Here is a 144,179-nt window from a genome sequence, read left to right on the forward strand (position 1 = left end):
TGACCTGGGGGACTCAAGTGGGGCAAGAGACTCTTCCACAAGTAAAAAAAGTTTATTAAAAATTACCTTAGTAGATTGTTTTGCAGTATCTATGCACAATTGGAACAGAATGCTCTCTATAGCAAATTGAGACATCTGAACTTTACACATTTTAAGGCGGGAGGAGAACATTAGGAACTTATAGTCCAAGCTTCTCATTTTGTAGAATACTGACACCTGGATACCGGACTCATTTGCCTATGAATTCCTGGAAATATTTTATTTTTTAGTGTCACTCAGAGAAGAACCGTCCTGACGAATCCATTGCTTCTTAGAGAAGGAATAAGGAAAGCTTTCCCCTGTTATTCTAATTTTCAAATTCATGGTCTTATTTCGAATCCTTGGACCTCAAAGAGGTTTTTGCATCCATCTCCAGCTCAGGCACCCACTCTTCCAGGCAGGCACCTGAGAGATCTTAATGTTCTCCTCTCTATGCTGGAGAAGCGATGTGACATCCAGGGGGCATAGGTATGAATCCTGCTCCCCTAGAACTAGCCTTCTGACTTAAGACAAATCACTGGACTCGTGTGACTCTCAGTTCCTTGAGCAGCAGTACTGAGATAATAATATCTTCCTGCAGACTTGTTGTCAGGATTAAATGAAGCTATTTACGTGGAAGTATATGGCACACAGAATATTAAATAAATGATGCAGAGACAGCACAATGTGCTCATGGACGTACGCATTTTGGGACAAAATAAACTTGTGCTCAATTCCCACTTCTAGTACTTACAAGCATTGTGGCCTTGGACTAGTTACTTTATCATTCTGGGTCCTCATTTGCTAATTCATAAAATGAACGTCATGGTTCTCCTTTGTAAAGCCGCATGGAGTAAGGGTAATTAATGTATGTAAGGCACCTAGCACAATGTGCCACACAAAGAAGGCACTCAGATGTGTAAGCTCCTATCTGTGTTTAGACCTAAGTATTCTTTTGACTCCAAGACGTAGTCCTGAGCCTCTATCTATGCTTTATATGCATTTTGCTGGCTTTGGAAACTCTCTATATGCCAATGATTTGAAAACGTCTACCTCCAGCCCAAATATTGCCTTGGAGCTCTCATCTCAACTACTAACTTGGCATTGCTGCCTAGAAGTTTCACAGGTACCTCAAACTTCACGTGTCCGAAACTGAACTCCCTTACTCCACCCAAATCTATTCTGATCCCACGAGTTCTTATTTTGGGGAAATGGCACCTCCATTTACCCAGCTTATCTAGCCAAAGGTTTTTGGAGAATGGCCTTCCCCTTTCTGGAAAATGAGTCAACAGAACATAGACATCCTTGGTTAATGGCTTCCAGAAAATCATAAATCATTATGTCCAATTTCTACATTAAAAAATAAATTAATGGCAAGTAGATTTATTTATCTCTAAGGAAAACTATGTAATAAGAAGACAGTCTTGGTATTTCACATTTTCCTTTTACAAACAGACATTTCGTCTTCAGACAATCTAAAGTCTTCATATCTGATATCTCTTCCTTGTATATTTATTGGTACCTCTTTTCCAGTTAAGGACACTGTGTTCCTGAATCTTTTTTTCTCTCAAAATGTATTTATGTGGGCGAATGTTTGTTGAGCGAATATATATTACTCTTCCAGATGGCATTCTATGAGCCACTTACAGCACCTGCTTGGCTCTTAGGTACTTTTAGGAGAGAGTGACAATACTTTATGCAGTATGTAGGTGGCACATTGCACATTCCCCTAATTCATTTAATGGAAAGATCAGTCTAAATATAAGGATAAAAGGGAAATCTGATAAAAGCTTCAAAGCCACAAAAAATTTTTAGAGTAACATGGGTACTCAAAGCCTTAATCACTTTTGGGCACTAAATCAGAGATGAGATTTTCCCCTTCTTGGCAATTCATCTGATTAAAGGTACAAGAGACAAGCCTTAAAGGAAACAAGCCTTTTATGTACCATCACTTACATTTTTTCTGCTCAACCTTTAAGTGATTATTGTATTACGCAACCACACCCATATTTACCAAAGAATTATAAGAAGCCATTTAACACGCAGTGATTGAGGAAGCAAATATCAAATGTGGGCTGCAGTAGACAAAGTACTTCAACCTAGGTAAACATTTTTGTGGTGGAGGAAAACAAGGCATTAGAAAGCGTGGAGGTGATCAGTGTTTGTGTTTTGAACTTGGTGTTGTAATGCTCTCTCTAAACTCCATGTGGGTGGAAAAAGCTGAGGCTCAGGCTGAACAGGAACAGCAATTCTCTGCAGTTCCGCACAAGAACATTTTGTTTTTCATTTCAGAATTTGGTAAACAAGTTTGCTCCTGCATTAAATAGACACTGGTGACAGTGCCTTGCAGGAATTCTGCTGCAGATGTTTGAAAACACAGACCTTCAAAGTCATGCGTAAATTACACTCCCTCAGAAACGGATACTCCCGCATTACTCAGAGTCATGTCGTGCTTCTTATTTCAATATCCCTGGCCTATTGCAAGAGATGGGTGACTTTCCATGTTTACCTTGGGGAGAAATAGGAAAAAGGTGAAGAGGAAACTAAGCTGAGTTTTAGCTTTGAAATTGCCACCCAGAAATTGCTCCCCAGAAGCCAACTAAGTACCTTAGATTAAAGTTCTTTTCTATGGGGGCTGGCCCTGTGGCCGAGTGGTTAAGTTCGCGCGCTCCGCTACAGGTGGCCCAGTGTTTCGTTGGCTCGAATCCTGGGCGTGGACATGGCACTACTCATCAAACCACACTGAGGCAGCGTCCCACAACTAGAAGGACCCACAACAAAGAATATACAACTATGTACCGGGGGGCTTTGGGAGATAAAGGAAAAATAAAGTCTTTAAAAAAAAAAGTTGTTTTCTATGTTGCCCACAATAATCAGTTGAAAATGAAAGTGTTGGTCATCATACTAGTTGCTTTGTTTTTATTTTGCCAGATAACATGTTTGATCAAAAGTAAGAAGCAACAAAATTAGCAATTGTATGTTGAGTGACGTTGCTTGCCAAGCAAAAGCCTTGGCAACTTACATGCATTATTTAATTTAATCCTCACAATAATTTTATGACATGGATGACAATACAGGTTCAAAATTTGAGGTGGAAGGGGTATAATGCTATTTCATGAAAATTTGCTGGACTTTAAGAAGACTCTTCACACTTATACTTGGAGTAAATATTTATAAAATAAAGAGACTCCTATGAAACTAAACACAAGAAGAGCTTTATTTTATCACTAAAGAATATCACAACAATTGAGGTGAGGAAATTATACTAGGATGCCTTGATTTATCTCAAAGAAAATTTTGAAAGCGCAGAATGTCATGAAAAGTTTAGAAATTATCTCATGATGCTGATTCATGAGATAAAAAGCTGAGAAAAGTGGAAAATTTTCACCCAAAACTGCCTTCTCTTCCCTTGATATTTTTTAATCTTCAGTTCCGCATCAGCTGTTTTTTATATGGAAATGAGGTAATAACACATGAGATTTATCTCAATCAATGGTGGAAAGTTAGCAATAATTCATATAAGTTTTAGAAAGTATGGAAATAGGAAATCTGGCTTTACTCAGGACTATTTATAGACAAGAATGTGAATAAATCACATTCAGTCTTTTTTTTAGTTATGGGTAGGTTGTATACATAAGAAAGAAAGTTACAAAAGAATTCACGGGTCAGAACTCTAGAGAAGGAGACAATGAGAAAAGAGGAAGTGGTTCTGTCTCCTATTTACATATGTGCGTGTGTGCGTGTGTGTGTTCCATATGCATAATATTAAAGAGTATAAGCCTTGGGAGTTGGAGAGATTGGTGCAAATTCCAGACTATCTTTTTTGACCATGTCTTACCTCAAAGCTATCCATTATGTTTACGAAAAAAAAATGTTTTGTATATGTGTGTGTTGGGGTTGGGGTATTTTTCCATTATTTTTCAAATACATATTAATTATGGGAATACATATGAGAAAAATAAATGCTAATCTAGTTGTAATTTTTCCATCTGCTGATAACACCTATTAGTATTTTGCTATATTCCCTTTCAGTGTTATACCTTCCCTAACAGTAAATGGCAAGTTGATAAAGAAACTTTTCATTTTTACAAATAATCATTTCAAAATCTTTTAACACATGCATAGCATTTCAATTTCAGTATAAGGGTAAACCTTAATTTACTAGTTGAATTCTTTGTGTTGGATCCTTAGATTATTGCAAATCTTTTTTTGTTATATAAAAATGTTCTAGTGGCTAAATCTTCTTGCATATTCATGTTTATTTCCTTAGAGTAAATACATAGATTCAACTTTACTAAGTCTAAACATATGTACCTACTAAGGTTTTGTTATCTATTGGAAATTACCCCCTCGAAATGCCTGAGCAGTGAATTCCTCTTACACTGGTTTATAAGAATCCCCTGTACTGATCTTCATTTTATCTAAATTCCTCATATTGGTAAAATGAAACAGTATGGCATTTGTTTTTGGTGGCAGCTTACATGTAACACAGATGGTTTTCATCAACTGATGAATATTTGCCAACAATCTGAAAGACAAAAACTCATCAGACAGTATATGGACTGTAGCTCGAGTTGTGTTTTATCATTTTTATGGGATTGTGACATGCCATCTGCATTGCTATAGAAAAGACCAGAACAGCGGTCAGCAAACTTTTCTGTGAGGAGCCAAATAGATATTTTTGGCTTCTCAGGCAGCATGATCTCTCTCATTCCTACTCAACTCTACTGTTGTAGCGTGAAAGCAGCCATGGAGTGCCTGTGTTCTGATAAAATTCTCCTTACATAAAGAGGCTACAGGCAGCATTTCGCCAGCAAGTCATAGCTGCCAACCTCTGCAGTAGAATATGGGGCTCCTCACCTTCCTAATATTAATCTCAGGTTGATGAATGACCCAGCAAAGTGAAACTCAAGAGACTTACATTATTTATTATTAGGCTGTGTTTCTCTGGTGGCCTAGTCTCAACCATCTAGGAGGAAACACAATGTTGTCTCACACTCTGTGCGTTAGTCAGCTTTCCTCTGCTTTCCACCTGGGCAGCTCCTCCGGGACTATCCTCTCTAGAGCAAGCACCTAAGAAGTTTTCAAAGAAAAAAAAAATTCCCAGCCCCTACCCACATAGAACAGTTTAAAACATCTTCTGATTCAACTGCATCCTTTACCCTCACTTGCTCACAAACCTAATTTATGGATCTCTATCTCTTTCCATACACTGAGTTTTAGAATCAACCCAATTTTGCTATTTCATCTCAGTTATATCCTTGAGTGTATTTTCCTTCACTTTATTTTATTTTAGTTTTAAATGCCAGTATTCTTAAATTTTACCATTCCATTTGTCTTGGCTTTCCGTTAAATAGTAACCTGCCAACACAAATTTTTGTAAAATTTAATTGAGTGTAAAAAAATATTAGTGTTTGAAGTTTTTTCATTTACCATCTTGACTGAGGAACGACTTTTTATTTGTTCGTTGTATAGCCATCATTATGGAACCCCTATGTGTGAAATCCAGTACCACCTGTATGGGTGGTATAGAAATGTAAGACTTAGGCCTATTCTTTAAAAGCTTATTCTTAGTGGAGGGTCAGCAAATTACCCAAAGATTAGAATAGAATAGAAATGTCATGATATAAATATGCACAAAAGCAAAAGAAAGGTAGAACTAATGCAAATTGAGAATTGAGGGAACAGTTTCTGGAGGAGAAGATGTTTAACGTGACTCTTGAAGATTAAATAGGATTTAGAGGGAAAGGACTTCTAAGCAAAGGGAACACCAAGCTCAAAGGCCAAAGAATATTTAGAGAATGACACCCCTGTGGGAATGGATCTTAATGGTAAAGCTGAAGCAAAGATCTGTAGATTGGATATGGTAGGGGTTCGTCAACCAACAAGGCAGTAGTCTACTGTGAATTGCTTTGGGTGCCAGCCTAAGGAATTTGTACTTTATTCCAAAGACCATGGAGAGCTTTCTCTATGAACCTAATTGGAAAAATAAAAAAGAACTTAAGACCTTGTGTTTAACTGACAGAAATGGGCAAAGAACCAAAAGTAAATTAGCTCTTCACAGGTCTCAAAATATTATTGATTCTGCTGAGCCTGTGTGATAAAAAACTGTTCAAATCAAAGTGAACAGGAATGATTTTCTGGAGTTTTGAGTTCCCCCAGCTAACTACAATTTGCTCAAATATTTATCGTCTTATCTCTTCATTAGGCTGTGAGCTCTTTCAGGGCTGGGACCAGGCCTGACTCAGAGAAGGCATTGAGGAAACATTTATTGATTGGATGCTTTACTCCTTTCACTACTGTTTTAAGATGATTTTTCATCTCTATCCTCACCTCCCTCTACCGAACAGTGCTCCTTACTTTTTCCACACTTTCTTCTTAAGTATAAAAGGTGAGTGAAATGAAATAAGAAGAGGATGGATTCTAGAAGAGAATTACAGAGGTTTAGTGATGGAAGGGCCACCTAACTGTACAGAGAATAAACTTCATCCTATGGTGTTGAATACTTGGAATGTCCCAAGGCCAGATACGACAGGAGTGATATTTAACATATTGCACACCAAACGCTATGCACTACATCATCTCATTTTACTCTACAACAATCCTAGCAAGGTAGATATTACTGCTGCTATTTTACAAATAAGAAAAGTGAGTCATGGAGAAATTAAATAATTGATCTAGGTTCACAGAGCGATCAAGTGGCAGAGCCAAGACTTGAACCCAGTCCTTCACTGGTTCATAGGTCCCTTCCCTAAAGGAGTGTTACTCACAGTCTGGTTCAGGGACTGGCAACACCAGCATCACCAGGAAGCTTGTTAGCAATTCAGTGTCTTGAGCCCAACTTCAGATGAAATGAATCAGATCTGTAGTATACCAAGTTTCCCAGGTGATTCACTTGCTTGTTGAAATTTGAGAAACACAGTTCTAAAGCACTATAATATGCAATTGAGATTCATAGCTGAAAATGCCAAGCTAAAGAATAAATATTATAATAAAAATTTGTAGGGGCCAGCCTGGTGGCACAGTGGTTAAGTTTGCACATTCCACTTTGGTGGCCTGGGGTTCACTGGTTTGGATCCCAGATGCGGACCTATGTACCACTTGTCAAGCCATGCTGTGGCAGGAGTCCCACATATAGAGGAACATGGGGGTGGATGTTAGCTCAGGGCCAGTCTTCTTCAGCAAAAAGAGGAAGGAGGAAGATTGGCGGCAGATGTTAGCTCAGGGCTAATCTTCCTCAAAAAAAATTGCAGTGTTTTATATGTTGATCTGGGTAATGGTTACATATATATATATATATATATATATATATAATAAATATAATAAATATATATATAAAATCATCAAACTGTATTCTTAAGATTGCATCTAAATAAAAATAACAGATCTGTTAGCATATTTACTAATTCAACAGTTGTTTTCAGAGTGTGTATGTTGGCCAAGTCCTGTGCCAGACACTGAGGATTAAGCACTGAAGGAAGAGAGGGAGGGAGGGAGAAAGGGAAAGAGGAAAGTAGGGAGGGAGAGAGAGAGAAAGAGATTGAGAAAGAGGATCTCTTTCCACATGGAATATATTTTTAGGAAAGAAAGATAGGCAATACACAAAATATTATAAAACAAATTTGAAATGATAATTGGAATACATGCTATGAAAGGAAATAACACGTATGTAGTATGTTAACAGGAGGGTCTAATTTAGATTGAAAGAGTCAGCAAAGGTCTCACTGAAGAAATGATATTTTAGCTGAGATTTAAAATATAAGCAGGAATTATCTTGATGAGCAGTCTAGGAAAGAATTTTTCAGGCAGAAGGAGTGGCATATTTGCAGGTGTTGAGTGTGAGAAGGTGTGGCGTATCTGTGTACACATAAGAAGGTGGCCACATCTTAAGTCCAGTGAGTAACGAGAAGAATGAACAGAGCTGATGTTGGAGAGGCAGGCAGGGTGTCAGCACATACAAGTGTCTGAAGATTATCATAAAAGAGTTTGAGGACTTTTTCTGAACTATAGCAGACACTATTGAAGAGTTTTAAAGCTGGGAAGCAATATTCTATACTTTACAGTTTAAAAAATTCACTCTGGCCACTGTCTGGAGAGTATTTTGGAAGAGAGACAAGAATGGAGTGGAAAGAGAAATTAAGAAGTTATGCAGTAGGACTGGTCCAGTGGCCTAGTGGTCAAGTTCACGTGATTCACTTTGGTGGCCTGGGGTTTGCGAGTTTGGATCCTGGCATCAACCTATTCACTGCTCATCAAACCATGCTGTGGCGACATCCCACATATAAAATAAAGGAAGATTGGCACAAATGTTACCTCAATGACAATTTTCTCAAGCAAAAAGAGGAAGATTGGAAATAGACCTTACCTCAGGACCAATCTTCCTCACCAAAAAAAAAAAAAAGAAGAAGAAGAAGCTATGCAGTGTTCTAGGCAATGGTGAGTAATGGCTTAGATTAAGGCATTTGACATAGAGATAGAGAGATCTAGATGAATTCAAAATATATTTTGGAGGTATGCTCAACAGCTCTTGGTAACTGAATGCGGGTGGTATGGGAAACATAAGTCATAAGGACTCCCAGGTTTCTAGAGTACACTGGAGGTGGGTGAGGGGTAGAAAGTACAATTTTAGTTTGAGATATGTTAAATTTGAGGCACTCTTAAAAAATCTAAGAAGAGATGCCAAGTAGACAGTTGAATATACATTTTTGGAGCTCAGAAGGGAAATCTGAATTGGAATGTGGATTTTTAAGTCTTTAACCTAGGGAGAGGTATAGAGTGAAAAGAGAAGAGGGCTCATAATCAACACATGAGTAAAAGCAGCTAACTGCTAACGTTTAGAAGGCATTATTTAGCTGATGGACATTGCCCAAGATATATGAATTAAACCAGTTAACTGAAACTCTAAAGTCAGTAATTTGGCAGAGTAGTATCAGAAATCAAAGTCTGAATCTAGGGAGCCTATGCATGCATCTCTGGACTGCAGTTTTCTTGGGAACAGGCAGCCATACCGTTCCCGGTATAATTTCCTTGCACATGGTAAACTCTCAGTAAATGTAATTCAATAATCTAACAAAGAAATCTACCAATAAGTAACATGATGTACTGGGAAAGTGAAAACTGTGAGACATGGTCATTTTCCTGACATTGCTATCAACTAACTTTGGGGAATCATCTAAAATATCCGGGTCTCAGTTTCCACATTTGGAATGTGTTGGGAATAGCACAGATGAACTCTGAGATCCTGTCCAGTTACAAGATTTAACAATGTTCTGTATAAATAGTGCTGCACCATACTTGCTCTCCTCCATAAATCCTTGGGACATGGGTAGAGCAGATGCAAACTAGGATATAGGAGATAGAGTGTCTGAGAGCTGCCTAATCTACTCAGGAAACACAAGACAAGGGACCAGAACCCAGGCACTCTGATACCTAGCTTGGTGATTTCTACTACCACCCTAGGGCCGGTTGTCTTTCAAAGGTCCATTAAATAGCACTCAGGAAATTATTGTCTGGGCAGTCAGGGTCTAGGACCCATGAAATGCAGTTGATCCTTGTTATTCACAGATGCTGCGTGCAAATCCATCTACTCACTAAAATTTATTTGTAACCTCAAAATCAGTGCTTGCGAGACCTTTGAGGTCATTCGCAGATGTGGACAGATGGTGAAAAATTTGAGTCATGTAACATGCATGTTCCCAGCTGACGTAGGACAAGATGACGCTCTGCCTTCTTGTTTCAGCTTAAATTGTATATCTAGTACCACATTTTCCACATCTTTGTGCTTTTTCTTGGTTATTTTGCTGCTTAAAATGGCTCCCAAATGTAGTGCTGAACTGCTATCTAGTAAGAAGCTTCTGCCTTATGGAGAAAATCCGTGTTAAATAGACTTTGCCCAGGCATGAGTTATAGTGCTGTGAACCGTGCATCCAATGTTAATGAATCAACAACATATATTAAATAAGGCATATTGAAACAGAAACATACATCAAACAAGGTTATATATTGATCACTTGACGAAAATACTGTGACCAAAGTCTCTCAGGAATCTAACCCTGTACTTCCCCCAAGAACAATTGTTCAGTATCCACTAATTTTGTGTTTGCGGCACCTTTACAAAACATTACTGCAAATAATGAGAATCGACATTTGTGCATGCCACACACTCTCGTAGCATTTAACAGGTACAGGGAAGTGTTGTCGAATCGTATTAGTTCACAGTTCCACAACCCGCTTGAAGTTAGAGTCATGGCTTGTGGTGCTTTCCTCAAACATGCATTGAGTGTGTACTACACGATATGCTCATGCAAACCCATGGGGACACAGTGGTCACCAATTCAAAGAGTATCCCTTCCTGCAAGGCACTGAGGGTGTGGGGGGTGATACAGACACTTAAATAGGAAACTACAGCAGGCTATGATTCCTGGTAAGTCCTTGTGATGGTGAGATATCAGATGTGGCTACATCAAAAGGACGTTACGTCAGCAGCCTAGGGGTTGGAAAGGAGAAGAGAGGAGGGGATTGGGGAAAAGAAGAAACAGCAACTGTGACATTGCAGGATTTAACACAGATTTACTTATTTCTGAAAAGTGTTTGAAGCTCTTTCTACCTCTAGGCTTCTAAACTACAGAAACTATAGCTGTGAAGGGAGAAATTGACCTGGACTTTCATCAAGAATTAGTCTATGAAAATAACAAAAATTACTTTAGAGAATTATTACCAAAATAAGTGAGATGAGAAATGCAAAAGCACTTTGTGACTTGCAAAGGCTTCACTGCATCAAAATAGTCTTTTTTAAAAACTTTTTTTTTTTTTTTTTTGCTGAGGAAGATTAGCCCTGACCTAACATCTGTGCCAGTCTTCCTCCACTTTATATGTGTGTCACTGTCATACCGTGGCTGATGAATGGTGTAGGTCTGCACATGGGGTCCTAACCCCTGAACTGGGCCATGGAAGGAAAACTTTGCTGAACTTGACCACTATGCCCTGCGACCAGGCCCAAAACAGGATTTATTTTTTAGAACAGTTTTAAATTTACAGAAAAATTGAGAACATAGTACAGAAAATTCCCATGTACTTCACACTCAGCTTCCCCTATATTTAACCTCTTAGATTAGTATGATATATTTGTTACAATTAATAAACCAATATTGATAGATTATTATTAACTGAAGTCCATAGTTTATCCATATTTCCTTAGTCTTTACCTAATGTCCTTTTGCTGTCCCAGGAGCCCATCCAGATGACAATCTTGAGGAGTACTGGTAAGGTATTGTGTAGGATGCCCCCATTGTTGGAATTTGATGTTTTTTTTCTCCTGATAAGATTGAATTTATGGGTTATTAGGACGAAGACAGAATTTTTTTTTACATTTGGGATACAGTTAGACTTTCTTATCAGACTCTGCATTCCTTCCAGAGATCCCCTGACTTCCTAAATGATTTTTTCTTAAATTGCATTCATTAAAGTTCACTGTTTGTGCTGTAAAATTCTACAAGTTTTAACAAATGTATATAATTTCATGTATCCACCATGGCAGTATCATACAGAATAGTTTCACTGCCCTAAGAATGCCCTGTGTTTCTCCTAAGCATCTCTCCTGACTCCCTTGGAACCATGGGAACTACTTAACATTTTATATTGTCTCTATAGTTTTGCCTTTTCCAGAATGTCATATAATTGTGATCATACAATATGTAGCCTTTTCAAACTGGCTCTTTCACTTAGCAGTATGCATTTCAATTTTCTCCACGTTTTTGATGACTCAATAACTCATTTCTTCTTGTCATTGAATAATATTTTGTTGTCTGATGTACCACAGTTTGTTTATCTATTCACTTACTGAAGGACATCTTGGTTGTTTCCAAGTTTTGGCAATTATTAATAAAGCTGCTATAAACATTTTGTGCAGGTTTTCGTGTGGACATAAGTTTTCACTTCATTTGGGCAAGTACCAAGGAGCATAATTGCTGGATCATATGGTAAGACTATGTTTAATTTTGTGAGAAACTGCCAAACCGTCTTCCAAAGGGGCTGTATCATTTTGTGTTTGCTCCAGCAGTAAATGAAAGTTCCTGCTACCCCACATCCTTGTCAACGTTTAGTATCATAGGTTTTTTGGATGTTATCCATTCTATTAGGCAGGTAGTGGTATCTTGTTTTGATTTGCAATTGACTGATGATACAATACTGAGCATCTTTTTATATGCTTATTTGACATACGTATGTTTTCTTTGGTGAGATATCTGTTCAGATCTTCTGCCCATTTCTTAATTGGGTTGTTTGCTTTTTATTGATGAGTTTTAAGTCTTCTTTGTACATTTTGGATTAAAAACCTTTATCAGAAGTGTGGTGTGCAAATACGTTACCCCAGATTGTGCCTGTCTTTTGATTCTCCTAACAGTGATTTTTGTAGAATGGAATTTTTTTTATTTTAATAAAGCCTAATTTATCCATTTTTTCTTTCATGGGTTGTACCTTTAGTGTTGAATCTAAAAAACTCATTGTCAAATCCTAAGTCACATCAATTTTCCCCTTTGTCTTCCTCTAGAAGTTTTATAGTATTGACTTTTATAAATAGGCCTATCATACGTTTTGAGTTAATTTTTGTGAAAGGTGTAAGGGCTGTGTCAAGATTCTTTGTTTTGAGGTTTTTGTTTTTTTGCATATGGACATCCAATTATTCTAGCAGCATTCATTCCCCTTCTCCAGTGAATTCCTTTTCTCCTTTGTCAAAGATCAGTTGATTAAATTTGCGTGGGTCTATTTTCGGGCTTTCTCTTCTCCTCTATGGATCTGCTTATCTACTTCTTTGCTGCTCTGTAGTAAGTCTTGAAGTCCAATAGCGTCTGTCCTCCAACTTGTTCTTCTTCGGTATTGTGCTGTGTATTCCAGATCTTTTGATAAGTTTGCCAATATCCACAAACTAGCTTTCTGGAATTTTGATTGGGATCGCATTGAATCCATAGATCAAGTTGGGAAGAATTGACCTCTTGACAATATTGAGTCTTCCTATTCATGAATACAGAAAATCTCTCCATTTATTTAGATCTTTGGTTTCTTTCATCAGAATTTTATAGTTTTTCACATATAGATTCTGTACATATTTTGTTAGATTTATACCTAAGTAATTCATTATTTGGTGCTATTGTATATAGTATTTTTTATTTCAAATTCCAATTGCTCGCATATAGGAAAGCAAATAAATTTTGTATATTAATCTTATATCCTACCACCTTGCCATAATCACTTATTAGTTGCAAGAGGTTGTCTTTGTTGTCGATTCTTTGAGATTTTCTACATAGATAATCTGTCATCTATGAACTAAGACAATTTTATTTCTTCTTTTCTAATCTGTGTACCTTTTATTTCCTTTTTCTGCCTGTTGTGCTACCTAAACCTTTCGTGTGATGTTGAATAGGAATGATGAGAGGGGACTCAAAATAGTGATTTTTATTATTTGCATCCAGGAGATCCAGAATCACCTACAGATTTAAATTTTGAAAGATCTCTTTTTAAACACAATTATTGTAATACAGGCTTTATAATTTCCATCATTCAACATAACTATGTCTTATTTCTTATATTTCTAATAAAATTTATTTCTGAAATAATTTTTCTTTTCTTCTATGAAAATGTTTACCATCTGTGTGAATTTTTAGGAAAATGCTTTAGTTTCCCCTTTATGTCTATTCTGCTGTGATGAATTTTTCTATGGTAACTATTAATTTCACGCAGCCCTCTTAAAAAAGTTTGTTTTAAAATGACTATGCTCTTGCTAGTAGATGGTGTATGCACAACTAGTATTGGTGCAAAAAGCGATGAAGAAATGAAGGTATTTGTAGGCACCTTCATGTTTTAGGAGGGAACTAAGATACAGATTCCAGGCCCTTCCTTTTCCCATAAAAAGTGGGTTGGCCCCCAATTAAATGGAATATTAAGCTATACAGAACACAGACTTGCAGTCATTTTAAAATCTATGTACTACACTCTTAACCTAGGACTTGGTATCAGTATACTAACTATAAACTATAGTCGAAAACGAAGTTTTTGGACATTCCAACTAAGTTATCTGTAAGAAATGAACATCAATGAAAATCTAACTATATATGAATTGGAAAAGCATTCTGACATGATGGTTCTTTCCTGTTAGTCCGTAGCTTTATGTACAAAAAAGGATACAGCAGTTGCCATGGCAAACTTCTGGCTCTGTCGAACACTAGAACCTGCTATATAAGCCTAGGATTTGACGAAACTATGTAATTTCGAAATGAACAGGCATATTTTACATAGCCATTCACCTTATGCTGGTTTAGATCCTAGCATGTACAGCTATTCCATTTAACACAAAAGAACAGACATTTGAGTTTAAGAAACACTAAATATTCTTGAAATAACAGACTTAATTTTTAATATCATGAATCTAGAATTGTAATATTTTTAGGGCTTATAAATTATTGAGCAAGAAGTTAAAGAAATTATTAGTCTTTTTCCAGAGGCTGATTTGATAAGAAAAGCTGCCATTACATTAATAAAAATATAGTGGTTCTCTGCATTTAGATGGTAGATTATAAAATGTAGTTTCAAATCTCTTTCAGCAACATGAGGCATATTGCATATATATCCACAGCTATCTATCCATTTGGGGTAACTTTTTAAGTTTTTTGATCATTGGAATTCATTTGTATTCATCTCAATATTCAGGAGTATAATAAATGCATGATATTCATGTCGATGACATATACTCCATAAAAGTTTAATTGTCATTCTGCATTAATTAAGCCTGAATTAATGAACTCTTTCAAAGTTTTGCAACAGTTGAATCACCAGTTCCCATCAAGCGTGACTGAAGCAGAATTAGCTCATTCTGAATGCTAAAGCTACCCACCAAAAAAAAAAAAAAAAAAGCGAAGAGAGAGACACAGAACCTCAGTCAATTACAAAATTGAATAAGCTGAGTGCATTGGCAGAAATGCCAAACTCCAGGTAGAATTTAAATCTAAAATCAATATCCTTTGCTTTTAATTCTGTTGTAAGTTGACTAAGATTTTTTTCTTTTACAATTTTCATCATTCTGCAAAAGGTTTTGAAGAGTGTAACGTAAAACTTGCCTATATTACACCATGTTGGGAGAAGTGTCTGCATTCACGGCTGAATTTCTGACCAGTTTAGAGGTGATGGGTGGATGGGGTGGATGGGGTTCAAGACACACTACTCCAAAATATGGCACCTTGGCATATTAAGTATTTTAAGTTGAAGGAATTTGAGAAATGGCAGGTACAGACAGGAAGGGCTTTTTGACCTTCCTCTGAAGGAGGAAGCAGGTCATAAAACCCTCCTGTAAGAGGCGCCCTCCTTATACCTGGAAGAAAGGATTATCCTTATCTCGAAGACCCCAAGAAGAATTTGAACAAACAGCCCTTGCTGTTTCCCCCAGTTTACTACACTTAGCTTATAATCTGTTATTTGTCCTATCACATTTTCCCACAAATTTCATCAAACCTAGCATAAAAACATTAACCACTTCTTCCAGTCTTCATTTCCTGGTGAAGGCTCTCCTGTGGTGTAACATTTATACTAAATATCTTTGTATGCTTTTTCCTTGTTAATTTGTCTTTTGTTATGGGGCCCTCAACTGAGAACTTAGAAGAGTAGAAGTAAAAGATATTTTTCCTCCCCTGCAGCATCCAGGGTGAAGTAGTACTGTAATATGAGTACCGTTTCCTCATTTAATTCCAGCACCCATCCTTACAGGGAAACATGGCCGCCCTTTCCAAAGGCATTGAAAGCGAGATTTAAAGGGGTGCAGTGACTCATTCAAGTTACCAATGGCAGAACCAGGAAGCAGGGTCAAAATTTCTGACTCTAAATTTAATCACCCTCTCCTCACTGGATAGCTAATGCTGCTTTTGAATAACATAGACAGGATTATTGAGAATTGGAGCTGTCTACACAGCCTACTGTCAGCATTAACATGGCTTTACTATTCTACTGTCCTCACCACCAAAATTTTAGTATTCCAGGAAACTCTTGCTCAGGAAAATAAAAGTTGCAAATTAGTTTGCTGAACAAGTGCATTACTTTAATAACTGATTACAACCATATCATTTCCAAGAACTTCAACTCTTCAATTGAAAGTGTCATCAACAGTCTGCATCCCAAGAGTCTGTGAATCCTTGCATCAAAATCCTCCTCTTCCTGTGTCCACCAATTCTAAACTATTAATCACTATCTTTGCCCCGTCGTATACATCCGTGCCTTCCCCATATCTCTATCCCACATTAATCTCTATGTGATCTCAGAATCATACACCAAAATTCAGAATCTCAATAAACATCCCAATGTTATTTCTCCCCCTCTACTAAGATTGTTGAGGTAGTGTTCTCCCTTACTATGGTAAGCAATAAACAACTTTGTCTCATCAGCAGGTTATTTTGGTGATATTTAGGGGTGGTAGCTTTTGACAGATAGGAGAAGTCGGCTTAGATTAAACTAGAAGAAAACGAGTTTCTGTCATACGTACTGACTTTGAGTTGCAGATGCAACTTACAGAGAGAAATGGCTATTTGCCTTTCAATATTATCTCAAGAATCACTCTCTCTGGGAGTGTCCTCTAATTCCCTACTCCAGATCTGAAGCTAATATCTGTAGAACCAGAGAACCCTGTGCACACCTCACCATATCACTTTACAAAGAATCTAGGTACTACACGTAATGTTTATGAAGCATAAAAATAAAATAAATCTTTACTACTCCTACCCAAGTTCTAAACTGGAACAGCACCGTTAATATTGAAGCTCCCTGCATGCTTCTGTCCCATCTCATCCTACTGCCTCTCCCAGCCCCTACTGATAGAACTGTCCTGTGACTAAGAGCTATTTTTAAAGACAAAATTTAAAATAATTTTATCATATGTGTACATCTGCCTATACAATATGTTTTTTAATTCATTTTCAGCCTTTAGAAAATGCAATCACATGTTTTTCTATAACTTCCCTTTACATTGAATGTGAGGTTTCCAAGATTTACCTCCCTTATAGATAGCTACAGTCCTTTCATTTTTACTGTTCTTTCCATAGCACTTTTCACACACTGATCAGAGGAGAAAAAAGTTATAATTAGATTTGAGGTGATTGACCTAGAAAGATAGGAATTCTTCTTAGGGAGACAAAAAATCCTTCCTTTTCTTTAGGTTGACACCATGATTGACCTTTATTGATGGTGCGAGGAGAGCACCCTGTGCAAGACTGAGTAAGGGAAGGCTGAGAGAAAGGAGCTAGATTGCCCTGCTTGTATTGTGACGGGGGGCGGGAGGGGTTGTGGACTGACCACTGGAGAAGGATGGCACCGTGGGAGAGAGGAAGCCCCCAGAATTCAGTTAGCCAGCTGAGACCTACGGAGAAAGATACCAATGAGAAAATGCTTGCAAAGTAGCTCGTTGTTTCCCCTTCTAGCTCTGTAGTTACCCTCCATCGTACCTGACTCTTGGGTAAAAGTCTACTACTGGCAAAAGCCTATGTTTGCAGGGCTTCAGGATATGAAACAGGAGAGGCAGTAATGATCCCTAGGACAAAGCTGTGTGGTGACAGGGCAGCAGCTTCAAGAGGAAACACGGTGTCATTAACACTAGGCAAGAATTTGGAATAAGTGCTATTCAGGTATAAGAAAGGGCCCAAGAACTGCTCAAAAATGAGGTGTGAGGGGGGTGGCCAAACATCCTACAGTCTGTGGCAGGGGAGCTGAAGCCATATAACCCAGAGATTAAAGGAAAGTGTGAGTGAGACCCCAAGTGCTGGGGGATCAGGGACTGACAATTACACAACGAATTGAAGTCACTGAGTTTTTTATCTTCCCCAAAGGAATTCCAAGGACTAGTTTATGCTTTCTCTCTCCTTACATCTCTGTATTTATATATCAGGAATAAATGAATGAATGAATAAGACAAATGAATAAATAACCTTTGGAATAGAAATAAGGACTCCAGAAAGATCAAAGCCTAAGATACAGATATTGAGGTCAGCTACCTAGAATTTAAAATGAGTTGCAGATAAAAGAGAAAAGGTCATACAGAGAGAAAAGGAAGGAGCTCTTCAGGTTGCAGAATAGTCCTATGAGGCTAGGAAGTGAAAGACCAGTGCTCTGCAGTCTGTGTACGAATCCACCAGTTCTGCTGATTTCACCATCAGGCTGACACTTGCCCTAACCTCTGACTCATGGAAACTATTTGCATCAAGAGTCATTCTCCACTGAACGGGGTTTTTTCGGTTGCCATGGTAAGACACGGAAGAAATATCTGAATCCAAGCAGAGCTGTTAGCCATCCATTATAATCTTGGTGCCTCTATTGAGTCTTCCTGTGACTGAACTTGTAGGTTACCAGCCCCAAATAGAGTGTGAGTTTCCTTGAAGAGTTTTGATTTTGTTTCTGTTCTTAAACCTTGTCGTCTCTAGGACTTCCTTCTTGATTTGCTTTGATTCCTGAAGGAGGATTGATGACACAATCTTCTTGATCATTCTACCTGGCCAGTGTCCAATTCCAAATGGAATATTCAAAATTGAAAACACATTAGAGAAATAATTACACATTACAGAGAATAAAATATCTGCTCTCTTGATCTCTGAAAAAACAAATATTTATCTCCTAAAAGACAAAACAATTAGAATGTTCTCTAGAATATAATAAGCCCAAACCTTGCATTCAGATCTGGCACAGAAGAAATCTAGGGTCTTGCTCCCTAAGCGTGGTCTGTGGGCTGGGCCAGCGGCACTGGTATTACCTGGGAGCTTTTAAAATTACACACTCACATATCCCACCCCAGACTACTGAATCAGAATCTTCATCTTTATAAAATTCCAAGGTGCCTAGTGTGCACACAATTTTTCAGGAGCCTTATTCTAGACTACTAAAGAGAAACCTCAGGGCGTGCCTTGGGGACAGTGAAGACTACTGGAAGACCAAAAGCAGGGGTGTATCTTCTGACCCTCTCCTACCTCCTCGCCACCAGAGTGGTTTATCTTTGGTCTGATCTTTTTAAGTGTTGAGGTCCCAAGTTAAACTTTAAAAATGTGATCTCTTGCTTAGAGAAAGTTTGAAAACCATCACTCAGCGTCACAAACATAACTATGTTGAGTCCAAAAGTACCCTAGAGTATTTCCCAACCTGTGGGCTGGTGGTGCTGATGGATGGATCGATCCATATATACACGCCTGTTTTGTCTGGAGCCTTAATTCTCAATATTTTACAGCATTTTAAAGATATATGTAGGTGACATTAAAATTAATGAAACATAGATTCATTTAAAAGTGGAAATTTCAAAAGGAAGAAAAGGAGGATCTAATAAAAGCTTGATAATGGCCAGCAAACGGAGGGACAGAGAAGGAAGAATACTAACTCGAATCTAAATCATAGAAACTGCAGGAAGAAAGCTTTTCCAGTTGCAGATAGTCAGCAGCAATAAACATTCAGAGAAAAGAAGCAGAAAAAATGTATTCTAGGAGATGTTGCAACATGACTTCCCCACACTTCTTTAGCCGTTGGTTTATTTGTCCGCCACAGGAAGCAGTTTGGTGGGTCCTGTCATTTTATAGCCATAATAATGTTCTGAGCCAAACCAGCTGCCTCAGCCTGTTGCTGTGACCTCAAACACAGCAGATGAGGACTGAGAAAAGAACATTAGATTTGGCAATTAGGTGGCTCTTGGTAACAGTGGAGAGAGCAGCTTTAATTGAGTAATAAGGATGAACACCGACCTGCTCGGGGGTGAGAAAAGGAAGCTAGCAGGATGGGGCATTTAGATACTCTTCACTCTAAAGAAGAGTTTGCTAAGAGAGAGAGAAAAAGAGTAATTTGAAGACACATCAGGTTTAGGGATGATTTTTTTTAAGGTGGTGGAAAGCTAAGCAAATGTGTAAACTGAGGAAAACAAAAACAATGGACAGAGATTGAAGAGGCAAAAAATAAGGGAGTATGCGAAGGAGCTTCAATGACATACGTGGAAAGAGTGGGACCATTTCTGCTCTATTCTATTTATGCCAACAACTTTATTACAATTTCTTTTTAACATATAGTGAAGTTGAAAGAATATTTTCAGTGACTATATATCCACCACTGTGTTCTACCATTAACATTTTACTCTGTTTTATTACGTTTCTCCACTTATCTACCATTTAATCCTTCCATTTATTTTTGATGCATTTCAAAGTAAATTGCTTTCCACTAAAAACGGTATCGTGAATATTATTCAAGTTCAATATTTGCTTACAATATTTTTTGTTTTGAGGTAAAATTTATATGCAATAGGATGCAAAATCTCATGTGTAGATTTGCTGAATATTGAAAAATACATATGTACATAACCAAATCTCTATCAAGATATAGACCCTTCCCATCACTCCAGGCGTTCTTCCATGTCTATTCTCAGCTGATCTTCACCATCACACCCCTAGAGACAACCACTGTTGTGATGTTCTGATGTTTTCCATGCAGATTATGTTTTCCTATTCTAGGCCTTCATACCAATGGGATGGTACAGTATTGACTGATTTGCAGAAGCCTTCTTTGACTCAGCATAATGTTTTTGAGGGTCATATTGCTGGTTGGATCAATAGCATATTCCTCCTTATTGCTGAGCAGTGTTCCATTGCTTAGCCATTCTCCCAGGGGCAGACACTAGTGTGACTAAAGCTGCTATTAACATTTTTGTACAAGTCTTTTGGGGACATATATTTCCATGTATCTTGGGTAACTATTTGAGAGCACAACTGCTGGATTTTTAAGGTAGTCATATGTTCAAAGAAACTGCCTACCCTTCCCCAAAGTAATTGTACTGTTTTACACTCTCACCAATTAGGTATGTGAGTTCCAGTTTCTCCAAATCCTCTCTAATATGTGACATTTTTGGTCTTACTACTCTGCTGTGTGTATAGTAGCATCCACTTGTGCTGATAATTTGGGGATTTTGTTTATTTTATTTTTTTGGTATCAAAAGGTAGTCTCCCATAACACTCATATAAAAGTTAATATTATAGGGGCTGGCCTTGTTGCCGAGTGGTTAAGTTTGCGCACTCCGCTCCAGGCGGCCCAGTGTTTCGTTGGTTCGAATCCTGGGCGCGGACATGGCACTGCTCATCAAACCATGCTGAGGCAGTGTCCCACATGCCACAAGAAAAAGGAAAAAAATAAAATCTTTAGGAAAAAAAAGTTGATATTATAGCACGTTTAACAGAAGACTGCAATTGCTAGTTCATAAATTTGCCTCCTCACCTAGAATAAACTGCTCATAGACAGGGCCATGTTGTACTAGTCTTTATTTTTGCACTAGCACTTAGCCCAGTGACTGTGTTCAATAAATGCTTGTTTAATTTAATTGAATCAAACGTGTTCCTGCTGGCATTATCTATCAGTGGAGAAGTCAGCATGGAAGCTTCTCCCTCCCTTTCTCTTCGTTTTTCAGGGGATCAGTTGGCCAGTGGCAGTATGAGTACAGAGAAGAATGACAGTCACAGTAGGGAAAAACAGCATGATATGTTCCCACTGAAGACAGATACGGGCTGGCAGTCTACTCTGCCTAATATTTAGATGCATATTTCAGAGCAAAAACTTGCATATGAGATGAAAGTTTCAAGTTGTTTTTATCAATTATATTTCAGCCATCTGGACTTTTGCTAATAGATACTACAGACAACTACAATGTGGACAATAATCAGAAAATAAAACACAACTTCCAGGGAATAACAAAGGATATTTTATTTCCTTAAAAACAGCATGAAGCTGAATGCTAAAGGCTGTTTTATTTGTATGCAGTAATTCTCAAGAAACGTAATGAAACTCTTGAAGCATATTATTGCTCTAGTGACATACCAAACACACACACATGAAAAAACAACACAGCTTTGGCTCAGAAGCATCCTAAAAACGTCATACACCATACTTCTGATTCATTCATACAAGACTGAAGCATTTTTTGTCAATTCACTTCCAAAAGCACTTGGATTAATAGCACACTTTACAAAAAGGTGCAAATAAAGAATGATTTGTAAAATTATAATAGATCAAGAAATTATTTTGCTATAACAGTGAAATGCATGGTATATCAGAAACATTTTGAAGGAAAAAGGCTATTATTGTCATCATGCCTAAACACTTCTAGTCCACTTTATACTAGAACAGTCTTTTTCAAGCACTTAACTAGATGTTGGTATATAGCCACGTACCAAGATCTTACGCATGCCATTCAGAATATGATGTCTGAGACAGAAAGCAACTTTGCCTATCGAAGTGTATTTGATGTTTCTTCTCAATGCTCTGCTAAGATCTGAAAGATAGAACTCTAATCAGGAGAAGGAAAAAGTGGATAATAAAAAAATGTTGAATGCCTACTTTAGCAGGGTCTGTTAGTTGTTCACAAAAAGTTTTTTTATCCTAGAAAGGCCTCTCTGAGACTTTGATAAGACAAGGCCTATATTTTGTAGCCCTCTTTGTATCCAAGAATAACCATATATTGTTTCTCAACAGAGGAATGTGAACAAAAGTGATGTGTGCTACCTCTAGGCCAAGACTTTTAAAAAGAAGATGTCTTCTCCATTGTTTTCCTTTCCCTGGGCCTGAATGTAGGGGATTCCAAGCCCTAGGATGGGAAAGCTACAAGGTGGAGGAAGCAAAGTCCCTGAATCACACATGGAGGAAGGCAGCTTCCTTACCAGGAATAGTTGCATTGAACTGTTACATGAGCGAGAACTTTTCTTTAATTAAGCAACTGAAGTTGTACCAATGAGAAAATTGAGACCCGGTGACCCCAGTGACTCCAAAAACTTGACCAAGTTCACACAGCTGGGAAAAAAAGAAGGCTAGGATTTTAACCCCGAGTTTGCCTGGCTCCAAAATCTAGACTCTACACAACCACCCCATATATCCCTGTAAGTCACAACATAAACTTTTCAGAAGTGTAAGGAGCTTTAGGCATAAATTAAGTCCAAACTTGCTAATTTTATAAAAGAAAACTGTGTTAAGTGATTTAGCTAAGGTCACATAGGTCTTTAAGAAACAAATTTGGGAAAGTAGATCTAATATTCCTTTCACTATACCCTATTCTAGAACTGAGCAATATTTATTAAAAGAATGTTCAACTCATAAGATGAGCAATTAATGCAAGGAAGAAATCCTCATTATGTTTAGAATTTACTCCTCACTTTACTAGAAAAATGCTGCCATTCTTTACTCATCTAGACAGGAGGACTTGGTCACGTCACTTTCTCTGTTTGTTCATCTTGTGTGTCTCCTGTTTTGAATATTTGCAAGCCTTCTATTCATTTGAATCAGTTATTTTTTGCCATTATGTCTTCATAATGTCATGCATCAAATACTGTAGAGTAAAGCAAAGCTCTTCGACATAGAATCATAAATTGTAGGCGCTAGGAAAAAATTTAGAATTCTCATATTATAGACTTATAAATAAGGACACTGAGGCTTAGGGAGGTGAAATAGTTTTCTCAAACGCATATAGTTAATTATTAACAAAGCGGAAACTATATCATGAATAGTACCTGCCCTTTTTTCCACTATCCATTCTCAAGTGAAAAATAGGACACTAATTTCAGAACATTTTTGATAACATAAATATACTAAAGTCCAAATCAAGAAATCACAGAAATGAGTAAAAATCATAGGGTAGTGCTTGTCAGTTTGGATATTCTTCACAAGGAAGAAGTCTGGTAATCAAAGAAAGTGTGAGAAAAAAATATGTAAAATTGTCATTAATACTCACTAATGAATGTTTAGTATGAAACTAATTCCATGACTAACCTTCCAAATAACCATCTCTTTTACATTCATGATTCTACTGTGGTTCTAGTCTTTTTGGAACTGCTAAAAGAAGGCTTTGTTCTAGCTATAAGAAAATGTAAGCCTCATTATTTTTCTTTTTCCTATCACAGTTCCCATGAAGTACCATCAATAAACACTGTGTCAGAAAGAACGAAACCACCCACAAGACTCTTGCTCATTGAGCAATTACCAAAAAGTGGCAGAATCTATGTACAACATTTGCTTCCAATTTCAATTTAAGGAACCAGAACGTGAAGTCATAAATCATTAGTCTCTGTAACGATCTTGCTGGATGAGCACCAGCATGACAAGTCCTGGAGTGCTCAATTAGCCCAAATCTTTGCCTGTTCGAGATTCACATCAGTTACCCAACAGTGGGTGTTTGATGGGGAAAGTCTTTCAAGGGGCTTCTGAAAGCTCCATTGCTAAAGTGCCAACTGTAGAATAAAAGCGCGTATGGGTCTTCTGACTGAAAATGAGCAGTTATTTTCATACTGTTATTGAAAACCTGACAGATCCAACGAAACAGAGGCCACCATGAGAGTTCTATAATTGAGAATGGAAAATTAGAGTAGGAGAGATGAGAAAGATTTCAAGACACAAGGGAGAGTAAACTATAAAATTGACTCTCACAATTAGGGATATCTTTCTTTTTAGCTCACTGAATTTCGTGGACCTAAAAGCATGTGTTGAAAGCCACTGTTTCGTTGTGCTTTGTTTAGGAAACCAGAGAAATGAGGTACAAAAAGGCATAAGAGTGGGTATAATTAAGACTATGAAAAGGGTCCAGTTAAAAACTGAGGAGAATCCCTAACAAAACCAAGCTCTAACTTTATAAAGCCATAATTTGATAATTCAATGAAGGACAACATATCCAAAACACCAGGATCAAATGATTTGTTTATTATCCTTGCTGCAAAAGGTGAGAATCCATTATCTAATTTTACTTTTCTTTGTACTGTATTTACGAAGAAGAAAGTAAGTTTTTGGGATAGCCAAAGCCAAAAACTTTCAACTTGGATCTCAGAGAGCACTTAGCTGCACCACCTTCTCAACAGAGCAGAGATTTAGGGTAGAAGTGGGGCAGCTACAGAAGGTTCAGTAGTTACTGGTCTGGAAGACTCAATCAGGAAAACTTGCCTTATCGTATTCTCTCATATTTACTTACGCAAATTCAGTTGCTTTCCTATTGTAGGCCCTTCTTTTACTCTACTAGTCTACGTCTCTACCGTGCACCACTCTTCATATCTCCTTAACACAGCCGTTTACCCATGTAGCGATACAGCCTAAAGGTCCCAGTCTCTGCTTTCATAGGCATTTCTCCTCTAATATTCAAATTGTAAGTTATTTTTATCTAACTTGTATATGGTAGCTGTTTTTTTCAGGGAGGGGGCAGATTTTAAGCTGTATAGGGGAGATATCTGAAGCTTCAAGACCATTAGAGCATTCACAAGTTTGAGCGCATTGCCAGCGACTATAAAAGGAGCAGATGTAAGGGTTTCCAAAACTTTGGAAACAATGTCTTCTTGCTTATAAACTCAGCAATGAAAAGTGGTCTACCCAGATGTTTGGCTCCCAATGGCCATTTTTCAAATGTTTGAATTCCGTTTAAGTCATTGTTGGCTAACTACATACCACGGAACAGGCTTAACTAATCACCCAGATTCGGACAGTGAGTAGGAGTAACAAAGGAGTAGCATCTGCGAGTTATCAGTAAGCTCTTGCCTCCATTAATTAGACATCTAGTCTCTTCTAATAAAGACCGAAAAAAATTATCTCTGATCTCTTCAGCTGTGTTACATGCCACACCCATTGGAAGAAAAAATGAAAACAACATGATAGAAAATATATCCAATATTTCGATGTGATCATGAAAGGATGTAATGGGAGCTGGACGTTTTACAAGTATAGTTGTCCTTATGGGATGTGATTCTAGGGGTGTGAGAATAGGAAGTGACTGCCATCAGCTTGTTAAATGCTTCGGTTAATGCAATGGGATGCTTACTTTTATCAGAGCATCACGGATTGTTTTGATGCAACATGACGCTGGAACACAGATGTCAGGCAAATTATGCCTTTAGATCTGGCCAAGGCCTTTCTACGTTCCATGGAAATGTGGGCTGCTTTTCCATTTCAAATTGGCTGGGGCAAAGCAGAGAGGATTCTGAAGGAGGCATCTTTGCAAGGAGAGTGTCTCTCACGATTTAATTTCCATAGCAATTTAAGGAAATGATGTGGGGGCGGGGACAGGCAGCTAGTTGGTAGAATAATTGCTCAGATTTGACAGGGTGTGAGGAAGCTGAAAGCGCACAGTTTCGTATGCATAATATTAACCTCCACACATTTCCAAAATGGCCTCTTTATTCAGCAAAAATATTCTCAACATCTATGAATAGCTATTCTGAAACTGAGTGGCATCATGACAGGTCAGAAAATGCCACAGGGCATAACAATATATATTTTTCAAACCCAATCCAAAGCTCCTTGTAACATCAAGTAAGGTGGTTTTAAAATATATACTGACATCTCTCAAGGATTATAAATTTGTGGTTACTTCTGCCTTCTATTTTATTAAAAATTCAAGGTAACAATAGTCAAAATAAAATCAGACTATAGCTATACACTGAGATGAATTTTTTTACGCTGAAACATGGAATTCGAACCTTTAAAAAATGGTAAGAATATGGCCGTTTAGTTGTTCAGAATTCTGTAAGATGGTTTTATGCGTTACACAGAAAAGATAAAGTAGAAAATATTTCAAATAATAACCATGAGGCTGGGTAAAGAAGTGACACAGCAGTGTCTTTGAAATCAGGTACATAGGGGTATTGAGCCCTGTTCTGCCTCTCATCAACGATGAGGACTGGGTGAATCACTTAACCTCTTGGGATTTCATTTCCTCATCTGTAACAGAAGCAATAATACCACCTTATAGGATTACCATGAAACTCAGTATCCACAAATGTGAAGCTTCTCTCACAGGACTAGATTATAGAATGCACATGATAAATGCTCTTTATTATTTATTATCTTCCATAAAGAACCAGATACTTTTCTTTATTCTGCCTACTTTGTACAGCTTAATGAAAACATTACAATTTATCCAGTGGGTCAAATTGTGATTTTTATTTTTTCTATCATTAAAAAAATTCAGTCAACTTTAGGTGAAACAATGTTGACCAAATTACAGTTCTTGGTAATACAACATATTTGCTGACTTGCTAGCTCTTTCTGTCCTATAAACACAACCTGAGTTCTTCTGAAAACAATAGCTTGAAACTTAAATTCAAAATTAGGGAAAAAAGGTATTACACACATTATTAAATGTATATTGATTGAATGAACTAAAAGACTTTCAAAAAGCAGATCCCAGGAAGCAGACTTTAAAGAAAATAAAATTTGAGGTGAAATGACTTTTATTTTTTAGGAAAGAAAATAACGTTCAACTTCAATCACTCCACTCCTCTGGTTTAAATGACTGTAGGGGTCTCCATAGCATGTTGGAAAATATCCAAATTCTTACTTGGACATTCAAGTCTGCCCATAGCTATGTCCCAATGGGCTTTCAACCTCTGTTCTCCACATGTCTTTCATATACGGCAATGTCACTCAAAATGAGCTTTTCACTTTGTACACACCTTAATTTAAGATCTCTGGTTGTGACTATTGTGTTTAATTTTTTCCATAACCTCCTTTCCCATTATATGCCATATTCCCATGTCTGAATCATATACATTTCTAAAGTATCAGTACAAATATCACCTTTCCCACAAATCCATCCAAAATTCACATCATTTCTCTGAACTCTCATAGAAATTCCCCATATCTCTCTTTTGATGGATTACGTTTTGAGATTATATCTCTTTTCCTTGTGTTTTTATTTACTTATGTATCTTTCCACTACATTCTGCCTTTCTACGAAATTAGCCCTTCAGAACAAGAGCCATGTGACACATCTTGATGTGAAGAAGCAGCAAGATAAAGTTGAAAGTTACAGATCTTACAAAAAAGCCCTCCTGGCTTGGAACCTTGTCATTTCATTGACCACTGTGTGACCTTGAACAAATTACATTTCTCTTAGCTTCAACTTCTTGCATAAAAAGATGAGCAATAAAAAGTGAATGAATAAATGTATTCTCTCTTGATATAAAAGTGGCGATGGTAAAAAAAAGAAATGACAATCTTGCAACAAGGTCTGAAATTGTAATTTTCTAAGCAGTAAAACCATCAAACAGCTATGTCTTATTTCCTGACAGTTTACTAAATTTCCTTTTCAGAAAATCGAAGAGAAAAGTTGAAAATAACTTGCAAGAATACAAGAAGGTTTGGACTGGCAGACAGGAAGTCTTAGCTACCATGGTCTTGGCTCTACTACTTGGTGGCTGTGTGGCCTCAGGCAAATCCTTCACCAATCAGGACCTCATCTTCCATCTCCCCAAATGAAGTGGGGGATGAGAGGTATTAAGTTCTCACAGTTTTTCTTCCCTTCACCCCCCAACCCAGTAGAACTAACAACAGCATAGTTCAAACTATAGGCAAGGAATGAGAAGCAAGCAGAAGGGCCCAACTCCCATTTCAAGGTCAGAAGATTTCAGTGTAGACCATTCCATGGAAGAGCATCAAAGCTTAGATGTCACTTCCATGGCAAAGCCTTCCTTAAAGCCACCATCAGACCCATGGGAATTTCCTCTAAGAGGCAACTCTTTTTAGTACCTCTCTGTCCACTTATCACCTTGTATTCTCGTTATCGATCATTGCCTGTCTCCTCTCAAGGACGATGGACTCCCTGAGGGTGTGGATCATAGTTATTTTCATTACCACATAGAGCTCCCGGCTCAATAAATGTTTCATTAAAAACGAGTAATGAATAAACATTACAAATGAGTGAACGAATGAATGAACATGACAAATGAATGAATGAACATTACAAATGAATGAACAAGTAAGTCAATAAATAAAAAATTAGGGGGGCCGACCGGGTGGTGCAGCGGTTAAGTTTGTACGTTCTGCTTCTCAGTGACCCAGAGTTCACGGGTTCAGATCCCGGGTGCAGACGTGGCACCGCTTGGCACGCACGCCATACTGTGGTAGGCGTCCCACATATAAAGTAGAAGAAGATGGGCATGGATGTTAGCTCAGGGCCAGGCTTCCTCAGCTAAAAGAGGAGGACTGGCGGTAGTTAGCTCAGGGCTAATCTTCCTCAAAATTAATTAATTAATTAATTAATTAAAAATTAGAAGAAATAAAGTTATTGGAGCCGAAAGAAATCAGAATTTAAAATACACATAATTCCAACAACATTTACCTAGTTGTTTCATTCTTCAGTATGTACCCTGTGGTTCTGTTTGAATGGTGGAAATTGCTATGCTCAAACTAGTTTAGTTTTCCATTTTCTTGTTTTGTTGTTAGAGACGGTGAGATAAAGGAGGAAGTAGGCATCAGCTTCTGCTGCATTGTCTCTTTGCTCTTTCCAAGTGGTGAGTATCTAACTTAAGATTAATTTTGCTATCTTGCTTTCTGATAATTTAATCCTTGGGTTTTTGCAATAATGAACATTGATCTTTCCATTTAAGAAAGCGTTTTGCATATCACACCATTGAAAAGCCTTGTTAATGCCTTCCCATCAGCATAAATTACAAAATATTTTTCAACAGAAGGAATTGTTTCACTATATTGGATAGGACGGTGACAGCTGCTCAAGTACACGTGGGTCAATATCAAATACCAAAATAAATTCACGTTTAACATACCAAATTCTGCATAGTTAGCTAAATTCTGGTAACTAGATAATGCTTGACAAAGATCAGTAACTTAGTACATGGTGTCTGTTAAAAGTGTCATCTCCAAGATGTCACTCATTTTAATGAACCAATGAGGACTTTATCAACTAACGTGTTAAAAGAAGTTACGAGGTAATTAGCTTCTGGCACCAAAGATTAAATATAAGCAAAATTTTACCTGTTTACCTGTTTAGAATGATTTAGATGGGAAAACTATTCTTAATGAGGGCACTTCGAGGACTTAACTGTTAAAATTAAACTTTCTAAAAACAATTGGTTGTGCCACTTTAAAAATGTATAATTGTCCCCATGCTTACTACGTGCCAGGCACTATTCTAATCATCTTACACGTATTAACTCATTTAATTCTTACAACTACCTATGGAACAGTTATTATCATTCCCCTTCTAAAGATGAGGAAACTGACATATCAAGAGAATAGTTTCTTGCATGAAGTCACATGACTAAGAAATTGTGGAAGAAAAAGTGCTTGGATATTTCAGTTTAGTTTTAAACAGTAGCAGATGAGGTAGGGAAGAGCATCCATGACTGTCCCTGGGAAATGGACATTAACAGGGCTTCTGAAAGCATAGGTGCTATCACGTCTCCCTGGCCTTGGCATTCAGTTGGTTCAGCACCTAAGTGTCTCTGTGTCACACTCCACAACAGGAGGACAATATTATAGTCAAAGATGTAGACTTCATTTTTTTTGGAGGAAGATTGGCTCTAAGCTAACATCTGTTGCCAATCTTCCTCTTTTTTTTTTCTTTTCCCAGAGCCCCAGCACATAGTTGTATATCCTAGTTGTGAGTCCTTCTACGTGGTATGCTGCCGCCACAGCTTGTTTTGATGAGCAGTGTGTAGGTCCGCGCCCAGGATCCTAACCGGCGAACCCTGGCCCCAAAGTGGAGCATGCAAACTTAACCACTATGCTACCAGGCCACCCCAAAGACGCAGCCTATTATTAAGAGATCATAATGACAGTAATCAGTTGCGTTGCTCCCGTGTTCCCATCTGACAAGGCAGATGCCTCTATCCAACCCACAAGTGGTGCATGAGGCCAGAGCATGGGGCTATAGGCGAAGATGACTCCTGACCCAGACTACACGCAGTAACAAGAGCCCCCGCTAGTGGTGGGGTGAGTACTCAGTGCAGATCCCATGCCTAGCATTTTCCTCAAAAGGGTTTAATTAATTTACCTAAGAACCCACAGCTAGTTTTAAGAGGCATTTAAATGCAAGTCTACGGACTCTAATACCTATGGGAACCAAGGCTTCCTTATGTCTTTCTCCAAAAAAAATCTTCCACCTTTGATATATACCAAGATACAGTCATCCTCGTGAATTAAAATAGCATAATTAGTGCAACGCTGGCATATTTAGTAAGTTACATAATAATTGTGCAGCTGTATTTGGGTCTGAAAAAAATAATGAAAACATTTCCTATGCTGGCACTAAATACTTCATTTGTTCCATTTCACTATGGTAGTGCTTTCAAAGTCCTCTTGAAATTTGGGGCACTCGCTTGAAACTGATTTGATTATGGGATATATGGTTAATTGGTTTTTGCATTTGAATTAATTGCATAAACGTTCAAAGAATTTTTAAAAAGGATTATGTTTGGTTAAAATTGATGCCATGGGAGACATCACAATTTTTAATATAAACACTATTATTGTATTTCTAAGGAGATTTTCCTCCCTTCAGAACTTTTGAATATGCAAGCTTGTGACAAATTCTGCTTCTTACTGTGGCTCTCAGCCAGGTAAAACTGCATCACGTGTTCTGAGGCAAATGTCTCTTTGTAGATTCAATGATTGCAATCATCAGTAGTTTGCTGAAAACTGGAATGAAATAGCTATGAAATAACAGATGCTTGTTTTATCTTTCCTCAAGCAGACAGCATTGTAGCTACAACTCTCTTTGAAACAGCTATAGCATTATCCTCTAATCACAGTTTATGAAAACACCATACAGTTGTAGAGTGCTCCTCGAGAAATTGTCATACAAATTAATTCACTCCATTCTCAAGAACAACACATATGACTTAAACATGCAAGGAATTACAATATCAGTTCTGCAGATGAAGAAACTGAGGGTTGTGTCTGGTCCAGTGGTGGTGTGGTTAAGTTTACATGCTCTACTTCAGTGGTCCAGGGTGCGCAGGTTCGGATCCTGGGTGCTGACTTAGCACTGCTTGTCAAGCCATGCTGTGGCGGCATCCCACATAAAACAGAGGAAGACTGGCACAGATGTTAGCTCAGTGACAATGGTCCTCAAGCAAAGAGAGGAAGATTGGCAACGGCCATTAGCTCAGGGCCAATCTTCCTCACAAAAAATAGATAATTAAAAAAATAAAAGGAAGAAAAAGAAACTGAGATTTATAAAGGCTGAATAACTTGCTCATGACCATAAAACCAGTAAATGAAATAAATAGACTTATTCTAGAATAGATTGTGGATGCTGGTATATGACAATCACAGTTTTAAGCACTCTTGAGTCCTCAAGAAAGATCTGTACAAATTTATAAAGAATTTGGTCAAAACTTTGAAGACACTGTGCATGCTAAGACACTTGTAGGCATAAGTCAGCTACGAGTGAGTGGACCTGGCTACTGCCCAGCAGCTGTATCTCAACTTAATATTGTATCTTTATTACTTCTTGCTAATTTCATAAGGATCTGAATAAATCAAATACATACTTTGGGTCATTCATTCATTCATCCAAAAAATAGCTATGAATCGACTCTGTGACTAGTGTTGTCCCAGATGTGGGAGATACAGTGGTCCTCCATACTGACTCAGTTGCTGAACCCAAGGAGCCTGCAGCTACAGAACAGCCATTAGGCAAGAAACTATTTAAAAAGTCTGATGGGAATTATAAGAGATGATTTTCAGGAAGTTGTGAGATCTAAGCTAGATATTAACCACAAAATTTCTCCCTTGAAAAGCTGAGACATCAAGGATAAACAAGAATTAGGCAGTTTAAAGAGAGGAGAGAAAAATAACGTTTTACCTTTGATTCCACTTTACTGCTTTTTGTGAAAGAAAACATATTGTATAATAACAGTGTTTATAAATTTTGGAATTTATGATGGCCTCAGGATGTACCATTGTGAATGTCAAGGGTAGTTTGTTTCCTGAGCTTTCCTCAACTTACTTAAGTAGGTTGGTTAGAACACGATGCACTTATAAAGTCAGAGATTTAATTGCATTCTTAACTCATGATGTTTTCCCCGGCCCAAGCATGCAATCTGTGGTCATAACTCTGTCATAAGAAAGGGTGCCTAAGAGAATGTGGATGCAAGAGTGAAATTTCATTGCCAATGATGGAAAAAAAAATTTTTGAAGTACAGATGCTACCGACATCATAGACTTTTCTGTTTACCTTAAAGACATCAGCTTATTATAGAGTTTATATATATATACTATACAAACATAGTCAGAGTCTTACATTTCTTTCCATAGCATTTGGAAGAAAGAATTCATGTTAATTTGTATTGCTTCTTATAAACATTCTAATTTTTTCAAAGTGTCACTAAGAATTTTTGCAAGATTTGTGCTGTATGTGTCTGAATATTCAGTAGTTATAGTAATATATTTTAAATAACATCTGTTGGAAATATCATTATGTAGCACAGTGAAATTCTAATTGATAACATATTTTAAAAAGTCAAATCTAAATTTAAAATTTCTTTTTTGCATAATGGACAACACCAGCTCAACAACAAGGATTATGTTCATGAAAGTAAAGTACAGTTAACACAAAGCATAAGCAATACAAAAGAGAATATGTTTTAAAAATATACCCTAAATTATTGATATCATTCAAGACATTTGACTTATGAAAGCCTAGAATGACCCTTTGGAACATTAACAAATTTGTAAAAATCATGGAATGTCAAAATTGGATGCAACATTTTAAGGTCAATTCATTCTGATTTTATAGATGAAAAAACTGAGGTCCGGAGGTGAATGACCTAACGAAGGTCACAATGCTAGTTAGCAGTAATGTTGGGACAACACAAGTATCTTGACTCAAAGTCTAGTTCTCCGTGGGGGGTCACTATGCTATCAGCTTTATATTTCATAGAAAGTTAAAAATAACTCCAAGCAGACTTTCAAATGATTCTTCCACCATTTTGAGTGCATGTCTGTGTTTGTATAGCTTGTATATAAAGATGGAAAAGATAACTCACAACTGAAGAAAACTCAAATCATGTTGATCTTTGCTTCTAAACTTTGTTGGTACTAGGATGGGTAGTAAATAGTTTGAGAGTCATTGCAAAGATATCTTATGGCCCATCATTGAATAGGAAATGGATGAAACTGATGGGAAGTTGGAGATATCAATGTTCTTAACTACTCTGTATCTATCTATCTGTCTATCCGTCCATCTATCTGTCTGTCTTCCTGTTTGCAAGGAAGTTGAAATTGTGTATTGCCATGCATAAAGAAACATGTGCTGTAATTTTCTAAATTGAGTAGTTAAGTCATTTCTTTTGATGGCTATCGTTAAAGCCAAAGGATCATTACCCTTTTCGGGGGGGGGGGGGGCACTACACCACATTTCAGCAGGCTATCTGGTCCATCTTTACTGCTGGATGGAGTAGGCAGAAGGAGCTCTAAATCAAATCTCTTCGCTCCAGAACGAGAAAGACAGTGGATCTGTCCAAAGGATTGACATGTAAATTGTTTGTAATTGCTGTTAAACAAAGGTCATCCTGAAAGCTGACATGCAAAAGTGAACGGCACAGAACTGGAGCAGAACGCTTTGAGGGTGGATGGGAAGAATCAGTGGAGACTTTAGCTGGCAATCCCGTTCTTAGAAGACCCTTCAGATAGGAGGGCAGAGCACTGACCTTGTCACATGCATGTGGCAGAAGGCCAGTCATCAGGCTGAGGGAGGGCAGAGCACATGTCTGGGACAGGGGCTCTTGCTACACATCTAGTATGGACTGGGCATCAGGAAGGGAGAGAACAAGCCTCAGACAATGAGTTATGAGACAAAAGTCCACTTACTAAGACTGCAGCACAGGAATAAGAATTAAGGGGGAGGTGAGCTGAGGCTAAGAAAACAGAAGGGTTCCTGGCGATAGAATTGCCTGAGCCAGGCCCCAGGGTAAAAGAGAAACTCAGGTAGGAGGCATTTAACTGGCTCTACCCTTACAACTTTGAGTCTAAATCACAGTGCCAAATAACGCTGCCTAGTCCTAAACCCGTCTCCATTTTATATGCGAGTAAATCGTGCGGATACATGTCTGTGTGTACATGTGCACCTAGGATTATCTTTCACTTAATCTCAATTTCTTTATAATTTTCTTTAGATTTTTATAGATCCATTTTCTGTTTTATATCTGACCATGGTCACCTTGTAAAAACACCAATATGGAAATTGATTCCAAAACTATCCTGTGATTCATTTGTGAATGGAATTTTCTTTACCCCCACTAGTTATCTGGCAAAGTAAATTGGTAACTGTGCCAATATAAAAAAATTACTGAACTCAGGATGACTACAATTAAAATTACTCTCTGCTGTGTAATGTTTACTGACCACAATTTAACAAATACCTCAATGCTATCTGCTTTTAAGTAGATACCTTAACTGTAATATCTTTTTCTTAACACGAAAACCAAAAACAAATAAACAAAAACACACAGGAATTAGAAAAACATGTTTCTGAGTTTCTCAGTCATAGCTTAATATGACTACATTATCTTTTTAAGTTTGTATAGGTCAAGGGTACCAAATTGTAGTAGTAATTCCCAGAGCAAGTTGTTCACACAAAGTAATAATAAGACATTTTTCCAAAGAATTCAAAGCAATTTTTTTCACTGAATTTAACCAGGCCCTTTTTGAGACATGTAGGAAATGAGTATAAGCATGCCCATTATATGAGTGAAAAGATGAAACCCACAAAGTGTTTAGATAGTAGGAATTCCAAATCTAGATGAATGCATCAGACTAAAACAAATCAAAATGTAGCGCTCATTTTGCATTTTAAACCCTTTATAACCCAACTGATTTATAAACCACTGGGTTACACTGCCAATGGAGACAAAAATATTCCATGTCCTTCACGCTATGGCTCAGACTCAACGAAAAGGACGAAAAAGAGAGGATCTCTTTTGAGTGAAAGAGATACGTGAAATCAAATAAAAAGATGCCATTTTTCCCACTAAATGAACAAAATATTTTTAAATCATAATAATGTAAGAACAAGAGAAATACATACAAACATAATCCTGATTAAAGTGTAATTAACATCCTTTTTGAAGAGCAAGATTCTTAACTCCATAGATTTGACCCAGTAATTTTACCTCCGGATGTAACTTTAGAAAATAATTAGACATGTGGACATGTATCTATATACAAAAATATTCACTGACGTGTTAATATCTAACACTAGAGATTTGGTTTTAAAAATTCTGATACATCCATGTGATGGAATATTATTAACGCAGTAAACATTTTGAATACTATGTAATAATATAATAATAACAAAAACAGGATACAAAACAGTTTATGCATGAGTTATGGTTCTTTGGTTGCAAGCAACAGAATCAAACATTAGCTAATTTAAGCCACAGAACATGATACAGAAGAAGGACGAGGAAGAGGTGATGGAGGAGGAAGAGGAAGGAGAAGAGAAAAAGTAAGGGGAGCTAAAGAGTCAGACTCGGGAGAGGCAGCGCTGGGGACCCAGGGAGTGGCAGCTGTCAGCCTCATCTGCTTAAACCACTACAGGACTCAACTCATTTTTTTTTTCCTATCTTCGAATCCCTGTATTCACAGCGTCAGGAGAGAGTTGGATTGCTGTAGTTTGAGTCAAGTATCTACCACTTGGCTAGAAAAATTTCACTGGTAGATCTAACAATCCAACGTATTATGAACGAAAGACGTTTTTCTTTCTACAAAATGACTGGAAAAAATAAAAAATTAACAAGGAAATTATTGTGATAACGGTTGTTTTCTTCCTTATTTTTTTCTGTTTCCAAGTTTTATACATTAAGAATTATTTTGTTTTCAGAAAAGTAACATTAATTTATTTAGAAAGGATAGTTCATGAAACAGAGCAAGGTAAGCTTAAGTCGGGATTGAGTTTATGACCTCATTTCCCTTAAAACTCACCCACAGAGCATATTCCTGAATGTGTAAACTAGTATTCATTATGTTCTTTTAATGACGGAACTTATTCTTTTGTCTAAAATCAGTACTACATGAAATGCCTCACTTGTAAATGCTTTGCCCTTTCTCTTACGTGTTCCCGGGCTGTTCTTTTTTCTTTTGTTTTTAATGTACAATTGAAATGTGACGTTTTTATTTTTGCAGCCAGCATATTAACCTTTCATTTAAAAGTTTCACTACTAAGTTGAGATACAATAAAGTACAGCTTTTTTTCACCTTTAAAATGTATCTTTTGTTGAATACCAATTAATTACTAGAATATTTTATGAAAAATATTTTTAATTCACTGTGGACAGTCTTTCAAATAATAATACATTTTTTTCAGTTTTAACTTTTGGGTTGATTTTTGAGTTGATTTTGATACATTCTGATAATGATACGTTTGCTTTTTCCATTAAACAAAGAACAGAGCAGTCAACTCAAAAACAAATTCCAAAGGAATTTGACAGGATTTGAAAACTGTTTTTGAAGTTTATTGGAAAGGAATCTCTTAATCCAGGATCATGGCCTTAGGTGATTGTGAGAAAGATGACTAGACCATGAGCAATCTAGCCAGGGAAGTAATAAAAGGCTTGTTTTTCTATCTTTTGAAGAATTGGAATGAAAGAAGGAAAATTATTTACCAGGGACAAATAATTGAAATCAATCTACATGGAACATTTTTAGAATCTATTATTTATCTTGGAGACCTATAGATTTTGCTCAAAATCAGGAAAGTGATCATTAATAGTAGTAATAGCTATCAGTTAAGAGATTTTTTAAATTACTTTTTAACTATTATGTCTTTTTAATCATTACAACTTTATAATTATAAACATTAAAATTCTTCATCATATTAGGCAAGTGTTACATTGGCATAGTAGAAGTAACACAGGGCAGAAGCCCAAATAATTTTATTCTTGTCCTTGTTCTGCCATTATCTGGGTGGATCACCTTCCACTATTTACTTAATCTTGCTAAGTATAGTTTCCTTTAGTTAGGAAATAAATTTAACACCAGCTGCGCCATTCACAGCTCATAGGGTAATTATGCGGATTAGATGAATTGTAAATATGAAGATGCATGAAAAGCTGTGAATTTTCATAGAAATGTAGGGTGATGATAATACTGTTATTATCGTTATTATTATTACAATAAATGTAAAATGAGAAACCAAAGTGTAAAATAAAGTGTAAAATTCTCTTTGGTTTCTGAACTATTGGTATTTATCACTATAGACTCTAGCACTTCAAAACTGAAGTAACTGAGCATCAATAATTGTGCTCTTGGTATCGATGAAGGAAGATATTATGTAAATCTTATGAGTTTTGATTTGTACACATTATTTTAAAAAATTGATTAAAAAGCTTTCTTTCAAAAATGTGTGACACTTACAGCAGCTTCCTATGAATTCTTCATGATTTTAATGCTCGTGAAAGGAGACAGACTGACAGCACCAGCAACTGTTTATCTCTAAGAAAATGCATCAGCAATTAAAACTTCTAAAGCGTTGGCAAAGCACCACCTCACAACACGAAAGGATCGTCTCCACGGGCTGTCTAATTCTGCAGGGACTTCTGGAAACGGCCTCAAAACGTGGTTTTCATGTCACAATCCATTAAGAGTAGGTAGGAGTCTGCTGATTTGTTCTACAGGCTGTGGGACAATGCTGGGGAGCAAGGCTGAGAGCAGAACCAGCCCTGGAACGGAAAGGCCTCTACCAAGTCAGGCTGTGTGGGGCTGAGGGATAAACCAGGCCATCTCCACAGGGGCCTCTCTTGGAGACCAGAGAATAACAAACCTTTCCTGTAAAGGTCCAGACAGTATTTTAAGCTTGCTTTATAGAAAGGTCATGAGTTGGATTTGGCCTGCTGGCCTGGTTTGTGGACCCCTGTGACAGACAAAGACATTTGCCCGGGTCAGATATGATTTAGTGACTCCCAGAATATGCTGTTCCTCCCTCCAACCACTTCAAGCCTCCTCAAGCTTCTGCTCACAGATCGACATAATTTAATAATTAGAGCTTTATAGCTTGAGCTTAAATTTCCCCTCCTAAAATGAAAATTGTAAAGCGTTGAAAAATTTAAAAGCTTCACCTTTACCCATGATTCAGATGTATCCATACATTCTTTCAAATTATGCCTACCTACACCTGACTCTGTCTCTTACGGTACCCCAGTTGGGACATAAAAGTAAAGCAAATCACATGCAATCACCCAGAGTCATTTTCCTTTGCTCTCCACTAGAACCTGGAGCGTGCCTCCTTTCTTCAGGTTCTGAATCCTTCCTTTCTATTTCTGAAGCTCTTTGGATTCAGTCATCCTTGTTTCCTGTTTTGACTTCGGGTCCTTGGCTCCTGGGCTATCTCCTTGGGATGTGTTTCGTCTTCTCTGGATTTGACATCTCCTAAACTCCTAAAGGAGACTCAAATAATAAAATCCATCTTAGCGAATAATGTGAGAAATAAATGAGATAACTCAAGTTAGAGGTCCAGGATATAGGTGCTCAAAAATCAGTATTATCAACAGGAAGAGGAATAGAACTTCAGGGTTCCCCACGTCAGGCAAGGTCAGGGTGGAGAGGTTGAGTGCAAGGACAGAGGAACACAGAAAAATAGTTATTTCCATAGTTTTCTCAAAGTCATCCCAGCCTCTGGCTCTGTTATCCAAATTAGCACCAACAGGTTCTATATAAAAAGTGGGACAAGGTTTGCTTAATTGTCTAAGGAATATAAATACAAACTTTCAAAGGACTTAAGGAGCAGCAGCTACAATGTACTTCTATTAAAATGGTCTTTGTTATCTCTTCAAGATCCTGGTTTCAATTGCTTTGGATATATATCCAGAAGTGGAATTGATGGATCATATGGTATTTCTCTTTTAAATTTTTTGAGGAACCTCCATACTGTTTTCCATAGCAGCTGTACCATTTTACATTCCCACCAACAGTGAACAAGAGTTCCAGTTTCTCCACATCCTGGCTAACTCTTGTTACCTTTTTTTCTTTTGTAACAGCCATTCCAACAAGTGTGAGGTGATATTTTATTGTGGTTTGGATTTTCATTTCCCTGATAATCAGTAATGTTGAACATTTTTGCATATATCTGTTGGCCATTTGTATGTCTTCTTTGGAAAAATGTCTATTCAAGTTGTTTGCCCATTTTTTAAATCAGGTTATTTGTTTTTATTGCTATTGAGTTGTAGGAGTTTCTTATATTTTGGATATTAACTCCTTATCAGACATACGATTTGGAAATATCTTCCCCCTGCACTCCCATGTTCATTGCAGAATTATTCTGCAATATATGGAAACAACAGATGGAAATATATATATGAATATATTATGGAAACAATATATATGGAAACTACCTAATATATATGGAAACAACCTAAATATCCATCAGTGGATAAATGGATAAAGAAAATGTGGTATTTACATACAATAGAATATTATTCCACCTTAAAAAAGAAGGAAATTCTGCCATATGTGACAACATGATGAACTTAGAGGACAGGGTGCTAAGTGAAATAAACCAGTTGGAGAAGGATAAACATTGCATGACTCCACTTACATGAAGTAGTTAAAATAGTCAAACTCATAGAAGCACAGAGTAGAATTTTGGGCTGGAGAAAGGAGGAAATGGGGAGGTGTTGTTCAATGGTTATAAAGTTTCAGTTATGCAAGATGAATAAGTACTAGAGATTGCTGTACAACACGGCGTCTGTAGTTAATAATAGTGTGTTGTGCTGTTAAAACATTTGTTAAGGGGGTAGATCTCATGTTAAGTTCTCTTGTCACAAAACAAACGAACAAAACCAAAAGAAAAACTGAAGGGGTTCAGGGAAACTTGGCGATGATGGTTTATTGACTGATTTATTTTATTTATTGACTAATGTGATGGTTTCATGGGTGCGTGCATATATCCAAACACATCAAAATGTATACATTAAATATATGCAGGTTTTTGTGTATTAATTATACCCCCCAAAATCTGTTAAATAAAATGAAAATCTTTGTTGATTCCCAAACTGTCATAAGCCTCTTTCTTCCCTATCCTGATCCAAACACCTTAGAATGGAAGAAAAACCACTCAGAGGCTAGTCCTCGCCGCTTTCCTGACCTCCCCCTCTTCCACGCAGACCCTGTGGTCTCCCAACGATAATGAACTAGTTCTGATTGCCAAGCACTCCATGATCTTTCACGCCTCTGTTCTCTTGCATGTTCTCAGCTTCACATAAAAGGTTCTTCCTCCTTCTGTTATGGGATGATTTTATTAGCAACTCTGTGAAGCCTTACCTAATTGTTCTTTCTTCTTTATTCAAACAACACTGTGTACAATCTATAGTGATATGGTACTTACTATATTGGAGCTATCTGCTTGCATATTTATCTCTCCCTCTAGATGGGGAGGGGTATGGTGCTATGCATCTTAAACCCCTAGGATCCAGTAGAGAATCTGGCATATGTTGAACAAATTAATGATCTTTCTGTTAAGTTTTCTAAATTTCTGATATTTTAAAGATTTTTGTTAACTTCATCTTTAACTCTGGATGTAAATTCCTACTGTGTTTCTGGGATTCTATGTCTCTAACATACTTTCTGATCAGAGTAGGAAATTCTCTTTATTGAGTATTGTGATAGGAGCTTCAGGACTTGAAGGAGCTGGATTTACATAATTCTAATGTGCTGACAATATCCATCCATTTAGAAAACATTTAATGTCCATCAAATATACGGTAAATGCTGGAGCTAGAGATAAAATGACATATTTCTTGCCCTCAAGGAGCTCTCAGGAGAGGGAAAAAGGCAGACAATTGAACAATCTAATGTGATAAAAAGCTGTCATACATATAGGCACAGGTGCTATGGGGCAAATTGAAAAGGCATATAACCCAGATTAAGTAAATAAAGCATAGGAGGACCTTGTCTTTTATTTTGGCACATAAATAAAGTTAGCTACTTTTCCATGGTTCCAGGAAATCACAGAGAAAATCCCCCAAGGAAAGTCACCAACCACAAGATTCTCTAGCTGGTTCTCGCCCATTCCCACCAGACAGGTGACCAGCGGACACTTTCAAAATCCTGGAACAGGGTCCTGTTGCTCACTCCTCAGTGGCCGTTCCTGCAAAACATAATCAATTAATTCTTTAACGTGAACAGGCCATCTTATAACAATTTAGGAAAATTTGGCGTACAAGCTGTGCACAAATTATCTAAGTACCTGGAGGTCTAGGTTTTACAATCATTGTTAACTCCTTCCTACTTTCCTCTACTACCCATCTGAAAGCTGTTTCTCCCAGCAACTGTAGTCTCTAGTAAAGAAAGATCCATTATTCATTTCTTGGTTACAGATGTTTTTCTTAAAGATAGCTGATCTAAGCATCATTGGTAGTTTTTTGGATTCTGTGCACGAAACCATCTTCAACCTGGCTACAGTTTCTCTGGATAAGTGTCTGCTTTCTGAACTGATTCCTTGAGACAACTTGGTCTTGAGGTGTTTCTTCCATTCAGCCCTATTTTCTCTGCTTCGGGACTATATTTCTCCCTATTCTAAAAGTTTCTTCATCCTCTTTTCTTTCTCTGGGAGATCCAAGCTTGTTCCATTCATCTGCTTCTATAGCATTATCTCTCAGGGCCTTTCATTCTCATAAAATCAGAAAACCTTGGTGTCAAAAAAAACAGACCTCTCTCCCAATGCCAGTAATTCCTCTTCCACCAGTCTCCAAAACTTTCCCTCAGCATGAAGCACTCCCACCTAAAAAGCAGCCTCCCTGATCGGTTCCCACTGGTCTTGCTCCAAATAAACCATCCCCTTCCTTACACGACAGCTTTCAGATACTTTATATCATCTGTAATTTTCACACAACGTGGCCTAATTTCTCTTAGGCACTTTTCACAGACGAGTTTTCCACATCAACTTCCACTAATGGCCTATGTATGTACTATATCTCCAACGCTGGAGGCTAGGTTTGTTCCTCCTGAAATGTGGTTTCTTTGCACTGTTCCCAGCAGAGTGTTCCAGATGGAGTGTGATCAGAACAGATATCAGAGAGATTCTTATTATTCTTTATCTGGCCACTGTAGTTTTATTTATCAAATGACATATAATACCATTCACATATTTGGCACCAGTTTTTCCTCCAAAGATTAATCTTCTCTCTCTATTTTTTTAATACTCTTTCATGGTGGCTAGTGTTGGCATTAATGGTGAGAATTGGGGAGCATGCTAAATATGCATATGTGGATGTTTCATATTCCTGTTAATTTGTATCTTTGGTTTTGGTTTATACTCAGCCCACCAAGATCTTTTTATTTTTTTAATTCCAATGGTTCTGACCTGTGATATAATAGCTAACTTGCATGATGTATGTTATTTTCAGACTTGCGAGTGATGCTTCTGTAGTATATTCATGACTAGGGACTTCTACCCCGACTCAATCACTCTGAACCCGTATACACTCCTTTTGAGTCATCTACCTAAGCATGGATGTCCTTGTCTCTTCTGGCACCAAGTCTACACAAGTATTAGCACAACTGTTACTCTATTAACCATTAATCAAGGCCAGATAAGTGGGAATTAGGGACATCTGCTCATTAGATGGATATAAGCATCACTCTAGATCTCACCCTTAATGTGGTTGGACATACCCTAAGAAAACCCTCACAGTACATGCTCTTATATAAATCCCTCCCCTTGAGTGGAGAAGAAATCCGTGACTTTCATCTAGCCAATGGGATATGGTAAAAGTGAGAGGATAGTCATTCCCATGATTACGTTACAATATATACAACTCCCTCTTGGCAGACGGGTGAAAGAGATTCTCTTCCTGGCTTTAAAGAAGTAAGATGCCATGTCATGGGAGGGCCTGTGAAAGGCCATGGCAAGGAATTTTGGGCTGCCTCTAGGAACTGAGAGCAGCCTCCAGCCAGCAGCCAGCAAGGAAATGAGTACTTCAGTCCTACAACCATAAGGAATTGAATTCTGCCAATAACCAAGTGAGCTTGGAAGAGGACCCTAAGCTTCTGAAACAAAGACAGTCTAGCTGATACTTTTATTGTAGCCTTGTAAGATCCCAAGTAGAGGGACCGGCCTGGTGGTGTAGTGGTTAAGTTCTCTTGCTTGGCTTCAGCAGCCCAGGGTTCGTGGGTTGAGATCCTGGGTGCAGACCTATGCACTGCTTGTCAAGCCACCCTGTGATGGCATCCCACATACAAAATAGAGTAAGATTGACACAGATGTTAGTTCAGGGGCAATCTTCCTCACCAAAAAAAAAAGAAAAAGAAGAAGAAGAAGATCCCAAGTAGAGCTTCTAGCTCAGCCATGAGTGACTTCTGACCCACGGAAGCTGGGAGATAAGATATGTATGTTGTTTTAAGCCACTAAGGTTGTAGTAATTTGCTATGCAGCATAGAAAACTAATACACTTAAGGGTTTTGCACCACTCAGCCTCACCATCATTTGAGCCTACCTGACAGCCTGATATACGGTTCCTGTGATGTAGCTTCAAAGTCATGTTGAAAACCCTGAAATCAGCATACTTCCTAGGTGCCTGGTTAGGCACTATGGGCAATAGAAGGTGAAGTGATCGCACTCAAGCAGCTTACAGTCGTATTGTAAAATCAAGAAGCTCTTAATGACAGCAACAACAAACTGATCCTCTGGGACATGTTAAAATGCTCTAGAAAGTCAAAGAAGGGACAGATTTGAGGGGTCTATGGAGAATTCTATAGGATTCTACACCAACTCCAACTGCTAAGTAGGCAGATAATGCCACTTTGAAAAGTCTCTATTCCTAATACTCCCAAGAAGGAGGAGAAAATTAAACATAAAATCTATGGTTTTTAAGAATTCATAAAGATCTAAGATCAATAGAATACTGAACCATAATGGGTTGTTGTAAATAATACATAGAAATGAGATAATATATGAAAATATCTGGTACAGTACCTGGCATAGTAAGTACAATAAAAATAAACTGAATGAGATGAAATGCTAATTTATATTTACAATGTTATGACCCCTTTAAGTAGCAGGAGGCTGCCTGAACAACCTCTGCAATATCTGGCCCTTGGAGACTAATGAAGTCTCAAGGGAATCACATAATGTTATGGTACTTGGCAGCTCTCCCATATCCTCCACCCTAAAGGGTTGACTACAGGTGCTCCCCAAGACCTCTGTGGCTCCCTGAAACCTGCATTAACACGTGATCTTTAAGCTACAGTAGAGTGGGCTGGCTGAGGAGCATCATTCACGGTGAAGAGGGTTTCTGTGATTCCAGTCATCACTGGGAGGCACAGGGGTGAGGGAGAGCAATTCGGGATCATTGTGAGGAATGTGGCCCTCAATGGACTCTTTTTCTCCCCACACCCATATAAGCTGTATGAGAAGTCAAGTAAACTTTGTGTTGCGGGGCACTTGCAAAAGAGGAACTCTTCCTTTCAAGAGACGTTAATTTGTGATCAAGAAAGGTAAAATATCCTCTTCCAGAAGGTCTAAGTGGAACTCAGTAGGTAAATCTATCCCCACTTTCTCATTTCCTGTCACAAAATGGTGAATCAGTGCACTTGCTACCCCCTCTACAAAGAATACGCTTCCGTTTCTTATCCTTTTTCCATACCTGGCAAAATATTCTTCTTTTAAAGTCCCGATTGAAATGTCTCCAATGTCTGAGAAATCTTTTCTGACTCTCTAAGGCAATAGTTAGTCCAATTTGTATTCATATGCTACCTTGCTTATATCTCACCTTGCATTTTAATTATCACTAAATGTCTGTGCTTCCCCAACATTATAAAGTCATCCATGCTAGAGGCAATGTGTATGATAGATATTTATACTTGCGTCCTACCCTATACTAGATCTGACTCATTATGGAGATTCAATATATATTTGGACAACAAATGAAATAATCTATGTAAACAGTATCTAAATTGAGGAGGAGGTCCCCCAAATCTCAGAGACTCAGTCAGAAGCACAAAAATGGTAAACCTCGAAGATAATCACAGTTTGCTTTCAAAAGTTTGCATTGGCAAGGAATCCTTTTACCCCAACCACCAGCTATCATCTTAAGATAAAGCACATTTCATGACAAAATAGTCCTTTCGAGGCATGTTTATTATATAATGGAATCACTACTGATATGACGGTTTAGAATCGTGTTCTCATAAAATAAAATAGGACAAGGAATAAAGAACTGCACTATTTTGACAATCCAAGTTAATGACCCAGATTCCTTTTATTACTAGACGTGCAGAGCTTCATCACTCAGTGAGTGCTATGGAAAGAGAAACCCTAGGAGATCTGATGCCAAAACAGGTCAGCTGGCCGATGTCTCAGCTTCAACTTTTCACAGTATCACTAACCGGTTCGGTGAGAGTCTAATAACACTAGTTGTTTAGCGCTTAGTGTCTCTGAAGCTCTTTAAAACACTAAATAACCCAACATCTTCTAACTCCCTGAGAGATGAGGAAGAATTATCATTCTGCCTTTACAGATGGAATATTTGAAATGTAAAATAGCATATCCAAGGCCAGACAGGAACTCAGCACGATGATTAAATAAAAACTCTGAGTTCCCAACATCCAAGCCTTGGCAAAGGAATTTGTCACATTGCCTTTTTATAGAGAGAGCATGGAAACCCAGGGGGGATGCATAAGAGAGAGCTATGAATTTTAAAGCAATATGGAAATGTATTTAATTTAGGCTGAAGTTAATAGGTAATCAGCTCAATTCCTCCCCCTCCTGCTTATGAGAAGCTGGCTGTCAGGACAGCAATTTGGGTGACTTGGAAGGACCAACACAGGCTGAATAGTGACAGACATGAGCAAAAGAAAAATTAAGAAACAGGGAGGACTTATATGCTGTCATCGATGCCTTTAGGGAACTTAAAAAGAGAAGTATTAGCACCAGCAAGGCATTTACCTACTTTGGGTTATTCTCTACACTGAGAACAGAGTTTCATGACCCACAGCAGAATTTTATAACATATTTAAGGAAGTCGTTCATCCAGGGAAGACTTCTTAGCTCTGGGCTCTTTGGTTCACATTCCTGGTAGCATGAGCTTATATCACTGTGATGCTGTTTAATGACTGATCAGTGAAAAGCTAGGTGTGTCCCACAAGTCAGCCCTAGACAACAGCTTGCATCTCGCTTGCCTCACAGAAGTCAGGGTTCACTTTATAAATTCATCACCCAGGGATGTGAGTTCTGATAGCAAAGACAACCTCTATCCCCAGGAAGTAATTTATCTTCCTACAGACATTCTCTGGCTTTAATAGCTGATAACAGAGTTGTGGGATAAGGAGAGCATTGACCATAAATGAAATGCTCTCTTCTGGTGTTCCTCATTTAGGCACTCACTATTTGACCTTCAGTGGCCTCTGGTTCCTTGAAATGAGGTGGAATCACTACATACTGAGGGGCAGAGTAAAGAGAGCTGAGAGGAAGTCACAATGGCTATCTGTTCAGGTGATTTGAAATATCAAGGTTTTTATCCAAATAACTTGGAATCAACAATCCAAAGAGACTTATGCATCCCTAGGTTCATTGCAGCATTATTCACAATAGCCAAGACATGGAAGTAACCCAGGTGCCCTGCTATGGATGAATGGATCAAGAAGATGTGGCATATATGTAATGGAATATTACTCAGCCGTAAAAAAGACAAAATCTTCTCATTTGCAACAACATGGATGGACCTTGAGGGTATGAAGTTAAGTGAAATAAGCCAGAGAAAGACAAATACTGCATGACTTCACTCATATGTGGAAGATAAACAAACACATGGATAAAGAGAACAGATTAGTGGTTACCAGTGGCGAAAAGGGCCGGGGGTGGGCAAAAGCAGTAAAGGGGCACATATGTATGGTGACGGATAAAAATTAGACTGCTGGTGGTGAGCACAATACAGTCTATATAGAAATTGGTAAATAATAATGACACCCGAAATTATACAATGTTATAAACCTTTATGCTTTCAGTAAAATAATTGAAAGAAAAAAAAGAAAGAAGCCAGGAAGCAGACTCCCCCGAATATCTCTCTCAGCTGCCTGCCCACTTGATGCACCATTAATCACTAAAGGGAGAGATGCTAAAACAGGAACTGTTGCTTCCAGGTGGCCAGAGGTGGGATGCTCGTGTGGCTATCTGACCCTTGCTGTCAGATAAGAAAGGGATGACAAAAATAAGAATACGCCTTTCGTGTCTAAAAGTGGCATAATTTGCATAGAATTTTCAGACACATTCCTGCAGGAGATCCTCCCTACAGCCCTGTGAGGGAAGCAGGGTGAAGATTATTGTTTCCATTTGTGAGATAGGAAACTGAGGCCTGTCAGAATTCCGTGACTTTCCCAGAGTAGTATAGTTAGTAAGTGGTTGAGCCAGGATGGAACTTCAGAACCTCCAATGCCAAATCCACCTTGTTTCTGTGCCCAGGCATCTCTGCACAATGAGCTGTTCATCCTGTACTTGTCTCCAAGTCAAAGCAACCTATCTTTAATACAACGAGAAAGAGATCTAGATAACCTCCCGGGATCTTTCTAGTGCCAGACGTCAATCACCTCACTGGCAGCTATAGCCCACTGAGAACCAACCCAAGAATTTAGGTAATGGGTGTCTATATCTTTTCCAGATCACTTTGGAAGGAACAATAATTATGGCCTTTTGGTGGGGACCAGGGCATCATACTCCATAAGGGATTATGAACTCTCATAACATGCAATATTTACATATTTTTCACATACTATATTCCAGGAGCAAGGGGCTTACAATGTAACAGGAAGGCAGGCATTAAATGGATAAGTGCACAATCACTTAACTCCAACAATCATATTTAATAAATGACAGTGCCCTGGAAATTGGCTAAAATACGGTGAACTTCTTATCAATAAACAAACCACAAGTTGTAAGAGAAAATCATGGAAGAAAATAAAGTCACTTTTGTAGAGAGTTATTTTCACTATTTGTGGAACTGACAGAAAAATATACTTGGGAGAGGCTGTGAGCCATATTAAAAAAAAAAAAAAAAAAAGCTGAAAAAGACCCTGTGGCCTCCTTGCCACTTACTCCTTAAGGAAGTAGAAATTTTTCCAGACCCTTCTGTCACTGTGGCAGGTGACTGACTTATAACTCAGGTGTGCATTTGCCTGCTTAAATCTGCCACTGTTCCAAACAGCTTGCCACGCTCTATATATAGAGATGACTTCACCCTCTGTTGGAATGCAGCAGCTGTTCAGCAGTGCACACTGATATGCTACAAAGACTTGGGCCATATCTAATTGAGCACTTCAATACTGCAGAGATAGGCACCATGGAAATATTTAGATAAAATGCCTTTGGCCAGATGGAAGCTGGCCAGGACACAGGATAAAATCTCCATCTCACAGGACTGCCAGTGAGTCTCAGCAGGGGGCTCCGTGGAGAAAGGCGGCATCTGGAGAGATGCTGCTCTGTGCCATCCACCTCCCATGCTGTAAACATGACACAACCAATAACAGGGAGAAATCAGCATTTTCTTGCTTATTCCTTCTCCTTGTGGCAGACCAAATAGAGCCTACCCTCTGTGAAAACAGTCTGCATCGTAACGGTGACTACATGTCAGAAAGGCTCTCCAGTTTTAAGATTCCTCCACAAGACTGATTCATCCTCTAGCTCCCAGACTTCCAGCCCTGGAAATTGGTTGGCAGGTATAGATAGACCAGGTGCTGCCATTCCACTGTGGTTTTTCAAAATACTTTTATAAACTAATTTTTAAAGCTGAACAGTATCAGAAAGTGATAAAGATTATAATTACTTTTTTGAATGTAAAAGAACCCTTTCAAAGTAGACCAAAAAAAAATATTTTGTTGGCCATTCTACCACTCTGAACCAAAAATGAAGTTGTAAAGCTTCCCGGTAACTATTTTTTCATATCTCATAAATCACCCAATAAGTTGTTTTCCAAAAAAACAGGAAAACACGACAGGATGAAAAACACGAAAAGAGGTAAATATCATCTATGTGTGAACGCCAAGAGACATTCAGAAGAGCAAACCCCAGTGAATGTTAAGAAAAGCATAATGGGTTTAATTATATTTAAAAGGTCTATTGCTATTGACATTTATTCTCTTTACCAGGAATTACTATGATTTTAGGTAAGACAAAAATAACTGAGATGTGTATTTTTCAATTATTAGCAATATATTTTGTGTCCACATATCCTTACGTATTATCTTCCAATTCTCACCAAAACATTGTGTCATAGATATTATCAGCTCCATTTTAAACTGAAGGAAAGAAACTCAGAAAGGTTAAACGGCTTATTCAAAATCCTGGTGTTTATTACAGAGTCCGGGTTTGATTCCAGGCTACTTGATCCCAATACCCATCTGGCCAATGCCTATTTTTGTGCAGGCTAGTAGACTAGAAATGGTTTTTACTTTTTTATGAAACTGAAAAAATCATAAGACAAATAATATTTTGTGACACAAGAAAATTAGATGAAATTCAAATTCACAAATAAAATTTTATTGGAACACAGCCACTTTCCTTCTTTATATTTTGTCAGTGATCACTTTTGCCCAAGGACAGAGTTGAGTAGCTGTGACAAATACCAAACAATGCATGAGAGAAACACAGTAAATAATCATCTTCATGGCTCAACCAAATATAAGACTCAATAAATGCAACATTATTAGTCCTTTACTTTAAGGAAGGAAGAGTAAATGAGATCTAAAATACTTGGGATATTGTAATGATAATTTCAAAAGTGGATTCCATACTCAAACCTTAACCATGCCTTACTATAGGAGGTAAGTTCCCCAAAAAAGGCTCATATGCTAAAGGATTTCCTATATTAAGCTGGTAGATTGGCATGATTCACTATATATCTTATTACATTACATCAGCCAAATATTTAGAGACTGAATTTGTCCAAGCACAAATTGCAATGAGTGGTCCAAGTTTGAATAAACACACAGACACACTAAGATAGATTAGTACAAATGCTAAAAATTTCAGAACTATACTCTTTTATTGTTACGTATTTTCATTTTGAAAATATTTATCATTTTATTCTTAAGGTACTGTTTTAGGCAAGGCATCAGATTGTGGAATGCCTGCTGTGTTATGCTAAGGGGCTTGGTTTTATCTGATGGTGATGAGAGCCATTGAAGACTTTCAAATACGGGAGTGACTTGGGGATTCTAGTAGTTCGGTGGTCAGTGGAAAAAGAGCTGTCCACAAAGTCCAGATGTGTACTAGTAGAAGAAGAGAAAAAATGTCACCAAATAAACAGGATTAGAAAGCTCAAGAGGAAGGATATAATTTGTAGTGTCAAATGCTGCAGAAAAATCCTATAATGCAAGGATTTAAAAATACCCCTTGGATTGGTCAATTAGAAGGTCATTGGTAACTCAGTAAAACCAGTTTCAGAGGAACAGTGAGGCCAACGTTAGACTGAAGTCGACTGAAGAGTGAATTAGAAGAGATTATAGATTATTTTTACCAGAGATTTGGAAGATCAGAGGAGAGAGATCAGGCAGTTGCTTAATGAAGAGGCAAAGACAAGGGTTTTTCTTGTTTTGCTTTATTTTCTTTTTCCTTTTTCGGATAAGAAATGCTCAAACATGTTATAGGCTGAGAAGAATGAGCCAGGAAGAAAGGGGAAAAAAAACTGAAGATATCAATTGAAAAAGCTGAATGTCTAATGGAGCAAGTCTTGGCAGAGGGGGCCATAAACACTGACAGGATTTGGATTTGAACAAAAAGAGAGGCATCCTTTCTGCTGATACTGGAGAGAGGAAGAGAGTTTGATGACAGATATAAACTAGGCTGTAGGGCTGTATGTGGGAGAGACTCAGTCTCTCATAGCTATGGCCTTGGTTGTCTAGATGAAGAAGGCAAGATCATTAGCCGAGAATGAGAGGTAGGGGTTGAATGGCAGTTTGAGAAGATCAACGATTTTTGTAAAGTGTAAATACTCCCAATGTGGAGGCAGGCATTTCATTCCTCTACTCTCTTGTCACTATCATTTAAGCCGCATGTGAGCACCCTAGAATGTGCAAAGTGACCTTCTCAAAATGATCTTTAATATTTGTTGCCACTTATCTGACGCTTCTTCATGATGTTCTTTTCTTTTGTCTTTTTCTTACAATATTTTCCACCTTCTGCTCATCATATGTTGTTGTTCCCAAGATTATGTAACTTTGGGAAGATATTTTGTGCCTGTAGTTCAGTCACCAACTTCAATCATTAATTCCCCCTGGACATTCTGTTTTGGATTATCGTCATTTTACAAGTGACTTTTTGTGGTTAGAGAGTTCTTTTTTTCAGTTTTATGTGAGATTCAGATTTAAGGACCTTGTTTTTAAGATCTTATCATGGAAAAAAAAGTCTTCCATTTTTAACATTATACTGACCTCTAGAGTAGAAAAGCTCGAATGTCACCAACAAAAAGAAAATAGCAAGATAACTGGCATGGGAAGGCTTATTTTTAAAACTCCAGTAACCCTCATTAGGGGAGTATGCATTTAGAGGAACACTTTTTTACTTAAATACATAATTGAAATAAATAACTGAATTTTCATACATAGTCATATGGGAAACATATCAAGATAATCTCTACATAGTCTTAGCCTCAATACAATATTTTTGGAATGAGATTGGCTTAGAAATAAATGACCGCAGCATTCTATTTCACATTTATGTAGTGTCCTTTCTCTAAAGAAAGTCAAGATCTTAAATAACAAAACAAAGAAGAAAAAATATTGTCCAATTTTATAGACATATAAAGAAGGGTAGAAAAACAAGGAGTTAGGACAGTCAAGTATAATCAAGATTGAATAAAAAAGAGAGTCAGAGAGCTAAAACATAGACTGGAGAATATTCTCTGTCACCCTTTCTCTCTATCCCTCATCTTATAAGTAAGAAATTAGAGGCCTAAAGAAGCTCTCTGTTATTTGCAAACTCAGATCCCCTGACTCCTAATTCAGTGTCTTCATTGCATAATGCAACCTCTCCTACTGGAAAAAGAATTGACAGAAGAACAACTGAGCTTCCCATTGACAACAAAAGGTGGCCCCAATGACAACAAGGAAGGGTACCAGACATCTAGCTTAAGCTTCATGGTGCTCTGAGAAAACACCACTTAAAGACAGAACTAGAGCCAACCATATGCTTTCTGAACTCAGTTGCCTGGTAAAGCCCTTTCTCCCAGGGAGCCCTGAGGCCATGAAGAGATCTTAGAAGTATCTTATATACTTCTATACCAGAAGCCCTTGAGATAGACCAGAAAATTTCAAGTGCCATTTAGCTGAAAGGGCCAGAACATACCATCTTAGTGTAAGAAGCTTATTCACATGCTCTTCTAATTTAACCTTCTCAACAATGAGGAAGATAAATATTAACATCACTGTTTTGCAAATGAATGTTTAAAGGAGTTAAATAATGTAGGCTTCACACTGATTTGAAAGGGCAAGACTGGCATTTGAACCCATGTTATCTCATTTTAAGCCTCATTCACCTACCATTCCTTTAGCAGTGAATATCTCTCATCCAGATTACTTCAACACTCAGGCAAGGCTGCTGACTAATGACGATTTGTTTGGTGGCGAGTTTTGTTTCTTTTCTGAACAATCTTTCATGTTTACTAGGTTTAAAATCACCCACTAGAAGAACTCCTAAGCCACTGGGTCATTTATTGGTCTTGATGGGATACAAGCATAACTATTAATATGAAGTCATTTCCCCTGGGTATACCCCAAGGCTGTTCCAGAAGCTTGGCAGTAGGATGCCAGTCTTTCAACAATGATGTCAGACTCAAAGCGAGGCATAATTTTAAAGCATATTTGATTGAAGTAAAACCACAGACCGATCTTCCTCTTCAACCATCAAATACCACACAGTTCATATCCTTGTACCCAGACTGCTGTTTCCCCCACACACATGTGTATACCTTGAGATCATTTATTACATACCCAAACTGGGCAACTATGGATTCAAGGCCAACCCTGGGCATGACCAGAAGTGGGTGACATGTTTATCTCGACCCTCTATCTCTTATACTTTCTCTCCTTTTCTCCCATATTGATATCATCCAAGTTCTCATAAACCAATGCATTCTGATCCTGACTCCTATAAAACCATCTCACAGAAGTTTCAATTTATGCTAAACTGTAAATGACAGACAACAGCATCAACTACTACTCAATCCAGAGGTATCTACATTTGATAAGCATCAAGTCTTTTAGGCAAAAGGGAAGAAAATCCATCATGGTAATTGTGGCTTTTCTATGGAGATGATAAGCCTTAATGCTGTCTTCCACAGGGCAGACTCTCTCCCATCATCCCAATGAGGCACAAGAGCTCTATCCCAACACCAAAAATATCCAGAAGAGAAAAGATCTTATTTTCCAAGCTGAGAGTTAAAAGACAGAGGAAAGATAAGCATCCCCCAGTTTTCCCATATATCTATCAGGAAAGAAAGAGAGCAACCCGATATTCATTGAGTGCCCATTATAGGTCATTCACTATAATAACTCTCCCATATGTGCTATCTGATTTATCTCATTTTAATCTTCCTTCTAATTCTATGATAGAGGTGATTTATCCCTGTTGTAATTTTTCAGAACCAAGAAGGTTTTGAATGTCAGAGTTGGAAGCGGAATTCAAAATTGCTGTCAACCCTATTTTCACTGAGGCCACCTATAAGTGAACTACTGGGAGTCTCTGTTGATATTCTCGCATCTGAAAAATCTCAGCTCTCCCTTCCAGAGTATTGGTTCGAGACTCAAACTGCCTGGGTTCAATCCACACATGCCAGCTATACTGGCATGACTGTGGTACTTAAGGTATCTAACCTCTTCAGGGCTCAGGACATTTACCTGTAAGAAAGGAAAGATAATTGTCCCTACCTTATAGAGTTGTTGTGAGGATTAATTGAGATAAACCATGTGAAATGCTTGGCAGAGTGGTTCAATAACTTAGATATTATGATCATTACGCCATAGGTCAGAGGTGGTCAATAGATTTTTTCTTACCTGCCAATTCTGCTTGAGTGGAGCAGCTGCAGGACCATTGTGCTAAGAATTCAGAGGAGGCCTCTGGAGAGAGTACTGTGCCTGACTCTGCCCTAGGAACAGAACTGCGGCTAAAGGCACCAAGTGTGCAGCAAAGAGGCCATTCTGGACCTAAGTGACACCTAACTCCCCCTAGTGTTTTGCACAAAATAGTGCTTAAAAATAAATGAATGATTCAATAAAGTAAACAGATAAATGAATTAAGGAATCAATATAAGGCCTGCCTAGTATGGATCCACATATCAGCTGAACCTAGTCTCAAATTTCCTGACTCCTCTTTCTCAGTTTCCTAATTATAGCTCACAATAGATGCTTTCTCTAAAATGTCAGTAGACCTCAGAGGAAAGGCGTTAAAAATACAGAGGATATTTCATTGTATGAGGTGTAATAGGCCAAGTGGACTTACAGGTCTAAAGTCCCATGACTGTAAGCCTGGAGCACGTTCTACTTCAATCAGTTGCCCCAGGTGGAACCTGCTTGTGGAATGTTAGACATGGCTTTGTGCGTAGAAGCAGAGCCATGTAGTTCACCCTTAGAACATTCAACACATGACTTGTCCACAGTCAGTTCAAGCCAGAGTATTGAGTTTTCAATACAAAAATGAAAAACATCTTTTCTAGCCTTTGAGCTTTATCTTCCACTTCTGAAAGGTTACTAGGTTAGTTTCAGAAGCAGGAATATATTTCTCAGAAGAGAAAAAAGATCTTTACTCCGAAGGCATATACCTTTCACTCATGATGTAAAGATTTTAGATCGAAGGGACTTGGGAAAATAAGGGAGGTTAGAAAAGACTCTCATGAGCAACTTTGGAGAAAATTATTGAAAATGCTATAAAAAAATTCAAGAGTAAACTGAACTGTGGATAAAAAAACAAATCAATAGATTAAGTTTAGTTGTTCTTTTTTATTTCTTTTTTCAAGACTGAGAAAAAATCAAATTGTCTCGTATCCATTATGATTCCTTGTACTGTGTGTATATACCTAGAGGAGAAACGTGTCCCGGATGCAGGTTCAGGTTCTAGACAGAAGAATGCGAAAGAATAAATGAGAATGGTAGTGATCCATCAAGGAAAGACAACATATACTCTTTTGAAATTGGAGTTAAGCACAAAGAGATCAAATAAAGTCATATTGTATGACGATGAGCCTCGCAAAACACAAAATTATGAGCCATATTTCATTATTGGCAGAGAAGAGCATTTAGCAAGGCTCAGTGACTATTTTGAATGAATAAAGATGCTGAAAAGATCTAAGACCTACTTTTCAGAAAACATCTGTAGCATTAGTCTTCTGTGGAGCAGACTTTGGGAGCCACTGGTAGATTGCTGTATGAATACGAAATTAAATTTCTAGTGATATGTAAGTATAAAGTAACTATGATTTGTATACATTTTATGGCTTACCATTTATTTTTGTGTGCTTTTGTTCATTTAATTCTCAAAATTACCCTGTTACATTAGTATTAAAATATTCATTTCAAAGATGTGGAAACAAAAGCCAAGAAATGTTAAATAACTTGCCCAAAGTCTTACGAGTAATTATAGGCAGAGCCAGGACCCGGGGCTAAAACTTTAGGTTGAAATCCTGTACTAGTTCCAGCAGTGACAGCAATAACTAAGGAGGAATGGAAGGTTGGGGCATATATCGCAGCTTTCTTTTAAGGAGCCTAACTATGAAACGGGCACAGTCTCACTAATCGCTCAACATTTCAGAAGAGACAAGAAATTATTATCTTTTCGTTTTCTAGCAATTGTTCTTCTGTTTCCCTTCATATTAGACCCCAAACAATATTCGCTGTTACTTAACGAATGCACAGTCTACAGAACCAATTAAACTAAATGATCTTTTTCTCCACTGCTTATAGATTAAGCTGAAAGCCCCTGAATGGCCGAAACAAGCAGTGGACAAATTTATGCCTCACACTGACGTTACTGACAACATTTACCTACTGAAGGGGTATAGCTCTGACCCGCTTTAATTACTTGGAATCAGATTTTGCCTCTCTTGTCAAAGTTCTCCAGGAGGACAGAGACAACAGTAGGCTAAGTTTTAAGTGAATTTAATAAGAACAACAACTGTGATCCTTTAAAGATCAGCAACAAGGTGAAGATTCTTATGAAAATAAAACCCAAAAGAATTAGTCTGAAAGCATGTGAAGATCCTGCAACTGATGACCATGTGAGCAACAAAAGCCAAATAGATTGATCTTTTGTTGTATTTGGAAAAGCTGCTTCTCATCGCTGGACCCAGACTCCCCTCTTTAAAACAAGGATTCTAATGTTTATTTACCTTGTGGAGTTGTGAAGTTTAAGTGTAAGCATATGCGGTAGCCAGTAAATGTTGGGACCCTCTTTTTTTCATGTTTCTTCATATGGGGCTCATCATTTAGGATGTTGTCACTGAATTTCAGCTAAATCCCTTCATATGACTTTGAGTGTTGCCTCCAACAGAAGCTGAATGCACTAGAACACTGCATATTGAGTGGAGGGGAGGGGGCGGGAAGGAGGCGGTTTGCAGTGGTGGTGACAATACTTTTTCATTCTCGTTTTTGCAATAGAGACTGTGACCTCTGAAAAGATTTTCTAATCCCTCAGTGCTTTATGTCTAATATTCTTTAGGTCTCTGAAAGCCATGAGTGTTTATATCTAAATAAGAATCTGAAGCTAGCCTAGAGATTCTGAAGCTCAAGGAATCAGTTTTCTTCTGTTCAGGCTCCAGTGGGAACAGAGGAGCCCTGCAACCTGTGCAGAATATTCTCTTTCCCTGATAGTGCAAAAAAAAAAAAAAAGCAGAAAACTCAGCAACATAATCTTGAAACCTGAAGAATGACCTTTAGGAAATGTCAAAGTAAGAGTGACATAATGACTGTGGAAAGAGGGGTACTTTTTGCATGGGGTTATTTTTTCCCCCAAAGCATACTTTGAAGCATGAGGTTAAAGCAATGACTTTTGTGATCACAAAATAAAAATTTTATGCCAAGAGCCCAGCATTCAAGGCTAAAAGTGCTGAGAATGAGAGAAAGTTTAAAATAGAATTATGTGTTTCTTAGGTGTCAAGATACATAAGCTTCCATCTGATCACACAGACAGTGCAATTTCAAAATGCCTGTATACGGATTCTATACCACTTATTTCCAAACTTTGAAAAATTATATTTTTGTGGATTAACCAGTGAGGTTGTATGCAAAAAAAAAAATAGGTATGATTATGTCTTGCTGTCGCATGTAATATATATTTAACTCACTTTTCCAAATGACAAGTGTCTCAATTCAAAGGAATTAGGATCCTGTGCAGATCCCACAGCACAGCATCTTTTTTTCCTTTGGGAATATCAGGGATTGATCCATAGCTGGAATTCCTCTTACTTTTTACTTATATATTCTTCAGTTTTCACATATAGTAAAATGTTAATGTTTCTGCCTACCTTATCCTCTACAAATGAAATTTAAAATAGAAAACATTTCAAAATATAAATGTAGGCTTTGTTCATTTGTAAAGTGATTGCTTTGTTGACAATAGAGTCTTCTTAAAGCTCAAGCCATGGCATGATAGCTCATTTCTGACTCAAGTCCTGGCAACTAAGTAGTGAGAATTTCTGAAGGCGAAGAGCAAATAACAGAGACAGGGCTTCAAAGTCAGCAGGGAAGGAAGGAAAGTAGAATGCCCATAGTATCCCTTTTTTCATTTTCAACTCTGCTCTTGTTTGTTTAAAGGTTAAAGGCATTTTCTCTGGTGTTCAGTGTCTCTAAAATGAAGCAGGATGAGATAAATTCTCCTCCCTTTAATTATCACAGTGTAAAGCTGCACTTTCGTAGTGAGAGGTCTGAGGCTAGAGAAAGCGCTTTTGATATATGAGTATTTACTGTAAGCAAACTCAAAAAGTCTTATTTCTGTGGGCCCAGATAGCATTTGTGGGTTAAAAGAATTTCAAACCAATAAATATGTATATCCCTAATTAACAGTTAAAATTAATCAGAATAATAAACTGAGCATCCTTGGGCAAATCATATAACTTTTCAAATCCTGAATTTCTCTGTATTTAAATTACAGAGTTCTCAGTGGGTTGTTCTAAGTATTGAAGTGGTTGTACCATTTCACCCTGCCACCAGGAAAGTAATGTACCCCAGCTGCTCTGCATCCTCATCAGCACTTAGCACTGGCAAGTAGTTGTTAGCCACTGTGGTAGGCGTGCAGTGGTTTCTCATGGTGGTTTTAATTTGTATTTCCCTAATGAATAATAAAGTTGAGCGCCTTTTTATGTGCTTATTTGCCATACTCCCATCTTTGTTGAAGTGTCTATTTAAATCTTTTGTCCATTTTTAAAATAGGTTGCTTGTTTTCCTACTATTGAATTTTAAGAGTTCTTTTTATATTCTGGACATACCTTCTTCATTATATAAGTGCTTTGCAAACATTTTCTCCCATTCTTTGGTTTGTCTTTTCATCTTCTTAATAATGTCTTCTAAAGAGCAGAAGTTCATAATTTCGGTGAATTTTAACTTATTTTCTTCCTTTCATACATTATGCTTTTAACAACATATCTTTGTGGTTTTAATTGCTTTTCCCTAGTTAGATGTTGAACAACTTTTCTATATTTTTTGTCCGCTAAATTTTTTCTTCTTGATCTGCTTCTTATCTTCTCCTCAGTTTTCTGTAATGTCATTGTTTCTTTTCTTTATTGAGTAGTAGGAATTCATTAGATATTCTAAATGCTAAAATCTATAAATATCTTCTCCCAGGCTGTTTTTATTTTCATGTTTGTAAGGTATATTTTGAGGCAGTTGAAAATGTAGTTGGATTTATCAGCCTTTTCCCTTATGGTTTTTAGTTCTTTATATAATATTTAAGAACTATTTCTCTATCCCAAGTCAAAAAGCTATTATTTTCTAAAAGATTGAAATCTGCTTTTCACATTTTATTTTTTAGACCAGCCAGATTTTTTTCAATGTTGGAAGGTCAAAAACTAATTGTAGGGGCCAGCCTGGTGACATAGCGGTTAAGTTCTCGTGCTCTGCTTTGGCAGCCCGGGGTTTGCCGGTTCGGATCCTGGGCACGGACCTACGCAGCACTTTGCAAGCTATGCTGTGGCAGGCGTCCCACATATAAAGCAGAGGAAGATGGGTATGGATGTTAGCTCAGGGCCAATCTTCCTCAGCAGAAAGAGGAGGATTGGCAGGGGATGTTGGCTCAGACCTAACCTTCCTCAAAAATTAAAAAAAAAAAATTAGCTCTATTTTTTTCCATATGGATAACAAGCTCCCAAGCTCCATTCATTCAGTAACTCATCTTTTCAGAACTGAACTGCTATTCTATTTCTGTCATACATCATTTCTAGGTTCTTTCTTCTGTTTCATGTTTTAAATTTTTTATGACTATTTCAAAATTACTTAGTCTTAACTGCTATAGCTTTATAATATCCCTTCCTAAATCTTTAAAATTGTACTAGTTTCAGTGTTCTTTAGAATAGAAAGATCCTTTGAAAATTTTGTTGTAGATGAAAGTGATTAAAGTTGTATTGTTTATCTTTGATATTAGTTTTAAATTTTTTTATTTTGAAGTACCTTTATGTTTACAGGAAAGTTGCAAAATTAGTACAAAAAATTCCCATAACTTCACCCAGATTCTCCAAATGTTAACATTTACCATGTTTTCCCTCTCTTGCTCTCTCTTCATATATATATCATATATATATAAATATAAAATCTCCACAAGTACACACATTTATTTTCTGAACTGTTTGAGACACGATGTATATCTACATCTAAATACTTCAGTGTTTCTTTCCAAAAAACAAGACATTCTATTACCTGACCACAGGATAGTTATCAAAATCAGAAATTGACATTAATTACAGTACAATTATCTAATTTTTAGACTTTGTTCAAATTTTGCCAATTGTCTATTTTTTTTTTTTTTTTAAAGATTTTATTTTTTCCTTTTTCTCCCCAAAGCCCCCCGGTACATAGTTGTGTATTCTTCGTTGTGGGTTCCTCTAGTTGTGGCATGTGGGATGCTGCCTCAGCGTGGTCTGACGAGCAGTGCCATGTCCGCGCCCAGGATTCGAACCGACGAAACACTGGGCCGCCTGCAGCAGAGCGCGCGAACTTAACCACTCGGCCACGGGGCCAGGCCCTGCCAATTGTCTATTAATGTATTTTATACCAGAAGGGAAAAAACCACATTTTTTTCTTTCTAGTTTGGAATACATTCTACTTGTTTTGAGTCCAGCATCAATGCATTTAGTTGCCTTGTCTCTTTAATCTCTTTTAAGCTCCAGTTTTTTAGGTCTTCCATAATTTATTTCAGAAATATTCTATAATTATCAGTGAAAAGGTCATGCATGTTTTTTGTTAATGCTATTCCTAAGAATTTTATGTTTTTGACAATATTTTAAACGTACTTTTAAATAACATTTTTGTTTTCTGTTTACTCTAAATGCATTAAAATAATTGATTTTTGCATATTTAGGGAAAGATGATCTTGCTTTAGGGACTCTATGATCTTGCTAAATTCACTTAGGAGTTCTAGTAGTTGTTTTGTAGATTCCTGAGATTCTCAAGGTCCTGATTATTGTGGATTCCTAACCAACTGACCCATTCTCATAATGAAATAATATTCCTTATATTAGTAATACTTACATGTTTAGTCATATTCTGTATTCACGTCTATCTCATCTGATATTAGCATAGTTACACCTGTCTTCTACACTTATGTTTTCTTTTTGCACGGTACATCTTTTTCCATCAATTTAGTTTTAACCTGTTTCTTTATATTAAAGTGCTTCTCTTATAGAAATACAGTCATGGGTCGCCTAAGAATGGAGATACGTTCTGAGAAACACGTCATTGGGTGATTTCGTCGTTGTGAAATCTACACAGAGTGCACTTACACAAATCTAGATGGTACAGCCTACTACGCACCTAGGCTATATGGTACTAATCTTAAGGGACCACCACCGCGTATGTGATTCGTTGTTAACCGAAACGTCATTTGGCATATGACTGTAGTTGTTTTCTTTTTTCTTTCTGATAATCTCTGCCTTTTAAGTGGAGGGTTTGGTCTATCAATATTGGAGTTATTTGTTGGATTTAGATCTACCATTTCATTCTCTGTTTGCTGGATGTCCCCCTTCTTCCTCTGTTTCCTCATTCTTGCCTTCTTTTGGTTTCTATGTATGTGTTTTAGAATTCATCTTTTTAGCTATATCTCTTTGCATTTTTTTTATAGTGGTTGCTCTAGGGGTTATAATGTGCATTCAGTTTTTCTCAGTTTACTTGGAGTTAATATTATAGAAATATTGCAAAAATATAGATCTGTTTATCCACCTACCCTCTACCATCCTTTATGTAATTTCAACACCGGGTCATCTCTAATTTGACAACTGTTGTTTGCCTTTTTTTTTTTTAAAGACTTTGTCACATTTTCCTGTGTGTGTGTGTGAAGTAACTTTAGATTGTGTTCTGGAAATTATGAATGTTATATTGTACCCTCTGGATTCTATTATATTGTTTTAAAGAGGGTTGCTTACATTTCAGCAGGCAGTGACCTTTGTTAGAATCACATTGTCAACTCTGATGCTTATGGTAGGTGGTGGCTCAGACCTCAAATCAGTTCTTTAAGCTTTACATGCAAGCTGCTTTCAGTTTACCCAGAGACAAACTGAGTTTAAACACAAGACCTGAGGTTCCCTTCCTCTAGATCTCTCCTTTCTGGCCTCGCCCCCGTTCTCTGCTCTCCCTGGTTGTCTGGTCTTTGTTTGCAAGCAGCTCTGGCCAGAAGAATGGTAGGCTCTCTATCACAGGTTTGCTGTTTTTGCACTGCCAAGGCACCAGCTGTGGCCACCCTCAGGGCAAAGCAACAAAATCCAGGCAACTCAGTTCATGCCAGTCGCTTCTGACAAGTTTCTACTCCAATCCAAAATCAACCTGTCATTGTTCAGTCTCCAGAGCCCTCGGTTAGTTAGTTTTATTTTGTTCAAATTTTACAGCTGTTATTTATGGAAGAATCAGCTTGCTAGGCACTCATTCCTCCAAACCAAAAACACAAAGTCTCATTAATTGTTCTATTTTCCCTTTTCTTGGAGGAAGGGCCTTAGAACCATTTGACTCTAGTTATCTCCTTCCAGAACTATATGCCGCTAACTCAGGCATTTTAATTATCTGTAAGTTTTAAATTCCACAATGCATTGTTCTTTTTGTTTTATATATTTGATGTTAATTTTCTTTTATCTTTTTATTTACTCTTCTTGATGCACTACATTCCTTCCTTCAATTCTGAACTTTTATCTGGGATTATTCTCCTTCTGCCTGAAGAAAATTCCTTACTATTTTCTAAAGAAAATTCTTTAATATTTTCTTCAGGGTTAGTATGCTGACATATTTCCTCATATTTTGTTAGTCAGAAAGTGTCTTCATTCCACTCACTCTTGAAGAGTATTTAAACAAATTATAATTTTATAATTAGCAATTAGTTCCTTTCAGCACTTTGATGACACCATCTCCTTGCCTCCTATCTTCATCATTCTGTTGAAAATCCAGCCTATCATTCTGGTTGCGGCTCCCTGAAAATAATATATATTTATTTTTCTGGCTTATTTTAAGATAATCTCTTTGAATTTGATTTTTGACAGTATTACCGCCATAAGGCTACATGTGATTTTCTTTTAAATTTTCCTACTTGGGATTTGTAGGATTTCTAGAATCTGTGGCCTGATCCCTTCCTTACATTTTAGAAAATTCTCAGTCATTATCTTCTTAACTATTGTTTCTGTCCCATCCTCTCTTTCTTTTTATTCCAGGACTAAATTACATACAAGTAGACCAATTACTTACTATCTTTTCTTTTCTTTTTCTGTATTTCTTATCCTTTTTGTATAATTTTGTTTCATTCTGAGAAATTTATTTTTGACTTGTAATCCAGCTCACCAATTCTCTCTTTGGCTAGTCTGTTGTTAATTCCATCTGTTGAGTTCCTCATTTTAGTTATTTACATTCTTAAGTTATAGAATTTCTCTGTGGTTCTTCTCCAATTCCAAGTTCAAATATTTTTTATGCCTTTATTTAACTCCTTGAATATAATGAGTATTTATTTTATTTTTTTGAGGTCGATTAGCACTGAGCTGTAATCTGTGCCCATCTTCCTCTATTTTGTATGTGGGACACCAGCCACAGCATGGCCCGATAAGCGCTGTGTAGGTCCACACCCAGGATCCAAACCTCGAACTGTAGGCCACCAAAGCAGAGCGCACGAACTTAATCACTATGCCACCAGGCTGGCCCCAGGCGTACTTATGTTAAAATCAGCATTTGATAACTTTACTATCCGGATCCCCAGTAGATTTATTTCTGTTATCATCATTATCGATACTCGTCATTCATGTTATTCTTTCCTACTTGTCTGACTAGTATTTTGATTTTGCTTTGAGTGTTATATTTTCAAAACAGTTTGTAGACATAGTTTGAGTACTAGGATCATTTTATTGTCCCCAACAACGTTTAGACTTTTTTTGAGTGTATTAGCAATCTGGGATTACTCAAAGCTGAGATGCATACAAAGATGAACCACAGTCCCCCAGGGGCCCACCTCCTTCTGGCTCACTCTGACTCATCAGCACAACTTTTCAGGCTTCCAATTCAGTGTAAGGGAAGCCTAGCCCCCCGAGGCTGTCAAATGGGCTATCCATCCTCCCATCTTTTCAGCTGCCCCTGCAGATTTTTCACCTGCTCCCACGTGAAGTATAGCTCAGATGACAGTCGTATTTCCTGGGCCTCAGTCTTCCCGTGTATCTCAGCCTGATAATTTTTCACTGTCATGCTGTCTCTCCATTGCTTTCAAGCAAGTGTTTGTATTTTGTCCAGCTTTTTATTTGACCTTAAAGGAAGGTTTGGAAGGACTTACCTAATCTGCCATACTGGAAGAAGTCTAAAGTTATGTAATTTTTTAAAAAAAATTGAGTTCATAATAGTTTATATCAATGTGAGATTTCAGTTGTACATTCTTTCTTGACTGTCACCACATAAGTGCTCCCCTTCACCGCCTGTGCCACTCCACACACCTCTTCCCCTGGTGGGCACTGAACTGTTTTCTTTGTCCGTGTGCTTGTTTATATTACACATATGAGTGAAATCATCTGGTGTTTGTCTTTCTCAGTCTGGCTTATTTCACTAAGTATAATTCCCTCTAGATCCTTCCATGTTATTGCAAATGAGATGAGTTTGTCTTTTTTTCTGGCTGAGCAGTATTCCATTGTATATATACACCACATCTTCTTTATCCAGTCATCAATCGATGGGCACTTGGGTTGCTTCCATGTCTTGGCTATTGTGAATAGTGCTGCAACGAACCTAGGGATGCGTATGTTACTTTGGATTGTTGATTTCAAGCTGTTTGGGTAGATACCCAGTAGTGGAATAGCTGGGTCATACGGTAGTTCTATTTTTAGTTTTTTGGGGAATCTCCTTGTTGTTTTCCATAGTGGCTGTACCAGTTTGCTTTCCCACCGGCAGTGTATGAGGGTTCCCTTCTCTTCACAACCTCTCCAACATTTGTTATTTTTAGTCTTAGTGATTATAGTCATTTTAACAGGCATAAGGTGGTATCTTAGTGTAGTTTTGACTGTATTTCCCTGATGATTAGTGATGTTGAACATCTTTTCACGTGTTTATTGGCCATCTGTATACCTTCTTTGGAAAAATGTCTGTTCATCTCCTCTGCCCATTTTTTGATGGGGTTGTTTGTTTTTTCATTGTTCAGTTGTGTGAGTTCCTTATATAGTACGGAGATTAACCCCTTGTCAGATATATGATTTGCAAATATTTTCTCCCAGTTGGTGGATTGTCTCTTTGTTTTGATTCTAGTTTCTTTTGCCTTGCATCTTTAGTCTGATGAATTCCCACTTGTTTATTTTTTGTTTTAAAGTTACGTAATTTTTTAAAAATTATACTACAAGAGGACAACTTAGTATTTAACTATAGTATTATCATTCATTGGTTAATTCCAGCAAGTCAGAAAAACAATAAAATATTATCCATGAGAGTCAAATTAATCAAATCTATGAACTCCAGCATCATTTTTATTAATTTGACATATGCTATTTATTTTCATAAGAAAAGATATTTTTCCAAAGCATTATTTCTAAACACTAGAAAGTACTTTTTGATATAGCTGTACCATGACTACCCCCTGTATTCTACTTTTACAACAAATATCCTCATACACAAATCATTACTAGATTTGCTAATAGTTTGTTTTGTAGATTTTTTTTCTTTCTTTTAGAAAAATGTCTCTTGTAATTACTTAACAAAGCCAGCAAATCTGCATTGTTTTATTCTATCTTGTTAATTTCTAGTTTTATCCTTATTATTGTTATGACCCTTCTGTTTTTCCGTTTGTTTGACTTGTTATTTTTTCTAACTTTCTGTCTTAAATGCTTGGTTCACATATCCTTATTGTTTTGACTTTATAAAAAGTTTAAGGCCAGAAATTTGTCATGGTCATATCATATCCATGTTTTTAATTCCTAACATAATGCATCATGTAATATGTTATATCTTATGTTTTATAACCTAATTTCTAAATATTCTACAATTATAATTTTGTCTGGTTTACTTTTTAACCTGAGGTTAGGTTAAATTTTGAATGGATATTTTTCAAACTCTACTAAAATATACAAGTCAGTTATAATTTGGGGTGAACTATTAAAAGTAACATTCTTCATATTCTGACACTCCTGACCTGTGACTACACACGATAGGCATGAGATTTGCGGTTACTTTCTAGAAGTAAAATATCATTTTGGTTAGAGAGTAGAACGTTTAGTTCAACCTTTCACCCTCAAGGGTCATTTTATTTTGCTCTTTTCTATCGGTTGCTCTTGGGGAAGCCAGTTGCCATGTCCCAAGGGAGCTTACATGTGGATCTGAGAGCTGCCAACAGCCACACGAGTGAGCTCAGAAGCAAATCCTCCTACAGCTGAGCCTTGAGGTGACTGCAGACCTGGCCAATACTTTCGTTACAACTTGTCCGAGACCCTGAGCCTGAACCACCCAGCTAAGCCACTCTGTGTGACCCACACAATCAATGATACAGCAAATGTTTGTTGCTTTAAGCCACTAAGTTTTAGAGTAATTTGCTACACAGAAATAGATAACTAGTACACTGTTATTTCTTTTTGATCAATATCAGATAATAAAGTAAAATCCCAAGTGAAAAGGTAATGTATGAGAAAAAGAGAGCATTGACTAAAACAAGAATGGTTAAAACAAAATTATGGTCTAGACTCAGTTGTCTGTAAGTAAAGAAATGGGAGATACTCATCTCCTCAGAGGAGGTGATAAGAAACCTGACTACCTGTCTCTGTGATCAGGAAGAAAAGATCCAGTGCTGGGACCTAGAAGAGAAGAATGGCGTTAAGGGTATGGTATGACTGCCTGAATGCTGCTCCATACTTGGACCAAATTCATGGCGATGACATCATCTTCACAGTCCTACACCTCTGTGAGCTGTATCACAGAAGTGTCTTTGGCTCACAGACAGACCGCTGATTGACATCTGCTCTGCAATTGAGCTTCAGGTTCACGGCAACGCTCTATATTCCAATCTGTTTTGTCCTTATATGTTTTCAGTACAAAGAATTATGGTTTTAATTGGATCTGAAAGCTAAAATTTCTGTGAAGGACATTTATTTAAAACCACAGAAGAAATGCTATGCTCTATCAAATCCTTTGGGGAGAATCCTCCAGAGAATTACATTTCCTGCTGTGTGTTTTATCTCTTTCACAATATAAAAGATGGGACTTTTCCTTCTGGTGTGTTTTAAGATCTCTGACATCTAGTTTAGAAAGTGATGAACGTGCAACTTCAGTAATATCTTGCTTTAGTCGCAGGAAACATCAATTGACAGAGCTATGCCTGTGATGTTCATACAAGTGCACTCTATCACAGCCACATTTTTCTGTTGAAATTTGGGTTTGGTCCTGTCACTTGACTTGTGGAGAATGGGTTATCTTGTTTCAAAAGTATCTTTGCCAACTATCAGTCATCATTAGTGGAAACAGCTTTTTTTCTTCCTGCCTCGTCCTGTCTAATAATTCAATAAGCATACTTTCTCAATCATATCTTTGTTGTCTTTTCTCTGCTTATTCTGCTTTGCTCCAATTTTTCATCTTAGTATAGCTGTTCCCAATTCTGTGCTTTTTGAAAAATTGATGTAAAACTTCCTTCCCTCTCTGCTTTCATTCTCTTCGCTTGGCAAACTAGGGATCCTGAAACCCAGAACAGACACTTTTTACTTGTAACAAGGCTTCCTCTGAATATCTGTGGATATGTGATTATAAACAAGAGAGGCATCTGGCGAGTGCTCTCATGAAGCAGCACAGCACACTACAGAGGAGCTCACGCTTCAGCACAGGTGGACCTGGATTTTCACCACAGCTCTGCTATTTAACTGTGTGGCTCTGGGGAAAGTTGTACGTGCTTTCTAGGGTGGTGGGTTCCTTATGTATTAAACAGTATAATTTAGCTGGATGATTTTGCTTAGAGTTTTAAATACAATAATGTGTGTTAAGTGCTTTCAAAAGAGCCCAGAATGTAGTAAATGCTCAGTAAGTATTAGCCCCACCTCCCTCCACAAAAGTTCGTTTTTTGACTAGATTGTAATATGATAGACTTTCCTATAATAATGAGATAGATATTTTCTCCGTCATTAAATACACAGGGAGAGAATTTAGCCTGTATAACAGCCATATTTAGGGAATTATGCCGCCTGTTTAACAAGGTTTACTTCGGGTATTTGTGAACTCACAGTTGGCTGATGACTAATATAATAAACACCTCTTATTAAATGTGTGCTCTATGTCAAGAAATGCATAGTGGCCATCAGATAGGTAGGTCCAAAGAATCATAAGATCACAGAATTTGAGAAATGAAACAAGATTTTGAATAATTTGTAGTGCAGCCTTTCAATTTACAGATGAAGAGGGGAGGGATGAAGCTCAATTTACAAGAACACAGTTCCCCCAGATTCCACTCGTATGCTATTTGCACTACACCTGTAGGTGGTCTATGGATGTTTCCATAGAATCCTGCAGTCAAATAACACCAGAGAATTTATAATCCTCTGCAAGTATTTGTACAACACAAAACATTTAAAGAATTTGAATTAGAAAGTGTTCTTACAGTAGATCACTTGCAGGTTCCTTGCTTTTTTGATACAGCAAAGCATTTTGCCTGAACTATGTACATACCTGCATTAACTCCCTTTTTATCATTGTGGACAGCACAATAAATGGCCTTTGCAGGTAAAAATGGATTTCCTACTTGAAATCATTCAAGCACACTCAATCAAAATGTGTCGAAAGTAATAAGTACACTTATTGAGAAATATTCCCAAAGTGTATAACCTTCTCTAGGCCACTATGTTAAGCCTTTTGGTAAAGTTTATTAGCATTCTAAAAACACTAGAAGGAAAAAAATAATCTCCCTGATTTCAGATTCGACTAAACTGTACTGAATATCAACTATGTTTCAGCGACTTTAAGAGACACTTTCACATACAGAATCTTAATTAATTTCACAACTCTGAAAGGCTGGTACAATTTATATTTAACTGATGATAAAACTAAGGTTCACACAGTTAGGTTAATTACCTACAATCACACATACATAAATGAGAGAGCTAGGTTTCCAACATGAGTCTCCATTTCAAGTGCAATGCATTATACTGTAATTGCCTCGGAAATCCTCTTGGGTTTTTTGTCTATGTGTTTGTTTTTACCAAGAAAAAGCAATATTTAAGAATGTTCAGCAACATGGAAACAAATCAAATATAATTCTCTTATTCTGGCATAATTTTTCTGTTTTGGGGGGTAGTCCCCAATGATATTTATCCAAAAGCATTCATAATTTTATGCAGCTTTAATCTTGTGTCTGCTCATTTTTATTGTCTTCTTTTAATTTAATTTTTTATTGAGGTAACATTGGTTTATAAAATCATATAAACTTGGGGTGTATGTCATTCTATTCCTATTTCTGTGTAGATCATTTCGTGTTCTCCACCCAAAGGCTAATCGCAATGCATCACCACACACATGTGCCTAATCACCCCTTTCGCCCTCCTCCCTACCCACTTCCCCTCTGGTAACTACCAGTCTAATCTCTGTTTCTAGGTGTTTGTCATTATTGTTATCTTCTACTTATGAGTGAGATCCTACGGTATTTGACTTTCTCCCTTTGACTTATTTCACTTAGCGTAATACTCTCTAGGTCCATCCACGTTGTCACAAATGGCCAGATTTCATTGCTTCTTATGGCTGAGTAGTAGTCCTGTGTATATATATCACATCTTCTTTATCCATTCATCCCTTGATGGGCACCTAGGTTGCTTCCAAGTATTGGCTATTGTGAATAATGCTGCAACGAACATAGGAGTGCATGTATCTTTATGCATTCCTGTTTTCATGTTCTTTGGATAAATACCCAGCACTGGAATAGATGGATCATATGGTAGTTCTGTTCTTTTTTTTAAGGAGTCTCCTTAATGTTTTCCATAGTGGCTGCACCAGTTTGCACTCCCAACAGCAGTGTATGAGAGTTCCCTTGTCTCCACATCCTCTCCAACACTTGTTGTTTCCTTTCTTGTTAATTATAGCCATTCTGACCAGAATGAGGTCATATCTCATCGTAGTTGTGATTTGCATTTCTCTGATAGTTAATAATGTTGAACATCTTTTCACGGGTCTGTTGTCCATACGTATATCTCCTTTGGAGAAACGTCTGTTCAGATCTTTTGCCCATTTTTTAATTGGGTTGTTGGTTTGTTTTGTTGTGGAGACGTATGAGTTCTTTGTATATTTTGGATACTAATCCCTTATCTGATATGTAGTTTGAAAATATCTTCTCCCAAATGTTAGGTTGATTTTTCATTTTGTTGGTTTCCTTTGCTGTGCAGAAGCTTCTTAGTTTGACTATGTCCCATTTGTTTATTTTTTCTATTGTTTCTCATGTCCAATCAAACATGGTAATTGAAAATACATTGCTAGGACCGATGTCAAAGAGCGTACTGCCTATGTTTTCTTCGAAGTTTCATAGTTTCAGGTCTTACATTCAAGTCTTTAATCCATTTTGAGTTAATTTTTCTGTATGGTGTAAGATAATGTTCTATTTTCATTCTTTTGCATGTGGCTGTCCAGTTTTTCCAATACCATTTGTTGAAGAGACTTTCCTTTCTCTTTTGTATGTTCTTGGCTCCCTTGCTGAAAATTAGCTGTCCATAGATGTGTGGGTATATTTCTGGGCTCTCAATTCTGCTCTATTGATCTGCATGTCTGTTTTTGTGCCAGTACCATGCTGTTTTGGTTACTGTAGCTTTTTAGTATATTTTGAAATCAGGGAGTGTGATACCTCCAGCTTTGTTCTGTTTTCTCAGGATTCCTTTGGCTATTCAGAATCTTCTGTTTTTCCATATAAATTTTAGGATTCTTTGTTCTATTTCTGAGAAAAATGTTATTGGAACTTTGAGAGGGATTGTATTGAGCCTTGGGATTGCTTTAGGAAGAATGGACATTTGAACTGTTAATTCTTCCAATCCAAGAGCATGAAATATCTTTCCATTTTTGTGTCTTCAATTTCTTTCAACATTTTATAGTTTTCAGGGTACAGATATTTCACTTCTTTCATTAAGTTTATTACTAGGTATTTTATTCTTTTTGTGGCAATTGTGAATGGGATTGTACTCTTAATTTCTCTTTCTGCTACTTTGTTGTTTGTGTATAGAAACACAACTGATGTTTGTATGTTGACTTTGAATCCTGCAATTTGACTATATTTATTTATTATTTCTAAACGTTTTTTAGTGGATTCTGTAGGGTTTTCTATATATAAAATCATGTCATTGGCAAATAGTGACAGTTTCACTTCTTCCATTCCAATTTGATCCCTTTTATTTCTTTTTCTTGCCTGATTGCTCTGGCTAGGACTTCCAATACTATGTTAAACAAGAGTGGTGACAGTGAGCATGCTTGTCTGGTTCCTGTTCTTAGAGGGATAGCTTTCGGTTTTTCTCCATGGAGAATGATATTAGCTGTGGGTTTATCATATATAGTATTTATCCTGTTGAGGTATTTTCCTTCTATACTTGTTTTATTCAGAGTTTTTATCATAAATGGATGCTGTACCTTGTAAAACGCTATTTCTGCATCTGTTGAAGATGATCATGTGATTTTTATTCTTCATTTTGTTAGTGTAGTGTATCATGTTGATTGATTTGTGCATGTTGAACCATCCCTGCATTGCTGGAATAAATCCCACTTGATCACGATGTATGATCTTTTTAACGTATTGTTGTATTCAATTTGCTAGTATTTTTGCATCAACGTTCATCAGTAACATTGGCCTGTAATTTTCTTTTTTTATGTTGTCCTTGTCTGGTTTTGGCATCAGGGTAATTTTGGCTTCATAGAATGAGTCAGGAAGCTTCCCCTTCTCTTCAATTTTTCGGAGGAGTTTGAGAAGGATAGGTACTAAGTCTTCTTTGAATGTTTGATAGAATTCACCAGGGAAGCCATCCAGTGCTGGATTTTTATTTTTAGGTAGGTTTTTGATTACTGTTTCTATCTCCTTACTGGTGATTGGTCTACTCAAATTCTCTATTTCTTCTTTATTCAGTTTTGGAAGGTTGTATGATTCTAAGAATTTATCCATTTCTTCTAGATTATCTAATTTGTTGGCATATAGCTTTTCGTAGTACTCTCCTATACTCTTTTGTATTTCTGAGTTGTCTGTTGTAATTTCTCCTCTTTCATTTCTGATTGATATATTGGAGCCTTCTCTCTTTTTTTCTTGGAGAGTCCAGCTAAAGTTTTGTCAATTTTTTTTATCTTTTCAAACAACAAGCTCTTGGTTTCATTGATTTTTTCTATTGTTATTTTAGTCTCTATTTCATCTCCGATTTTTATTATTTCCTTCCTTCTACTGATTTCAGGCTTTGTTTGTTCTTCTTTCTCTAGTTCTTTTAGGTGCACTGTTAGATTGTTTATTTGAAATTTTTCTTGTTTGTTTAGATAGTCCTGTATTGCTATAATCTTTCCTCTCAGAACCACTTTTGCTTTCTCCCATAGATTTTGGCATGTTGTATTTTCATTTTTCTTCAGGTATTTTTTGATTTCTCTTTTGAGTTCTTCATTGGCCTAATCGTTGTTCAGTAGCTTTTTGTTTAATCTCCACATATTTGTGGCTTTTCTGATTTTCTTCCTGTAGTTGATTTCTAGTTTCATATCTTTGTTATCAGGAAAGATACTTGGTATTATTTCAATCTTATTAAATTTATTGAAACTTGTTTTGTGGCCTAACATGTGATCAATCCTGGAGAATGTTCCATGTACATTTGAAAGGAATGTGTATTCTGTGGTTTTCGTGTGGAACATTCTGTATGTATCTAATAAATCTATGTGGATTAATGTGTCATTTAAGGCCAATGTTTCCTTATTGATCTTTTGTTTGGATGATCTATCCATTGGTGTAAGAGGAGTGTTAAAGTTCCCTAATATTATTGTGTTACTGTCTACTTCTTCTTTCATGCCTGTTAATAATTGCTTTATATATTTAGGTGCTCCTATGTTGGGTGCATAGATATTTACAAGTGTTGTAGCCTCTTGTTGGATTGTTCCCTTTATCATTATGTAGTCCCTTCTTTGTCTCTTGTTACAGTTTTTGTTTTAAAGTCTGTTTTGTCTGATATAAGTTTTGCTACCCCAGCTGACTTTTCTCTGCCATTTTCATGGAGTATCTTTTTCCATCCCTTCAATGTCAGTTTGTGAGTGTCTTTAGGTCTGAAGTGTGTCTCTTCTATGCAGCACATATATGGGTCTTGTTATTTTTATCCAATTGCCCAGATTACGCCTTTTTATTGGAGCATTTAGTCCATTGACATTTAAAGTAGCTATTGATAAGTATGTACTTATTGCCATTTTGTTACTTTTTTCTGGCTATTTTAGTAGTTCTTCTCTGTCCCTTTCTTCTTCTCTTGCTTGCTTCCCTTATGGTTTGATGGATTTCTTTAGTATTATATTTGGGTTCCTTTCTCTTAATTTTTTGTGTATTTATTATAGGTTCCTGGTTTGTGATCACCATGAAGTTTATATATAATAACCTATGTATATAACAATCTATATTGAGTTGATGGTCTCTTTAGTTTGGCCTCTTTCTAAAAGCTCTGCTCTTTTACTCCTCTTCTCCCACATTTTATGTTTTTGATATCATATCTAACCTCTTTGTGTATGTGTGTACCGATTACCCTCTTATCATTGAAATAGGTAATTTTAGTGCTTTTGTCTTTTAACCTTCATATTATTATCTTCATAGGGGGTTGATCTGCTACCTTTAGCATATTTTTGCCTTTACCAGTGATTTTATTCCCTTTTTTTGATAATTTTCTTATTCCTATTTGTGGTCTTCTCTTTCCCACTTAAGCAGGTCCCTTTAGCATTTCTTGTAAAACTGGTCTCTTGGCGATAAACTCCTTTAATTTGTGCTTGTCTAGGAAACTGTATCTGTCTTGCCATTCTGAAAGATAACCTTGCTGGGTAAAGTATTCTTGGCTGTAGGCTTTTTCCTTTCAGCCACTCCCTCCTAGCCTGTAAAGTTTCTTCTGAGAAGTCAGCTGATAGCCTTTTGGGGTTTCCTTTGTATGTCACTTGTTGCCTTTCTCTTGTGGCTTTTAGGATTCTCTCTTTATCTTTAATTTTGGACATTTTAATTATAATATGTCTTGATTTGGGCCTCTTTGGGTTTATCTTGTTTGGTGCTCTCTATGCTTCCTGTATCTGAATGTCTATTTCCTTCCTTAGGTTAGGAAAGTTTTCAGCTATTATTTCTTCAAATAGATTCTCTGCCCCTTTGTCTCACTCTTCTCCTTCTGGAACACCTATAATATGAATTTTAGTGTGCTTGATGTTGTCCCAGATTTCCCTTATACTGTTCTCATTCTTTATAATTCTTTTTTCTTTTATCTGTTCAGTTTGGGTGATTTCCTCTAGTCTTTTATTCAGCTTGATGATCCATTCCTCTGTGTCATCTACTCTGCTATTGATTCCCTCCAATGAATTTTTCATTTCCAGTACTGTATTCTCCATTTCTGGTTGGCTCTTTTTTATATTTTCCAATTCTTTGTTGACATTCTCACTGAGTTCATCCATTCTTCTCCCAAGATCAGTGAGCATCCTTATTACTCTTCCTTTGAACTCTTTATCAGGTAGATTGTTTATTTCTGTTTTATTTAGTTCTTTTTCTGGAGTTCTGTCCTGATCCCTTACTTGGAACATATTCCTTTGCCTCATTTTTCCTCTCTCTCTGTGATTATATCTATGTATCAGGTGAGTCAGCTACATCCCTTGATCTTGGAGACGCGAACTTATGTAAGAGATGCCTTATGAGGCCCAGCAGTATGCTTCCCTCTCATCACCAGTTCCAAACATTCCAGGAATGACCTCTGTGTGAGCTATGTATGTTCTTCTATTTTGGTAGGGTTGTTCTTGCTGCAGGTGCCTGGGAGGCTAGGCTGTTCCCCTGGCAAGCTGGTTGTAATCCTCAGCTGTGTGTGGTTGCTATGGACGCTTCAGTCACTTTATCAGGTGTGAGGAGCTCCCATGCAGTTGGCTGCAGGTTCTAATAGCACATTCCTGTTGCAGTTTTTCTGTTAAGTGAGTAGGTTCCCATCGTGGCTGGTTGCTTGTCTCAAGGGCTTACAATTTCTATAGGCCTCTGGCCTGCAAGGCTGTTGTCACCTCTCTCAGGATTGCAGCTGAGTGGGGCTGGCCCCAGGCACAGGAGCACCCAATTGTTTCAGGCTTTGGAAGGTGAGGCTGAACCTCTATGTGGTTATTTCAGAAGCACAAGTCTTCTGCAGTTGACAAACCCCATGGCCCACAGGCCCACTCAAACTGTCAACATGTTGCTGGCCTGTGCACACTTCCCAACCCCCTGAAGTGGAGCCAGTTGCCCCACTGCAGAGACCCCCACACATTCCTCCAATGCCCCACACACTCCACCAGCTTCTCGGCACACCCTGCCCTTCAGAGGCAGACCAACTCGCCTGCCTGCAGAGGATCCAGGAACTCTACCTATTCAGGCCCACAAGTTGCCTGAAGGCTCGCTGTTGGGTAGGGCCAGTCCCTAGGGTGGGCTGCCCACCCTGGCTGAGGTAGATTAAATCATCAGAGCTCTAGTGGACAGGGCAGACCCTGAGCTAAGAGGCCAGAAGAAGAACTCCAATAGGGTCTGCCACAGTCTGTGTCAGCACACCCATACTAGGTCACAGTAATGGCTGCTGCCAATGTCTCAGTGCCTGGAGAGGCCTCACCTCTCACTGAGATGTACCCAGAGGCTATCAGGTATGTCTCTTTCCAGAAAAGACTGTGCACCTTTTTTTCTAGTGATTTTAGATTGCTTTCTGAAATGGGTGAATTTGTGCCTGGGCCCCTTAAGAGCTGTCTTTTCTCTGCTTATGTCAGATAGCTTCTCTAGAGGTATACCCCATTGTAGTTAATAGCCAGCAAAGCCAGATATTATGAGACTCATCTCAGATATGCTGAGTCCAAGGGATGCTTACAGCAGTAACATTCCCCCCCTGCTCAGGTCCCCTCTCCTCCAGGGAAGTCTGCATACCTTAGGATTTCCCCTGGCTGGCCATGAAGCTCTATGGCTTTTTTTTTCTCTCAAGAAGGAATTTCTGCCTATTCCACCTCCGTGAGGGCTATCCCTTGTTGAGGGGGTTCTTTTTATCCAGTTTCCAGTTCTCTCTCAGGGAGGTGATTGTTCCAAGAATAGCTGTAAATTAGCTGTGTCTGTGGGAGCAAGTGAGTTCAGAGCCCACCTACACTGCCATCTTGATATCAATCCTTATTGTCATTTTGACTTATTGAATATGTTACCATGTTTTTGCAAATGCTTTTTACTATTTTTATTATTGTATAATATTTAATCACTTTATGGGACAAAGACGTATTCCATATCCCATTAAGATTGGATATTTAATACAATAATAAACAAGTTTGTGCATATAGCTTTTTAATTTTGATTGAATTTTTCTATGATACATTTCCACTAATCAGATTCCTGGGTTAAGAATATGGATTATTGGGGCTGGCCCCGTGGCCGAGTGGTTAAGTTCACGCGCTCCGCTGCAGGCGGCCCAGTGTTTCGTTAGTTCAAATCCTGGGCGCGGACATGGCACTGCTCATCAGACCACGCTGAGGCAGCGTCCCACATGCTACAACTAGAAGAACCCACAACGAAGAATACACAACTATGTACCGGGGGGCTTTGAGGAGAAAAAGGAAAAAGTAAAATCTTTAAAAAAAAAAAGAATATGGATTATTTTTTTGGTCTCTTTATATGTGTTGACACATTGCTCTCAAAAAGGATTACGTAAATTTGCACTATATCATTGACCAATCTTGCTCTAATGTCTAAAACACTGGGAGAATACTTTAAAAAATAATCTAATATAAGAACAGAATTATATTTTAATTAGAATTATTTGACTTGTGATAAGTTTATATGTTGCTCCTTGTGTAAATGTCTTCATCTCTTGTAGTCTCAAATCAAATACTAAGCAATAGCAGAGATGGGCAGAATGGTAGCCAAATTGAATATAGAAGACATTTATGAGCAAATTATGGACATTCTTCTTTCTTGCAATTAAATAGGGCGATGAACCTGCCCAAAACTATGATTCAAGCAAGAACTGACCAATATTCAGTATATTTCATTTAATTATTAGTATTAGCATGGGCAAACCATGATATAAGTGCTAAAAAAAAAAACTTTTTGTTTTTATTCTGGAAAAAGTCTGATAAGATATTAAAATATTTTATCAAAGTTCTTTCTTTAAGCTTTAATTTTGCTCATCAAATATTGATTCATGTAGATCACTGGGCTTATGGCACTTTCCTTGTTATTTTTTAATAGACTTATGACACGCTACTTATTGTTATGTTTATTTATGTGCATATTTCCTCAGTATGACTCTAGTTTTCTTTAGACCAGAGACTCTGTATTGCTCATTTTTAACCATAAATAAATGTCAATTTATAATAAATCAAAATGGCATATTTATTAGCAAATTATTGTTTACTTGTTATGATCAATTGCATAATGAAAAAGTTCATTCATGAATGTGCTTAACAACCACAAATCCAATCAGTTGAATAACAGTCTATCCCAAGTCACTCATTTAAGGGCAATATTTGTTTATTAACTAAAAATAATCCAAACTTCATATATAATTACATAATTTAAAATATACAATTTTTAAAGATAGATGTTATATAACAACATAGAAAAAATCTTTAAAAAAACATAACTTGACATTATTAAATTAAAAAGTATATCTATCACTATCAGATTTTGACGTACATTACTATAATAATTTATTTTAACAATAATTTAATTTTTTGTATTAGAGGATAAAAAGACCATGGAGGAAATGCCTTTAAATTGGGAGAATTCGGGGGATTTACAGTGTTCTATAACTGTATCTTTGAAATTCTTATAATAAACGTATTATTTTCTAATCAGAAAATAAAAGCACATGAAAATTTAGAGAAAAAAGTTCACAAAAACTAGGATATATGTCTTGAATATTATGACAAAACATACTGTTAAAGTCAATAAAGGCATTAATTTTATACCCATGTTTGGTGATACTGTTTTCTACCTGATTCCCAATTATTTAAAACCCTATTATAACACCCTATTACTAAGATTTTTATTTTAAGAGCTAGTACATTTGCTGCCTTTTAAAAATACCAATTGTCATTGATTTACTTTTTACCAAGTAAGTTTCAATTCTGTTTTGAGAGTTCCAGGACACCTTCTTTGACCTACTAGATAAGAGGTTCTCAAACTTTTTGGATTCAGGACCTCTCAAGACTCTTAAAAAAATTATTGAGAGTTCCAAAGAGCTTTTCCTTATATGGGTTGTACCTATTGGATTTTCTTTATTCCAAAGTAAAACAGAAATTACAAAATGTTTAATTTATAAATTCATTTAAAAACAACAATCCAAACCCATTTCACATTAGCATAAATAGCTTACTAATTAAAAAATATAATTATTTTGCAAAAAATTCAGTGCAAACAGTGGAATTATTTTATATTTTTGTAAATCTCCTTAATTAAGTCCAGTATAATAGAAAACACCTAGATTCTCATATCTGCTTCTGCAGTTAATCTTTTGTGATACGACGGTTTGGTTGAAGTATATGAAGCAAGTCCAGCCTCCCACAAATGTGCCGTTGGAAAGGGAAAAAATATTTCCGTAGACTTTTCACATACTTTTGATTCTGCACCAAACATCTGATATAGTTTCTTAAAAGTTAGTGGAATCTGAATCTATCGTGACAAACGTTTTGTCTTCTGTTGATGTTAAAATCCACTGACCTATTTTGTACTTTGAATGGCTATTTTGTCCATTCATGATTTTGAAACATTATGTATCGAACGTTTGGAAAATATTGGTTCACAGGCTTACGCAAATCTCCCAAATGCTGACATACTTCATTATATAATATCAACAATTCACATTCACTAATATCACCGCTAATATCATAAGAGTCTTGAAGCAGGATCAGCTTTACGGGAGCGTAAGCTGTGTTATTGCAGAGGACCCCACACTTAGAAGGTCCTCATGCTCGGTTTAGTGCTCTGCTGTTGCCATCTTGAAATTTTTAATAATTTCATCTTTGGACTTGTGTTTTGTAAGTGAAGCCCAATGGGACAATAAAGCAAAAGAGATACACACCATATGTAGCACGTCTGCTGGTCGTTTGCATACAGTGTTCTCAACACCCGACTATCACAAAATTCTGGTGCACCCACAATGTGTGCGAGTTCGGTGAGATTCAAAGTAAATACTACATGGTAAGCTTGTTAAGCCTATGACTGAGTAAGTGGGGATGCTAACAGTCCCAAGAAACCACATTTTTCAATCAAATCAGACTTTGCTTTAAATGCAGAAAGAATGCAGTGAATTCTAAGAAGGAGGAACCACCTAAAAACTCTATCATATCTTTTCTTATTGGTGTCCCTTTTCTGTAATAGGTGACCATTTTCACTGAAAATAATGACAGTAATTAAATGAAAGATGGGACAACCCATAGCTCCGTTTCTTCTTAGTCCTTCCTTAGTCATAAATTAGCTGAAGAACATGCGAATGTCAAGAAATGAAATAAAAACAGTTGCCTAGTGTTGTGCATCATTTCCACTCTTCTGGTCAGAACAAAAAGATATGCATATATAAACTATGGAAATACAAATTGTGCAATTTTTGTGATTTTGTGCATGAATCAAATGTTCTTATATATGTATATAAAACTGGCATTACACAATATAAACAGTAAAATTCATGCTAGTAACTTAAAGCGTTAATTTTCTTTACTTAGAACAGCATTAAGTACCAACAAAAAAAGACCATGACAAGCCAAAGGAGAGACTACAGAAGGAAGAAAAAAGCTTTTTAGTATCCATAATGGCACTTTCTTCCTCCTTTTTGAACAAAAGCCCCATATTTTCACTTTGCACTGAGGCCTGCAAATTACGTAGCTGGCCCTGTCTTTAACTATTGAGAAGCTGTCAAGTGTATGGTGGCAGATACATATTTTCAAAATTCTGATTTTAACTAGAAAGCTCAAATTCTATCATTGGCCACAAATACTGCCAATTGTTCTCCTTGAAGTGACAGGCTCACTTCATTCTATCTTAAGAAAATCTCTGCCAAATACTCAAGTCTGAATAACCAATTTCTTTCAAACAAAAAGAAGTATTTCATTTTGAAAAAAGGGGAAGTTCAGCTCTCAAGAATTGTACAATGGGACAGCCATCACCCTTTTGTATGTAACAAAAGTGCTTTATGAGTATTTTGTCACAAACAATACTAAAAGGACAAGTACTCAAAGATTGAGATTGAATAAAATTAATAATTTTTACTGCTCCATCCAAGGCATTTGTAAGTGAAACTGGCTTTTTTCCACTTTTCCCGTACATGAATGGCAATGAAAAAATGTCTACCAGTACAGTTTACTGCCACCACTGTGATTAAGACTCCAGCAGTTTGTCCTCCCATGGCATTTGCATCATCTGTGTAAATGTTGACACAGTTAAAAAAAAAAAAAGGTAAATAATTTCTTAGTATTATAATGAAAATAATTTTGACCTCATGGACTTCCATAAAGGGTCTCTGGGGCCTCCAGAGGTCCACAGACCACACTTTGAGAAGTACTACATTAGTTGATTCACTGTAATGATGAAAAGAACATATTATACATTCTTCACAATGTAATTTGTATTAAAAAAATAAAGACATTAAGCTTTACTAAATATTTAAGATACGAAGGGACACTAGTACCTACATTGTGCATGTCAAATGATTATGTATCATACACAGTAGGTAAAATATCCTAAAGGGAAGAGCAAGGTTTTCTCAATCCAAAGGAGTAGACAGTGGTGACTTCACTCCTTTGTTCTTTTATATTTTGATTTATGACATCCACTGGATTTGTCAATTATAATATGCATTTTAACCAGGCTAATCCTCACAAAAACGGTCAAATGACTTTTAAATATTTCTGCCAAGAAACAAAAGGCTAAAAATAAGAAAGAAAAAACAAGCAAACCAAATTTAAATGACAAGAGTTGGCACTTCTGCTCCTGAATCAGTCATGCTATTAGATTAAAATCAGTGATGAACTAATCAGATTTGACAAGAAGTCAGTTCAAAAGTGAGCCACTCTGATGGCCTAGTGATTACAATTTGGCATGCTCCTCTCTGGCATCTGGAGTTCGGTCCTGGGCACAGAACCACACCACTCCTCTGTTAGCAGCCATGCTGTGGTGGTGGCTCATGTAGAACTAGAAGGACCTATGACTAGAATATACAACCATGAACTGGGTCTTTGGGGAAGGAAAAAAAAGAGGAAGATTGGCAACAGATGTTAGCTCAGGGTGAATCTTTCCCAGAAGAAAAAAAAGTGCAAAAGTTCAAAAAGACGATTTGATAATAAACTTTGAATCTAACTCTAAAAAGTGTATATTATATTTGATACTTTAAAGATAGTAACACCTGTATATAAATACATTAGTGAGTGTTCTTAATTATTAAATATTAAATAAAATTATGTAAATAAAAATAAAAGGACTACCAATGATGATAATGCATTAGGAGTTAGGGTTTATTATTAATCCAATTAATCTGCACACAGGTTCATAAAGAAGAAAGAAGAGCACTCCAAGCAAATAATAACCAAAAGAAAACAAAACACTGGTATAATAATATTAATATTAGACAAAATAGAATTTAAGAAAAACTATTAATAGAAATAAAGAGAAATATAAAATCACAATAAAAGAACAACCCACAAAGAAAATATAATAATCATAAAAGTGTATCACTGAAAACACAGTCTTAAGATGTATGAGGTAAAATTAACACTTTGGAGAAACTGACACATCCACAAAGTGTGAAATTTTTACAAATATCTTTCTGAAACTAATAGATAAGACAAGCTAAAAATAAAGACATTGGGAAAGTGACCAACACTATTAACAACCAAGTGTTAATAACTTTGATAATATCTAAGAAAATTAGACATATGTATATTTTTCTAGCCAGCTTTACCAATTATGGGTATTATTTAAATATTATAATAAAGCAAAAATAGAAACAACCTAAATGTTCAGTAAAAAGAAGCAAGATAAAAAACATACATTCAACTATTAAAAATAGATTTATATTGTTACAGTATTTTTAAATGAAGAAGAAGACAGAACACTGCATATAGTTTAATATGTGTATGTAAAAAAGTCACACACAAACATATCAATGAAATGTGTTTAAAAATAGATTTATAGGGGCTGGCCCCGTGGCCAAGTGGTTAAGTTCGCGCCCTCCACTGCAGGCGGCCCAGTGTTTCGTTGGTTCGAATCATCAAACCACACTGAGGCAGTGTCCCACATGCCACAACTAGAAGGACCCACAACAAAGAATATACAACCCACAACGAAGAATATACAACCATGTACCAGGGGGCTTTGGGGAGAAAAAGGAAAAAAATAAAATCTCTAAAAAAAAAAAATAGATTTATAAAACATGCTAACTAAACTGTTGAAAGTAGTTACCTTTGAGGAAGGACAAGGGAAAAGATTAACATTTTATTTACATGCATATGTATTGTTTAAAATTTTTTAAGACAAGAAGGTATTTAAATGTGACTTGTATGATAGAGATACAGAGGGAGGAAGGGAGAGAACATAGACACCCTTAGGTAACAGCAGGCTGCTGCAACAGGAACAGATCTTATTGGCAAGAGCGTGGGGAAAGAGGTGCTTTGGTAAACTGTGGAAGTGTAAACTGAGACAACAGAAGGAAATTTGTTGGTACTGATGATCCCTGACTTGTGGTATACATGTTTTCTGGTCAATGGTTGCACATCAAGTTGTGTTAAATCAAACTCATTTGCTACAGACACAAAAGTAAAAATCAATTTATAAAAGACCAAAATTGATGTCCTAAAACAAAGAGACTTTGTACAATTCTTAAGTACATATAAGTTATATCATAAATGCACCTGACGAAGTAGGGTGGGGAGGGGTTCTCCTGAGAAATGGAACACCTCAGACATCGTAATACACAAATACGATGAAATTTGGAATGATTCTGCTCTATTTCCCAGTAAATCTTCCTTTAGAAGGAATTATTCATTGCTCTGAAGAGGCCCAAGTAAATTCTAAAAAATAGGGTTTTCTTCTCAGTTTACTATATGTACATGAATAACTGCAGAAGAGTTTGAGTGGTTAATAGAAGAAGAGGCCATTATTAATGATGGTATCTTCAACAAATGTTTATAGGCAAAGGGGAACTGTCTCTAGTGAGACTGGCACAGGATGGTTGGTATTAGATTCAAAATATCCTTGTGAAGAAACATACTTTCCCCGCAAAATACAACATGAAAACAGTCATCGAGAGATCTGCCACAAACAATGATCTAGAGAAGAGAAAATTGTAATGTCACTAACAGTATTTGCTGGCTTCAATCTAGTATTGTCCAATTTAAAATGTGGTAAGCTGGCAGCAAAGAGCTAGGTAATTAATCAGCCATTATTACACCAAAATAATTGTTTATGATTACTTATATTTGCATTTGAGGACTGACTAGAGAATAATCTTAAAGAAAGAGAACATCAAAGGTATTTGGGGAAAAGGGTTGAAGAGTGTGAGAAAATAAAATAATTGTTTGCCTCTATATAGAGAGCAGAAAAAAAGACTAATGAAAACAAGTTCAGGAAAAAAAAAAGAGAAGAATAAGAAAATAAGTCTTAGTACACCAGCATAAGCAGAAGGCATTCAAATAAGCTGAAACTTCGAAGTACATTTATAGACCAATTATCAGCATTAGTAAAGACAATAAAACATAATGTGACAACTAGCATGTGAAACAAAGAAACATTTTATTTTCTGAATAGAAATAACGTCAGTTTAATCCCAATATATCTGTTTAGGAAACAAAACTTGTGAGCTTTTAAAAATAAAGACGTGAAAAAGAAAATGTTAAATAATTATTGGGAAAAATGCATTTTACATTATCAACAGGAGATGCTACATAAAAACTCTATTTCAAGAAAACAAGCAGATTCTAATTTCATTCACAGATGCTTTGGAAAAATCGATAGGTCACAAACTGTTATTTGACTAAATTGGCCCTTTCCTTAAACTGAACTGAAAACCAACTAGTTTTTGCCTGCCGGAAAGGCAAAATCTCAATAAACGAATAAATAAATGAAAGAATGGATGGAGGCCTGGCTGGATAGATGGATAAAGGTTGATACATCTTCAGGTTCAATTAGTAATTAAATGTAGAAGTGGTCACTAAAAACAATGAAAATTTTATAAAATAAAATGAGAAATGATAATGAGTAATAATAGAAACAAAATTTTTTCTAAAATTAATCCCCAGAAAAGAAGCAAAATATAATTTGAAACACACAGATGGTGCAGGGCAGGGGTAAAGGAAGCAAATTAATAGGGCAAAGAAAAAAACTGATTTAAATATAAGGGGAAAGTAATAGGTATTACACAAAATAAAGGGAACGAACTCTGTAGTTAACCCAGATCTATTTCTTTAGCCCTGAGCTAACATCTATTGTCAATCATCCTCTTTTTTGGCTTGAGGAAGATTAGCCCTGAACTAACAACATCTGTGCCAATCTTCCTCCACTCTATATTGTGGGTCACTGCTACAGCATGGCTGATGAGTGGTGTAGGTCCGAGCCCAGGACCCGAACCTGCAAACCTGGGCTGCCAAAGCGGAGCATGCCAAACTTAACCACTAATCCACGAGGCCAGCCCTCCAGATCTATTTCTTTTTGATTCAAATTCATTTAAACTAACTGAGATTTAGGACTTCTGATGTAATAACTGATGAATACAGATCAAACAGGATTTGTAGGTAACGGGACAGTTCTGACAGCCCAAATGGTGATTGAATATGACAAAAATAACAAAGAAAAAAGATGAAATTTCTTGAATCTCTAAACATTGAAGTGGCTGAATGTTCCCTTCTCAGCATGAGCATGCTCAGATTGCCTGAGAATTTTTTTCACAGATACAAACATTACCGTTTTCTCAGTTGGCCTTACCCAAGGAAGAATCTTCCATAGGGAGCCAATTCTAATTTTTTAAATCTTAAGACAATGAGCCTTAATTATTCCCTGTAAAGTAACTATTTTAGAAAAAATATTATGCAATAGTGTGTGGCACAGCGACAAGAAGCTGAGAAGAGTTAATGAGCAACTGGCCTATAACAACAAAAGGGGAAAGCCTTTGGCTTCACGTCCTTAGATTTTATCCAGCTCTCTCTTTGCATCCTGTTTTTAAAAAATGTCAGAGAAGCAAGGAAGCTATGCAGAGTATGCAGGGTAAATATTTATGATACAATGTTGTTAAAATTTCAGAAGATAAAAATAACATATACCCTATGATTGTAACCATGCAGAGCACACATACGTGAAAAAAGACTGGAAGGAAATATAAAAATTGTTATTAGATGGTTTGGATTAGTGGGATTATGTACTCTTTTTCCTGTTCAGTATTAAGCAAACTTTTTTGAAGATGGAATGTAATTATTAATTTTTAAAATTACATGTAAACGACATTTTAGATCTAAGATCATTTAGATTGAAGGAGACTATTTATGGTTCAAAAAAAATACCAATGTGCAACTTGAATTTTCCCCAAAGGGCACACATTTAAAAAAAGTGAGATGAACTAACAAGGACATATTTCCGATCATCTAATGATGGAATCTGGAATTTCTACCTATTGTTCACATTGCCTATAATAAAAATTTGTCAGTAGAGTTATAGTTGTTTTGTTTTGGTTTTTCTTTGTCCCTTATGGTGAAGCTAGATATGCTGGACAAACTGGTAGACAGTATAACTTCTTATCTATATGGAGGTATTAGTGAGAATAGAACTCATAAAATAACGGCAAGCAATATGCTCAACCTGGCAGTGCCATTAGAGAATAAGACAATAGTGCAACTTCTTCCACAGGCTCTCACCTCAAAACTTCCACAGACAGGAACAGACCTGAGCTCCGGGGCAGCAGTGTCCATCGCCAACAGATGCCTAATCATTTTCCTCTCTCGATTTATTTACCTAATGGCCTGCATGCTTGCTCTGTTTGTATTTATTTCAGTGGAGGGGGGTGGTGTTACAAACATTATTAACTTTTTTATATATAGTAAGTTTTTTAAAAGGCTCTAAAAATATTGTCAGTTTTAAGAGGCAGTTGAGTTGTGTTTACTGAGAGTGTTGTTATGATTTAGTAAATGGATTTCTGAATAGTTTTTCAGATAATAATCTATTAATAATAGAAGGGTTCAATTATATAGCACAGTTTTTCAGTGCATAAAGGACTTAGGGAAAGATAATGGAAATGGAAGCTATGGGAGATAGAAAATGAAGCTTGGAGGAGGTAAAATTCCCACATGAATGTAAAGTCCTTGTGCAGGGAATGACAGAGGAAGACAACCAAAAAAGGAGACTCTTTTTCTTTTACTTAATTTATTTATAAAGTTCATCGAGTTTTGTCATGAATTCCAAGCATTTGCACTTACAGGAGTGCTGGTGACACCACTCAAAAGTGGGGGGTGAGGACACATGGAGCATTCTTAAGGACAAAAATGAAAAGTTTGGTTATAGTCACAATAAATTTTTCAGTTTTGAAAAAACTTCTGGAGAAGCTTTCTTGTAGGATGTTTGAACTAAAGTGCTGTAGCTTGATGGGGAGGTTTGACAAAAGATTAGGATTTAGGAGCAATTGATTTATAGACAAAGATTTCAAACAGAAATAAAGGATGGTATCTTCTACAAAATAAATAAAGGTTGAGGACAGAGAACCAAGAAATAAAGTTTGCGGACTTCCCACAGTTGAGAGACTGGAGGAGAAAGAGGAGCTGGCAATAGTGGGAAAGGAGAAGAACAGAGAAATGGGAGCCACTAAATCAGCGAGAGGAAGGGCAGAGGGGATTTTGGGAAAGACTGAAGTGTCAACAGAACAAACATCATTGAGATGTCAAGGAATAAGAGGACTACGGAGAAGCTTTTAAATTTGCTTAGAAGGGCATCATAATGCCAATGAAACAATTGGGTCTGGGAGGCTGGTCCGGTGGTGCAGCCGTTAAGTTTGCATGCTCTGCATCGGCGGCCTAGGGTTGGCCAGTTCAGATCCTGGGCGTGGACCTACACATCGCTTGTCAAGCCATGCTGTGGCAGGCCTCCCATATATAAAGTAGAGGAAGATGGGCATGGATGTTAGCTCAGGCTAATCTTCCTCAAAAAAAAAAAAAAAACTGGGTCTAATTTAACAATTGAGGCAGAAGCAGAGGGAGAGCGTGGTCATAAGTTGGATTTTGGCTGCTAAGAGAATAATACAAGGTAGCTCAATAGCTACAAAGCACAGCAGAGTTACTAAAGAGTCTTTGTTTTTATTAAGATGGAGAAATCAGATTTTTAATACATAACCATTGAGAGCAGAAAACAAAGAAAGATTGATGGTTATAAACAGAGGAAGAAAAGCATGAGCATAATGTCCTTCAGAGAGACAGACAGATGGGGTCAGTAGAAAGAGCATGAACAAAAGGATTAGCTTCATAGGGGAAGGGGCACAGAACACAGACACAAGGACGCTCAGTGGGGCTTGGAAAAGGACTACGCTTTTTATAAAAAGCCAGGAGCAGTTATTCAATGTGAATGATGATGAAGATAGATAAAAAAGATACACGTAATCTGAAAATACATAAAATAGAGTGCCTGCCAAAAAGGACACATAAAAAACTCTGTCAAGTAGTACTAATGAAGCTTGACTACATTGACTCTTCAAGGCCCAAATTCACATCTCATTTCAGCTAAGAGAAGAAGGAAAAGTAGGATGGGGGACAGGTATGTACAAAAGCAGGGGGAATGACAGGTACTGTATTTAGGATAAGGTAAGAAATTCAGGGTGGCTAAAGCCTAAGGTATGTGTCGGAAAATGATGTATTCACAGAAGAAACAAATGACATCTTCCTTAAGAAGTATTCTAGGCTAATGGCAGGAATCATTTTTGTTACTCACCCTAGCAAAAGCTTCTTTGAGAGCTAAGTCACTTCATATGCCCCAAGACATAGTCCCACATTCCTCACCAGGCAATCCCTCCCCCTCCAATGCACATGTTTGATGTGTGTGTTGATAATAATTAAGTAAAATTGAATCTTGGCACAGCTGGTTGGGTGTCAGAGCATTTTCTATTATGCAAACTTCTTCCTGCCAGTGTTTACCCATCGACTGTAAATTGAAGAGCTAGTTAAGCACTTGTTTAATGAGTAGGAGGAGTCAACCAATGTAATTCTGAGTCTTTTTTTTAACTAAGAGATGGCCTTATTATAATTGTGTGGATAAGTGTTCTCCCTTACACCTTCCTTTTAAGTATGTAATAAAGCATCAAAGAGTCCAGTTTTGCAGGCAAAATCAATGCTTGTCATTATAAGATATTAAATGGAAAATTATTCTATTTTCTGTGAATATATTTGAAATTATTGATAGTTGCTGGTATTTTTTGTTTACTAAGTCTTTGCTAATTCATGTAATCTTCATTTAACAACATTTTACCAAATATATACTTAAATACCAGGAACCATGCTATGTACCTGAGACAATAGTCAGTGAAAATAGAAAACAGTTCTTAGTCTCGTTGAGCTTAAAGTCAAATAATAACACAAATAAGTACATAGTTAAAAAGTGAAATAAGTGTTTTATAGGAAAGAAAAATATCAAGATTCTATGAGTGTAACGCACAAAAAATTAACCTGCATTGCAGATTGGTGAAAAGTTCCCCGAAAAAATAATGCTGAAATTAAAATCTAAACACTGAGTAAGCATCTACTGGAAGGAGAGACAAGAAGACTCTTTCAAACAAACACTACTGGAAATTTGCTAGAGAGTAGATTTCAGGTGCTCTCATCACACACACAAAAAGAGTAACCATGTGAGAGAATGATATATTAGCATATATATAGTAATTATTTCACCATGTATATGTATATCAAACCATCATGTTGTACATCTTATATATATATACACAATTTCTATTTTAAAAAAAGGAAGAAGTAGGAAGACTCTGTGGCAACAGGGAGCCTGCAGAGTCATCTTTACAAGCCCTCCTCATCATGCCCATGTAATTGGGGCGCAGAAGGATGTGGTCAAGCCCCTGTGGTCTTCTAAGAAGGGTTATAAAACAGAGATAACAAGATAAATAGGTTTCAGTTGAGAGAGGAGTCAAATTACTTCCTGCCAGTAGATCAAGGGAGAGTTATCTTTCTTTAAGGAATACCATAGTGACACTCTACTAACTTTGTTCCCTCCAGGTCTCGATTCTTATTAAAGGAATGGATCCAGCAAAGGGCTCCCACCAGAACATAGGGAGCAGGAAGATTTCTTTGGTGGTTCCCAAAAAAGAGAATGCTGGATTGTTAGCAAGGGACCACATCAAATCATTGGTTTTAAATATATTAAAAAATACCTTGTTCTAGAGTAAATAAGAATCAGGCAGTGTAAGACAGTAAAAATACCTACCAATCTCAGGTTTATGAATGAGGGCTCAAAGCAAGAGGAGTAACAAACAGCCCAAAGATGCATTCTAGGTCTTTTTATGCCAGCTGGACTCTGGCTGAAGGAAACATATTATCCTTTCCTTCAGAGAGAGGCAGAGAATGATATTTTCTCAGAGCGTATTGAATTTATTTCGCTTTCTTAATGTAGTGTCTCTCAGTATGTGGTTTCACATTTGTTTATACTCATGTAGCCAACTGTGCATTGCTACAAAAAGGAATCTGAGGTCTAAAATAGAAGCATTTTTTTCACTAAAATGTAAATTCTTGAACAAATCTCTCTTCCCTGAAATATAAAATTTGAATAACAATTTTTCTTTTAACATTTTGTAAAAGCCTAGTAATAGTTATCTTTCAAGCAGCTAAACAAAATAGAGTTCTGTTTACGATCAAATCACTTTAATGAGCCTAGCAGAGCAGCAGAAATGTCAGTAATTGCTATCCTTTCATCCTCAGTCCTGTTTTGATGGGTTAAAAAAAAAAAGTAAATCAAACTAGTCTCCAAAATCTCATCAAAGAAAATCAATCAAATGTGGTAGTCAACATGGTATTATAGCATCCACGTATGCATTTTTATTAAAGCTTACACAAAGCTTTTCAGAATCCAGACTTACTGCTACCTAAATTCTAAATCATACAAACGCTATTGTGTGTAACAGTGTGCTTGCACACAGATGGACAGCCTAAAAGAGCCATATTCCCTATGACAACTGTCCTATGAATTCTTAAATGAATGCAAATAAGGATTTATGCTGATGCATCTGTAGCCCAAAAACCCCTACTGCATGGATACCCATAGATTTGAAACTGGGAGCAATCAATTCACCTCCTAGACCAGAGTAAAGCACCATGCTATTTCTTAGAGTTTTCTTCTTCTCTCTCACACTTTTTCAGGGTATTATTTGGTAGTGAGAGATTTTCCTTGATTAATAGCTCACGCTTAATTCTAATGCTCATTATAGTAAAGATCTTCTTGCAGCAAGACTGTTAAAAGAGGGTATAGCATGCATCAGGCAAAGCTTACTTCATTCCCTGTCAGCATCAAACAACTGTCATTCTGCTAAATGAGTTGTCATTAGCAGGCAGAGCCTTCTAGAGTCGCTCAGAAAGAAATCTAACTGAAGTGATGACTACTGGAGGAGGCCTGATTGAGTTTGGAGGCCGGGCCATCCCCTTCCCCCATTCTCCCATTCCGTGCACTAAGCAGTCTTTCTAAAGTGGGGATATTTGGCTTGGGACTGGTGACCTAAAACTACCTCTGAAATCTGGCACAGCATTTCAGCTCTAGCATGAATATTCTCTCCCCTCAGCCAGTATTATTGGCAGGCATCTCGTGCATTGCCAAGTGTGTGCCAGAGATGGGAATAATGGATAAGTTAGGGTGACTTGCAAATATAAATAAGTAATGGTTTCCTTTATTCAGTTTAGAATTCCTGTGGAAAATTATGTCCTCAGCTTTCTTGGTCTTCCTTCGGAGTTTTACTATGATGATTTCAATACTTTCCCTGAATTCAGACCTTATCTACTAATGAGTTGTCAAACTCCAGACACATGTCACTGCCTGTCTTTCTTTCATGTAAATGGTACATCTTCATGTGCTCCATATTCTATTTTCTCATGCCAAAATTTGTATTTTTGTGACTTATTGCTTTTCTATTGAAGCCCTAAATTTGGACTAAATGAAGAAATAGTCATACCTGTGAAGTGATTGAACTTTACTAGAGACAAAAATTTGTTTCATTAATTCAAAAAACATTAATTAGATTCCTATGAGAGTAGTTGTTCCCAACCTATCTGTCCCTACTTAGGAGCTCACAAAGGTATTAATGGAAATATTCAATTTACTTTAAATATTTCAAAAATTGAAATAGTAATCATGCATTTACCTATGATGAGACTGCATGGGCTAACTAAAATGTCAAGGTTTTTTGCTTTGGCTGGAGTTATATCACACCTTTGGCATTCCCAAGGTAGGATCCCAGAAATTTCATGATTCCTCCACTCGGTGGATAAATTATAGTATATAATATCTCCTGATATGCTATATTTTATATCTAAAGATATATCCTTACATATCCTTAATTAAGTTTTGAATCCTTGACTATAGCTATCAGCATAAATTCTCACACATCCCCCAATAAACTCTAAAATTTATTGCATAGCACGGTCAAGATAATAACATTCAACTTGAATATAGATGAATTTATGAAAAAATGAATCTTATAATCCCTTCACAAGAGTCCTCAACTGGTCAGTGAAGAGCAGAGAGCAGCAGCGCCCCCTGGAGATGAGGAGCAGGACAGTCACCCGGGCTCCCCTACCAGTCCCTTCGGCCAACTTCACAACGTTCAATGCAAACACACATCTGGGCAAAACTACAGTTACTGCGTCCTGTACCTCCATGAATGTTTATCTCAGACCGATAATAAGCTCTCATTGGCATCTACACTTTTTAAAAGAAAAGTGAGGAAATAAATTATCCTAAGTAAATGTAACTGTTGAACAAAATCTTTCAGAATATAAAGTCCATTGACGAGGGGTTGAGATTCGCCCAGGAAGGTAGAAAGTGTGAATCAACATTCCAATCTATTCCTTAATGATCATTTTTATCTTTTCTTCTTATTGAGATACAATTGATATGTCACACTGTATTAGTTTTAAGTGTACAACATAATGATTTGATGTATGTATATATTGTGAAATTATTACCACAATAAGTTTAATTAACACCCATCACTGCACATGGTTACAAATTTCTTTTCTTGTGATGAAAACATTTAAGATCTACTCTCTAACTTTCAGATATAGAATACAGTGTTGTTAGTCATGCTGTACATTACATCCCCGGAATTTGTTTATCTGGTAACTAGAAGTTTGTACATTTTGACCACCATGAAGGTGGTTAATAATAATTTTTTAATTTTTGTTCTTGATAAGATGAAAATATACAGAAAACTATAGAGAGAAATATAACAACCCACATGTAAACCCTTCCTGGGGGAGTAACTGTTCATGTTTTGCCATTTCTTTTGCTTAATTTATTTTATAAAAGAAACAAAGCTTTATAGTTAACATTGAAGCCCTCTTTGCTCTCTTCCCCAATTTCAATCCCACAGTCCCTTCCCAGACTCAACTATTGCCCTGAATTCGATCCATGTCTTCTCAATCCATATTTTAATGCTTTTATTAAATATACACATCTCCGTAAATACATATCATCGTTTTCTGTGAATTTTTAAATTTATACAACTGCTGTTATACTCTAGACATCATTAGTACGCTGCTTTTTAAAATTCAGCTTTGTTTTTTAAAACATTTAAATTTAGTTTAATTTTATTATTGAATAGCTTTCTGTTACATAACCCTACTACAATTTATTTATCTTAATGTCCTTACTGATGGACATTAAGGTTATCTTTCTATTTTTTGAGGTTACAAACAATACTGCACTTAACATAGTTATGGATTTCTCCTGACACATATGGACAGGAAGCAAGATTCTTAGAGAAAAAAATAATAAATTGAAGCCTTTGAAATGCTTCTAAGGTGAAGTCTATAGGGTTTAGAAGATAAAGAGAGCTCACTGAAGCAAGAATGGGAGAGGAGCAACAGGACCTGGTTTGGTAACACAACACTGTGTTGATGAGGAGGAGGATAATATATTTTAAATAGCATTTTTACAAAATATACTTAAACAGAGCTAAGAAAAATATTACATTTAATTTCTGGTTGCAGAATGATGCTACTTTCCTTGAAAGAAAACTCTTCAAAGCAGGTAAAGCGATTACAGGTATATTCAGTTTCTGACAAGATAATGTTTTCACCCCTGGATCCTACCTTCTAGGTCTTTGTCTGAGCTCTGCCTCTCTAACGTTAGCTCTCCAGCACGGTCCCTCCGTTCTAGTCAAACCTCTCTACTTACCACACTGTAAATAAAACTTCTGTCTTGCCTCTTCCGTGACTTTGCTCCTGCTACGCACAGCCTGGAGAGACCCTGGTGAGGTTCATGGTATTCTTTCCCCCCTCTTGGTTCTTGTAATACTTAGTCTGAGCATCTCACTCAATCACTGACACACTCGTTGCAAATGGCATGTGTTTTGATGTAATGCAAATCAGATCTTTAAGATCTCAGGCAAGCGATTTGCAGATTCTGCTGCCTTCAAGTTCCAAGGTTGCTATAACAGTGACAGAAGAACCTAGATACGTTAGCCTGGTCTCTTTTCTTAGAAGTAGAACTTCTTTCTTAAAGTCTAATGAGTCACAACAATAGTACTGTGTTAATGAGACTATTATGATAAAAATAGCCAACATTTATGAATTGTTTTCTGTAGGTCAGGGTCTGTGCTAAACACTTGATATCTTTTATCTCATTTAATCCTTACTGTGACTCTATAGAAATGAAAGGCACAGAAAGATTAAATAAGTTGATTTAGGTCAGTCAGCTGCTAGGCAGCTGAGTCAGGGTCTGTCTTACTCCAGAACCTGATCACATTAAACTCTCTTCCATGTTAGTAACTACAGGAGTATGTTCCTTTTGTCTAGGAAGTGAATAAAAACTGTCCTGTCCATGGAAGGAAGGAAAAGCAATACGGAGGGGCGTAAAGAGTGTCAAATCTGGACCCACTTCAACTTGAGTTCAAATCCCATCTCTACTACTTCCTATCTGTGTGGTGAGCCCTAGTTTCTTTAAGATAGAACGTCTGCTGGGATCCTTGTCTGTTGATCCACAGATGATACTTAGTCTCTGTAGATTTTCTTATTCTGTGTTGTCATAGCATTTGGTGCATGTCTTTGTTTCAGCAGCTACGTTATATTATGCTTTTACACATTTATTTGTAATATCCTTTCATCAGGCCCCTAACTTGATGTGTCAGGCCCTGTTCCACATGCAGGGACACAGTGGTGAATTCACACAATAGCTCTGCTGTCACGGAACTGAGATTCCAATCAAGAAAGACAATAAAATATAAGGCTAGACAAATTCTATACAAAGAGCTAAAATTGGGTGATAGTGAGCAACTTGGTAGCTATTTCAGATTGGGAAATTAAGAAAGGCTTCTCTGAAAGAGTGAAATTTAAGCTACTAAATGGATCACAACAAGGATCCAGCCTTGCAAATATCAGGGGAAAGGAGGTCCAAGCAGAGGGAAGAACTAGGGCAAAGGACATGGGTTCTCTCCCTACTACACCATGAGCTCCACCCAGAACCATTTTTGTGTGTTTCCGATTGCTTCCCCATGGTGTATTTTAACATGTTACTCTGTTCCTGTGTATTAATGAGCCATTGCTGCAACAATGCTGTATAACAAACCAAATAATTTCTCTGCTTTAAATCCTTCAGTGACTTCTTCTCATTGGACTTAGAATAAAATCAAATTGTAAAGTGAAAACTCTGAAGATAAGAATCGCATGTGTCTGGTTTGTTACCATGTCTCCAGTACTGGTTTTGGTGCCTGACATGAAGTAAATACTTGTACTTGTAGAATAACAATAAAGAAATGTGGGAATGAGCCTGGGCTCTGTACTCCAGCTCTTCAGTTCTTTCAAGGGATTACAACCCAGTTTCTCCTTTATATTTTAAACCACTCTCCTATAGTACTGGTCCTCTGCTGTTCAACATATGCATTTTTCCTATCTGAAAAACAAAACCAACTAACAGTAACAACAACAAAAAACCTCGCCTTTGATTCCTTTAGCTACCAACACTCTTCCTTCTCAAGCAATACAACTTCACTTGTCATTCACATTTGGAATATTACTTATACCCAGACTAAAATTTGCAAGTTGGCCATAACATCCATTCCACACAGCATTGCTTGTGATCAATTAACTCATTTTGCAGCAAAAGAAATGCAGCAAGGGGCCTATGCTCATGGAATTCACTGGTCTTACCATGATCTCCATTATCTTGAAGCAGCTCGCTTGACAGGATGGTGAAACAGCCTTTTGAAGACAGTTACAGCGCCAGCTAGGTGGCAACTCCTTGCAGGGCTGAAGCAATGTTCTCCAGAAGGCTGTATATGCTCTGAATCAGCATTGGATGTATGGTGCTCTTTCTCCCATAGCCAGGATTCACAGGTCCAGGAATTAAGGGGTAGACGTGAGAGTGGCACCACTCACTATTACCCCTGGTGATCCACTAGCCAAATTTTTGCTTCCCGTTCCTGTGACTTTATGCTCTGCTGGCCTAGAGGGCTTAATCCCAGAGGGAGAACTGCTTCCACCAGGAGACACAAAAATGATTCCATTGAATTGGAAGTTGAGACTGCCACCCAGCCACTTTGGGCTTTTCACGCCTCTGAATCAACAGGCAGAGAAGGGAGTCATGATGTTGGCTGGGGTGATTGATCCCGACTGCCAAGGGGAAATTGGACTCTACTCCACAATAGGGGTAAAGAAGAGCATGTCTAGAATACAGGAGATCCTTTAGGGTGCCTCTTAGTATTACCATGCCCTGTGATTAAGGTCAACGGAAAACATAAAACGACCCAAACCAGGCAGACCTACTAATGGCTCAGACCCTTCAGGAATGAAGGTGTGGGGCACTCCACCAGGTAAAGAGCCACGACGAGCTAAGATGCTTGGTGAAGGTGGAGGAGACACAAGATAGGTAGCAGAAAAAGATAGTTATAAATACCAGATATGATCATGCAACCAGTTACAGAAATGAGGACTATAATTGTCATGATATTTCCTCCTTATTTTGTTATGAATACATTTGTATAAATATATACATAAATATAGCCATATATCTTTGCTTTATATATAAAGCAAATATCTTTGTTTTCTTTCCTCTCTTATTCCCTTGTCATGTAACATAAGATATATAGACTTTATATCAATATTTAAGTATTGTTAATTTTATACCATAGTATTTAAGTTATGAGATATAAGAACACAAGTAAACATCACTCAAGGACTTTACCTTTTCTTCTGAGGAAGGGATTAGTGTATTTTCAGCTGTATGCAGGATAGTTGTATCATGTTAGATGAAATTATGACCCCTTATTGTCTTTATTTGGAGATTTACTATGATTTAACAGATGTATTTGGGTGCCAAATTGACAAGGAGTGGACTCCTGATGCTAATTTTATGCATCAGCTTGACTGGGTTAAGAGATGACCAGATAGCTGATAGAAGATTATTTCTGGGTGTGTCCATAAGAGTGTTTTTAGAAGAGATTAGCATTTAAATTAATAGATTGAGTAAAGAAGATCACCTCTTCAGTGTGGGGTGGGCATGATCGAATCCACTGAGGGCGTGAATGGAACAAAAAGGTGGAAGAGGGGCTAATCTGTTCTTTTTGACTAAACTGGGACACCCCTCTCCTCCTGCCCTTGGACATGGGCATTCCTGGTTTTCAGGCTTTTGGATTCAAGCTGGGATTTACCCCATTGGCCTCCAGATTCTCAGGCCTTTGGAATCAGATTAATATCATTGGCTCCCCTAGTTGTCAGGTTTTTGAACTCAGACTGAATTGCGCGTCACCAGATTCCTGATTCTTCAGCTTGCAGACAGCAGATCATGGGACTTCTCGGCCTCCATAATCACACGAGCCAATTCTATAATAAATCTCTTATATCTATCTCTATATCCTATTGGTTCTATTTCTCTGGAAAACCTTGAGTAATACACTCCCTCTTTCCTAAGATTCCGGTTTTCTTTCTATTTCTCCAGCCATCCCTTAATCTTCCTCATGGGCTGTTTGCTCCTCATTCTTCCCTCTTAAATATTTCATCCTCACCTCTCTGTTCTTTTCACTTTATGCATAATCCATGAAGAAACAAACTCAAACTCATAGCAACAGCTAATACCTATGAGAGTATGATACTCATGTCTTCTCATTAGCCTAGCATCTCCCAGGCGCCATAGACTTTATAATAACGGCATTTATTTATTGATTACTTACTACAATTCGAGAACTGTGCTTAGATCTTTACAAATATTGTTTGACTTATTGTTCCAAAGTTTTGAAGAAGATAAATAATTATTTTGTTTTTACAGAGGGGGAAACAAAGACGTAGACAGGTTCAGTGAATTGCCCAAGGCCACGGAAATAGTAACAAATCGGGGATTTGAATCCAGATTGCCTGACTCCGTGATTTTAAACCTTATATCATATTGCTTCATAGTCAAGGGTTATTTAAGTTAATTACTTTCAAGCATTTTAAATGCAAATTATATCAGATATAATTCAAGATTCAAATTGAATTTCATGTATTAAAGAGAGAAGGCTATCCTAAAAAATATGCTTTCTGCGTAGAAAACCTTATCTCTTACTTTTTCATTTGTTTAAAATTGCTTGTCTATAAATATCCTCATGAAGCTTCTCTTGGAAGAAGGACCTTCAGGATAAAACAAAAGTATATTAAAGCACAGAATGTGTCGGCTTTGATCAATGGTTCAAGGCTAAAATTTCCAGCCTGATATTTTGTTTTGTTTAGTTGTGTTTTACTTTGCTTTTGGTTAATGCCCTAGCGGGCTCTTTATAACAGGAAATGGTGGATTAATGGCTGGATTTCTTTTCTCTGTCTAGAGAACTAGATGAGACAGACATACGGAGAAGAGATGCTTAACCAGGTTATTAGAGAAATGGATCAAACATTCAAATGTCTAAAGGCCAGAGACAAAAACCTGAAACAGAGGATAATTAAGGGCATGGGTCTGCAATCGGATAATCTGTGTGCTGCACCCACCTTGCAATTTAGCCATGGGAAAATCATTTAAACAAGCTAGCCTCATGTTTCCCATGTGTAAAATAGAAATAATAATAATGCTTACCTCTTGGGATTCTTGTGAGTGATGATAAGATATGCAGGGGGTAGGATAGTGCTGTACACACAGTAAATATTCAACCAAAGTTGGCTAGGCTATTATTACCTATGCTTTTTCATATCTTCCTGCTCCCAGGCTTCACTATTTACTATTACTATTTAACTGTTTAACTATTCTACTCCACATGCCAGACACCCATGGCTGCATCCGTTGCATTGTAGTGCACTCTACCAGACATGCAGATGTGTTTTAGATAAAGATATCAGTGTATTTTTTCAGTCCCACCCTAAAAGAGGAAGCACGCTAGCAAGGCAAGACTGCTTAATGAAACGAACACCACCTGGAATTCAGAGACATTTGGCCAGGGGCTGCAATATCCATCAGTTTGTGTGGAATCAAGAGAAATTGGATTTAACTCTACCTTGTGTCAGTCTCATATCTGACTTAATCAAACTGTCTGAATAATGGTATGTTAATGGTATGAAGATTGAAAGGCAAGCCCAGGGGAACCTAGAGCAGTATTTTGTATTTTTACATAGAATATTTAATGCTTGGAGGAAATTGGATGAGTCAGATCCTACCCAGCTGTTTTAGAGTGTATTATAAGTAATCCACATTATGGAAATTAATTAGAAGCTTTGGAGAGATGCATTACCACGTTCAGATTCTAATTTTGTGGGGCATGGTGGCACGGCGACTCAAATTCACCTACAATAATAATAGATCATATTTCTATTTACTGTGTATGGAGCTTTTTGATACATACTAGTTAATTTGATCCTTAATAAAATATTGTTGGTTAAAGAAGCAATCCTAGGGGCCTGCCCTGTGCCAAGTGGTTAAGTTCGTGCGCTCCACTTCAAAGGCCCAAGATTTCGCTGGTTCAGATCCTGGGCACAGACATGGCACTGCTCACAGGCCATGCTGAGGCGGCGTCCCACATAGCACAAACAGAAGGACCTACAACTAGAATATACAACTATCTACTGGGAGGCTTTGAGGAGAAGGAAAAGAAGAAAAAGAAAGAACATTGGCCACAGATGTTAGCTCAGGTGCCAATCAGAAAAAAGAAGCTATCGTTTACCTAGCGCCATTTTATGTATTCCAAAATATTGTCACCTTTGGGAGGTTGGTGTAACTTTTCTAACTCCATAGTTAGTGCACCACAAACAGCACTCACCTCAAAGCTGCCTCATTTAAGAGACTATGACTTTCTCCCAGGGCATGTTTATGCTCTAATAAAATCCTGATTTATGGATCTAGCCATTTACTGTATAATAGTGGTGATGATGTGAGGTTGTGCAAATCCTAGTGCTGTGTATTATGGAGGATCAGATCCTATCTTTCCACAGTGTTTACGCTCTAGAACTCAAAGCATCTTTAGTCATGTGCTTCGTTGTTATAATGTAGTCTTCTAGAAAGTGCATGCAAAGTTGTGTAATTTTCCTCCATTTCTCCTTTAGTGCCACTCTTTTGTGTTTTCTAAATATTTTCCCCACAGAGGCCCTCATGCTGGCAGCATTATAGCCCCTCTTCCAGACCTGACCCCCAATTAGCTGAAACATAAGATGCTCTCGAGTAAACATCACTGATGTACACACAGTTCTGTAAAAACAACCAACTAGGGACCAATTGGCAGAATTGTTAAAAGTGCTCTCAGCAACGTGTTTGACAGATCTCTCTGCCATGCGACATCCCCTCTTGAACACAACTACAGCTTTGTCCCTCTCCTCTTGTGAGGAGGCTCCTCACAACCATCTTTTCATTCAGTGCTTCTCTAACCTGGACACAGGCCTTACAGATCAGTGAATCTATCCTGCATCCGAGTTCCACTGCCACCTGCACGTACTCATGATGAGAACTCAGGGTTCTTTCACACATTTTGAGCAAAAGGAAAACACTGAACTTGGTACATAGTAAAAATAATGCAAATCTTCCTCAAATCTAATAAATGCAAATCTTTCTCAATCTAATAAACCTGTATTTTGGAGAAAAAGTAAATTCATTCACATGGATGTTTATTTTAAAATCACTTAATGCATATGTAAAATTACTCTTTCCCACACATACTCTAGTAAATGCCATCTATGATTAATATATCACGATTCTGAGTTCAAGTTCACCAATCTACTCTTTTACTCTTTAATCAAAAACTCAAAGTCCCATTTTGACAAGGTTGAAAGTGCTTCTTCTGCAGAATAGATTAATCCTATTTACAGAAGGAAAAAGAAAATAACCTTAGAATGATGTTTTCCCTTCTACTTAAAAACTCACTTTTCATATAATTGTATGAGACTGTCTCCTTTTAGGGGTCAGTGCAATACTAAAAGATTTCAGCTGACTCACAAAATGAGGGTATTAGGGTTCAATTAAGATGTGTTAAAATTAATACACTGGTTTTGGGGATCTTTTTTCTTTATTTCAGTCTGTGTGATAAGACACTAATGAGTGACCTTGTGGGCTTTGGCAGGAAGTTTCCTATTTCCGATTCTGTGAAGTCTACCCCAAACTCTATGAGATGGATATTTAAAAAATTAAAAATCTCTAACTTTATGGCCACGAAAGTGAACCCAGGAAGGTGATTTTATCAGGCCAGATAGCATATTAGTGGTGGAGATAGGATCCGAAACCAGACATTCAGACTTAAGGAAAGGCCATCTTGCTAAGGTCCTGCTCCCTCTTTAGAGTAGTGATATGCCCGAATGTAGCCTATAGTATCAGCGCGTGCTCGCATATCATTATGTCTGTGCGTGCCTGTGAAGTACAGGGTCATAGGTCTTTCACGTTGACAAAAACAAAGAAACACACACACCCCCCATCATTTTGTTAGAAAGAAAGAAATGATTGTCCCTTGAATGGGCACAATGCACACATGCATACATATCACGCAAAACTCTGCCAGAAGATTCACTTTCTAAGAAGCAGTTTTCTTACAGATTGTTGTTTCTATTATTATAAAACGTTTGCACTGAATTTTGACCACAGTACAAGTACAGTCAGTACAGCCCTTTATGCCAAATTAATGCCAAGGAACCACCATCAGTCAGTGTAGACCCCCTCCATACTCCACCCTTCCAATGGCTTTGTCAACCCACAGACTGTGTTAAATGGAGCTGAATTAAATGCAACTAGAAAGTGGAGAAAACTCTATATTTCTCAGATTGTTACATCATTTTCACTGTTTCCTTGAGGGGAGAGGAGGAATAGTGTTTGTTCAACACTTACTAAAACAAAGAGAACTTCAGCACACAATATCTGGTTCAATGTTTCCACTCATCCATAAATTAAAGGGTAGCTTTATTATCTCCATTTCCCAGGTGAAGGTACCTGAGGCTCAGAGATGCCAAATTACTGGCCCAGGTTCTCATTACTTATAGGTACCTTAGCCTGACTCCCAACACGTGTCAACTTTTGAGCCAATATGACTTCCCTTTCATCATGCTACAAGCCACGAGCACCCCAGAAGGACCAAGTGGTATAAAGTTGAGCTGAGGGAATTGCGGGAGGCAGCTTGGCTCTTGCAAGTCTGGAGCCAAAGCAGAAACTAGAATTTCCATTGTTGAGCCACCTTTGTCCATACCAGCCTTGTCACAAAACTAGGGGGAAGCAGATCCTAGAGAAGGAATAAATGGAAGGAAGATTCCAGGTAGTCCAGGGGGCTCTCTCCCAGATCATTTACTATCGGAAATGAAGGCACAGAGCGGTGGAGCAGAGGGCTAGCTAAGGCGGCTTTAGTTGCCACAATAATCTTTATCACCGCCTCCCCTCAATAATTAGTAGATACAACCTAAGTAGAAAGTTTGCTTTATATGCAAACACAACCTCAACACAACACCCCAGCTGTACTCTTCCTCCAATCCTTTCAACAAGATTATCACCCCTAAACTTATCCATATAGAAATTTCGAGACGATCGCTTGTTCCTTTATATTGCAGCTAATTCTTCCTCACTTCCTAAGGAAGCGTCCCATTCCACACTAGAATAGCCCCCAATACACAACTCAGGTAGTTGTGAGAGAGTATAAGGTACAGATCCAATTCTCAATTATGAACAAATTAAAGCTTGTACAAAAACTAGACCAAGAAAGTGAGGCAGGAAGATGGGACGACAGCAGAGGAGAATTGGAGAAGCCATGGAATATTAATAGACAGCATCCCTAATAAAACTCAAGCACAGATGCGCAAGGTTGGATTCCAAGGGGAAAAAAAATAACTAAGAAAAAGAAATCATTTGGGGAAAAAAAGTGAAAAATGGCCTCATTACAGTGACAGTTTGGGGCAGAAATAAAATCAGAAGTGGAAAGAGCCAGCAGGCCTTCTTTCACTACACAGACTAAATTAGCGTTCAGTCTGGGAGAAAGTGCACTAACGGATGCCGGGTTCAACAACAATGCCTCTGGCAGTGGCAGAAACACTAACAAAAGCAACCTGCAGCTGAGAAACAAATGGCCAGGTCATTAAACAAAGAGACGCACATCCTCCAGCACCAGCACTTTAAAAAGACTGGTGTCTGTGCGCCAAGACATTGCGAGAACTTTCTGCATGAAATGTGCCTTCATGAGATACGTAGGGCTGCCATAAACCAATCCTTTGCTCTGGGTCCTGAAACCATAAACAAAGCAAAAATAACATCAAATTTGTGTCACTCTTGAAGCTACCTAAGCAAATTTTAAGCCGGTTAAAATTTATTTAACCTGCCCTAGCATGCCTTTCCCACACACATCAAGGAATATGGACATATGTGCAAAAGAACTTTGTTCTGGTAAGAAGACACAATCTATTTTGTTAAAACGGTTATGAAAAGGATCAAAAGAGTTCATCGATTCATTTATGCCTTCACATCTTTAATAAGTACCTACTACACACATGTTGAGCTCTGTGCTAGGCCATGGGAATACAAAGAGAAATATATTCGATTTTTTTAAATGATTCATCTTTTTGACTCTATGTTGATTGACTCTGCCTTAGAATTTGCATTTGGTTTGGAGCCCCCGATTCTGATAAACCAGAGAAGGACCCAGGAAAGTTCTGAGAAGAGCATCACGGGAGGAGCAGTTGCAGGAATAAGAATGATTAGCTTGGAGATCCTCCAGGCACTTACTTTCTTCAAACATTTAAAGAGCTGACTTTTAAAGAGAGGGTAAATGTGTGCTGCGGGGCTCCAGAGGACAGAACAGCAGAAGGTGTAGGGATAAAAATTTTAACCTGATAAAAATAAGGAGCAGAATGGGCTGCCTTAGAAAAGTGTGAGTTTCCCAACTCTGAAAATAATCACATAGAGGCTGAATAACCAACCTGTTAGAGATAGCCTAATGGGGCTTTCAGCTCTTGTAGGAAATCAGATTATATCTATTAATCTAAGGTAGTGGAGATAGTTATTTTAGAAGAATCAATCTCATTGATTCATTTTATATTGAAAACTCATAAGAATAGCATTTTATAACTAAAATTACACTATATTATCTATATTAGGATTTTATTTAGTGATAAGGTTATGAAAAGGTGGACCCATAGCAAGCAATAAATATGCTCACCTTTGGGGATTAGGGAAGAGTAAAGTGCAGTAGAATGGAGTAGGTGACTTTAGTTCCTCAAACTCCTGGTGGAGTTAGGATTTAGAAATTTTTTTAAAGTTTATCTCTCCTACTTGTGCCACAGTTTCATTGTGAACAAATAGTAAGGGTAACAACAGTGAATCTCCAAGTGCAGGCCTGGGCCTCCTCACACATTGGGCACCACCTGGTATCTAATGGAGATACACTGCTTTTTCAGACAGAAATAGTCATTACCACTGGTTGGTCATGAAATATATGGTTTGAGTACCTTATGCCTGAGTGTGCATCATTTGTATGAATGTTGCCTATTTTAATTGAATGTCTGGTTGGTCAGTAGTTATTTTGGTCCTGGGTATTACAAGGCAGTTCTATGTAGGCTATCAAATTCCTTTGCAAATCTGTTGAAGTGGCAGTTGTTACAGGATTAACTGGATCAACAGAGTCTAGGGAGTCTGAAGTTGAATCAGAATTGGATTCCTCTGCCAGACAATCTTTATCCCCTTTGGAATCATCCAAAAAATCTTTCATACTCTTGCTTCTCCTTCTTGCAAGAGATAGTTCTCTAATGCTAAGGCCTTTTTATTGGTTTTTTTAACATATTATTTCTTCCTATAATTAGATAAATTAAAAGTACAAACACAAAAATGGGTGGTAGGTGAGGGTAATATCTATCAGGTATTAATATAGTTTAGAAAAATAATATTTGGACAATGTGGTACTAACTGTAAGAACAGACAAATCTGAAACAGAAGCATGTGGAAAAATTTAGAACGTGATAAAGGATGTACCCCAATAAGTGGCATTTGGAAAACTAGCTAACTACTTGGGGGGAAAAGTTAAATTCCCGCATTTTACCATAATAAATTCCATCAAGATTATAGAAATATGCATGAAAAATATATAAGCCATACTGATAGTAGGAGAATATAACTTTATTTTAAATGACATCGTGATAGAGAAAGTCGTTCTAGTCATGACACCAAAAACAGAAACCAAAAGTGAAAGCTGATAAATGCAATTACCTAAAAATTAGAACAACATCCCATATAACAACAAAGGAAATCATCAATTAAATGCAAATATAAACTGGGGAAAGTATTTGCAACATATTTGATCTGACTACATAAATGGTTCTTAAAGTGAATACGAAAAAGAGAAAAAAGTACCCCCCCAAAATGGCCTTAGTATGTAAAGAAGTAACCAGTAAAAAAGAAATTAAAATGGCTAGTAAACATTTTAAATGCTCAGAGCCATTAATAATCAGAGAAATAAAAATTATAAAGACAAGAAAATGCAAAATTTCCCTATTAGAGTGGAGAAGAAAAAGATAATACCTATATCCAAGAGGTGAAGAAATAGAAACTTACATACTCTGCTGGTAGCAGTGTAAATTTTTAAAACATTAATCACTCGATTAATTTAAATGTTTTAAAACATTTCTGGCTTGCAGATTGCAAAATATATTGAATCAATCAATATGTGTATATCTTTTGACACAGAAATTTTCCTTCTAGGAATTTATTCTAAGGAAAAAAATTAGACTATGTAAAACCTTAAAATGAAATAGTATCCATTAAAGATTACAATGTAGATATACATTATTTTTATGGAGAAGTATTTATGTGATTGCCAATAATTTCCTCTTTTAAAGGATATTGTAATAAATTTGCTTCTACATGTATTGGTATATTTATTCACATAGAGTTTCTTCCTTTCGTGAGATTAGTCGTTCCGTGCCCTGACCTTTTCTCCTCTGTATATAAAGGTCTCATTTGCCTCACACGAATTCCAGATCTTCTCCCCTTTGGTCTGCCATTGAGGATTTCTGTCTATCTATCTATCTATCTATGTAAAATAGCCTAATCTGAATCTAATAGTAAAATTAATGTGATAACAGTGCCCTAATTAGTATGCAATCAGTGCCCACCCTGAGGCAAAGCCGTCAGACAGAGTCAACAGAATAGTATTAGCACTTGGACCAACAAACCAGTTCAACCACATGTGCAAACAAAAGGAACACCTCTACCATTATGTCTGCCATCACTTTGGACCACTTAAAGGGCATGTTGAGAACACACCACCTAAATAACCAGCAATTAGTGCCTTCTAGATGAGTTGTGCCGTATGTTGAGACACCATCGCTTAAGATTTTTAAGTGTAAGTATCAAACCCTCAATGTTTTACCTTCACATACCACTCTTAGCCAAGAATTACTTTCAGCTATCACTGGCAGAGGGACTTGGAGGATTAGGGGAAAGTTAAGAAGGGAAGAAAGGTGACGAAAAGCTTACTTGCCTTTCCACACTAGCGAGAAAACATCTTAGTGCCTAAGATTTAGGTTAATGACTGCCATCTATCCTTCACCTCTGACCTCTGCTTTACTTCACCTGAGTCTGTCTACACATGGTATTGAGAACTTTTATACCTGCCACGCCTTCCCCTGTCCTCATTTACTCTTCTCCTTTATCTTCTTTATGAAATTTCCAAATCCCTTAATCACCCTGAGCATTCTTTGATGATGAAGTCCTGTCTCCTAGTGCTTCCTTACTTGCTGGCCAAAGGATGCTCCTGTATCCTACCATCTGAAGAGTCTTTGGGAAAGCCAGGTTCGGGGGTAAGGAGATACCTAAGATATACAATAATCTCAAGTGTTTTGCTGTTAATAATGAGTTTCACCATGGGAAAACCAAGTGCGAGGACAAAGTGGAACTTCTCTGGGATGTCTTCTTTGAAAGAGGGTCAGAATAAAAGAAATAAGTGAGGCACAAATACATCTGAATCTTAAAGCTCAGCAGCTGGGGTCTCCCTTCCCGAGGCCTCATTCAGTTAAAATTCTCCTCTGAATTGCTTTCTCTGAAATCCTTGTGCTGCTGTTCTTCTAGGCAAGAATTCTCCTTTCATTTGTTGGGTAAGTCCAGCCTCTGACAGAGCCTTGCATGAAATATGCACTTGATAATGTTTGATGAATGAATTAATGTGAAGGAATAAGCTAAGTTTCCCCTCTTCCTTTTGGTTATCATGAGAGGATAAGGATCCAAATTTGTAAAGATAAAGTTAAGTATGAAATCCTTAAATTTTGTAAGAAGCTCAGTTAAATCTAGCACCCAGCTTCCTTTGCCTGCAGCTGAAAGGATACATATCAGAGCAAGACGCATGTCTCTAAATTTACATCAGACCCTACAGGTGCTCTCAAAGATAATAAAGATACAGACTGTGTCTAGCAGGAGATGAAAATCAATGAGAGACAAGCAAATTACGAACAGATACACAACACAGACATAAAACATATAAAAGAATATACAGAAATATGTGTGTCCAAATTTAAAAGGAGATCATTGGATTAGGAAAGCTGATAACTGGTAGGCTGGAGAGAGTCCACACTGCATACCACTCTGGGCCCTGGTCCTTGGCTGTTTTCCACCACAATTAGTTATCTGGCAACCTTGCAAGATCTTAATAAAAATAACTCATAAGATTTAGTCACATAAGAAAGGCCATCAAAATGAGTGATTACAAATGTTTTGAAAGGGTCACAAGCTAAGTCAGCATTTAGGATATGCTTTTAAAAAATTGCCTATCTCTTTCTTCTCCAAAGAAAACACCAGAAGAATATTGTCACAACTCTGGCACCCTCACTCCATCCCCTCAAATCTATTAACATCACATTGTGAAGTTCGTGCCATTGTCAGGAGTCCAATAAAATCCCAGAGAATTTCTTTCCTTTTTTCCTTTCTCAGAGGAATAACTTTTTTCTAACCTTGTTACACACATTTCCGCACTTTCCAGCCTAGTTCATACCAGATGTATTTTCACCTGCAATTACATCAGTTTTCACGACCCAAAGGACCTTAAAAAGACATAATGACACTATTTATATAAATAATGATACTCAAGAGATTGTGTAACACTCCTCACAGTTCACAAAACCCATTTACACTTAGTTGTCATTTTAAACTTAAAACCACCCTATGACTTGTTTGGGCAGATTATGATGTGTTTTCCACTTTAAGGAAGAGAAAAATGAAGCTTAGAAAGGTTAAGGGAAATTCTCAAGGTTAACATAGCACATAAATGGTAAAGTAATTCTTGAAAACCATGTGTCTACCTCTAAACCTGTGATCATGCTGCACCTGTATATGGGATGCCCAGCTGGCAAAAAGAGGAAAAGGGGTACTAAAGTCTTTTCCAGCATCCCTAGCATGGAGGTCTGGAGGTCAAATGATTTACTAAATGCAATGTACCATCATACCAACAGCTCCACTAATTACCTCTTCCCTGTTATCCTACTTTTTCCACTAGAAAATGTCACTTCTCAGGTAAGATCAGTTACATAATTTTTAGGAACTAATGTTCTGTTCTTAGGGTCTTCCCAATGCAAAATTGAAGAGGAGATAAAAAACGTTATCCAGAGATTTTATTATTAACTCTTCAGGTATCTTTCTTAATTTTTGGATGTTTCTGTTTACCTCATACCCCCAGACTTCCAGGGTTTTCCTCAGGCTCTCATCATCCAACAATCCATCTGATCCACCCTCTCCGGGAAGAACCCTACACACTTGCTTTTTTGCCATCTTTCCCGTGTCATTAGAAAGAGGCAAAAAATAGTTCACACTAAGACATTAATGATAGCAATTTGATGAGTGGATTTATCTTCTGACGGCAAAAGCATTTCTTTTGTGAATGTCTAGGGGATCATTCCAATTATCAGTGACAAGCTACAAGGGGAGAAAGGGAAAATATTTGGAAACAGTCTTGCTAGCAACTGCTAGCCCTAAGCCTCACCACAACTGTTAATCTGGATATTTTCATGTATACAACCCTGGGTTGACATAAATAATTTGTCTATATTGCTCTTAAAATAAAGAATTACATTTCTTAAAAGGTTTAGACTACTACCCGGCAATATTGTCTTATCAAAAATAATAAACTATTATTTGCAAATAACTACATTTACTTTCAACATGTTGTAAGAGAAATCTGTAGAAGACAGAGCAAAGGGGCTGGATTCTGTGGAAGTTCTCCAGTGGATCTTCCAAGGGAAGAAAATGGCTCCTTTCTCTGAGCCTTTTAAAACCTTGATTACATTAGTTTTTAGAAAATGTGCAAAGGAAACACTATTTCAGAGAAGGCCCTGAAATTCGCATATTTCTTGGAACTCTGGTGCCTCATGGGTGACAGCATATGTCGTTGTTAACCTTGTGTTGTGTTTCTGAACCAGTGTCCAGCACAGCCTCTGAGGCCATCTGCTTTCTATGGTTGTCAGCCCTGAAAATAACCTGAGATGGCTGAATCCCTGGAACGTATTTTTCCTACTGTTTTGATTAGAAAAGCACTTCCACCCTAATCAATCTTTCTGTTTTAACTCAAGCATGGATTTGACAAACTTCCTAGGTTTGATTCTTTAGTATACACTGTAGACTTTACATTCCCAGTTGATATTGAACAGTGGGGAAGTTTCACTGCACATGCAACAGAAGGCTATGAACTCACATTTGCTTTGCTCTCTGTCCATGGAAACGGACAGGAACTGAATAAAACCACAGGGCAGGGATATTAGGAATCCCTTATGCTGGTATTTTCTTTGAGTTAACCCTTTCAGCATTCTCGTTACTCATTTAGATACTTCCGGTTATGTAATTTTGCTATATCTCATCTATTATGTTTCCCTGCTTATAATGTTTCTAATTAGAAATTACCTGTGTCTAATGGTTGAGGCACATCATCTAAAATTGTGTGCTCAATAAATGTAAAAACAAAACATCTGAAAACACAGAACTGTTCCATGCAGATTTATGATCCTAATAGGATCATCTTTGTCCCAATTAAGCAAGCCTACTTGAAAAAAGATGGTTGACACATTGTTTTCATAAAAAGACTTTTTTAAAAGAAAGTCTCAAATAATGCTAGAAGAAAAAGACCACAGTGGGAGACACGGGGAGAACATTACTTACTAAGTCTGTGCATTTAGAAATCTTGGAGACAGGAATTGAATTGCTTTGTTTCTGAGCTGGACGGTGCTCTCCGGAAATCCTCCTGTGACTTCTTTCATTGCCTTCATTCAATTTTATATTGTTTTGAAGGTCCAGGCAGAGAGGATATGTAATTGGACATTTGGTGAATGCAGAGGAGTGAAATTGTGTCCAAAGTTATTAGCTTATCTTCATTTGAAGAGCAGGAGAACATTTTATTTCATCTAACTTTTTATAGCAATCAATTAATTCTTTGCTTCAAGGATGACAACGGACTGCCTTTATTCATTCTCATGGAAACATTGACATCTAGTGGGTCATTGCATTAATGCAGCACAGCCCAAAGGCTCAGAAAAATACTCAAATCTTGGGGATATTCAATGTGGTGTGCTTTCTGTGATTAATTAATTTGACCCATTGATTGTTCTAGCTAACCTTTGCCTGTAAGTGTGGATAAAAAATAATATCAAAGAAAGTTGAAGAAAATAAACTTAGCATACCTAACCAGTAGCTTTCAGACACCCTGTAAATAAATTCTTAAGGATTATTTTAGTTGAAGATTTAATTGTTATTCATAGGAACCCAAATTAGTAATGGTTCACAGAGTTTTAGTAGTGATAGGAATTAACCCTTAGTGTTGGAAGACCTGTATAGTGTGGCACAGTAATTCTTAAACCTTTTTATTCAGAGATTATCTTGATGAAGAGTATGAGCACTCTGCCAAGAAATTGTGTATATGAGCAGCCACACTAAATTCTGTATACAATTTCAAGGGTTGCATAGAACCAGTGAAGCTTGAGCTGGTAAAGAACTCCGGAACTGCTAATAATGATAGGAAACTCTTATAGCACTTACGATGGGCCACACACTGTTCCAAGTGCTGTTCATGTATTAATTCATTCAATTATCATAACTTTTCTAAGTAGATATTATTATTAACCCATTTCACAGAAAAGGAAACTGAAACACAAAGCTATAAAAATATTTGCCCAAAGCCACATAGGCACTTGCCAAGTGGAGTTAAGATTCAAACCCAGGTAGGCTGATCCCAAAGTGCATGCTCTATTACATTGTCTGGAGCCTCTCAGAGGAGTACTGCAGAGATGGCTAGATGGGCAGATAGAAATCTTACATATTGCTCACAGCATGGCCAATCTCTCTTAGCAATCTGTTCAGACTACTTATTTTCTATGCCCCAGTTGCCCAGAATTACATCACAGCAGACAAATATGCACTACCTAATTGGGAAAGAAGGAGGCAGGTGGAGAAATAAGGTGATATGCTTTGGAGCATTTAAAAGGGAGATGTAACGCAAGTCTGAGTTACTAGGACCTTCAAGTTCTATATGTTGGGCTGATAGCCAACGGGAGTACAAAAGACTAGTACATTAATCACAAAAACACTGAACTTGAGCAAATAATGTCAGTTTTGGGGGCAAGAAATGTCACAGATCTTCTTTGTTCTGTAGGATCTCTAATTTTTTACCTTCATGTCTTATACTACAAAAAGCTCCTTCGAAGCAAACTACCTGGATTATCTCTCCTGTGGTCACACTAAGAGAGCAGGTCTACAACGTCTGCTCCCTGGCATGCAGTTCTCCTGGAGGGCAATGGTAGGAGGTTAGAAGCCAGAATGTACTGGGTTACCACCTCCCAAAATGTCCCTTAATCCAACACTGGACCATCTCATCCTACCTATGTCCTTCCCCAGAGGTTGCTGGGAGATGAGGGGAAGAGGCTATTGGTTAGCGATAAGCCTGTCTCAGTAGAGCCTTTCCCCCAAACCCCAAAGCACTTAGCTGTGATAGAACAATGTCCCTTGGAATCCATTTCTAGCTGGTAAGAGAGGGAGTGGGAGACCTCTGAAAAAGATATGCTTATTTCCAATGCATCCTTCACAAACGTAGACACTCTAGTTCTTTGACCTCGCTGTGCATTATCCCTTCAAAATGGATACAGTGAAGATTTTAAAAGCATTATCTCCTATTCTAGGGAGTTTTCCCTTCCCCATCCTTGATCAAAACACTCAACCAAGCTAGAAATAGTGAATTTGTCACACAAATGCAACTGAGTTTGTTAACACAGAACTTTTGAAACAGATAAAGAGGAACAGACGTGAAGGTTCATGGATGGTAAAATGTTTTCTCCAGAGTATCCCGACGAATCTAAAAGAAAGGTGCACGTGTTTTCCAATTAGGAAAATGCCTGCCGAGCAATGGGTAATGCCATATGTCTAAGCTTCTTAAATGGAAACGAACAGCCAAAAGCTTTTTGCTAAAAAAGAAAAGAAAAGGATTATTTCTGTTTGTGATCCACTATTCTGAACTTCTGAAATATCATCATTGAATTTCTATTATCTCTACTATTATGTTGTGTACTTGGACTATTTGATAGTGATGTCGTAATTCTATAACTAATCTAGGAAAATTTACCCTCCTTTACACTGTCTTTAAAAACACCATTTTCTCATTTAAGCAGAGAACTCAATGCATTCCCAGTATAGTTTTCAATGATTTTTAATATTCAGTGATAAAAGTCTTGCTTCATACTTCACCACTGGGTTATCAATTTCTCCTCACAAACCCTTGAGGGATCAAATCAAAAAGCTTTTGAAAAATCAGAATAAACTTCATCTACTGCCTCACCTTTCCCCTCTTCTTTTCTGAGCAATTTGAAGACTTGTTCAATAAATGTTAAATGAATAATAAAGGTCAGAGTAAGGTCATAATTTGTTTTAAAGAGGTGCATTTTCTTAAGCCCATCAAACTGGAATTTTCTACCCATAGGGGAAACATGTAGCTGCATTAAGAGAGAATTCTGCTTTCATTTTTCCACTTGGAGAACAGAATTGTAGTCTCCTGATCTAGGCATCTAGACAGAGCCATATTAAAAGTGTTCTTTAACTTAATACTTTGCAAAAGTGATAGAAGAATTCATTGCAAAGAACTGAAACTTGCAATATAATAAGAAACAGATACAGCTGATAACATATAGGACACAGCTAACAAAGAATAGTAGGTTGGTTCTGAGGTTGAATATCTCTTTGCTAAGGACCAAAGAAACTCCTTTGCTGGTGAGATTAAGAGACTGAGTTCTGATTCTATCTTGGTCTACCTCCATGGGTGCCATGTGGCTACTACTCCACTAGGGCTTGTGTCAAGATCTTTCAAACTCAGACTTGAACTTTGCTTAGGTACTTGTTAAAATAATTTGTAACATTATAGTATACCTATATAATTTCATAATAAATGTAATATGAATAATCTCATTTATTCAGAGTTTACTGTGCTAAGTGTCCTAGAAAACACTGCATTGTTTTTATTTCATTTAGTTCTCCCCTAGTAAACACAAACTCCATGAAGGGAAGGACATGTTTTTCTTATTCAGCACTGTGTCACCAGTGACTTGAACAGTGCCTACTACACAATTTGTTGAATGAATGAATGTTGAAGGTATTATAATAAGTACTTGACAGATGAAAAAGCTAAGACTCGGTGATGTTGCCTTGCCCCAGAGCTACCCAAGAACGAGTCTCTTATCTAAAGTCAAACAGTAAGTTTTGGGGCTGAAGTGTAACCCAGTTTTATCTGACATCAAAAGCCAAAGGACAGACTTCAGAGTAATAAAATCTACTGCTATGAAAAGCATTGCTTTCCTCCCAATTAAATCTGTAAATTGTCAGCCTCGTCCCTCTAATCTCAGTGGGATGCTCAGTTCCTCAGTGTTCTGTATGGGGGCTCCGTTCTCTCCCCTGGTATTAAGATAGGAAGCGCTAAAGTCCTCTTGGGACACTCTTCCTACTTGGTGCCCAACTGAAAAGAGGTCCTCCTCCATTTGTGCCGGAAGGTGACACATCCTATACAACACCATTACACCCCACCTCACAGTAACAGTCAGGGCATTACACAATTTTTCATATAGGTTATATTGGGTTCCTCCATTCTCTCAGCCCTTTACCTTCTTTACCCGGGGTCTTTACAACTTTTACTCCTCCCCAAAGTAGCTTCCTATCCTCAACTACTTTTTAAAGATACAGCTACATTTGGAAACTGAATGATAATCAAACTAAAAATCTTATGTTCAAGAAGACTTAAACAAAAACTAGGAAGTGGTAAAAAAAAAAAAAAAAGTACTCCCTGGACTAAGCTTGCTTGTGGGTTCTCTGTTTTCTCCCCTCCTTGAGCAAGGAGGAGCGCTCGGTGCTGGTGGCGGAGTCCTAGCTGCACCATTTCCTCACCATGTGATTTCGGACAAGTACTTTATCCTCGCAGCTTCAATTCTCTCAGTGTGTAAACCTCACGATAATTTAAAACCTACCTACAGGGCTGCCGTTTGATCACTGAAAATTTTTAATTTGTTCGATAGGTAATAATACAAGTGCATGTTATAAAATTCAAAACTGCAAAAGGATGTTTAGTGAAAAGTCAATCTCCCACCCACCCCTGTCCTCCAACCCTGAAACTAAGAACTGTTTCTGATGTGTCCTTCCAGAGAAATCCTTCGCATTTTCAAGTAAATGCAATTTCTGTTCATTTTTAACATCAAAGGTAGTTTACTATACACGGTATTTTGTCTTTTTTTTTTTACCTAGCAATATTTCTTGAAGACCTTTTCAAAACCTTACTCATACTTTTGAAGAGCTGTATGAGATTATTTCTGTACCGTAAAAAATTATCTTTAATTTAATGTGGATAACAAACAGGAGGAAAACATTCAAGACATATTGAGAAAAGAGAGTAATAATAAAGGGAGACTTGGCCTACCCAGCTGTCTAAATGTCAAATTTATTCTAAAGCAATAGGCACAACAATGCAGTACTTGTGCAAAACAGACCACAAACAGAAAGAATATTAAAAAGACCTAATATGCATAACAATTTAGTATATGATAAAAGCTACATAGTAAATTGGATATTTGGAAAAAGTTAAATTCAGTAATTGTCACATCCCATACATAATCCAAATGGATTGAACAGTTAAATATTTTAAAAATGAAACCATAAAGGAAAATGTAGGTAAACATCTATTTGATCTTGGAGTTAATAAGGCCATTTTAAGCAAAAGAAGAAACTATAGCAAAAGCAAGTATAGGAAAGAAACTCTTATCAAAAGAATCAAAAGACAAAATGATAGATTTCTATGATTTCTATTTTTATTTCTATGATAGGTTTGACTATGTGAATAGTAAAAATTTCATTACATCAGAAAAACTTAAGAGGCAAATTACTAAGAGAAATGTATTGGAACATACATGGTAGATAAATTCCTAACAACTTTTATATTGAAAGAGGTCTCACTAATAGTAAGAAAAATAAAAATCAATATAACTGCAAAGTACATAAGGTGACAATTCACTAAAGAAAAGCTGATAGAAATGGCCAGTAAGCATTTTTAGCAGATGTCTAACTTTCCAGTAACGCAAAATGGTAAGTAATACTAAAAGAACAATGAAATTATTTTTTTTCATTTGTGCAGTAGGGAAAAATAATTAAATGCACAATTCTCAGTACAGGCAAATGTTCAATGAAATAGGTGCTCTCATATACTTACTACCACCCTGAAGAGTAATTTGATATTATGATCCAAGAACCTTAAAGTTGTGAAGTTCTGTCTTGTATTTCTTTCTTCAAGAAGTTATTCTAATAAAAGGATCAGAGATGTACAAAAAGATTTGCATCCCAGAATGCCCATAGAATTTGCTGAAAAGTTTCAAACAACTTACATGTTCCTCGGGAGTGTGTTAGTGTATACATATTTTGCTACACCATGCACTTGTTAAAATCACATTTTATGGACAATGTAAAGACAAGGGAAATTTCTCAAAATGCATAGTTATATAAGAAAGCTAGATTATAAAAGACCATATACAGTATAAATCCAGCTTAAACATATGTATATGTGTATGTAAACACATACACAAATTGTTATACTTTGCTGGGTGAAATGATAAAGAATGGTTTTCTAAAAATGTTTTGTACAGAAAAGTATTATCTTTATAATCAGAAAAAGTCAATAAATACTGTTTTCTAAGCTAGAATCAGGGCAAACATCTCTGACTTAGATATTTATTATTATTTAAGTGTCACATTATTTGTACCAGACCTTACTGAGTATTGCTTGGATACGAATTTTCTTAAAAAACAAACATTTTTATTTCAGATCATCTTCAGGGAAATCTCTCAGCTCTAAAATGAAAGTCCAAAAACATCCCCCTGGTAGGGTCTAAATATTATTAAAATATTATTAATGTTTCCGCTTTGTGTTGAGACAGTTGTTTAGATAAAAAAGGAATTGTGTACACAAACACTGCTGAAGCCTAATTATGAAGTTAAAATACCAGTAGGAGTCATGACGTAGATAATAGGACTAGGATTGTTCATGTCCTTATCTGTGGGCCTCATCTTGCCAATATAAGTCTGCCTCAGACAGCAATAGCTATGACATGGTATATTCAAGTTCTGCTCTTGGCATGAAAACGGGAATCGGGTCAGGAATTTATTTCAGAATAAGTCATAATTTTTGTGTGTGATTTGCCAAGTAATTTTTCAGCTTCTTTTCATGGTTTTCTGAGAAAGTCCAAAGCCATGATTTAGTTATGTTACTTGAATTGGCAACAAAGCTAGTCATGCATGAGAAAATCATTCCTAATGTGTTTAAACATCCTTAAATCTGTTTCTATTTCACTTCTCCCACGGTATTAGGACAATCAGCTCCACTCCAGTTTCCCAGGGCTTCTAATCAGAGTTCAATTCCCAAAAGGAAATGAAACTGAGGTCGCCTTTTATTACCAAAAGATCTTCCTCTTCAGGTCTGCCGAGGCCCAGTTACCCAAAGATGTGTCAGCACCGAGGAGAGGAATACTTGCAAGTCCAGTTTACATAAAATATTTCTTAGCTGGCATTTTTTGATTCATTGATAGTTGATAGATATCAGTGTCTATCAATCTAAAATATATTGTGGCAGATTCCTGTTTAAAAATGGGAAGTGGATTTTGGCAGACCAGTGTGGTCGCTGGGAACAAGAAGAAAAACCGAGACAAAATAAGGTCATCATCTGTTTGAAGTCCGCAGACTGCAGCAACAACAAAGAATTGGAAGGGCCATACTCCAGAGAGGGAAGAAGTTAGCAGGAGTAAGTGGATTTTTACCCCAGGGGACTTTGTCAATTTTGTGAATGGGCATAAGGGTGAGAATCCAAATTTTGTACCCAGAAAGGGATGCTACTAACACAGAGAGAAAGAAAACAACTAAGCTTTTAGTGGCAATATGGGGAGGCTCAGGCATATTGCTTATTTTTCTCTCACAACACTTACCAATTTCTGGAGCAGGGAGAAAACTAAAACTTAAACAGAACCTCTCAAAAAGACTAAATAAGCTTTGGCAGTCTCATAGAAAGATGCCCTGAAGTAAGAGAAACGGCAGCCCACGCAGTGAGAGAAAATATTTGCAACAAAATATCCAACAAAGATTTATCTAGAATATGCGAAGAACTACTACAAATCAATAAGAACACACACTACAATCCAACTGAAAACAAATGGGCAAGAGATATGAACAAGTGCTTCACAGAAAAACACATTCATTTGGCCAATAATCATAAGGAAAGGTGCTCAACTTCATTAATCATCAGGAAAGTGAGAATTTAAATCAAAAAGTAATTACTGCTACACATGTATCAAACAAGCTACAATTTAAAAAAATTGCAATTCCAAGTGTTGATGAAGATGAAGAGCAACTGGAACTCTCACACATTTCTGGTGGAACCATAAATTGGGAAATGTTTGGCGTATCTCCTAGAGCTAGGCACATGCACATCTTTGATCCAGCTATTCCACTCCTAGGTATAAACTCTATAGAAATGAGTAAGTGTATGCCCCTAATACATGTACAAGAATGCAATGTTCATAATATCCCCAAATTCAAAGCTACCCAACTATCTAACAAAAGCAGACTGGATAAACAAATAGTAGTATATTTATACAATAAATACTATTAAGCAGTGAGAATGAGCAAATTATAACTATATAGACAACACGGATTCATCTAATGAAGAGCAAAAGAAGCTAGACCCAAAAGAATGTATATTTTATGATTTTATTCATAAAAGTTCCCAAAACAGACAAAATTAGCCTATGGTGTCAGAAGTCAGGAGAGTGATTGCTCTTGGAGGCCTAGCAGCTGTAAGAGGACAAAAGAGGGCTTCTGGGATCTGGGCAATGTTCTGTTTTAAATTTGGGTGCTGGTCACATGAGTTTGTTCCCTTTGTGAGTATTCTGCCACATGCTTTTTATTTCTACACTTTTGAAGATATATTTAAATCAAAAGTTTGCATCAATATATGTATACATGGAGAGAGAAGAGCTGCCATTGGCTAGCCCAAGGTAACTGTCTTAGACTGAGATCAGTACCAAAATCTCAGCGTGCGTTCAATTCTTCTGTTAGGCAGACACAATTGATTTCTACGTTTGTGTCCATCAACCTACTTATTAAATATTAATTAAATGCCTAATTGCTATGCTACTGGGAAAAACTTAAGTAGAAGATATGATTCCCAATTTCGTGGTATTTACCAAGTATTTACAATCTGTTTGGGGAGATAAGATTAGAGACAAAATCAGCAAAGGGAATTTGAAGTTAAAGTCTACACTTCTGTCTTGAATCTTGGGAGTTTTGAACTGCCTGAATTTGGAAAATTGCTCCAGCCACCAAGATATTCTTTGAGGTCATATTTTCTGCTCACAGACCATGATGTTTATCTTTAAGATTTTTTGCGTCTATGCTCATGAAGAATATTAAGTTGTAGTTTTGTTTTCTTGTGATGTTTTGGGTAACATTCACCTCATAAATTTGGAAGTATTCCCCTTTCTTGTATTATCGGGAGGACTTTTTGTAGCATATAAACATTTGGTAGAATTAATCAGTGAAGCCATCTCACTTGGAATTTTCTTTATGCATAAGTTATCTTTAATAGAAGACTCTAAATTATCTAATTCTTGAATTAGTTTTGGTAGATTGTGACTACTTTTGACTTACCTACGCCTTTATATGTAAAATGGGTCACTTGTAGACAGCATATAGGTGGACCTTAATTTTTTAACCAATTTGAAAATCTTTGCCTTTTATTTGTGTATTTGTGTATTCAGTAAACACAAATATTTAAGGTAAATATTGATCGGGTTTGACTTAAATCTGCTATCTTGCTAATTGTCTTTTAAGTAGTCCCATATATTATTTGGGTTTTTTTCCTTCCTTGCCAGTTTTGAATTGGGTAGTTTTTATGATTCCATTATGGCTCTACTATGGCTTATTAGTTATACCTCAATTTCATTTTTGTAGTGGCTGCCCTAGTGTTGATAATAATCATCTTTAATTTATCATAATCTACTTTCAAATGATATTATGCCACTTCATATATGGTGTAAAAATCTTACAATAGCTTATTTCCACTTCCTGCCTCCCATCCTTTGTGTTATTGTTGTCATAGACTTTATTTCCACATGTGCTGTAAACCCCACAATCCATTGTTACTATCTTTTTTAAAAAGTCAATTATCTTTTAAAGTGATTGAAAAGTCTTATATCTACTCTCATTTTTACCATTTCCTATGCATTTTTTCCCTTTTGTTTAGATTTAACTTTCCGTTTGGTATTATTTTCCTGTTATCTGAAAGATTTTAATATTTCTTGTAGTGAAGTTCTTCAGCTGGTATTAAATTCTCTCTTTACTTGTTTGTCTGAGAAAAAATATTGTGCCTTCAATTTTGATAAATATTTTCACTGGATCCAGGATTCTAGGTTGACAGATTTTTACTTTAAACACTTGAAATATGTCACCCCATTATCTTTTGTCTTGAACAGCTTCTGAGAAGAAGTCTGCTGTAATTCTGATCTTTGTTCCTCTCTTTGTATTGTGTCACTTTTCTTCAGCTGCCCCCAAGAATCTCTCCTTAGGTCTGGCTTTCAGCAGTTTCCTGTGATACATACAAATACGTTTATGTTATATTCTGTGTGGGGTTCTCTGAGTCTCACATATCTGTTGTTCATTGATTTTGAAAAATTCTCAGCAATTATCTATTCAAATAATTATTCTGCCTACGTCTATCATCCAACCTGCTAGTCAGCCCATTGAAGGAAATCTTCATCTCTCATATCCCATTTTTCTTAATTTTTAATATTTTCATTTGTCTTTTAAAATAATGTTTATATCTCTGACGAAAATCTCCATCTGTTCATATATGTTGTCTACCTTTTTCACCAGATATTTTAACATATTAATCATAGTAATTTTAAACTCCTGTCTAATTGATCTAATATCTGTATCATCTCTGTGTCTGGTTCTGTAGATTACTTTATCTTCTTATAATGAGTTATTTTTTCCTGTTTTTCATGTGTTATGAACTTTTTGGTTGAATGCTGAATATCACATATCAAAGGACAGTACAGTCTGAGGCAAATAGCTTTAACTCCTGAAGATGGGCATGACTTTTCTCTCTCGCTACTAGTGGAGGAAGGGTTTGATCAATCTAGTCAGTAACCGAGTAGGTTGGGCTTCTTTGCTATTGTCACTATCCTCAGCGTGTCATAGGATTCAGGTATGTTCAGTGTGGGCTGCCATTACCTTCTGCTTAGTGTAGGACCAGGGCTGCTGACCCCCAGTAAGCAGAAGGCTTCCAGTGTTCTTGTTTCACCTCCCCTTTCGGCAATTCCTGTAGACCTGAATCACAGATGGGGTCTGTCTTCACTCCTGTCCACCCGTGGGCTGCTTCTGCTTGTTACTTGGTGTTAGGTCGATGGTGGGGGTAGGGAGTGTTCTTGGTTCTCCTGGTCCAACCTCAGGCTCAGGGAAGGTGGTTCACTTGGGTCGTGTGGGTGAGACATTTTCAGCATTCCTTCCTCTTCCCCCTCCCATGGCAGCCAAATTCTTTTTTTAAATCTGTGTCAGGTCTTGGACAAGAGATAGATTTTCTGACCCTTTGCAAGTGGTAGCAGATCTCCACTACGTATTAGTGCAGGATTCTTGGACCAAGAGTTTTTCCTGCTTTTCCACCAGCATCCCTGGGGGCAAATGTTCTCTGTCCTCTCCCAATGGCTTAAGGCTTTTGTTTCATGTAAGAGAAATGATCTGGTGAAGTGAGAAGTGCTTTTTGCCTGTCACCCAGTGGCATCCACTCACTTTCTGAACATCCATCCAACCATGGGTTGGGGGTACGGAGGGGCTCTCTAGTCTCTTTCCCTGTGCCCTGTCTCTCTGTGGGCACCTGATGAGGCCCATGGGGAAGAGTTTGTGAGTGAGGGCAAAGTCCCCTTCTCTCTAGGGCTCTCAGTTTTTCTAAACTGAAATCTTCACCCACTCTTGGCCTTTAAGAAGTATTAACAATATTAACAATTTTTTTTTCAACCCACTTCTAGGGCAGCCATGTATTCTTCCTATGCTTTGCTAAGATTGAAAGGTCTGTGTCTGCTCTCCTCCTGCCAAGGGATCTGTTCACTTTTCACAACTCGTTTTTTTGTAATTGCCTTGTGACCTCAGCACTCTGACAGCTTAGAGATAAGTTATAATTTGTAGATCATCTGGCTTTTCCTCACCATTAGGGTGGAAGCAACATTTGTTTGCAGCTTTCAACATTCTAAGTGGAAGCAGAACTTACCTGCTGGGATTTTGATTGGGATTAAAATCAACAGGTCAATTTTGGAAGAATTTTCATCCATACAAGATGAATCTTTCAATCCACATATGATTTCTTATAAAAATTTTTGAGTGATTAATTTATAAATGATCATTGTTATTATAATTGTTCTAATATAATGTTGTAAGTATGCACATTGACTCATGTTGAGGAAAATTACCTTTACTGAGGTCTGGACCTCCCCTGGGGTCATGAGGTGGCAGAGGCAGGGAGCAAATGTGGAGGGAGGGTAGAGATGCCCTCTTTTTTCTCATTTCACCTGTTCAAAATCAAACATCTACTAGTTAATTGTGGATATTAGACTATAATGCTGGTTTTATTGACCCCCAGTTAAGGGGTCTTTCCACTACACGTTACATATGCTAATGCACCTTGAAGAAATTCCTTAGGGGCCAGCCCTATTTGCCTAGTGGTGAAGTTCAGCATGCTCCACTTTGGCGGCCCAGGTTCAGTTCCTGGGCATGGACCTACACCACTTGTTAGTGTCCATGCTGTGGGGTTGGCCCACATGTAAAACAAAAGAAGGTTGACAACAGATTTTAGCTCAGGGCAAGTCTTCCTCAGCAAAAAGAAAAAAGCAAAGAAAAGAAAAGAAATCCTTTGGATTTTTCTCTTTTTATAGAAGAAATGTAATCACACAAATTTTTCAGAATGTCAAACATGTCAATAAGTTCATGACTTTTCAAATTTCTGATCCCTATTTCCATAGTCAAAGCTCTCAGCCTTGGATATTTATACTGAATCCGTCAGTGGAAAGGAGGTCTTTACTTCTACTAAGTTTGTTCATATTCATCTTTATTAGTGCTCTCACCTGGGCCTATCATTTTTGTCACTTTGTTTCTTATAAATGTTTGTATTCTAGGTAGTCTTTGGGATCTCACCGCTTGAGAAATTGTACTTTATTGTATCAAAATTAGCAAAAAGCCTTTACAATTAAATAATCTGGAACGCAGGCTTTGCTATTCTCTACTTTAATTTGAAGTCACAGAAATGAGAAGACTAAGTCAGGATTTTAAGTTAGTTAGCTGGTCGTCTTGCAACTCATGTCAACGTAGCCAGTGTCATGGAGGAACCTCAATAGCATGAGCTGGAAATCAGGACCCAGATGTGAAGGAAAGGGACATTAGAACTAGTGATGGGGCAAATTACCCTACAGAGGCACAAATCCCTGGGGGAAGGTCGTAAGAGCATTCAATGCAGTGAAATAAAGTAGCTGTTGCCTGAACATCTTCCTAGACTTACTGCTTTCTTTCAACATAGTAAACGAAAGTTTTGACACTCTTCGTTTATATTTATGCACTTCTGATGGACTTCTCCTTGAAGGAAAAAAGAGTTCAACAGAACATGATAGTAAAGACTTTTAGTAATTTGCCCAAAAAATGGTTAGTTATGGATGAAGATTTCAATCAGGGTTGTGTGACTCTGTAGCAGAGTTGAGTAAAATACAGCCCACAGGCTAAATCTGACTTGCCACTTGTTTTTGTAAATAAAGTCACACTGGGGCAAGGACATGTCTATTTCATCCTCTATTTGCATCCATAGAGATATTTTAAACTGCAAATTTAATCTTGTGTTTGCTTACTAAAAACCTTTCAAAGGCTTCCTATTGCTCCAAAACCCTTTATATTGTGTCTAAGGCTACTCATAATATGGCCCCTGCTTCCCTAAGCAGACTCCACGTTTATCACTCTTTCCCATCTGATATTCTGTATTTCAGTCATGCATTTACAATATTTACTCTCTTGTCTCTGGGCCTTTGCACATACTCTTCTCTTTGGCCTCAACTGACTCATACTTTCTCATCTTTCTGGCCCCTGCATAGAAATCATAATTTCCTTAGGAAACACTCAGTCACCTAAGAGTTTCATGTCCTCCCCCAAAAAACAGAAAATCTATTGCCAAAAGTGATCATGCCATTGTTTATTTTGTTTGTGGTATATATTAGGGGTTAGTAAAACTCATCCCATAAGCTAAACCCAGACTTCTATCATTTTAGTCTATGAACTAAGAATAGTTTTACATTTTTAAATAGTTTTAAAAGACTCAAAGGAAAAGTGATATTTCGTGACATGCAAAAAAATTGTGTGAAATTTACATTTCATTGCCCAGAAATACAATTTTATTGGAGCCCAGCCACACACATTTGTTTACATATTGCCACACACTGGGGAAGACGTGGTAGATACAATGATGAAAGAGAAAATACCATCCCAGGCCTCACAGACTTCAGTGTCCACAAGACTTTCCCCAGTGTGTGGCCCACAGAAACATTCAACAATATTTATGGCATGAATAATATGTGAATAAGTAACTGAAACTATTTTGCCCAGGAATCGGTTGCAATTAAGCACAGAATCCAGCCAGATTTTCCAGTTGCTAGCCAAATATTTTTTCTGCTAGATCAGGCCTCCTTCCCTATGATTTTAGAAGAATATTATTCTTAGAGTAATCATGGAATTAAAATTCCTTCCAGTTTCTACATAGTCTTGGATGGTCCCTAGACTCCAGGTTCTAATATGCCGAAGTGTTCACAAGAAAACCTCCGCTTTTATACCCACAAAGAGTAAATAGTGATGGAGGAGCACTTCTGCTCGAAGCTCTGCTTTAAAACAACATTTTGATAAGTTCAGGTACACCTCAAAAGCAAAACTTATGGAGAAAGTATATAACAGCAAGCACTGTGATTAACCATATCCAGATGGGAGAAAAATGTGTTGACATTTCAGCAAGAACGGTCTTCCATTCAAGCCAAAAAAATCCTCATTTATACTTTCTAGTCAGCCAAAATTTCCAGCTGCACAGATTCTCTGGTGATCAAACAGGCCAGCACACAGAATAAGGTCACTGAAGAATGTGCCAGTAATCACAAGCTGTAATTAAGCGGTAATGACCTCAACCTGAAGCTTTCTTCAGGATTAATGAATACCTGAGAAGCCAGTGGCCTGAGGCAGCCCTCATTCTCTCCAGAATGCCCTAGATAAAGTGAGTGCTATAAACAAAATGTGTTTCCAGCTTAAATCATCTCCCCAAATAACCTTTTCCACTACTGTGTCACGGAGTTGGATTTTTTTATGACATTCATTGTGGAAAAAAGACCAAGTTTAAACATGTTTGTTTAAAAAATAGAAAAAGCTCTTTTGAAACCTGTATCGGACCTCCACAAGTCAGCTCCGGCCTTTTCCTTTGAGAAACTACACAAAGTCGTCACCACACAAATAGTTTCTGAAACTTGTATTTAGGAATTGCCTTCAAGAGCCTGTAGCAGATTCTTTTGAGTCGCTTCAGTGGTGGTAAATTACAACCCTCTGAGTTGCATGTTGTGCAATAGCCAAAAGTCATCCAAAGCAACTTCTGAGAAATAAGATTAGGATATCAGATTAATAAATCATAACCTCTGTTCCTAGTCTTAAGCTGCATTTCTTCTTTCCATAAAGAGTTCCAAGTAATTCTCATCCTACGGCTATATTTTTGCCCTTTCCAAGGACAAATGACCTTGTCTTTATACACAATATAATCCAAACGTTTTGCTAATATTCCATTTTAGGAACTGTTTAACCCTTTTCCATGGAGAGGATGCATCTAAATCACTTGAAAGCCTTTAAAACCCATTGAGGATTCACCAGATCTCAGTAGATCCTGGGAATCTCTATTTTCAAAAAGCAGCTTCCAATCATTATGATGCTTCGCCAAGAGAGGAAATCTCTGCTCTGTCATCTTATTCTAACTCACATTTTTATCCTCATCCTAGCACTTTCATGACAATGTATTCCTATAGGGAAAAAGCACAGAATTTCAAATCCTGAATACATAGATTTAAATCTCAGACCCACTATGAACTAGCTGTCTTTAGGGAAGTGACAGTATCTTTGAGTCTTTTCTCAGGAGGGATATATTAATAGTTAATCTGAGATATTGTTTTAAGAGTTAAATTAGATGATGTATGTAAAGCACCTAGTAAAGTCATTGGCACATCGGAGTTCAATAAAAAGGAGCAATTAGTGTCAATTTCTCATCACTACTCAACTCTACACATGTTGAACACTATTTTTCCAATAATTTGTTAAATTATAACTGAACTTGAGGGCACCACAGGTATCCATAGAAAATCTCAAACTCTTCTTCTTATTCTCAGTGACATTGGCTACCTTCCAAATGAACTTGGCCTCATGAAAATGGTCAAATGTTGTTGAGAAATATGAGAATATTTGTACTTTGTAAGAAGAATAAGAAAGGAAATTCAAGGATTAAAAGAATAGATAATCTCACAATTTAATTTTAATCTTATTCTTTCTGAGTATGGTCTTTGAGTTCTAAAGGTACCCGTTTTTATAGAGAAGGGTGCCGTTAATACTATGCCATAAATTTTGGACTTCCCTTCCTTTAATCCTAGGGGGACACCATTTTCTAAAGGAAGCTTACCCCTTAAGTTTCTGACTCCCCTAAAACAAATATTGAGAATGTTAGAGTCCAGAAACTTCTATATAGGCTTGCTTTAAAAAACTTCGGCTGACTCAAAACAGATATTTTTTTGTCCACTGCTGCCAGCAGTCTGAATGTAAGACAAACCAGAACGTGTGTGCTTGGTCGTCATTCTTGCCATAGCTTTCTTACAGGACACCTGCAATCTCATGTTTTACAGGATTGCTCTTATCAGGGCTTCTAACTAACACCCAACCTGGAACACAGTAAAGGTTCAATAAATATCTATTGAATCTATGAATGAGAGAATGGGTGTTATGGGAACCTAATGAACAGGTATTTAAAACAAGTTGTAAAAGGGAAAGAAAAGCTTTGGGGAGAGATTAAATTGGAGTTGAGTCTTGAGTGATGAATGGAAGTTTTTTGGGGGGTGAATGTGGAACGTGTAGAAAATAGGGAGGCAGAGATAACTATATGAGTTAAGAAACAAAGAGGAGAAAGAGCATCTTTACGGTCAGGACCTGCAAGCTGTTTTTCAAAGCAATAGTTAGAGAAAAGCCTGAAGAAGTATGCAGGATCTAGGTCATAAATGATTTTGATGTCACATTAAGAAGTTTCAACCTGACTTGTATGTGACCTTGTTACTTAGTATAAGAGAAAATTTTAAAGAAATGAAATAACTTGATCAAATAAATCAAATACATATTTGTGTTTTTTTGTAGGTCACTGTGGTAGATACATACAGGATGGACTTGAAAAGGAGAGGGGATGAAACTTGAGTCCAGGAGACCAAACTGGATGGATGTTCAATATATATTTGTTGAAATAGTGATGGGGAAAATGAGGACAAGAGTGATGTTAATAATTACAGGCATAACTGTGATGATGATGATGATGATATATCTACAATCTATCACAGGGTTACTATACCTCAAGTCCCATGCTGAGCGCTTGACTTTACTGCCTCATTTATTTATCACAGCAGACCTATGAGGAAGGTGCTTATATCATTTCATTTTACAGACAAGGAAGTTGAGACTTGAAGAGATTAGAAAAAATGTGTCTCATCACCCCTGTGCTGCTCTTCCCCAATACTTCCCCATCACTTCAGGCCAAGAAGAGAAAACATCAGATAAGCCCAAATTGAGGATAATTCTACAAAATGCTTAACCAGTAATCTTCAAAACTGTCAAGTTCATGAAAGATAAGAAAAAATGGAAGAACTATTTGCTTTAATAATTGTACTACGGTTATATAAGATGTTAACATTAGGAAAAACTGAGTGAAGTATATATGGGAACTCGCAGGTATCTTTGCAAATCTCTTGTAAGCATAAAAATATTTCAAAATAAAAAGTTTTAAACCTCTATGTGCCCATAGAATATAGCAGGCAAAACACAAGATGAGCCTGAAGTATTTTGTAGTGCTAGAAAGTGAGGCAATTAAAAAAACAGTACACGAGTCAATCTGAAAGAACTCCCAGTGGCCACTGTTTGAACAACACAATAACATAAATGTTCAATTACAAGCCAAAGAGTAAAATAAATGTCTATGTGTACACACTAATACAAAGAAATGATTGAATTAATAACTAAATGGGGTTTAAGGGACAAGTCTTCCTTACAGAAGAATTCCAGATAATAAATGTAGAAGAAATGGGGGAAATGGAAAATCACCATTAAAACACCACATGATAATTGTTGCGAGCAAGATCCACTGGCAAATGCTAAAATTAGTGGGTGGAACTTTAATGAGAAACATTATATTTTCATATCTGCAAAGTACCTACACAAAAATATATTTTTAATTACCATGGTGATTTTAACATGTATCCACCAGCTCTTTTATACTTTCCCAAGAAGTGGAGAGTCATTCTCTTTCCCTTGGGTGTGCACTGAACTTAGTTACTTAATTTTAACATATAGAATGTGGAAGGGGGGAAAGTAATTTTATAGTGGAGAAACCTGGCAGAAACCACCTTAACCAAAGGTTAACATCACCATTTACGAGTCATGTTAATATCACATCCCTCTGATATGAGATGAAAAAGCACTTCAGCTCTGCAGTATTTTTCCCCAAAATTTATAAGCCACTCTAATCATGAGAAAACATCAGACAAACTCAAATCAAGAGGCATTCTCCAAAATACCTGACTAATACTCTTCAAAAGTGTCTAGGCTATGGAAAATAAGCAAAGCTTAAGAAACAATTACAGATTGATGGGAGGAAACTAAGAAGATATGACAACTAAATGCAATGTAGTATTCTGGATTGGATTTTTGGCCAGAAAAACTAATATTTGTGGGAAAACCGGCAAAATTTGAATAAAGCCTATAGTTCAGTTAACAGTATCATACAAGTGTGAAGTTCTTAGTTTCAGTAAACGAACCATGGTAATGTAAAATGCTAACCTATGAGAAGCTGAGTGAAAAGTAGTTGGGAACTTTCTGTTCTATCTTCACAACTCTTAGATAAATCTAAAATTGTTCAAAATTAAAAAATAATTTTAAGTACCAAGAGTCAAAAGACATTAATAAAATGTTCACAGAAAATAAAAGAAAAAGGCAAACGGTCTCTAAAGGAAACAGAATTAACATCATTCATAATGAGAGAAACTCAAATTTAAATGACCCTGAGATGTCATTAGTTACCTATGGAGAGTCATATAAATGATCAAATTTAGCATCCTTACTAGCGGAGCCATCTTACATCATATGCCTGCTTATGTTATGCAATAAGAAGAACACCATATCTATGAAATATTTTGCCAGTGTTTAATCTGAATCTAACCAGGACTCTAAATTTAACTTCCAGTTTATTAAAGATACAGGAGATAGAAGAACTAGTTAACAACACAAGGAATAAACAATCAGAGAAATTCATAATTTGGGACATTCTAAAAAACAACTGGCTAGAATCAAAAACTCAATGTAATGGAGGAAAAAAGTGAGGTGACTGTTTTAGGTTAAATGATTCTAAAGAGGCAGATCCAATAAATGCAATGTGAGCTTTATTGGAATCCTAGTTTGACAAAAATAGCTTAAGACATTTTTGGTAAAATTTGGGTAAATGTATAGGGAGACTATACATTAAATATTACCAAGTTAGTATTATTTTTCTGAGGTTAGATAATAGTGTTATGGTTGAGAAGACTGTCGCTATTTTAGGGAGATTCAGATTGAAATATTTAGGGGTAAAGTCTATTGATACTTGCAATTTAATATAAAATGATTAAGCAAAAGAGATGCAGAGAAAGAAAGAATTAATGCAAATTTGCAAAATATTGACTATTCTAAATATAGCTATTGGATATGTGGACACTTTTTGTACTATTTTTTTCAATTTCTCTACATATTTGAAAAGTTTCAACATAAAAAGTTGGGGGAAAATACACTAAACCTGACCCTAATATATACGGGGACCAGGCAGGAACGGAAATGAAGACTTCCAAGCCAGTCTTAGTGGTCGAGTGGTTAAGATTCACTGCTCTCACCACCACGGCCTGGGGTCATTCCCAGGTTGTGGCACCATACCACCTCTCTGTCGGTTCTCATACTGTGGCAGTGGCTCACATAGAGAATTAAATTAACAACCAGGATACATTACCGTGCGCTGAAGCTTAAAAAAAGAGAAAAATGAAGACTTCTAATCATATATCTAAGAATTTTTAAGTTATAAATCAAGCTAGCAAAATGTTGAATAAAATATACCCTATCATCCTACCTTAACAATTGGATCTTTGTATATTTTCAAGGCTGGGTTTGTATCTAAAATTCTTTGGCTCCTAAGAGTCATGTAGCTGTAAGTTACAAGTAGAGCAGCCTCCTGTCCCTGGCCTCCTGCTCCCTAGCTCATTCCCTTCTCTTCCCAACCCAGGATTCCACCAGGAGGGGCCTCCCACGAATACGCACTGACATTCTATCCACGTCCAAGTTGCCTCCTCATCTCTCCAAACAGACACTCATGGCCACCTCTTCAGGCACACTCAGAGGTCCTGGGAAAAGGCCCACAGGAGTCCTGGAAACAAGCTCGGGACATTCAGGAAGGGACTTAGGGATCCTAGGAAACAAGAGCGTGATCTCAAAGTAGAGATACAGGCCAGAGCACTTACCTTTGGCCTTGTGAAATCATCTAGGAGCGACATTCTCATTTCATGCCAGAGTCTAAGGGCAGTATTCTGCCCAGTTCCCAATAGCTAGCAAGCAGCAGAGCAATAGTCTAGAAGTGAGCTCCCCAAACCTCTAGGTGGCCAACACATTCATTTGTGCTACTTCCAGTGGAGTCCAAACTCTCAGGGCTGTCTTGGGTCTCTCCTAATTTCCAGGTGTTAATGCAAAACTTTGCTTCTCTTTCCCCTCAAATAGTCAAAGCATCTGCACATGGAAATGACTGGGGGAAGTGACTTATATGTTATGAACATACACCCATTTCTGTAACTTTTAAATCTCCAAGACTCACCATCTTTCGGGATGAGGCACAGAGTAGCACCCAGTAACCAGATTAACTGATCCACTCCTTTTTGTCCACTTCCCACCCCCACAAGCTGGGGTACCACTTTCACATCCAAACACTCCTTCATCTGCCACTAATCGGAAAACCAAATGTTCCCATGCATATCAAAGGATGCAAATGGACAAATGTCTTTACTGATGAATAAAACTATATCACTTAGTGGTCTTTTGGGGAGAAGGAAGACAGGAAGTAATTTAGAATTTAGAAAAAAATTTTTAATGAATACATTATTTTCAGGGGATTGTTTTTCCCATTTATTTCCAGGCATAATATGTTACATTCAGCAAACATTTTTGAGAGTCTTTTACTTAAAATGACATATAGGGAAATAAATCCACAACAAAAATACCTTTTCCTCTTTAGAAGTTAAAACATTGCTTTCTCATCTTCTCATACATGATGTAGACATCAAACATGCCAATCAAATCAAAGCAGTGAAACTGATTTCTATTTTTCTTACTGGGTAATCTTTTCTCAGAACCAACTACTTTACCTATATGATCTTTTTCCAGGCCTTTCAGCCAGAAATTGCTATAAAAGTGGGCTTTTAAAACAGCAAGTTATGTTTTATAACTTGAGTTGAAAACCAAACTAAACCATTTCCAACAGTCACTAAAACAAAAAGCAGGTTACGTTTTTATGCGCCCTTTTACTATTCTGTATAATTCAGAGATGTCAACATGCTATTATCTTTGCACGCTGTATGCTATGTTGGTGTACAAGTGTATGATGTGCCTTATTTATGCAGGGGAAAAAAACTGGTTTCAGTACGTCTCTGGGCTTAAGTAGGCATTTCAATATTTAAAAAGCATGTCTGTCTGTGAGCGCTTTATGCTAACACAGGTTAGAAATGAGGAAAAAGTTCCAGAGGAGGAGCCCTCCCTCTGCAATCTCCATTGCCATTGCCGTTAGCATAGATCTTCAGGGCGCATCTTTTCTCCTGGGTTTCTGTGTTTGTTTTACTCACTGCCTTCCTGTGCCTCTGCTTAGGACATTTTCATGAACAAGCAAGAAAATGTTCAGCACATAAGCTTCTCTACTACCTGAAAAAATGAGCTTTAACTTTGAACATCACACAGATCCAGTGAGGTAAGTAATTTTTAAAAAATGATCAATAGAATGATTTTTAAATGAAATAGTGTTACTGTATCATAGGATATTCCTATCGGGATACTGGCCTAACTTTTCCCACTTCCCAACAGGGAATTACGACTTAACTGTGGTATCAAAACAAGAGATGGTATGTGAACATGTGGTAAAGATTACGAGTGCTTTGTTTTCTCTTTATTTATGAAAAAAAGTAAACAGTATAAGAAAACTTAAAGGCAATCAAATTTGTTAATTATTTACACACCAAACTTACAAGTTAGTCTTTTAACCTTTTACCTACTATTACACTAGGTAAAATTGCATTTGATAAGAAAAGCTGAATTTTTATTCCAAGGTCTTGCTTGTGTATCCCATTGTTTAACATCACGTGCTAGAAGCAAAACTGAACCCATGGTATTAAAGAAGTGGCTACATAGTCTAGCAGAAATGTCAAAGCATGAGAGAGACATTTCAGAATAGGTTTACTTAAAGAAACTTGCTTTAAAATTATTGTCCTCCAGTTTATCTTGGATAATATTTGAAATAGTATTGAGAAGTTAAGGAAAAAAATGTATTTGGTTATAACTCACCATGAAAATTTAGATAAATAAGCCCCAAATCAAAATAATGTCTTTCTTTCAAGTCTCATAATGACATGAACTTAAAGTGAGAGCCTGGCCTTGACCATATGAAAAGGCTTTATTCAAGCACTCCAGGGCTACAGAGAAGAGCATTTCTGTCACTAAGTCACCACAAAAGGCAGCAGGTGAACAAATAGAAAGGTTGCTGTGAAGGAGCAAACGTTAAATGAAAATATACGTTTATGAAATGTTTATGAATATTGAAAATGAAATGTGTATTTCGGAGTTATCTCTAATCTCTTAATAAGTCATATCTAATACACTGCTGACAATATTTGTATGATTTTTCTTACGAAATGAGGTTATGCCAACGGGTCATAATACTAGACTTCAATATTTGTAATGTTATAATTTGGGTCCTCCATTGTTTAGTGCATAAAAACGGAGAAAATGTTAGAAGCCACGCCTCCTTTATAACCCATATATCAGGCAATTTCCTGACATATGGGTTCTCTGAGCAATCTTAAAATAATATGATGCACAGTAAAACTAGGAAATCACCTATTGAATTTTTATGAATATGTTCCTTTCCTGCCTCTAGATGCTGGTTTTTATATCTTAGAAGTGTTTTGTATAAAACAATGTTATTTTCCGTAATAATTTAAAAATGCTAAATGAGCTTTTTCAATCTATTTCTTAACTCTAATAATAAATCTGTTAAAGAAATCCTTTATAAATTTAAATCCAAAAATTGGCAACCAGTAAAATATAAATTCATTGGAGTTTTATTAGTTTAAGTTATACTAGTGTTCACCCATAATGGAGCTTGAGATATATCTGTTTGTAGAGATAAAATTTACACATTGTCAAATGCCTTCAAAATATTGTGCAAAATGTAACAACAGTATCCTGCTTAAGTTTTATCTTAGGAATTCTTTCCGAAAAAGCAAAGGAATTGCCCAATGCTGACGCTTAAAAATATTACTAGATTCACATTTTTTAAAATAACAGGATGGTTATTAAGCTGGGCATTTAATCCAGAAAATCCAAATCTAGACACATTGAATTTTCCCTAACTTGCAAACTGAGTCAACTGTGAATAGTTAACTTACTTTCAGGCATGCACACTTCCTCTGCCATAAAGTCCCCCAATTTTATCCAGTTGCATGTGTATTTTTTGTTTGTTTTAAATAAATGAAATAAAAATAGCTGCTGCTCAAGCTATCCTTATGTACTCAGGAAAGAGGGAAAGAGGGAACATCATTATGCCAATCTGGTAATCATTAACGAAAAAGCACCAGGAAAGAGCAGTCACCTGTACTTTTTCAAGGAAACCGGATCCTGATAAGCTATATCAAATATTTCATAGACTCAAAGTTCCACTTAAGGATTAAAAAAAATCAACATCTATTCTATCCAGCGTGTTTGTTGTAATAACCCTGCGTATGTTGTTGACCATATGCCATCACTTTCTCTTCTCTGCAGTGCTTGTTTCAAATATGTGTGCATGTCTCCACGAGCCACTAAATATCAGCATTATTACCAACATAATAATCAGCTTTGGATTTGCTATATAGAAGCTGAATTATTTAGCGACATGTTCCACCAGAAATTATAACTGTACTTTAGTCAAGCACATTCTTTTCTCTGGAAAATTCGTCTTTATCATCAGAGCTTGTAGTCACTAATGTGTGACTGCACATACATGCCTTCTTAACCATGGAAATTAATATGTACACAAAGCATCAAAATAAATCTTCTAATAAACATGGATTCAGTTTCTGTGTCTGGAAATGGATACTAAAAAGTTTAAAACACTATGACTGGTATGTAGAAGTTTGTGATCTAGTTGGAGGAACTAAAGAAAAACACAAGAAACAGTGAAGTAACAGGCAATGGGCAATACCAAAATGAGAGATCACAGTCATTTTCAAAGGAGGTTTTGGAAAGTGATAAACGTAGGTTGACACCTTAATAAAGGCCTCAGGCATTGGAGAGGCATTGCACCATCGGATGGATGCCTGCACAGGATCTGGAAAGATTTAGAGGAAGAAAAGGATCAGTTCAAATGTCCCCTCCGCTTTCTAGCTTTTCCTCACAGCCTTGGACACAGTCATGCCTCGTTATGTTCCCATCAAATGCTTTACAAGCAGTGGCACTTGTTGCAGTGTATTGTAACTAACTGCTTATTTGTCTCCCCTCCTTATTTCCCTCTGAGCTACTAAGGGCAAAGCAGGATCTTCTTCATTTTTATATTCCCTTTGCCTTGAAAATGCTCAATCAATGTTCATCGAATGTATTTTTGAATGATTGGGAAGCACAACAAGCAAAGGCACAGGGCAGAAATAAGCACAGCATGTCCACGTTTTATTGAAAGAACTGGTTGTGTAGATGAAGTTTACATTAAGGATAATAACACATCAGTTTAAATGATTAGGGAGAAGACCAGGAGGGCATTGCTTGTCTAGACTGGCATTATCTTCTCTCGGCTGGACGCATACCTAGTTTCCCTTGATAAGCTAGGCCCATTTAGTGACCAGCTTTGGTGATCAAAGATAACACTAATCAAACTTGAGATCCTACAGTATTAGTCCTTAGACTTCATTCTGCCCAATATTGAGCCATTGGAGAGTTCTGTAATATACAAAATGAATTTTATAAAGGTTAATGCAGCTGAGTATAGGATGAACTGGAGGACTAAGAGAGGATTTCAAGAGTCCTGTCTAGAAAAAGACAGCAGTAGAGGTTAAAAGGAGAAGGTAGGAATGATGGAAAGAAATTGGCATTGATAAACTGTGAGGGAGGATGTCAAGGAAAGAGGAAAGGTTAACATGACCTTACGTTTCTGTGAGAGGATAGTGGCAGTGTTGAAAGAAGTAAACCTAGGGAGTAAACTCTAGTGGGTTTGTTATAGAGAAAAGACAGTCAGTTCATGTAAAACATGTTGCAGAGGAGATGGCGAGATACGTAGTGGGAATATCTTAGAAATACGAGATAGAACTTCTGGAAATATAAATGGCAATCTAAAAGTAATAGGAGTTGATGCTGTGGGTGTGAGTAAGGTCTCAAAAGCAGAAGAGAGCTCTGGATCAGGAATTAGAAGAGTCTTTAAGTGTGTTTGACTAAGTCACTCAATCACTTCCCTGCTATCAAAGGGCAAAATACCTCTGCTTTTTACCTCCCGGGGAAGATGTAAAGATCCAGTGAAAATGAGATCACAGAGTCATTTTGAAAAACATGAGGCATTATGCAAATATATATTGTTATTCTTTGCCATAGTAATTCCTTTATCCTTTGCATGATTATTTTTCATAACAAAAATAAATCAACACATGATAATTAGAGTAGTAATTTTAACTAAGTAATCACAAAAAACTCCCACATATGATTATTAATATGAAGAATTAATCCAATTTATATTCAATCCTGTATCACACAGATAGTGTAAGGAGAAATATAAAACAACGTAATAAAAAGCGTATGATTTTATTTCTGCAATTTATTATGTGCCAAGCATTGTAGAGTGAGAATCAATGTGCAATGTACAGCACAGAGCATTTAAGTAACTTGTCTACGGTTCACATAGCCAGTGCCATATTATCATCTAATCTAAGATGACAGTACCGTTATTGTTTTATCTACCACTCATAGAGGACAAAAATGCAGCCAATTAAAGTACACCATGTCATCAATTGCAATTTGTGCCCCAATTTCAGAGATGTTAAAGAGTAAAGGAAAGAGTACACCTTATAATTGATGAAATATTGAAGGTGCTAGCTAGTAAATGCTTTTTTGTTTCTAACCACTGCACAGTACCACCTCCCATAAGAAATATGATTTATAAATCCCTGTTGTAAGGGCATCACGATTTCTCTGATGGTCTGATGCTTCTCTGAATGCATTTCTCTGTGCTGGTAGCACACTCAGCTAGATATGCAGTCTGGTCGTGTGAGTTAAAAGGCCAACAAGAAAGGAGACAAATATTTCTCCACCAGCTATTCTCCATTCCTTTCCATGGTCTTTCCCATTAAGAAGAATCGTGGCAGGATCTCAGGGCCTTCAAGTTGCCCTGAACATAAAACCAGTGTTGACATTGCTCAGTCTTTGAGACTCTAGCCAGGACAGCTCTTCTGTGATAAAAAAAGAATTAAAGTCCAGAAGGAGGTTTACAAGAGACTGGAAATTCTTCTTCACAAGGAAGAGAGACCATAAAACCCAAATCAATTGTAAAACAGACTGTCTAGCTGGCCTCGTATAAAATCTAATGATCAACAAGAATTCAAGATGCATTTCATTGCCTTGCTAATGAACATTTTGATTCCAGCAAGATCCCTCAAAATAAAGGGTTAAGTACCCAAACAGTACAAGGCACATTTTGTTTGGCTCCATAATGTGTAACATAAATTATTTCTTTTGTTTCATCCATGTATCTTTATTTTGAGATTATTTCCACAAATTAATCAATAAATATAATACTGGAACCACTTATGAAACATATTCTTCAAAGCAGAAATTACAGTTTAATTAGCCGACAAAACATTCTTTAAAAATGCATCAATTATCCTCAGTCTCTCTAATGCTGCTCTCAACTTCCAGTGCTAAATATCTCTCGAAGGCCATGTGTCAGCATATGATTAGAAGAGGCAAGTGTCACCCAAGAAGCCACCAGCAAGCCCAGTCCACTTCAGGTCCCTTGGATGTCCTGGCAAGGAACCCCAGAAGGCCATTGGAGAAACCAACAACCAAAGGGAAACGGAAACAAACACATTCATCACAGTTGTTTGTCCTGAGTTTTCAAACTCCAGATAGAATCACAAGTGGTTACCTGATCCACATAAGACTGAACTCCACGAGGGCAGTGCTGGGACTCACTCAGCTCTGTATTCCAGAGTATAGCATCAGGGCTGACACTCAATAAACATTGGATGGATGAATGACCAAGTGGAAAAATGGCAAATCAGTGATTCTCCGTAATGAATTAAGACATCTAGCTAAGTTAATTAACCACGGATCATACCATCAGGCTGGATCAGCTTTGTGTCAGTGTATGTGAGGGTGAGATGGTTTGTAACAGCCAAAAGAGTAGACTGGAGGACTTGTTATTGGGTACCATGAATCACTGAAGGGCTAACAACTCAGGTCAAACAACTGGGAAATCACCTTTAGGCAGAGAATAAAGAGAGAAGCATAATATCAGCGTTGGTCAAAAAGCCCAAAGAAGAGAGCTAAGTGGTCAGGATGTGATCTAGACACACTAGCTGACAGGTAAATGAGGAAACCAAGACCTGGGAGAAATTTTATCAGGGAATATACATCCAGATGGAAATAAGCCTTATGACAACAGATTTCTGCAGAGGACATAGCTTTCATAGGTGTCTCCTGTGTGGGCACCAGAATCCTGACCCTAATAGTCAGGTAAGAGCCACTCAACTCAGTTTTGTATAATTTAACCATATATAACTTAAAGGAATTTTTGACCAGGGGCTCTATGACTAAAGGACTTATTAAGAATGACTGAAGCCACATCTTTTAATGAGGAGGATCCAGAGCATACCAGATATACATTTATATGATAAACTCTGAAAGATATTCCATGAGTTATATCATCAGAATCCAAGTTCTCTTCCACGTGGATGTGATGACCCCTAACTAGCAGAGCAGGGGAGTAGCCACGGTCCTCTCATAGCCCCCAAGCTGTTGTTTGTTTCAATTGTGAGCAACTGAGCTGCACACGCTGGCCCTCAGAGCCCTTGTTAGGGATTCTTAGTCTTACTCGCTGGCTTTCAGTGGTTAAGTACTCCGTCTTATCACATTTTTGAAACATTTCATTCCCTTTGCTCTGCATTTCATACACAGTGCTTGGGTGATAGTTGGTGACTTGATAAAGATTTTTTGAGTGAAAGAATAAACTAACAGCCATAGTTAGTTGTGCTGCCAAATCCTTATTAGATGCCGAGCTCTCTGAGGACAAGAACCACAGCTTGGTAAAGTGGTGCAATGCCTACCAAAAAAATTCTTTCTGAAATGTGCAGTTTGAAACGTATTCTTCTTATGAACAACATCTCATTTTATTCTTATAATAGCCCTATTACTGACATAAAAATAAGTGAATTACATCATAGGGAGTGGCAGTGAGTATGAGGAGCAGAGTAAGGAAGGATTGACTTTCCCCAAAGGGTCTTGGAATGCTTCCTGTAGGAGTTAACCTATGAACTGGGTTTTGAGGGCATAATAGGACTCTTTTTGGGTAGGAAGATAAACATTACAGGCAGAAGGACTAGTTAATCCGTTCAAAGGTAGATCAGGCATCATTATCCCTATTCACTAAGGGCTTGATGCCCATTGAGTGAATGATAGATAGAGCTTGAAACTACTTCTGATTTTTAAGTCCTATGCTATTTCCACTACGATCTGTTGTCTCTCTCAATAATAGAGTGATAAACAATCAGTCAGAATAGCCTCAAAGACAGAAACTGTAAAACAGCCACAAGCTTCCTAAAATATAACTCTTTGGGTCTTTAGAGTGATATCTGTAAAGAAGGCAATCCAATATGTAATAATCTGTGAAAATGAATCTGGAACACAACAGGAAATAAGAATCCAGCATCAGAGGCAGCCAACCAAAACAGAAAGGAAAGCAAGCACCTGAGAGATGCCCGAATAAACATAATGACAATAACGATCGCCACAGTGGTAAAAGCACCTTAAGTCTGCAACATTGGAACACACCCCAGGAGAAGACTAAATTAGTCATTATGAAAACAGACTGGTTATGATTCCACCAAATAAAAGATATGGTTAAAGAAAAGAGCCACACCAGATAAATAACTATTGAAAAAATAGAACAAGAAGAGGAAGAGGAATAAGATTAATGATGAAAATAGTACCTTAGAATCACCTCTCCCAAAATAATGACTCATAATTTTTGTCAGATTCATACTAGTTGTTGACTATAGCTGTGTAGAGACCACAGGTGCAGGGGGAAGTCCTAATTGGTTGTGAGAAATGGAATCCATATGTGCAAGTTGTAATGAAAGCTCTTGTTATACATGTCTAGCTGGATCTTAAAATTAGAACCATTTGGCAGTGAAACTACTCTGTACGATACCATAACGGTGGATACATGTCATTAAACATTTGTCAAAACTCATGAAATGTACAACCCAAGAGTGAACCCTAGTGGAAACAACAGACTTTAATTAATAATATTAGCTCATCAATTGTAACAAATGTGCCACACTAATGCAAGAAGTTAATAATAGGAGAGACTGTGGGAGTCGGGGGTATAAGGGAGTCCTCCATACTTTCCTCTCATTTCTCTGTAAACCCAAAACTACTCTAAAAACTAAAGTCTTTTAATTAAAAAGAATTTAAGACCTTTTTAATGTTGTTGTAGGTCTTAAGGCTATATCTCACATTATATCAAATCTGTTAAGATGTTCCCACATGCCACAGTAAATATTATTTTTGCTATAAAAATATTTTCATAAAATATTTGTATAATTTTTATTTATTTAATATACTTAATTTACTTACTATATTTAATTATTTATTTTATATATTTAATAAAAATATTTATTATGTAAATATTTCTATTTTTATAATATTTTTATAATTTTGCTTTTAAATTACTCAAATACGACTAACCCGTTTAATTTATGATCATCGATTACCCAGCAAACATGCCACATACTCAAGAATTCCTGTGAATGAAGAAACTTAATCTAAATTGTTCAAATATAATAAAATGTTTATGAGTACTACTTAACTATGGCTCAAATTTATATAATATTACATTTTGAGACAACTAAATCTTTTTTAGTTTAACTTTAGTTTGACTTTTTATATTTGGGCCAGCAAATTTTCTCTCTCAAGTTCCAAATATTTTAATAGATCTTAAAAAGCCCTTAATCCCTGGCAGTATATCTATATATCCATACTTCCCAGTGTATAAAATGGACCTACTTAAAAGAGATATATGTATATGTATATGTATCATACAGATTTAAAGTAACAAGACTTAACAACTAGGATACACAACCATGTACTGGGGCATGGGGAGAAAAAAAAAGAAAATTGGCAACAGATTTTAGCTCAGGGCCAATCTTCTTCACAAAAAAATAAATAAAGTAAAAAGACTAAGTTACAAGAGCTGATGCACTAACATTTATTTATTTATTTATTTATTTTTTTTTTAAGATTTTATTTTTTCCTTTTTCTCCCCAAAGGCCCCCGGTACACAGTTGTGTATTCTTCCTTGTGGGTTCTTCTAGTTGTGGCATGTGGGACGCTGCCTCAGCGTGGTCTGATGAGCAGTGCCATGTCCGCGCCCAGCATTCGAACCAACGAAACACTGGGCCGCCTGCAGCGGAGCGTGCGAACTTAACCACTCGGCCACGGGGCCAGCCCCACACTAACATTTATTTTTATATTTATTACATTTTATATTTATATTTATTATATTTCATTTTCCTATTTTACCTCATCTCAGTAACAAATTTCTAATCTTAGGGAAAACAGCATCCAGGTGTGTTATTTCAGCTTCTTGCCCTGTGGTTTGCAACATCTTCAAGGGCAGAGCTGATCTTTTGTCATTGACATAACTCTACATAGGGATAGTATGATACATACAATGAGACCTGTTGTATTGCTGCTTTCCTATACAAACTGTCAGGAATTAAATAGTTTTAAAAGTGCTCATTTTAAAAAAACTGCTAAATGAGATGAAATGAAATGGAATAAGAAAGGCAGCCATTTTATGTTTTCCAGACACTATTGAGTCACTAACATGCCTCCAGCCTTCCCCAATAGCTTTCTTCCAGAAGTCTAAGGTAGGAGACTTCGATGAGAAGAAGGAATTGGATCTATGACTGAGGTTAAGCCCCACACCTCATTAGCCATCTGAGCAGATTTTGTGAAGGAGGAGCTTTTCTCAAGGAAACACCTTATTCAAAATATGTAGACATTTGAGTTTAAATACTTTAAAACAGTTTTCTCAGTTTAACCGTAAAAGCCAATTCTCATAAAACATGCAGGAAATCAGTGCAGCGGCATCCATCAAAATCAAGCCACCAACATTTTTCCTCTTCCTGTTGGTTATTTCATGTTGCTTCTAACTCTGTTTGACTGTGAAATGGAGCGATAAAAGAAACCGTGGCTTGTCTGGGTAAATCTTCCCAACAGGCTTGTATGGAAGCCCTGTAAGGAGAGCTGGGGCTAAAGAACAAGCATTCAACACAGACAGGTGACGGTACCTCAGTCGACAGATATTCATCCATTTACTGCACCTGGATGGTAAGAACGTGCTCTGTTCTTGACTCTCAGGATGCACAGATGATAAGTGGGCATCTCTGCCCTAAAGAAGCTGAAAATCAAGTATAAAGCTATAAATAATTTATAAATGTAACCCTAAAGAAGCTGAAAATCAAGTATAAAGCTATAAATAATTTATAAATGTAAACAAACATATTACAATAGAGAATGAGAAATATCAAGTAGGAGCATGTACAAAGTAGAGTGGCAGAGCCGGGAAGAAAGAGATTAACAACATTTGCAGAGAGTCAAGAAAGAAACACTGGAAAAGGTGATATTTGTGCTGGGTTTTTAAAGATGCGTAGGAGTTTGCCAGGTGGCAGAAAGTTCGTTCCAAGCAGGAAAAAAGATGAGCATGTGCAAAAGCATGGAGGTTGAAATGTAACTCCTATATTTGGGGAACTCATATGTAGCTTGGGACTCCTAGAGCTAGGAATATGTATGTCTACCAGGCACGTGAAATGTGTGTAGCATCAATGTTAAAATGATAATATTCTGGGTTATCTCTTGTTGTTTGGGGGTATTTTGTTTGGTTGGTTGGTTTATTGGTTTTTCCTATTTTATTGTGGCTACCAGAGAACTTAAAATTACTTATGTGGCTTGTATTATATTTCTTTTGGACAACACTGTCCCAAAGTGTACAAAACAAAAATTAATTATGAGAGATAAAGCTGGAAAATTGTCAGGGGCCAAATCATGAACAATCTTTTGTGACATGGGAAACAGTCTCAACTTGCTCTTTAGAAAAATCCCCATACAATAATCAAAGAGCAGTCATGGGAGGTGGTGTGGTAGCAACTATATGGGACATTGCAGGGATAGGAAAATCTGGGAGAGCTCCTGGGGAGGAGACAGGGAGCATTGAGATGAGACCCCAAAACTAACCAGAACCTAAAGCCACTGAGAAAAAGTCATTTCGCAAGTAGGGCAATGTGGCCAAAGCACAGAGCCAGATGGAAGAGCAATCTAATGACATGGGTGGTTATGTCTGCATTCTTGAGAAGAGGAAGATAGGTTAGACAGAGCAACCGACAGCCCAGAGCACAGCACACATTGTTTTACAATGGCTTGCATCACAAGCTCCTGTCAACCAGTTGCTAGGACTTGATGTTTCCCAAAGGAGGCAGGAAATAGCGCCTGGCTGCGTTCTGCAGTGTAAATACAGGCTACACTGGACCTGGTAACTTGGCAATGTGACCTCACTTAATGAGCACTCTTCAGTCATTTAAGACACTATCTGGGAGCAAACCCTATCTTGTCCGGCATCCGGTCATACTCTCCCGGAATAGGCAGGAAATTGCAGAAAGCAATGTTTCCAAGGCAGCAGATGGCACTCTCTCCTATGCCTCAGTACTAAAGGTTTTGATGATGGGAGAGGCCATCCTTTACTGAGAATCAAAGATTTAAGAGACGACAGCAGTTTACAGGAAAGTTAGGGTACTTAATTCTGAAGTCTAATCTACATAGAAATGTCCATGCCCAATTCTAGCAATTTATCCTAAGTAAACAACTCGAGAGAAGGAAGGAGTGGGAAATAGATGCACAAAGATGCACATTGCACACCATTTATAAAATTATAAGCAACTTAAATGCTCACAGATAGGGAAATGGGGAAATTTTTATCCGTTCAATCTACAGAATATAATTGAACTATCAAAAGGATAGATATGGAAAATGCTTCTTAGCTAAGATTCAGTGAAAATAGTATAATAGAAGGTATTGCCATAGTACAATCTTTGCTCTGTAAAATACACATAAATGTGTGTGCATATATATGTGTGAACATTGAACTGGAAATTTTTGTGTGAAAAATGAAGATAGTTGTTTTAGGGTGCTAAAATTATTAACACCTTTACTCATTTTTTGTATTTTAAATAATATTGTAATTACCTAAGTATGATATGAGAGCTTCCCCTCCTAAGACAGCCTTATCCAGAAAGCACAGGGGAGCATGTGCTTTGGGTAATTTTGAAACAGTGAAAAAGGGTTAAAGTAACTTAAGATTCCCCAGAGCTCTGCCTAGTGGTCTGGCATTGGGAAAATTTACCTACTGTGTTGGTTAGAGCCTGGTCTTCTCTAAAGTCATCTTCTAGAGCGCTGCTGGAGCTGGCACAGCATTTCTTACCTTCCTGGGGGAAGCTCTAAGAACTGCCTACTCTGAAGTGAGGTGCTGGTGTTGGAATCCCAGGGCTTGCGTCAAAAGCATGTGAGGTTGTAACGAGGGATAGCTGTCGAAATAACCATCGCAGTATTCTCC

At 37.1% G+C, this 144,179-nt stretch overlaps 3 long non-coding RNA genes across 5 annotated transcripts; 2 read left to right on the top strand and 1 right to left on the bottom strand.

The window, feature by feature from the left end:
* Nucleotides 1-7,911: 7,911 nt before the first annotated feature.
* On the top strand, nt 7,912-40,811 carry LOC138918966 (uncharacterized). Its single transcript, XR_011428770.1, has 4 exons — nt 7,912-8,454; nt 28,113-28,293; nt 29,245-29,312; nt 38,181-40,811. It is a non-coding gene; the product is annotated as an uncharacterized lncRNA (long non-coding RNA).
* Nucleotides 33,012-110,606, bottom strand: LOC111769026 (uncharacterized). Of its 3 annotated transcripts, none has more exons than XR_002801726.2 (3): nt 93,950-94,215; nt 41,798-41,905; nt 33,012-39,197 (listed from the first exon to the last, which is right to left on the bottom strand). It is a non-coding gene; the product is annotated as an uncharacterized lncRNA (long non-coding RNA). The 3 variants fall into 3 exon arrangements; XR_011428769.1 differs by having other exon boundaries at nt 35,270-39,207; nt 93,950-94,099; XR_011428768.1 differs by lacking the exons at nt 33,012-39,197; nt 93,950-94,215 and adding an exon at nt 110,309-110,606 and having other exon boundaries at nt 41,681-41,905.
* On the top strand, nt 94,232-95,543 carry LOC138918967 (uncharacterized). The gene is made up of 2 exons (XR_011428771.1): nt 94,232-94,697; nt 95,369-95,543. It is a non-coding gene; the product is annotated as an uncharacterized lncRNA (long non-coding RNA).
* Nucleotides 110,607-144,179: the final 33,573 nt, after the last annotated feature.

Source organism: Equus caballus, chromosome 19 (assembly GCF_041296265.1).
Source record: "Equus caballus isolate H_3958 breed thoroughbred chromosome 19, TB-T2T, whole genome shotgun sequence".
Taxonomy (NCBI): domain Eukaryota; kingdom Metazoa; phylum Chordata; class Mammalia; order Perissodactyla; family Equidae; genus Equus; species Equus caballus.